Source organism: Lycium barbarum, chromosome 6 (assembly GCF_019175385.1).
Source record: "Lycium barbarum isolate Lr01 chromosome 6, ASM1917538v2, whole genome shotgun sequence".
In the NCBI taxonomy this organism is placed as follows: domain Eukaryota; kingdom Viridiplantae; phylum Streptophyta; class Magnoliopsida; order Solanales; family Solanaceae; genus Lycium; species Lycium barbarum.
Window position 1 is genome coordinate 119,563,304 of NC_083342.1, and position 140,766 is coordinate 119,704,069.

Here is a 140,766-nt window from a genome sequence, read left to right on the forward strand (position 1 = left end):
TTTTGACTTTTCTTTTTTTTCTTATCCATTTATATGAGGGTCCCTAAAATTGTGGTATATTGATATTTATTGCACTTTTTGTGATTTTTTTTTCCATGGTACTTTTAGCTTTCATATTTAGTCCAAATAAATATTTTTTTATATATATAATTAAGAAGATATTAATAGTCTTATATACCAAATTTATCATTATTTAGATAAGTGAATTTTTACACAATTAAAAAATCATATTAAACGGGCAATCTTTAATTAAGATGATTTAAGTGGGGATCCATGAGTTTTGTAGTCCTCACAACCTCAAAACTTTCATTTTTACCCCTATTTTGGCCTTTATTATTTTGAAAAATTTGATGGCAATTATACTCCAACAAGCAACAAAGGTGGAGGACACTCGGCAACTATCAAGAATTTTTTCCAAAAGTTAAGGGGCCCATGTATCCTCATTTAGATAAGTTAACTTTTATGTACGAAATTAAGAAACCATATAAAATTGATAATATTTAATTAAGTATAATTTAGTGAAAAGACTTTTAAATTTCTAGATATGAGTGATTTGTTAGAGCCAAACTTTTTGTTCCAACTAAATCATTTATTAGGTCTTACTTTATAGTTAAACATGCCCTACGCCATATGTTCCTCTCCATATGTTTCTCTCTATTAAACATCCAACGTTTTACTTCTTTAGTGATATCATATGTGCTTACAAATACAGAAAGTAAAAAAATATTGAATGACATTGTTTAATGTTGAAAATAAAGGTGCAGTTATCAGTCAAGATTAGATTATCTTTAAGATCTCTTGTTTGATTAACCAAAAAATAATTTTTTTAAGCATAAAACATATATGAATAACTAAATTGATTCTCGAGGTTCATTTTATGAATTTAGTTATTTATTGAATTTTGTCTGAACTAAGGTTAAAGAACTCATTTGACTAATATAAAGCCTTGACACGTAGAATAATGAGTGAAAATTAATAAATATCAAAAGAAATCTATTTCTATCTATAAATAACAATCGCATGCTCACAAATTCATAAAAATGCAAAAATAATTTCTAATTTATGATCTTCGACGAGTTGTAATTATCATACTTTATCATGTTAGTTTATAGAATATCGAATTACTTGCGCACTTTTGGTATTTGCTAATTGCCCTACCAAACTTATTTCTCATAAATATTTTTCTTAAAAAAATTTATAAACAAAATATGATTAACTTGCAATTACATTAAATTAATTATGTACTAAAAAAAGTGACCCAATTTGTACTTATTTGATAAAACTTGCGCATTATATTTATATTTTGAGTTTGGGCCCGAGCTTAGCACGGGCCTTCGACAACTAGTTTATATATAAATTTATACTCCAAGTTAAAAGTATTGGGTGATATCAAAAAGTGAAGACATAATAAAGTCACGTATAAGTCGTTACTGGTAGTAACGTATTAGCCTTAATACGTAACTCACAGTAACGAATTATAAAAACGTTACTGACAATAACGTTTTATATATCTGTTTACTCCGTCAGCCGTTAGTTTTTGTCCGTTGGATTTTTTAATAAAATAATGTCTAATATGTTACTGGGAAATACGTTTATACTAGTTTTGTAAAGTTTCAAAAAAATGTATTATTTTTGTTAATCGACTTAGATAATGGATTATTTCGGTCAAAAATTCCTAGCTGGGTATTACTCTCTTCGCAAGAAAGAAGACAGAGCACAGAAAAGCTGTACTATTGGAGAGAAAATATAGTGTGACAAGCACGTGAGGTGATCTCCGTTAAAAAGTTAACGCTAGTTAAGATGATGACTAAAAGTGCTCCACTTTTATAAAGAATTAGGACTATTAATGCACCATGTGAAAGAATATGTATTATTTTGAGTCTAAGATCAAAGATAATGTATGATTTCGGATCTTTTCTCCTTGGTAACTTTTCAATTATTTTTAAATTAAAATTCAAAACAATGACTAAAGTAACTAATATTACCTAACTAACTAACTATTGTCCTAAAACTATTCTTTTTTTATTTAATAATATATAGATCATGAACTCTTTCCCACCTAATAAGTACCAACCAAAGACTATATCCATCAAAAAACACTATACAAATTTCCATACTTGTCCCTTGATAAAAATAAATGTCCATTTACGGGTCCCAACCAATGATGAATTAAACAACATCATATTTGACTAACTCATCAATTAATTAAAAAATCTAGAATGTGATCGTGCATCCATGCACTCCCCACCAAATGTAAACTCATTCGATAGCCTTGAATTTTTCTCTTCAAAACGTTTTCAATAAAAACTAAAAGTTGGAAGTAATATATAGTAGAGAACGTCTATATAACAAAGCAACTAACATACCACAGAGACGTGGTAACATTCAAAAGAAACAATGGCATCGTCAAAGCCTCCTCTAACAAAGCCAAAATCCTTTAAAGCTCCTCTCATATTTCTCCCCATATTCCTCATCTACCTAACTCTAACTTGCAAATTAACACCAAAACATCGTGATGTTCCAATCTCCCGCCTAGAAAAACCAACTAATTTTAGACAAAACAATATTCTTTCCATGCAATATGTCACCAATAAACCGCAATGGTTTCGACTTTTGCAAGACGAACTCAAGGACAAATCAACACTAAAAATTGGCCTCGTCAACCTTGATGATGTCTCGTTTTTAGACTACGTTGGATTGCACGGGGCTGAAAATATAGAGACGTTCGACGTGAAATTTCCTAATGTTTCGGATAAAATTAAGTGGAAAGATTTATTCCCAGAATGGATTGATGAAAACGAGGTATCAGCCAAGCCTATGTGCCCAGAAATCCCAATGCCAGTGTTAGAGGATTACGAGGAACTGAATGTGGTGGTTGCAAAGGTTCCATGTAAACATGTAGGGGTTGGTTCTAGGGATGTTTTTAGGTTACAAGTTAACTTAGTGGTGGCTAACATGTTGGTGAGAGGTGGTTGTTGGAACAAAAAACGTCCGGTTTACGCAGTGTTTATAGGCGATTGTGGACCGATGTGGGAGATTTTCCGATGTGAAGACATGTTGTTGCATGAGGAGAATTTATGGGTTTATAAGCCTGACCTGAAAAAGTTGAAGGAGAAAATTCTTATGCCTGTTGGTAGTTGTCAGCTTGCTCGTCCATATGCAGAACAAGGTAAAACAAATACTCAATTAGTTTTACTTTTATCTAACTTCTGGAATTCCGAGTTTTTTTCTTCTTCTTTTTATGGTGGTGTTAGAACATCTTGAATAATTTTAGTTACATTGACTTTTTAACAAATTTTACTGGATTAATTAGCACTCCTACTGCATTTTTTATTCTATTGACTAATCAGTCATCGATAATTCGAAATTCATCACCAAAGCACAAGAAAGTTTGATATGGCTTCTCAAGTTATTAGTTCTATCTACTACTCCCTCCGAATCAAAAAAGAGTCCATTTAGCCTTTTTTTCTTGGATAAAAAAAAAGTCCACTTAGCAAATCAAGAAAGAATTAGTCTTGTTTTTCGGTATTTGCCCCTATTAAGTGTTAGATGATCAAATTCCACTGCCTATTTAATTAGGGGTAGTTTAGTCAAATTACCTATTTTTGTCTAGGAGTTAGTATTTTCTTAAGGGGTGTGCAAATGGCTAAGTGGACTCTTTTTTTTATCCGGAGGGAGTATTACACTTCTTAATTTACTTGTTGGGTGGTTAAGGTATACCTTTCGAGCAAAAATTCTCAATTCATAATTTTCTTTTATCACAAGTAAATACGCCGGCAATCAAAATTTGCAAACATTATGCACTAAGAATATTCTGTCAAGAAAAACGTTTACAAAATTTTGGAATATTGAATGTACATACGTCTTTTCTTATATGACACATTTTTGTCAAACCAATTACTACAACTACTCAAGGGAAAAAACAGAGGGAGTACTTCTGGTCATGTTTTCGAGTCATGGATAGATCATACTTTTGGCCATTCTATGGACGATTACCTAATAATAATAATAATAATATTTTAGGTGATAATTAGTATCAAAGTTTTTACATTATTGCGTACACAAAAGTTAAAAGTTTGTCACAATTACCTGCAGGGCAAGAGGTACAAAGGAGTTATTCGACATTAATACAGGACAAAACAATGTTCCATAAGCGAAGAGAAGCTTATGTAACAGTACTCCATTCCTCAGAAGCCTATGTTTGTGGAGCAATTGCATTGGCACAAAGCATTATTCAAACCAACTCTACAAGAGACCTTGTCCTCCTAGCAGATGACTCAATTTCTCTAAAATCCCTTCATGGTCTCAGAGCAGCAGGCTGGAAAATCAAGAAAATCAAAAGAATAAGAAGCCCACATGCCCAAAAAAAAGCGTACAACGAATGGAATTACAGCAAGCTCCGGATATGGCAACTCATAGAATACGATAAAGTCATATTCATCGATTCAGACTTCGTGGTTTTCAGGAACATCGACCAATTCTTTTCGTATCCAGAACTATCAGCTGCTGGAAATGATGGGTACATTTTCAATTCAGGCGTTATGATCATAGAACCATCAAAATGCAAGTTCCAAAATTTAATGAACAAAAGGTTTGAGGTAGGTTCATATAACGGAGGCGATCAAGGCTTTTTAAATGAAATGTTCGTGTGGTGGCATAGGTGGCCTACTAAATTAAATACTCTCAACATTTTTGGAAATTCGAGTTATCGTGACCTACCTGATGATTCATATTCTGTACATTATTTGGGATTGAAGCCATGGGCGTGTTACGAAGATTATGATTGTAATTGGGACAAGATGGAATCTCAAATTTTTGCTAGTGATTCAGCTCATAAGAGGTGGTGGAAAGTGTACAAGAAAATGCCTTTGGAACTTAGGCAATATTGTGCATTGACACCAGAAATGGATGCAAGGATAATAAAGTGGAGGAGAAGAGCTAAGAAAGCTAATTTTTCAGATGGGCATTGGAGAATTCAAGTGAAAGATCCAAGAAGACTTTCCTATTGATGTTTATTTGATTAAACTAACAAGATGTCCAAATCATGTATACTAACAATTTTCCTTCTTTTTTTTTTTGATTTATTTTTTATTTTTCCTGGCTGAGATGTAGTAGACATATGGCTTGCTACATTTTGAGCTAATCTAGCAATAACACTTCCAGAGAATGTACCAATGTATATTGTGATTTTTCCTTCTTAAAAAAAATATTTCTGTGTAGAAGTACACTGGGTATTGACTTTCAAAGTTTATGGCACTTGAAATAGAAATTATGTTGAAATTGATCTTACTTGCGCAAATCCATTAAATCATTGCTCTTTTAAGAAAGCGAATATAGTACAATCCAAATTAGCCATATACACACAACATCTATGATCGCCCCTTTGCTTTTGTCAACTTTAATGAAATCTGCAAAAAGTCTTATTAGGCTAGACAACGGTCTACCAATTATTTAGATCGAATGTGTTAAATTTAATCCATGAAAGTATAACTCATTCAAACAACTACTTGATTGCAAATTATAATTTCTATTTGTTCGTTTGACCAATATTCTGAAGGGAAAATGACCTAATAATACCATCTAAACCACTATATTATAAAACATAAGGATATTTTTCCTTATTTACAAAACATAATAACTTAATTACAAATCATACCAAATCTGAAAATTTAAAAGTCCACCCTTACCTTGACCTTTACCCAGCAGCCACCCTTCCCTTGTCCCTTTCCCAGCCGCCACCCTTCCCTTTCCCTTCCCCTTCTCCCCCTTCTACTCTAACCTCTGCTTCAGATCTAAGAATTATAACAGGTGCCTATGTCCAGCTATGTTAGAACCTCGACAAAGATAATCGCAAGAGGAAGAAATATAGTTTTTAGCTAGTATTCAAATGTCGGAAGTGGCAGCAATAGAGTTTTCCAAAGAAGAATGTTTTAATTAGTACTGATAGATGCTCTTTTTCCGATTCATTGATTGAATCCTCAACATCTATTATCTTCTTGACCCGTTTCATTCAATTACTAAAAAAATTGAGATTCTTTAACACCGAAAGTTCTTTCCTTTTCTGTTGATATACAAATTTCTAAACAGACTAAAACGCCTCATAGCAAATATTGGACTTTAACATAAGCACTTTCAGTACTATAAGGATTCCTTGTAAACTGACTTGATTATGCGGACCTTCGACCTGACAATGTGTGCAAAGTCCATAAAAGGAGATTATGAGAACTAAAATCAGAAGGTCAACTTTCTCTCCGTGCATTTAACAATAAGAAAATTTGTATAAAATTAGTCTTAATATTGTATGAAAGTTGTAAACAATATTGTTGTAGTTGTATTAAATTTCAACCGATTTCAAAACGAGATTCAAAATTGTATCAAATTTGTATGAATATTGTAGGAAAATTGTATAAAATGTTGTTATAGTTGTATTCAATTTCCAAAAACCTAACATGAACTCTATACAAATTTTTATACAATTATATACATATTTCACACTGTTTTTATACCATTTTCATACATGAAAAATGTGAGAATTCTAAACTGTGAGCGAGATATACATATTTCATACAGTTTTCATACACAAACTTTTGAGTGAAATTTTTAAGCCTTGAACGAGATATACACATTTCATACAGTTTTCATACACAAAATCTTGAGCGAAATTTTTAAGCCTTGAGTGAAATTCTTCGTACATGTTTTGTTAGAAATCTATCATTATATTTTGTAAACTAAAAAGTATCGTCATATTTTATAAATATATCCTATTTTTTTGTATATATATATATGTCATTCTCCCAATTCTGAATCAATTGGATTATGTTCCACATAATGTTTAGTCATACTCACTTGTGTGTGGTTGGATGCGTTGGGCTGGACATATGTCCATTGGAGGGGTAGAACCCAAGTTAGCCCACCTAAAAATTAGGTCCATTTAGTTTGCATATGTAGCCCAAATTAACACATGGAAAATATTTATAACTTGGTTTGTTTGAAACAGTCATGATAAACAAAAAAGAAGTTAGGCTGACATTCCTAATTTTGTTTGGATTAGGTTGACATTCCTAATTTTGTTTGGATTCGAGGAATCTTAGTACCTCAGTTGGTTGGCTAACTGAACTTTCACCTTGTTGGTGAGGATTCGATTCGTCACTTTCTCCTTCCCCTTTTGGATTCTAAAGTCGAGCAAACAAAGTTCACTGCATTTTACTTTATTTTTCTTGAGTGCAAATAACTTTCTTTCTATTGAATTTCCTTCTCTTTTTAGAGAAAACTTTCAATTAAAAATGCTCCTCACATCTTCAAAGCAATCAAAAACTTTTTTTCAAAAAAGAGATGGGTTCCAAGGTTTCTCACACCAAACCAAAGCTTTTCACCGTTTCAATAGTCTCCTTTTTCATAGCCTTCATTTACCTAAGTATATCACAGAGTTTTAAACGCCATGAAACCTTAATATTCCACACCTTAACAGATCAAAAACAACCAACAGAAATTTTCCCTAGGCATGTCATCAAACCTAGTTGGTACAAATATCTCCAGAATGAAACAAAAAAAACGAGGTTCAAAATTGGACTAGTCAACGTGCACAAAACACCTATTGAAGTTAAAGACCTACACGACGAAGAAGCAGAGCTAGTCAATGTTCATTTTTGTCATGTCAATAAAAGTGTTACGTGGAAGGACTTATTCCCGGAGTGGATCGATGAGAATGCGCCTCAAAAATCATCTCAGTGTCCAGAAATTCCAATACCAGAGCTCGAAGATTATGTCGATTTGAATGTTGTTATGGCTAGAATTCCTTGTGAAAATGCTACCAATGTGTTTAGGTTACAAGTGAACCTAGTCGTGGCTAATCTTTTGGTGAAAAATGGATTGGATAGTAACGATGTTTATCGCGAAATCTACGTTGTTTTCATAGGACCATGTAGTCCTATGCTTGAGATTTTCAGGTGTGATGATCTAATATGGCATGAAGGAAATGCATGGATTTACAAGCCTGATTTGAGAAGACTCAAACAGAAAACTCTCATGCCAGTTGGAACTTGCCAAATTGCTAGTCCATTTGCTGAACCAGGTATGTTAAAATTGTTTTCTTTCTTTTTTGAGTTTAACTTATATACCCGAGTGACGAAGCTGGGAACCGTGGGCGTAAGGATTCATCCGAACACCCTTCGTCGAAAACTTATACTACTATATAAGATTAAAATTATCTTTTATGTATATATGGTAGACGTTAAATCTTCTCAGCTTCTTCGTGTGTTTACTTCTTAATATTTTGAATCTCCTTAGTGAAAATCTTGACACCGAAATTGTATATACGACCGTCAACGTAAAGAGGGATGGAGATAAAGGTACTAATAAGATCGGAACTCACGACCTAAGTACTAAGTAACCTTAGAATGGGGATTCTTACCTTCTACATCAAGCAACTGTGATCTGATAGTGTAAAAAAAATTACACCTCCGGTGAATATTAGTTAACCTGTTTTTTTTTTTTTTTTGGTAGGTAACAGATATGGTTCAAAGTATTTCATTTTCTAGATTTGTTATATGCTACATGTAACGTGTTATAGCTTCTATTTTTGGATAAATTAGGAGCAAATATAGCAACTTCAAGATCGCAGGTAAAGGGAAATAATTGAAGCATCAGAATTTGTACTTTAAATTTTCTTTGTTATGAACATAATTACATATATATAGCATCATAGTTAATATTCTGAAATAATTGACCACATGAATTGTTGGGAATGTGTTGGCTAAGCATTGGACAAATGCACTACCAAACTTTATAGAAAAAAATTGCTAGATATAGAAAATGAAAATTTCTATCATTAATCCTACATTTAGAAGGCAATACAAGAAGGGACAATTCGAAGTATTTTTCATGCTGGCTTTGGAAGCCAGCAAGAGATTGATTTTGATCTTAGCTAATAACTCTTAGGTAGACTTTTAACTCTCTCCTATATATGCCATTGACATATAAGTCTGAAAACTATTCTGGGGTGTTATCTTAGAAATAAAAGTTTTAGTTATATACGTGACCATCATGTCACTTTTATTTGTCGTAGCAGATCAGATATCTCAGTTTCAAAATTATAAATCCTACATTTTAAGGTAGTGTACCCGTAACTGTCTTTTGAGTGACTAAAATATATTATACTATGTATATATCTCTAGATATATTTATGTGCTATGATTTTTTTCGACATCCCACCAAATAATTCAATATTTTTCACTTGTTTGCGTTTGTTTTTTAGTTTGGCAAGTAATGAAGTCTCAGCTAAAGTACATTATTATTGTACTGGGCTGGGCATCACCCAATTGTGTCTATACAGCAATCTGAAGATAGGTACTTCGAATCTACAAAGGGAAAAGGGTCAATTTTACCCTGTACTTTGAACTAAGGGCAAATTTACCTCTAATACTTTAAATTTTTCACATCTATCCTTACTGTTATCAAACTTTGCAAAAATATCCCAGCCCAAAAGGCATGCTGACTGGCTGCCCAGGTGGCTTGTCATGTCAGCCACCTAGGCAGCCAGTCAACATGCCATGTGGAAAATATATATATTTTTTAAAATGTTTTTTTTAAATAAAAAAACTGAATTTTTTAAAGAAATAAAAAATAATTTTTAAAAATAATAAAAAAAATTATTTGTATAATTCTTTTTAAAAAAGTATGTTTTTTTATAGGACTCGTAATGTTATGTATATATACGTACTTTATTCCGAAAATTCAATATCTCCTCATAGGGAATTCAATTATTTATCAAATATTTAGTTATTAGGCATTAATTTTTTTCCCTACATTTTAATTCATTCTACTATAAAAATGAAGAAAATATAGTAAATTTATGCAGAAAAATCATGGTATAGAGAAGACAAAATGATGATAGGTCCCTTGGGCTAAAGATTGTGAGTACCTCACAAAATGATGATAGGTCCCTATACAAAACATACTTTTTTAAAAAGAATTATACAAATACTTTTTTTTTAATTTTTAATTTTATTTCTTTAAAAAAATATTTTCCACGTGGCATGCTGACTGGCTACCCAGGTGGCTGACATGGCAAGTCACCTGGGCAGCTAGTCAGCATGCCGTTAGGGCTGGGGATATTTTTGCAAAGTTTGATAACAGTAGGGGTAGGGGTGAAAAGTTTAAAGTATTAGCGGTAAATTTGCTCCTTAGTTCAAAGTACAGGGGTAAATTTGACCCTTTTCCCAATCTACAATAAGATTTTATGGAAATGAATTATTGACACTAAACAACTTACCAAAGGACTAAATGAAATTATTCAAATTTAATTCAGTTATTCTCCTAGTAATAATATTCAGTACATTCCCCCATCCCTGTAAAGAGAGTAATCCAATACATTACCATATGAGAAAAGAAATAGGCAGAGAAAGAAAGGGAAATTTTTTGGAGATAACCATGTACTAGGTCTCATTTTTTGGAGATAACCATGTACTAGGTCTCCTATACATTTTCACTGTTCAATATATATTGATTGGATATGAAGAGTAATTGGAAAAAAATAATCTTTTTTTTTATCCTTGGGAGAGTTTTGGATAATCGAATAAAAAGTACTCCTTCATCTAATATCTAAATTTCGAAAAATATAAGCACTCCATTCGTCCAAATCTATGTAAAATACTTTCATTTCTACTATGTTCCAAAAATAATGATATAATATCTTATTTAGAAACAATTATTTTAAACTTCTCATTTTATCTTTAATGAGACGATTGAAAGTCACGCAAATATTTATTGGCTTGTTTTAAATCACAACCTTCAAAAGTTTTTTCCTTGAACTTCATATCTAGTCAGATGCCGCCGCCTAAACTGAAAGGGGAAGTATCTCATTAGCTATTTTCTCTCTGACATCTTCATTTATTTTCTCCTCATTCATTTACCTTGGTTGAAAATACTATAGGTCAAGAAGAATGGAGAAAATATGCTTCATCATCCACAAGTAAAAAAATTGGCCACAAGCCAAGAGAGGCTTATGTGACTGTTCTTCACTCCTCAGAATCATATGTTTGTGGAGCAATATCTCTAGCACAAAGCATCATCCTATCCAACTCCACAAAAGACTTAATTCTCCTTGTCGACAACTCAATATCAGAAGAAACACTCCATAGTCTCAAGCTAGCAGGATGGAAGATCAAAATAATCGAAAGAATACGAAACCCTCACGCAAAAAGAGGAACGTACAATGAATGGAACTATAGCAAGCTTCGAATATGGCAACTAGTAGAATATGACAAGCTCATATTCGTAGACGCGGACTTCCTCTTCTTCAAGAATATTGATCCTTTCTTCATGTTCCCACAGTTATCAGCTGCTGGTAACTGTAGGCACGTGTTCAACTCAGGGATCATGATAATCGAACCATCGGAGTGTACTTTCAAAACCCTAATGGAGAAAACCCTAACTATTGTCTCGTACAATGGAGGTGATCAAGGGTTTTTGAATGAGGTTTTTTCTTGGTGGCATAGGTGGCCTGCTAAATTGAATTATCTGAAGAATTTTCAGACAGATGAGAATAGGAAATATGAATATCCTGAGGATGCATATGCAATGCATTACTTAGGTTTGAAGCCATGGATGTGTTACAAAGATTATGATTGCAATTGGGATGCTTTGGAATATAGGGACTTTCCAAATGATCTGATTCATGCAAAGTGGTGGAAAGTGTATGATTTAATGCCCAAGGAGCTTCAGAAGTTTTGCGATTTGACTCCAGAGATGGATACAAGGATAAGATTGGAGAGACAAAAAGCTAAGATTGCTAATTTTTCTGATGGACATTGGAAGATCCAAGTGAAGGATCCAAGAAGACTTTCCGATTCCGACATTTGATTAATATTATTATTTCCTTCTTCTTTTTTCTCTTCAAAAGAATTTCTTTGTTGTTTCTTGTAATTTTTTTCCCTCGATCTATTATGAAATACTAGTAAATGCCAATTTTACCACTTTTATGTTAATGATGGATTTGGGCGAGCTCGGGAAATTTCAATTTGTAAACGTATGGCTAGCATGTTTAGCAATTGAATCCTATTTAGACAAAATTCAAGGTCCAGAACAGATCCGCTTTCTGGTATTATTAAGCACATGTTGTACTTTAACCAAGTATCCATATAGACACGCTATCACATATTATACTTATTAACCTGGGATATTAAATCTCAAATAAAGTATACATAATGAACAAGATGAATTGTATGCTTTAATTTTCATTTTGGTGTAAAGAACTAGTACATGATGCAGAATATATTAGAGCTCATAGAATCCCTACAAGGGTAGATTTAAGATATTTTTTGGTTTTGGCTCTATAAACATTCATAATACCCCTTTAGTGTTGGATCAGTAAAACTTTACATTTCAAAAGAAAAGATCAGATAAATGCACTCGCAACAAATTTTCAGGCAAATTACATCTGCGCTTCAATATGAATCATAAAACTGGAAACAAATCATTGCAGGAAAGTGGAACAGGACATATCGGTGGCTACAATCTACCATACCTATGCTGATTGTCCTACATGAAGGAATTCTACAACTCGAGAACATACAATAAACTCAGCACCCCCTTCCTTGAGAAGGGGAGAAAAAGAAAAAATATAAGGAAAAATAATGGAAGGAGGATCAATCCCGAGTGGTAACATATCATTTTGTTGTCGGCTTGTGAGGTGGAAGCAAAACAACAGCACATGGACCAACCCTGTGACTAGTTTTTAGCGCATCTGTGTCGCCAAATGTGGTAACATATACAGTAAAGATGCTTCATAGAAGGGTGGAAAAAATAACCTCTTCCTTGAGCTATGCATGCTGATACAGAAATATACAGTCACTTTCCTGGAGATGCAAACCTTGAACGCTCTCTCTGTCGATTCAAAGCTCGATCCTTGGGAGAAGATGTTTTTCCTCCCACACCAGCTTGACGCATCATCTCTGCAACCAATAATGCACCCAGTCCGCAATTAGAATCTTCTATCATTCAGAACCAGAAAAGTGACTAAACATTTCTCTCCAACAAGTGGTATTAGATTCAAAGGTATTCCATTTTGACAAAAGAAGAGTGAAGCCAAAGATTGAACAGGGATCACTATGGGGGTATACTAGGTCAGAATTTAGCTCTGAAAATTAAGCCCAATGCCTTACAGTAAGTAGCCATTCAAAGTGATAATCTGCAAGTTTGTAGTCAGTATGCAGCAGCACGATCCTAGGGACAGAGACTTTCCCACATCGACTGAGCATAATTAGGAATTGAAAGCGTCTAAGAAAGGTTGGTATCAGGAATTTCAAAAAATATACCTCGCTTTCTTTCAAGCTCTTGGTCAAGCTCTTCCTTCCACTTCCTTTGAATCTCGCTAAAACTTGCACTATAAACAGAAAAACTTATCTTCACACTACAGGAAAAAAAAAAACTCAAGACAAAAGAAAGTTGATTTATACACTTACATTGGACTATTTGATTGCCTCCGCTCATTAGACTGCGGTGAACTGTCATCATAGTCTTGGTTGCTTCCGCTGCCAATGCATGATGTTCGCCTGTTGCTACTTCCAGGGCTTGGACTACTGATCATATCAATTCCTGTAGACGGGCTTCCAATAGGACCCCGACTTGGTGACCTACTTTTCGGGGGTAACTTCAAGTAATTTGGTGTAGTTTCATCACTTGTAGCCTCAGCTAACTGTAGAGAGTATGAAGGATTCAAACTGTTGTAGAACTCTTCATACAGAGGTGTCTGCAGTTTCTTTAGTTCAAGAGCCTAATATAGAAATAAAACAACCACGTTAAACGCAAAGCTAGAAATATGTCATAATGCCTCTTCATAGAGAGATGTCAAGCAGCATGAGAAGTGGGTACCTTTTCGTCCAGGAAGGCTCTGATTTTAGACTCAGTAAGCTCATCCTCATCTTCTGATATGGAAGGACCACAAAAAACTGCAGAATTGTTGTTAGGTGTGACTGAACTTCCAGCACCTAAGCCACCTTCCTGATTGTTAACTAAATCCGTATTCCCTTGTCGCGATTGAGGAGTCATGTCATAATCACAGCTCCAATCATCCGACGGCTCAGCAATGGGATTGAAACTCTACTTAATATGACGATATAGAAGAAATCAACTCAAGTGAATGTATATAATTTTAGCAACAAAGCAGCAGGCCGGAGATGCTTAATATACCTTATTGAAGTCATCCCCCGTCTTAACAGTTCCTCCGCCCAAGAGAAAATTATCAGTATCATCAATCTGACACATGTCATCATCACTACTGTTTCCTCTCCACATATTTCTAGCCTCCGACAAGTTATCAGTATTTTCTGTTGAGATATTCAAGGTGCCCAAGTTGCAGATGTCTACTGAACCAGCACTGATTGTCAATCCATCATCATGATATTAGACATAGTTGCTTAATAGTCCATATAATCAACAGAGAAATGTAAAATCCATATTATCCAATTAACATGCAACCAAAAGCTATTTCACTAGCAGAAATATACAGTTTTTAAATTTCAAGGTCAAAATCTACAGGATTTCTTCATCGCACTCTTCAATGCGTTGCATGTTTGTTGATTAAGTTACCATTTCATATCCTAAACATCAAACAAATATAGCACAATGGAAGAAAAAGATCTATATAGGGTGATTGCAATTAGTCATGTTAGTGCGTGTACTTTAGGTCCAATGTTTTCTAGGAGTGTTTTCATCCAATTAGAGATTTATATATCAGTACAAGATGTAACAAACTTCTATTACATGTTATTTTTTTCACTACTTCATTGTTTTTTTTTCCCCATGGTGTTCACGCCAGCTTACGCAACTAAAATGAGCTTAAATGGAGCGAGATAGATAGTAAGAATTCATATAGCCAGCCCCAACTTGCTTGTTGAGGCATAGCTGTTGTTATATTACAAATCAAAGGATTTCGAACTTTTTCTATATCTGTTGACATAAACATTTACGTAGTGGAACTGTAAGCTTTAATTCCAATTAAGAATTTGAGATTACACGATGCAAATACTATCCAGTCTGTGCTAAAAGAGAGCCTTAGAGCACTTACACGCTTTTCACATTATGCCCACTCGAATAAGAATGACCTTGAGATTTGCCCTATCAGAAATGAAGTTCAGAATGTGAGTGCCTGAGCAATATTAATTACATTGCCAATTGATGTAGATAAACTAACCATCATAGAACTAGAACCATCAGGAAGAGATAGTTGTGCTTCACCGGTGACAAATGGATGCTACATATAAATCCAAGAATTAACTTATTATTGCATAATACAAGAGACAAAACGATAACGGATTGTCATAGGTCAAATCAAATCACCTGTAACAACTCACTAGCTGATGGCCTTAACTCTGGTTCCCTGCGTGACATATCTTAGTCTCATTAATGGTGTAAAGGAGGAGAAACTATACCAGAAGCAATAACCAAATAAAGGGTGAAGGAATTAGCATTATATCTACTGGTTACACTAATAATTTAGAAAGCATCACTATTTTCAAGGTCACTTCTGAACAATCAAATATCAGAAACTTGGTAAAGAAGGAAATTATATAAAACTATATTCCCTCCAATTGAGTAATATTTTCAACTTTATATGGTGTCACATCGATGTCTAGTACAAACATCAAACCGCATGGTGGTTTGATTTAATGTGCTATTATTCGACTTCGTCAAGAGTCAGATAAGCGTTGACTACATACTTCTGTAAACATTTCAGCAGAAAGTCTTTTGCTTCAGCAGACACGTGTTCAGGGATCGGGGGATGAGCTTTTGTTGTCCCAATATAGAAGAGTGCAGCGACCTAAAACGAACACGAGATCAGCGCAAAGCATGAGTGGACCCGCATATTGTAACCAGTTTATATATGCCAAAAGGAATACAAATATAAATTTAACAAGACCTGCGTGAAGTCCATACCTCTTGATACTGTTGGCTCCAGGGAGGCTTGCCCGTGGTCATCTCTATTACAGTACATCCTACGCTCCATATATCAGCAGAGCTGAAATTCATATACATAATACAAGGACATAATTATTATCAGCAGAACTTATACTGAAGTGATCGATTCAAGGAATATGTTGCGAAGGCTAATAGAGCCAGAAGCATACATTAAAGTCAAAAACAAGAATTGCCATTTCTCCAATGGGTTTTACTGAATCAATTCAAAATCAAAAACAAGAATTGTTATTTCACCGAGAAACTCCTCGTCCATCAAAAAGTTTTGTTCTACTATAAAGAGAAAATTTTGATTCAAAAGCTGAAATATTAATCTAAGTTATCTTTTTGTTTTGACCAATAAATACATTAAAGTTGGAATTAACCAGAGTATTAGAAGAAGTAAAGGTGTCACGGAGTCTGAAAGCATGTTCATAACTCAGGAGGGTGGCAAAGTGAACTGTCAGAAAACTAATCAGCATATTAACTGGATAAGGAATGAAAATATAAAGCAGTAGACATAAAGACATACAACCAGACTTTTGACCCAGCGTGAACCATTATGATTGAAGAAGCAAAACAAGAAAAACTTTACAAAAGGTGAGCAGGAATTCCAAAATTAAAAAAAAAAAAAATGAAAAATGGATGATTCTTCTAAAAATAAAGGAAAGGCAGAAAGGTTTAACTTTAAGAAAATGAAGTATGGAGTGAGAGTAGCATAAATAGGCTATCAGTTCTTCTATCATAGAGAAGAAACTGTTAGGCTCACCATAAAGAGAATAGTAAGAAATAGCAGGGGCCATTTGACTGAGCACAAGAGAACACTAACTCAAGTTCACGAATCATGATCAAGTTTGCAGCAACGCAACATGGTCAAGTATGATCAGATTATTGAATTGATTCTTATAGTATCTAACTAAATCAAGAGCTAAGACCAATTGTGAAACCAAAAGTGCACTTCCCAAGTCACCAGCAAAACAAATAAATGAGATCAAAAGAAGTGATACATATAGGTAAAATATTTGCGCTCTAGATCAAACAAGAAAATAGCTACAGATTTATCAAAAAAAAAGGGTAATTATTCTTACAAGCTATGACCGGTTTGACGAATGACCTCAGGAGCCATCCAGTATGGTGTGCCCTTCATGGACTTGGCACCTGATATAGTAGCCTAATGTAAACATGTTTCATCAATATCCTCTTCATTACATCCAAGCTAAACGAGACAAATATAGATTGAGAAGGGATCGTGAACATACCAGTTCGACAACCTTCTTTGATGCCCCAAAGTCAGCCACTTTTATGCAACCTTTGTTATCAACAAGGATATTAGCCCCCTGAACCCAAATTAATACATGAGATTATTGTTGGTCATACTTTAATAGAAAGAAAAGAAAGGAAACAAGATACCTTAATATCTCTATGCATGATTCCATTCTTGTGAAGATAATCCAGTCCTAGGAGCAGTTGCTTAGTGTACGTTCTTATAACCTACTACCGAAGATAGCATTAGATAGAGACACTCAATCAAATGAATTATACATCGAAAGAGGGTGGAAAAATAAGACCATCAACGAACTTACGGGCTCGGGGAAAGATCCAAATTTGCCTAAAAGGGATGATATCGATCCACCAGGTACAAATTCCAGCAAAATATTTAATGTGTCTTCTTCTCTCACAATTCCAAGATATCTCTGAAAACACAATATAGCAATTGAGTATTTCATGGACAAACAATTACCCAGACAGGAGTCAAGGATTACTTACAACAATATGCGGATGGGAGAGATTCTTGAGAAGCTTGACTTCCTCCTCAAGCTCCTTAACATGGGCCTAATCAGGGCAATAAAAACCAGAAGAATGTATCAGACGGTAGCCAAATTAGAAACTAACACATCTAAAAAATGTAGATATACAACAGTCTGTCAAGATGTCTTAAGCCCTCAGATTCAATATAACAACCTTCCATCTTCACATAGCTATCATAGAAACATCTCTTTTACACAATGTCGATCACTACAAGTAAACAAGAGAATAGCTAATGAACTGAAGACGCATTCATCAATGGAAAGCGTAGAAAAGAAAAGCTAAAGTATACTCAAACTAAATATAAGTAAAAGACACTGGCAACAGGAAACTACTATGAGAAGGCAGCTTCATTGTATAACAATTCAACTACTCTAGCAGACTTTTAACTTCATAATGAATGATTTCCAACTTGAGAGAAAAGAGCAGCAGAGATTGAAAGTATAACCATCAAACATTTGTATAATCAAACAGCGTAACAATCTAACCAATTAAACTTATGTCTCTTAACAATTTCGATTCAGGCATTCAATGCAACCAATAGAATGAGCAATTATATCATTACAACTTCTGGAAAAAACAAAAAGTATACAACAACAATAACATACCCAATGTAATCCCACCAAGTGGGGTTTGGGAAGGTCGAGTGTACGCACACCTTACCCCTACCTTGAAGGTAGAGAGGTTGTTTCCGGTAGACCCTCGGCTCAAGGAAAAACAGTTCAAAGCAGTTCAGAAAAGGAAGTAACGGAAATGAAGAAGCCATGGCAAAATACTACAGAAAGCATGACATAACATTCTGAACAGTAATTACAACAAAATAATACGCTAATCGAAGTACAAGAAGCAGCAGATAGTAATAGGAATAGAAGGACAATCAACTACAGGAGTAATGCTACGACCGCTAGTATGGAAGGAAAAAACAAAAAGTATGTCAATGTCAATTCCAACCTGAGCTTTCTCCTTTGAAGCACTGTTTGCAGCTATCATAACCTGAAGAAAAAACATAACAAATCGAAAACACTTTCAGGATCACTCTTCAGGAAAAAAGCAAAATACCTAGGAATCTCACTAAGATCAACAAAATGGCAGTCCAAACAACAACAACAAAAAAAAGAAGCGAAACTTACATAAATATATCCCTCGGCCATCTAATTTACCAAACATGGCTTGAGTATAGACTACCTATAAACTTTGACTGTATAGATAGTGCATAGGTATGTATATTATAGGTATAATAAACTATACACTACCTACACAGTGTGTACATATTTTGTAAAATCGATAGCCAAATGGTACTTGGCAAAAAAAGTATTAGTAAGTAGTTTGGGAAAAGGACCTGTTTGACAGCGAGAAGTTCACCAGAATCGAGATTCATTCCCATATAAACCTGTCCAAAAGCACCACATCCTATCATTTCTCCTTTTCTCCAACGTATAGGACGCACAGCCGCGTCACCGCCATCTTTAACGGCGGTTGACGGTGACGGCAACGCAGGCGGTGGTGGCGAGAGCTTGGAGAAAACTCTGGAGTTTCGAAGACATGAATTGATCTTCTCAACTAGATGATTACCGTCATCTGCAACGTCGGTATTCGGTGTTCGGAACACCAGTGATCGACGAACTGATCCGAATATATCTTGCATCCTGAAGGAATTGGAAGTTCTAGGGTTTATTAAACGAAGAGAAAACGATGAGTGACGGAGTTCATCTCTTTTGAATTTTTACTCTGCGTTTTGTTTCCTGGTGTGAAACGAACAAGAGAGAGAGAGTGTGTGTCTGTGTGTTGTTGGGAGTGGAAACAGAATGATTTTTGTGGTTTGTCTGTTTCAGTCGATCGTTACTGTAGAGAAAAAGGAGAGAGAGAGAGGAGGGAAAAAGGTGAAAGGCAATTTCTTTTTGAAAAAAAAGATGGAATAAGAATTTACATGAACGCCCCTCTATTGTGTTTCTTCGAATGCTAAAATTAATTGCTATTCTAATTTTTGTTGTTCCGGAAAAATTCCTAATACTCCCTCGGTCCACATTTAAGTGTCTTATTAATTTCCTTTTAGTTTCTGCTAAAAAGAGTGTCTTTTTTAATTTTCAATAAGTTGACAATTCAAACATTTTAAACAATAAATTTATAGCCATAAGATTCAAAGGACATTTTAGTACATTACACACATCCTTAATTTTGACACATAAAATTCAAAAGTTTCTCTTTATTTCTTTAACTTCATATCTAGTCAAATTAAGACACTTCAATTAGGACAAAAAAAATATTATTTATCTATGGCAAAAGAAGGTTTTCAGTGTCTTGAGACTAAGGAAATGAAGACAAGACCGAAATCAAGTATTCGAGGAAGTGAAGACTTGCATCTATTGATTTGGACATAAAATATCATGTGAGATAAACTTCTAGTAATCGAGCAATACGAGTACCATAAAGAACACCCCCTTCAATATGCATCTACTAGCATTATTTATCAATGATTATTTTGTTGAATTGATTAATTCCGTATCATGGTACCAATTGAATTTTAGTGCTGGATTTAATTACTCCAGCAGGTTACTTTTGTGTTTTCAGTATTCTGCTGAGTAAAAGGCTGTCCATTGACAATATGAAGGCAGGAAAATCACCACCAAATGTTGTGATGGGACAGTAAGCCTCATCCTTAAATGTATTTTCTAGGGCGAATCCGAATTAATCGTCCTCCAATACGGGTACAGGAATCTGAAACCAAAAAGAAGGCAGGCAAATCCACAAGTAATTAATTCCAATACTTTAGCTACCCGTTCCATCTGGCTGATATGTTTGCCTTTAAATTCAATGTGATCCCTTCTTTTCAGGATCTTGTTCGAAATTACACAGTAACCCCAGTAAATTTGAAGTACGAAAAACACTCATATGTTTTAATTACCCACTTTTCCTTTTACTTGCATTTTCCAAATAATTTGAATAATTCCGAACCAAAGTTGGGCTAGAAGTTCCTTTATGTGCCTACCAATCCGGACAGGATATCTTATAAAGACACATGAAAAAACACAATGATCAATCAGCAAATCTTATGGCTAAGCTAGATGAAAAAACACAATGATCAATCAGCAAATCTTATGGCTAAGCTGTACTACTGAACATGATATCTATCTCTTATAATGCACATATCAAAAAACACAATCATCAATCAGCAATTCTTATGGTTAGCTCTACCCTACTAAAGAAAGGATGGGGATTGACCATAAGCAAGAGAGTAGTTCATAACAGTAAGCAAGATGCATACACTGTGCAATTAAAATCAAGGAGGGGAAAGAACTAAAGAAATCTATACTCAGGGCATCATTAAGAAGAAAGGAAGGACTTCCTATTGCTACTTCTCGCGGCCTTCTTCAGAGGACTCCACACCAATTGCTTCTTTAATGCAACAACTGTTGGATGCTTGGGCCTCCATGAACCTGGTGCTTGTGAAGGAGGACTTCCCATGAATTTACTGCTTCGTGAACCAACTGGGGTTGCCCCTATGGGTGTAGCAACAGATGTTTCCTTCGCCTGAGGTATTGGAGAAAGCGCTCTTGATGTCCGCCACATTCTTTGTGGATCCCAAACAAATGATTGCCGACCAACGAAACGGTCATTCCTTGGTCGAACAGCAGAGTTATTGAAAGTCGACGTGCTGGACTCAGGGCGAAGGGTTGCAATAGAAGCCCGTCTTTTGGGCTGCAAAACCTGGTTTGTTCCTTGAGGTGGTGGTCTAACTGCAATTATAGATCCTCGCCTTGGTTTCACAATAGCCTTTGTCATAGATGGTCTTGCTATATTTTCCTTGTCATGTGATGCCACTGGCACAAAGGACTTCCTGGCTTTTGCAGGAGGACGAGGAAGAGGGGATGGTGGGGGCACAAAATTGCTGATTTTTCTTAGTGGCAGTCTCACTGCTTTTGAAGGAGCCAGTGGTGGTTTCTTCTCTGTTGTTATCTTCTGTGGTTGGCTTAAATATGATGAGGCTGTGAACTCACGAGAACCTCCAGCTAAAGCCTTGTTTTCCTGTTTTAGACGTATTTTCCTCTCCTCTGCCAATTGGTTTTCAAGATCACGAACCTGTTGGGAAATTGAAAAGACTTGGCTCTTTCAGAATCAAGACTCGCAAAAGCTTAAGCTTAGAATGTGGCTACACTGTAAATGTGAAACTACCAGAAAGTTTTTAAGAAATGCCATTGGAAGAAGGAAGATACTCTCTTTCCTACCTTATCCTGAAGACTTCTGCACATCTGTTCTCTGGTAGCAAGTCTCAGCTGCAGTGACTGCAAATTGTCCTGTAATTTTTTGGTTTCCTTCTCATCATGCTTGGCTTTTTCTGCCTGTTTATGTACATCACAACATCGTTAGCTGTTTGTTTATAACTATCAAATGTTCATTGAAAGAGGTGGTTGTATAACTACCAGTAGTTTATGCTTCATGAGCTCTGCAAGGTCTGTCTGTTTGCGAGCAGGGCCATGCTCAACTCCTCGGACTCGACTTGCAAAATTCAGTGAGCATAGAGTCTCTCCCAAATCTGAGTTATTAGGGCTGATTTGGACAAACATGACCGCTTTGCAATCTCCTCCTGCAATTCATGTTCGTATGAGATAATTCAGTTAATCTAAGAAAATGATAAACAATAATGTTGAGAGGATTAACTTGCTGTTTCATCAAGCTTATTTGGAATTTAAACTGATTGCTTAATATTATGAAGGGACTCTTATCACAAAAATTCAGTAATATCTGATAATCCGGATGCTTTAAAGAGTCTTACCCAGAGAGCTCTGCAGCATATGAGTGAGCTTTGAATTCCTGTTGTGCAGAGGGACCCAATGTTATTTAACGGAAAAATAGTACCTAAGTGGGGTAATCACATGCACAAATGGAAGGGGAGAAATACCTGTATGGAATATGAGATGTCTTAGAGGCTAGTGCAGAAATGACATCCCCAAGTGCAGACAAAGACTTGTTTATGAATTGTGACTCTTTCAACCTCTCACCTTCAACTGCTATCCGTCCCACACGCTCACTGCCAGCAAGGTCAACAAGCCAAAGGTGGCTCCTAGTCCTCTGGCCGTTAATCAAGTTGTCTCCCACAACAGTCACCCGCAGTAAGCTAAGGTAAAAGTGACAAAGAAAGTGTGATTCTTCATTGATAAGACCTAATAGTGGATTGTAAAACTAAATTCTTTTAAATTTGTAAAAACTAAGGCATCAGTAGGAGAAATGTAAAAGGAAGAGAGGGAAAGATGAATGTAAAATCCAGAGTAAAAGTTGTTAAAATCTTACCAGTGAGAGCGGCTGCTAAGCTCGTTAGCACTAGTCGATCCAACCGATCTAGCCCGACTTCCGGACTTGAGCAGCTCCCATACTTCTTCTGTACCATATACACGAGCTTCCACAAGTCCTGGAACTTCCTGAGTTCCCTCTGCAGATTGTTTTATCTCCAACCTGTTTCATGTTTAAATATAAAATCATTTCTTCAATATATAAACACACAGACACTGAAATATTCTCTTTCCTCAACAAAAACAGAAGCTCTAGTTTCTGGTTCACTAAACTTGACAAACTTTTCCTCACTGTACTGCAAACCAATTGACTATTAGTTTCTTCGAACGGAGCCCATATGATCATTTAAGCAAAGCACTGTTTTTTTTCTAATTCCATTTTGCATAGTGCCTTTTCTGAATTATGAAAATTGTTTCTGATTACATAGAAATACTTGAAACATAATTAGTTTACTTTGTATCATTTTTCAGAAAAAACTTTTCTTTAAGAGATATTATTTACCTCTTTAGCTTCTGTAAAAATATATATACTAATGAGATCAATCTTTAGAGTTATTATAAGAACGAAACTTATTACCTTAGTCAATTATGTTTAACACTCTTATATAATCAGAAAACAACCTTATAAATATGCCCATTTTGATCTCCAAAATCTAGCACATTTACTTTTAAATTCTGGGGAGAGAATATGTGCCGACCCTGAATGGTGTTCTTATCTAGCCATAACCAGCATTTTGGTCATAACTGCAGAAGCTTGAAAGCAGAACCAAGCCAATAAAATAAAGAGGGATTAAAAACTTACTTCTTAGCCGGTTGATTCGAGTCTACCAGGAGGTCTTTTATCTTCTCATTATAAACCTCTAACATGCTGACAAACAATTCATATTTCATGATACTGCTTCTCTCACTAGATAAGCTAAATAGCTTCTCTAAAGTCCGGTAGTTGACTCCCCTGTTTTCTGGTGTCCCTTCCATGGTAAACGTCTTCCCTGTTCCAGTTTGTCCATAGGCAAATATGCAGACATTATACCCATCCAAAACTGAGGTCACAATGGGCATTGTTTGAGCAAAAACGACATCTGCATTAGAAAATTACAGGATTTAAATAAAAGTCAAATTACATAAGCAGCAAAGAAACATTCCTTACACAAAAATCTTAGATACGCACATCAAATCATAGATATCGACTGACCTTGGTCATCCTCAGGTTTAAACACATAATCAAACTTAAACTGCTTTTTCGAGGAACCTGCACAACTGATCTGCAGTTCATTTTCATGAGATGGATCAAATTCAACCACAGATGTTGATCCATCTGCAATTTCACCTGCATTTAAAGGTCTACATCTACAGAAGACCCTGATATTTCCTTTGAGTTCGATCACTTCATTGTATAGACGTTTTCTTTCAGTACACTCCTCCAGATACTTCTTCTTCAGTAGTTCACACTCTTCATCATACTTCTTTTTTAGAAGTTCATTTTGAACACCTGAAATAGCCGAAGAGACCACAAATAGATCAAAATCGATAGCATACAACTGTATAAAAAGACCAGATATGAGATGTTGTTCATACACTCCTCCATATACTTCTGCTTCAGTAGTTCGCACTCTTCATCATACTTCTTTTTTAGAAGCTCATGTTGAACACCTGATATAGATGAAGGGCCAGAAATAGATCAGAATGTTAGCATACAACTGTATAAAAAAAAACAGATATGAGAATGTTGCTCATACTTGGATGCTGAAGAGCATTAGAAGCTTCAGAACCAGGAAGAGAGTCCACGCTCGTGCCCTTGACTTCATTACATAACGCTGCCTGTTCTTTTGTCAAGTCCTAAAAAGAAGGGATATTTATGAATAATAACTCGTTTGATCTCCACTGAAACATACATTTTAGCAGGAAGTGGTTAACATCTTACAAGCACTTTGTTGCTATCTTCAATCTTTTCTAGAATGGGAAGAGACTGCTCTTGATTTGATGAACATACTTCTGTGGTACAACGTAAAGCATTACTCTCATCCGCTGAATCAGAGGTTCTTTCAGCTATAACTGAACAAAAAGGCAATAAAATCCAACAAATGTAAGAAGCAAAGCCTATCATTGAGAATGTCTACACTACAGACCAGCTCACTTTATAGCTTTAGGTGTAATCAGGGGGCTCAACTTTACAAATTTGTCTTGGTGAAAAGATAGTGAAATTCAGAAGCAAAGTCTATTTTGTAAAGCATAATCCAGGACGGTAAATCAGGCATTACAAAATTCCGCCCAAATTCCACCACCCTAACTTTTTCCACATTAATCAAATAACAAGGGGGTAACTAATAGCTCTTTCTTACAGTTGCTGCCAGTTTCTTGAGTACAGAGGTTACATAACAGCTACTCGAAATCTTTTAGTTATCCTCATCACACGACTTTGTAAAATATTTCCAAATTGTTGACTTAGTCATGTAGAAACAATTACAGGACAAGGACAGAAATCTGAAGTTACATTCTTTTATACAACTTCTTGGCACTATCAGTTACCATCCAAAAAATAGGTTTAAATAAAATATAAAGCATTCCATTCTCAAAATTCCGCCCGAATTCCACCACCTAACTTTTTCCACATTCATCAAATAACAAGGGGGTAAATAATATCAGTTGCTACCAGTTTCTTAAGTAACAAACAAAGAAGAATGCTGCAGCTTTTTAAATGTTCAAAAATCAAAGAACCTAACATAGTTTACACGACGGCTAATCGAAATCTGTTAGATATTCTCATCACACGAAAATAAATATTAAATATTTCCAAACTATTGACTTGAGTCATGTAGAAACAATTACAACACAAGAACAGAAATCTAAAGTTACATTCTTTTATACAATTTCTTGGCACTATCAGTTCACTCATCCAATAAAAAGGTTTTAAGAAAAATACAAATCATTCCGTTGTCAAATAAAATTCACAAGATTACACTCAATTGACCTTTCTTGAAGCAGATAATATATTATACAAAAATGTTAAACAAGAGGACCAACCTCCATCAACAGTAGAAGAAGATTCTAGGGTTTCACCTGAAACAAAATCAATCAAATATTCATTACCATTACTAAAAAGGTAAATTTAAAAAAAAAAAAAATCCACTGAAGAGGGTAAACGAACCCCCATTTGAGATGGTGACTGAATGATCAAAATTATCGCATAGCTTTTCTAGGGTTCGATCTGAAAAAAATACAGAAATTTGAAGTTAATATATAGAAAACACTTGAAAACTATTATTATATAATATATACATATACATCTCAGTATAGAATTAGTAGGAAAGAAAGAGAAAGAGTACCATCCATTATTATCGGTGACTGTGAAATTAGTGAAGAAGGAAGGATGTTTAGATTTGGGCAAAGTGAAGTGCAGAGAAAAGGGAGAAAAGGTGATTTTGGGAATGAATTGTTATTCTTGAACGGTCACAATGGGGTTTGAATTGAATTTATGGTGGGATACCCAAGTTTTTGAATTTATCATTCATCTAACCGTTAGAATCAAATTGGAAAAGAATATTTGGTCAATCTCTGCCGTCCGATTTGGAGGAGCTGCCTTTAACGGGGCTCATCTCCTATTTCTTCTCGGAGCGTCTCACTTGCCCTTTTTCTTTTTCTTTTTTTAAATCTATGTTTATATTTATTACTATAACCCATTTTTTATTATTATTATTATTGTTGTTGATAAACATGCTACTAGTAGTAGACATATAAGAACATAGAACTTTTATTTGATATATACATCTCTTTAACCTTTGAAACACATTAAAAAAACATTTTGATCTTGAAAAAAACTTGCACACACCGTATGCACCGAACCGATGAAAGCGCATATATACACCTATCAATAAACTTTTTTTCTTTTTTGAGAAGGTGTTTTCTCAATTATTACTCAAATCAAAAGCAAGTATATCAAAAACAAAAAAATGGTCGAACAAACTCACATTCCATCAAACCACATGGAAACATCTGCTAAACTATAGTTAAGTGATGTGTATTTTTCCATCAAAACTTTTAACAACCAATATTAGATTGCTCGGTTTAGTATATACACCGATGTAGATAAGTACTTACCTTCGATGTCAGTGGGCAAATTTTATTCTGGACTTTGAGTAGAGTCTAAATTTGTCCGTTAGTTGTTGTTGTTAGCCCATTAATAGTAGAATTGAGCCACTTTGATAATTACGGAAGTAGAAATAAGATAGAGCATAATTGACCTGATAACTAGCAAATAAATATTTCATTTTTATGTTTATATCGTTTCTCTCCTTTTCTGATCGAACAAAGGTTTCAAATGTGCATCTTATGGGGTAATCATTGGTCAACCAATTAACGTCACTTGTGACATAATCAATTATTAGGAATAATTTAGTTGAGGCTACAGATATGAGTGCTAAAGACGATCTAATTGAGGAATAGAAACAATTGACACAAGAGCTCCAAAAATAACATCCAAAGGTGATCTTTGAATTCTTAAGTAGGAGACAAGGAGGAACACTTACGAATGCCAATCATTACATAAGCCAATTTTTACACAAATAACAAAGTTATTTCATTTTACATGGCCTAAGATATTTTGGATCCTTTACCCTATAATTAAACCACTTACCTCTTTATCTTTTAAGATAAATATATTTAAGGATGTAATTTATTTATTTTTTGACTCAGATATATTTTCTTGAAATATAATCACTACTAGAAATTTGACGTATAGTAATGGTTCTGTTTCCGTCGCAGTAGATTGTTTTTCTGTTGCTATAGCGCTACTGCAACAGTTTTAGTGACTGTTACAATAGCTTGCGTTACAACGTTAATATTATGCCAAAAAAAAAAAAAAAAACTTTTGATGAATCACCAAAAACAATGTATTGAATGTGACATGCAATGATCTTATATATAGGGTCATTGACATATTCTAATATGAACACCAACGAGAAAAACTTAGAAACCAACAAAATCGATTCTGATTGATAAAATTTGAATTATGTTTACTTTGTTTTAAACACTTCAAATATCGAGTTAGTTAGTTTGATTTTGTAAGTGAGAAACTAGTCAAATCAAACCACTAACATTCTTAGTTATGATTTTAGATTAAGATCTTATTTTTATTTCCAAACCTCGTTGCGTTAATTATCCTAAAAACATCTTTGAATAGTGATAGACGCCCAAAATAGAAAAAAAAACATGAGGTTATTCACATTGAAAGACTACAGAGCCTGTTTGGATGGGCTTAAAAAAAACAACTTATAAGCTGCTTTAGATAAGTTAAGCTAAACGGACTAAATTATTTTTTTGGATTTATTTTAAGTACAAAATGACTTATAAGCTGTTTTCAACAACTTATAAGCCAATCCAAACGGGCTCTAAAGACTTTAATGGGACTTCTTATTCTTATTTGCTATGAAAGTGAAATAGAAATTCCTTTCATCACCCCTTTCTCCAAATCCTAACACGCGGCGAAAAAGAAAAATATTTTCATTCATTTTGTCCTCCAATTTTCTTTCTTTGGACCAAACTGTCACATTGAGACAAGTTTTGTGGCTCTCCATGTCTTTCACATTAACTGTACCACTTTCACAACTTATCTCGTTTTTTGTGGAAGCTCCATGGCATGTTCAAGCCTCTCATGCTGGTGTTCTGCTCCAATACCCAAAATATCCCCCAAAACTCCCTTCTCTTCATCTCTTTTACCCTTAAATACTCGTGGGTTTGTTGGAATTTCACTCCAAAAATTCATTTCCAGCTCAAGAGTCCATGCCAAGTTTGACAAATTCCAAGGCCAAGATAATCTTGAACAAGACTTCACAGAATCACCTTCTTTAGACCCACAATTGCAAACAATTGAAGAAGAAGATGACAGGTGGGTTTGAAGTTTTTTTATTCTTTGGTAGTACAATATTTAGAGCCCGTTTGGATTGACTTATAAGTTGCTTATAATCTGTTTTTAATTTTTTTAGTGTTTGGCTGGCCAGCTTAAAGTCAATTTTGTGCTTAAAATAAGTTCAAAAAAATAATTGGGCCCATTTGACTTAGAAGCACCCAAAAAAATAAGTTAAACTACCGGTTCAGCTTATAATAGGCATAAGCCCATCCAAACAGGCTCTTAATCCATCTTGATTAAAAAAAAATACTACTATCATTTTGATAATCTAGTGCTGTCTATTAACTATTTTCTGCAGTACGTATACAAGTGATAGTTGAATTAGTTAGTAAGGTCTTTCCTGAAAATAAAAAAAAAATGAAAACTGTAGTTTTTGGATTGCTTTCTACTAAAAGCAACCGAGAGTGTTGATTTGACTATTTCGTGTTGGTTCTACTGTATATCGGGGCTTACTTGGTTTTTCTTTGCATGATGTCAGCAAGTTCTTTTGATCTCTTTTCTTATTGAACTTAGGTAAATAACTAAGCTTTCTCACTGTTAGGATGCTTAAAAAACAATAAAATTCCATTCTAGAGTATGTTAGTCATTTGAAAGTTCATTATAGTGCTTGCATTGTTATTTTCTATTTTTTCAAATGTCAGATGCATGATATGGTGAAGAAGATCCTTCAAGTAAGTTTCTACAATTTTATTGAAAATTCTGGAGTTTGGAAATGTAGGCTGGCATAGTGTTTCACCTTGACCTGTCATTTATGAGCTAATTATCACATTACTACTTTTCTATTGTACTTCTGCAACTTGAAGCATGCTATTCTTCATTTTGTTTTTTTATCCTTTCAGTTGTCTGCCTTCTGATTTGGAGGGTGCCGTTCAGCAGTCGGGCCAAGCAACTGCCTCTTTTGTATCTTCAGGAGGAATGAGAGCCATAGTATGTGTTAGCAAAGTCTATATTTCATAATGCAATTTAATTGGTTGCCACTAACAATTATATGAGGAATTTTGGAAAAAAATTGTTGCCTCCTCTTAACAAACCAGTCATATGCTGTGCAAGTCTTCATTTTTGACGTTCTCCCTTTCGCCTTTTTTTGTGCTCTCAACTCCTCCAAATTAGTATATTATCAGAATCCTGCTGTCTTTCTAATCACAACAATATAAAATGATGAGTACATTATAATCAGAGGTGAGTTTGATAAACATCTATTTGGTTGAAACATCATGCTGATCCTTCTGTACATTATGGAAAGGTTATGCATAATTCTCTACAGATTCCTAGCACTATTTCTTGTTTGTCCATATATAGTGTTGGTTTATGCATGATGAGTTAAACCATGTGTTCTAAGCTAACAGGTGGAGTTTAATGTGACTTTCTTCGTCAGGTTGAGCTCTTAATACCACAGCTTCAGTTTCTTGATGACGAGGGTGCACAAGCTGAATTATGGGAACTATCAAGGATATTTGTTGAAACACTTATTAAGGAGACAGGATGCCAGGTTAGCTTGAAAATTGCCACAACACTAGTATCAAGATTTTGTGACATACTCCCTTTGTCCCTTTATATATGGAGGTATACTGGAAAGGAAGTTTGACATATATATTATATTAGTAATAATGGAAGATAATACTGAAGTAATGGTAGAAAAGTTAGTTTCATAAAAAAGCTTCACACTGACGTTTGAAATAATTAATTTAATGAGCTTAAAATATTGAAAATCGTGAAAGTTGAAAGGAAAGGAATGGTATCTACATTTTGGGACATCCCAAAAGTGGAAGACTTTCATTTAAATGGGAAAAGAGTTATAAAGAGTCTATCTGCGCAGAGTGACGTAACAGTTGAGATTTATGATATTGTAAAGGCATCCCTTTTATTATTCAACTGTGGTTGCAATATTCAAAAATATTCGTAATGTCGGCTGCATATAACTCAGACTGCTTCTACGGCCCAACCATCCCCGATTTTGAAGGCCGCGACTGGCCCAAAGCATTCGCTCCCGAAGGATTTCTTGGTCTCAGGAAAAAAAAAAAAAAAAACTGACTGCTTCTAGTTTACAGCCCCCGTTTTTTCTTCTTTATCTTATCCTGTACTGTATGCAGAGATAAATTTAGCTCTTTTTTCTTTTTTATCTCATCCCATACTGTATGTAGAGATAAATTTAGCTCTTTCTCATTCATGTTTGATTACTAAGGTCTAAAACTTTCACTGCTAGAGAGTTAAAGCCATTTTTCCAGATGCTGGAGCTGCTGCACTTCTGAAATATAGGTGGCAAGATTCTACATTTGAATTCGCCAGGTAGACTTTTATAGATGAGCATTCTCTGTTAATGATTTGATCAGCAGTGCTTCCTGAGTTATAAAAGTTCCTAAAATGGTTTCTCTGCCAGTGGAATACCTGAATGCAGTTCCCTTTAACTATGAAAATGTAATATTATATGGATGGTAGATTGTCTAACATTTCATTATTGTTCTTGGTGTATTTACTGATCCAGTCTAGGTGATCGGAAGCCAGTCAGCAGGGAAGACGAAATTGTAGTCATGGTAGTTCCTGATTATCAGATGCTGCAATATGTAGAAAGAATTGCATCCGATCTCTCAGATGACCCGGTACCCGTTTGATATGATTTCTCTTTATATTTGAGTCTCTTATTTATTAAACAACTACTATCTCTCCTTCTCTCTCTGTCTGTTCACATGAACAGTTAAAGTTCCAACTTAGCCTCAACATACTTGAGCACTTTAACAGCTCTTTAGATGCTTATGCTCGACTTATCACAAACTGTTCATCTAGAAGACTATAGTACATTACTAGCTTTATTCTTGTGTGCCATTGTGGAGAAGACACGTTACTTTTATAACTGCTTGTGTAAACATTACAATGACCTTAAAATGAGGTGCTATCTTTTGTCAGCAATTTATAAACATTACAATGGCCTTAAAATAAAGTGCTATTTTTATACGCCTCCTTCATCTAGTTCCTCGTTTTGACATATAAATAGAACTCTCAAATATCTGGTTTTAATAATAGGAGCTATGACTACCTAAGTTCTCAGAAAAATGTATGGATTGGAATGCTACTAACATTACCTAGGAGTTCTGTATGCTGTTGCTGCAAGTAAATGTATTGGGCTACACAAAAGGTCAACCATATTATCACAATGATCTTGTATTATGGATTGACTTATATTACTGGAAGGTTAGTAATCTGAAAAATCTTCAAATATATATCTTCTAGTAGGAAAAATTAACCAACCAATTTATTAAAATGAAAAAGATACATCAGATAAAACAAAGGGAATATGCTAGTAACTCGGGAAGAGCTTCATTGAGATGACTTTACACAGTGATTCTTGTTGACAGTTCTTTGAGAATTAGTAATTAACAAAAATAGAGCTAATATTTTTCTCCTTCTCTACAAAGCTGGTACTGTTTCGTAAATGAAACACTGATGACAGGGATTGAACTTAGACTGAGGAGGTGTAGATGTTTTTGTTCTTAGGCTTTTGCTGTTCAAACTTTCCAAAAACAAACCTATTCACGTTATAGAAAGTAGAAGCATCTAGTCAAGAGGAATACATGTAGAAGGCTATTTGATTGCATGCTAGCATCTGTTTTTCTTTATTTGCGCATACACAAATTGAACCTCTGTTATTGTTTCAACCTTCTTGTCTATTTTTTTGTTAATAATCTGTGGTTATTTTGTTAGCCTAGGCCTCTTATCATGTGGAATCCGCGTCTGATTAGTGAGGATGTCGGAGTTGGGATCAATGTACGTAGGCTGCGGCGCAATTTTTTAAGGTAACTTTGGTTTCTGATAGGGAGTTTTTCTTTAATTCTGAAATTCAGTTAGGTATTGTGTGTACTGCTCAGTCACCTTACAAGATTTATATCATTCAGTGTAAATAGAGCTCTTTATGATTTAGCATTATTATATTTAGCTGATCTCTAGGGTGTTGACCAATGTTCCTATCTTAACTTTTTAAGTAGTTATAAACGCCATGCACGCACAAACAAATGTTATGTCTGTCCTCCTTCATTGTCCTCAGGTTGAATATGAACTACTCTAATGCAAATAATGTTGTTCCTCGCGGTGATCACCGACTGCACAAGTTAACTGTACAACCATTCATCTTCATGCCATTGAGCAACTTCTAAGTTTATAATAAGAATTACTTCCTGTATGATTTGGCGTTGATAGTTGTTTCTCTTCAACATAACTCCGGTTTTTTACATTCAACCTTGCACCATCTTTGCTTGGGGATGTAAATTCCATCTTTTCTTGTCAATGTGAATTTGCAAAACTGCATCACTTTCCCATATTTTGACGGAAAAAATCTATATTTTTCATTGCAGCACCTTCACCGTGGCTTACTCGATGAGACCTCTACCAGATGGTGCTGTATTTAGATGTTATCCCGGGTAAGGAATGATCTGCTTAATCATGACAAAACATATACTCAAATGAATAGCCCTAGTTGGAGGTTGAGATTCTGTGCAACTGTAGATGCATGTTGTGTTACATGGTTAGACAATAATATCATGAAAGACGTTAAACCATTCAGTGTCTTGGCAAGCAAGCTTAACTCCCTTGCTTACAAGTTCTTGGACAAACCTGGTTCAGTAATGAAAGACTAGATGCTGAAAGATTGATGCTGTGAGCTATCAAATCTAACATAAACTAAATTGAATGAGATTGATCCCTTCTACTGGTAATTTTTTAAACATGGTGTTGCACGACATTAGTGTTTTAAAAGGCGTTTTCGGGGCGAGCCTCGAGGCGGGGTGTATCAAAAATGCCCCGGGGCGATGGTTCAAGGCGAAAGTCTCAAAAGGCATACGCCCAGCAATTCGGGGCGGACGTCTGGGCGTTTGGGGCGAGTTTTTTTTTGTTGTGGCGTGTTGGGGCGTAAGCCCAGAAAACTTCTTTAAATTAAAACAAAATTTGTTAAATAAGTCCTCAATATATTGCCCAAATTCTCAAAAGTCAACTAGTAATTACTCAAATATTTTAAAAAGGAACCGAAACATTAAATTTAAAAGTCACGACCTTTTTTTATTGCTAGAATGCCTAATATATGTTTTTTTCCAATTATTTATCTTGTCTTCTACTATCTCAAAAAAGTAACGAGCAATCACTTGTGCTTGTAAATAGCGTATAATAGATTGTTCTGATTAGTTTTTTTGTGGGGATGGAGCATATATTTATAGTTTTCTTCAAATTTTTACGCTATTTTACTTATTTAAAAGTATTTATTATAATTATATCCTTTTATGAAATACTAAAAGTTAAAGTCCCATGAGGCTTACACCCCGTGCCTCGGGGCTTACGCCTCGCTGAGGCAGACGTAAAACGCCTCGCCTTACGCCCCCGCCTTTTAAAACACTGCACGACATTTGTTTTGGCAACTCTGATAGACTCTCTCTCTGATGCTTATGATTTGCTGGCTTAAGGATTGGTCTCAACTTATTTATTTTCTGGTTTACTCCAGATTGTGGAAAGTGTTCTATGATGATAAGGACCGACCAAACAGATATCTTCTTGCCAAGGAACAGATCAGCCGTCCAACTACAGAAGATCTGGAGGTCTGTTGCTCCACTACTACTTACATATTTTAGAAAGGCTGTAATGATAGTTATACATCTTCTAGAAATCTATATAGTTCAGTTAAAAAGATATACAACTAGTAAGTCTTTCGCTGCCGCGACTCCTGTAGCATTGAAATCTTGAAAATTTAATTTTCTAATCTTGTGCACAAGTTTCCCATAGAAGAACTATGGCTAGACTACTAGGTGGAGAAAACCAAGTTTCAAGAGTCATAATGGACTATGACAGCTCTCTCAAATACTTGGTGTTGATTTTCGCAGATAATATATGGAGGTGTGGATGAGAAGGGAGAGAAGGGACCCTCACTGTTAGATCAAGCAGCTGGAATCTTTTCTTCTATAAACCGCTTCATGAAAGTCATTTCAAGATAGACCGTGCCTTCACTTTTTAACACAGAGGCATATGCTGAGCATTCAACTAAACGACACGAACAATCAGCACCAGGATTTGCTTGCAATGCACTCATTCTATCTATTATCATGTTTACAGATCTTTTGGAATGGATTACCAAAGTATAGGTTAAATTTACTGTTTTCATGATTAGAGAGGTTATGGTGAATTTTCAAGGAAATCTTATGCTATTCTTTGTTTTTTCGGTCAAACAAAAAGATTTGATCCTTTTATCAAATTAATTTGATCAAGTCCCGAAGAAACATAGTTTCAAGAGTCCAGAACCGTATCATGAGTCATGATATTACTGTTCTGTTGAGTCTTACATATTCCTGGACAATCTGAAAAGAATCAACCCAATTAACATTAAGACTTTGTTTTTCTTTAAGAGGTTAGTACAATCACCCACTACGACAAAAATAACAAGAAGAGTTCATGGGATTCTTCCTGTTCGAAGGTGGTTGACCTTCTCCCATTTTACAAAAGCAGACGCAAGTTGAGGGAAGCAGTAAAATTACACGCCAAGTAGCTCTTCAAGAAATTTTCATTTTATTGTTGCAAGTTCTTCTTTCCTCCTGAGACCAAAAAAAAGAAAGGCTATGTCTAGTTCTAGCTTTCTTCACAAGAAAGTATTTTGGCAGGTCAATCAAAAGAAAGTATGTCCCTATTCCCCATTTCATAAAGTAAAAGAAAACATATTCACGGTCGCAATTTGCAACAATAAATCAAAATACATAGATTACATAGCAACGGTTAGCATAGAGGTAAGGCTGAGTACACACCATCCTCCCCAGACTTCACTTGTGGGATTACACTGGAATTGTTGTTATTACATAGCGTTGGTCAGCCACCAACCAGTTCACAAATGACTACCACATGCTGCATGAAGTTCAGAGGTATCTTGCAAATCTGCTGAAAAATCCGTCTCATTACCATCAATGTAATATAGAATGAACTTATTATCTGGTACATATCCTTCGTCTCTCATGTGTCTAAACAACTCCAACAAGGTAGAATAAATGATCATGGCTCTCGGATGCAGTTGATCTGCAACTACGAAACGATGTACCTCCTTCTCTATCTCTATCCAGCTGGTCCCTGTCTCCTTTGCCACCCCCGTCTCCTTCAATTTCCTTATTGTTCTAGCTCTCTCTTTCCACCTCCCTCTGGAAGAATATATATTAGCCAGTAGAACAAATGGCACGGGGTTATCAGGTGAAGTCAAGAGCCATTGATCAGCTGCATATTTCCCCATCTCAACATCACCATGGATACTACAGGCACCAAGTAATGCCTGCCAAATAAGTATGTCTGGCTTTACTGGTAGCCCTTTGATGAAACTCTTGGCTTCACTTAGCAGTCCAGCTCGACCGAGCAAGTCAACTACAGCAGCATAATGCTCCATTCTTGGAGTCATCCCACATATACTCTCTATAGATTCGAAGAATTCCATACCCTTATTTACTAGTCCTACATGACTACAAGCATGAAGCAGAGAGATGAATGTAACATCAGTTGGATCTACACCATCTGATCTCATTTCTTCATATAACTGGAGTGCCCTATAGGCATTCCCATGACGAGCATAGGCAGCAATAATGGAATTCCAAGAGACTGAATTTCTTCGAGCTATACTATTAAAGATTTCGACAGATTCCTCCAGTTCACCACACTTGGAATACATGTTGATTAGACCGTTACTCACAAACGAATTTGAAATGAAACCTTTCTTGATGACAAAAGAGTGCACTTGCTTACCAAGACCCAAGGAAGTATCGCTACCAAAGACACCAAGAATGGCTGATAGTACATCAGGGTCAATGTCAACCCCTACTCTTACCATTTTCACAAAGATCTGCAAAGCCTCCTCTTCATATCCGTTTTGTGCAAACCCCACAAGCATAACTGTCATAGCAATCGTGTCAAGAAACTCCGCAGACTCAAACATCTGCCAAGCGTCTTGTACACTGCCACACTTGGAATACACATCCATCAACGCACTCTCTATACACAAATCTGATTGAAACCCCAATTTCCAAACAATCCCATGAATTTGACGAGCCTCATCAAGCGCCTTCATGCCAGAACATGCCAATAATGCACTTAAGTACGTCAAATAATTAGGTTCAACAACATCACCTTGCATCTTCACCAAAAAATCCAAGCTTTCCTTACATAACTCATTTTGAGCAAGACCAGAAATCACAGCTGTCCAAGAGATAACATTCCTCACAACCATCTCATCAAAAACCTGCCTGCCAGAATTAGCACAACCACATCGAAAATACGAAGTAATCAACGCATTACTAACAGACATTTCCCTCTCCATTCCGCTCAAAATAACCAATCCATGCATCACTTTACTAACCCGTATAAAATCAAGCCCATCACAAGCTGATAAAATGGTAGTCAAACTTGCATGATCAAACTTAAAACAACCAGACCCCACCATTTCTTTAAAGTACCCAAACCCCATCTTAAAATTCCCATTACTTACAAATCCTGAGACAATCGAGTTCCATGAAACAATATCTCTCACAGGCATTTCATCAAACACCTGGACAGCATCATGTGTCCTACTACATCTAGCATACATTGTTACAAGAGAGTTCCAAACTACAAGCGTATCTTGGGTATTAAACTGATTTCCTGGAAAAACAAATTGTGGGTCTTTGAGGATGGAAGCATGGATGGAAGAACCAAGACGAACATTGCCTTCCTTCCCATAAATAGAAAGGAGGAGGCTTATTCGTCGTGCAGGGTTGACTGGGAAACTTAGTGGGTTTACAGAGGAGAATGCTTGGAAGTGGAAGAGAAGAGTGGACAAGTATAAAGGAAAAACAGGCCTTGGATTCAAGAAAATCCATCCAGTATTCATCCATGTAACATTCAGCAAGCAGAACCGGTAGACTTGTGTGCAACTCTCTAATTCCTTTGCCGGGATGAATGATTTTAAATAGTGACCAGATTTAACTGGTTGGGTGGGGTGTGTTTCGTTTGGGTGGGGGGGGGGGTGGGGGAATAGGGGAAGGGTAAAAATATCCCGTCATTAAAATTTTCAAATATACTCCTATCTCAGTGAAATCCCCAAAATAAGTCGATTTCATTTTTTAAAGTCACTCCATAACCGATCCAACGTAATTAGCAACCTATGATGCCCTTATTTCCCCAAAACCATCTCATATCTAACCTATGTATTCCCATCTCTTCTATCGGGGATAGCCTACGTAGGCGCTACATAGAAAAATTAAGGTCGAACATGGGAATTTTATGGATTATGTGTAAATATGGTCTGAAAGTTAAATGACAAGGACAAATATGTTAAAAAAAAGTATGAATGACAAATATAATGTTTTTTGAGAGTATAGACCATTTTCCGTACTATTAAACAAGAACTGAGCAACGGAAAAGCTTTGCATTTACGGTCAAACCTCTCTATAATGATGACATTTGTCTGAGAATTTCATGGTTAGTATAATGAGGTGTTGTTATGTATGAATACTGACATTTGATGTTTAGATCTTATATACAAAAGTACGCAACAAAATACTTGTTAATTTTGAAATATCAATTGATTTTCATATTTCATTAATTGAAAAGACTAATAAATTCATAACTAGTTGTACCATAAGAATTAAAATCTAACGAATATATGCATTTAAAATAATTGAAAATTTGAATATTTCAAGTTTGACGTAAGAATTCTAGATTATTTATCATACCAATTGGGTTAATTATAGTGAGACTACATTAAACTGATTCTGTTGTTTGCATATATTAAAAGGAAAAAAAAAATATTTCTCAACTTGATATGAGTGCATGAATCAGGGTTACTTAGCTACTGTCCCACTATAGCTGCTCAGGAGAAATACAGTCAACCTTCTCTATAAGAGCATCCACATATAACATCTTTCTATAACAGCTAAATTTTTTCGAAATCAATTTTTTTAATGTTAGTAATCTAATTTAGTCTTGCAAAATTTCAAACTTAAAATAAACTAATTACAGCTGTCAAAATCAGAGAAATACATACCAAATCTATACAAAATCAGTAGATAGGAAATATGTGATTTTGAAATTTTGCAAGACTACATTAGATTACTAAGAGAATTTTTTTGCTCCTTTTAGATATTCGTACTTGAAATTTACTATGTGCATGAAATTAATGATGATTACCATAAATATTTTAATATTTTATTTTTATACATAATATATTTCTTACAAAATATTATTACACAAAATTTGAGTATAACTGCTATAGAGAGGTAATTTTACAAAGAGTATACCACTGTAATGAATGTCACTGTTATTATAGGTAGAATGTTGTTATAAAAAATAAAATATAAAAAAATCAGTTCTGGAGAAAATCAGGCCATTATAGTGAAATGTTGTTATAACAAATGACAATTTTTTTAGAGGTTTGACTAGGGGTGTACATGGACCGGGTTGGTTCGGATTTTTTATAAACCAAACCAAACCATTTGTGTCGGGTTATTAAATCTATAAACCAAACCAAACCAATAAAAGTCGGGTTTTTGGATATCAATTTTTCTCGGGTTTTTCGGGTTTTTTCGGGTTTTTCATAGTATCTAATGAAAAGCACAGAGCAGTGCTTCTTAAAAAAAATTCTAGTACAAAATATCAACATATAAGATGAAGGCTTTGAAGTTTTAACTTTATAATATAACTAAAATGTCAAATGGCCATAAAATGTCAGATGTAGCAAAAACAAAAATCCAAATCAGTGCAATATGCTACAGCAACTGAAAGGAATCACTGCAGCTTGAAGATTGGGCAAAAATCCAAATCACTGCAGCTTGAAGATTGGGCAAAAATCCAAATCAGTGCAATATATTACAGCAACTGGGCAAAAATAAACAAAGGTTGCAGCCTGCAAGATACATACAGCAGTCAGCAACTGAAAGGAATCACTGCAGCTTAAAGATTGAGCAAGTACTGCTGTTTACACTAGCTAGAAAAAGCAGTGCGATTGATTTATCTAAAGTTTTCTTTTTCATCATATAATTTACTACCTCTGATTGAAAATACTAATATTAAAATATATGAAAGTCCCCACAACTCCAGCCTTTTATGCTATTAAGTACCAAATATTAAAAAACAAAAGGGAAGCAAATTGTCTACTTCAACCTTGAGTACTATGTCTTTTGGTCCTAGTTCTGCAAGTCTCACTTACCAAAGAAAACAATTGCACCAGCTAGAAAACAATTGCACCACCTAGAAAACAATTGCACCACCTAGAAAACAATATCAGTAAAACACAACAGAGAAATAAAGAGAATTAGTGCCAGCCAATTCATAACTATCAAAGAAAATGAGCTATACAAAATAATTTTTTGTAGAAGAAGCCTGTAACTTTTGTAAAACGTTAAAGCTAATTAGGAAAAAAAAAGTGTTGTTTCCTTCCTCCTGGAAAAGAAAGAATATCATCGTCTCCTCTCCGTGTTTGATATCCCCCACCACCCCCTTTTTCATCTATAAAGAAGATCTTCCTTTCTAATAATATATATAATAATATATATATATATATATATATATATATATATATATATAGATTCTTTCTCTCTCTGAAATTGCTTTTAGTAAACTGGGTCCTTTGCAGTCTACAAGAGATGATGAAGAAGCTGAGGGTCCTTTGCCACTTTCTAGATTCTTTGGCAGCATCAAAAGCTAATGCCTAAATTTGACATCTAATTCCACTTTTCTCTTCTTCTGGTTTTGGATATAATAGGTCCCTTTTATTGATATTATTATTATTATGTAAACAAGGATCATTGGTTTGTCGATGAGAGTTTTGTATCCTGGTTTTAAATGAAATTCTACTTTCACATAGTGAAACTGAAAGCAATTGTAAAACTACTTTCACAAAAAAAAAAAAAAATTAGGAAAAACAAAATGCTTACAGTGTAAAGTTGAGTCTTGTAGCCTGTAGCCTAAGATCATAAGATCTGAATGCTCTGTGATAAATCTGAAATGAGAAAAGGCAAACGATGGCTAAGAATTAAGATCACAAGCTACTGAGTGTCATATTATTTCTTTGATTTGAGAGGAAAGCAAAAGAGAAAAGGAGAAAGGGATCTGAAATGAGAAAAGAAGAAAGTATTTGCAGTTTTGCACAAAAGAGGGATCTGCAAATAACTTTTGTGTGTTGTGTTCTAGGGAGAAGGTTCTGTTTCTATAGCCGAATTGGGCTAAATTTTTATTATGTTTTGGTCTTTTGGACTTGTGGACTTGTGGTGTTCATTTTCTTATGGGCTTTTTTTTTTATAATATTTAGATGGGCTTCTTAAATCCAAATCTAAATGTAAGAAAGAAAATAAAAATTATGAAAAATCTTAAAAAAATATTTATAAATTACATTTTAATAAATATTTTTATGTATAACATAATTTAAAAGTAGTATATCTATAATCGGGTTGGTTTGAGTTCGGTTTGACTTTTTTTAATTAAAACCAAATCAACCCTATAATGGTCGGGTTTTTTTTTCAAAAACCAAACCAAATCGAACCAAACCACTAGTCGGTTTTTTTTTTCGGTTTGGTTCGATTTGTCGGTTTGGTGCGGTTTATCGGTTTACCCTGTACAGCCCTAGGTTTGACTATATTAGTTTCTAAGAATTTTTTTTGCGTCTACATAGTATGCGAGTAGCCATAATAAGTTTCATCAACTTTAACCAACCAACCATGTTCTAAAATTGGACCTGAATGGCCTGTGGGAAACTGCTTAGTCAATAAAACATTGTGTCCGCCATCCAGGTTTTTTTTTTTGGTTGGTTTTCCCAATGGAAATAAAATGTATTAAAAGTTTATTAATCTTCAATGGATATTAATCGATACGTGTACCTTTCTTTAACAATTTGAAGTAATACCCACGAAAATAATCAACTTGTTAGGTGGGAATAATAAAAACTTACGAGCATGCTTAGTCCACAAACGTGCTTGACTTCACAAAAAGCATTCTTGTTAGTTTCCTTCTATAAAGAATGTTATTAATAAATAAAGATTTTTTTCACTATCAATACAATTTAACATGTTATAGTAGGTTGTGTACTCTATTTCCGGGTAACAATTAAGCTTTAACAGTTAGGCGTAATAATTTTTTAGGTGACCTGATTGTGTATAACAATTATTCATATTGTCACCGTATAGAAGTTAAACTCATAAAAGGAGTACATTTGTGAAAATTAACATTGAGATTCAAGTGCCGAGCTGTCTGCAGGTATTCTTTTTCTGTGCGGTCTGATTGGAAATATATAATGCATGACAGAGGCCTAATTCATTCTGATGAGATTTTAGGATAAATATTGTTTAATGCATGTGAGTTGAATAATTAGTTTTAGGGTAAATATCTCAAAAGATCATTGAATTTTGAGAAATTATGTAGTAAAATCATTAAATTTTGCTACATATCAATAAAATCACTTAACTTTGGCCTATTATCTCATAAAATCACTTAACTACATATGTCATTAAAAAAAATCTGACATGACAATATTAATTAATTATTTTATGTCATGTAGATGTGAGCCCATAATAAAATAAAATAAAATAAATTCATATCTTTATACCCACACCCACGCACCAGACCTTCATCCAAAACCCATTTTTCCCTTATCTGGGTAATATATATATGTAATATATATTTGTAACAAGTTCCACTCTAAGTTGAATCCTTGGTGATTATTATTCCACATATCTGGATAATATATATTTGTAAAACCCCAGCCATTTGCAGCTTCTTCAGTTGGAGTTGTAACGTCCAAATGATGGCTTGACGATGATTCTCAATTCAAAACCTCAGGCCAGTGATCTTTTGGATTTGTTGGATTGATGTAATGTGAATATACATTCTTGAAAGTTTCAACTGTGTAGAATGTATCCACATAATCCTCCACTCTTTCAGAATTTCCGAGGATTCAACTTAGAATAATATTACAAATATATATTACCCAGATAAGGGAAAAATGTGTTTTGGATGAAGGGTTGGTGAGTGGGTGAGGGTATAAAGATATGAATTTATTTTATTTTATTGTGGGGCTCACATTTACATGGCATAAAATAATTAATTAATATTGCCATGTCAGATTTTTTTAATGATATATGTAGTTGAGTGATTTTATTAATATATAGCAAAATTTAATGACTTTATTACATAATTTCTCAAAGTTCAATGACCTTCTGAGATATTTATCCTCAGTTTTTCATGCGTTTCTCAGTGTCATTGGCTCCAGGCTCCAGCTAGTTAATTAGCACTATTATTACACAGGACTTGACCTTCAAAAAATTTGTCCTTTTTCAATTGCAAAAGCTACAAGTTACCTGTTACCATCTAAGACAGTAGTGAAGCTGAATCATAAAGTAGCCACATATGGAGAAATGATCCTCTGTTATGGTTGTCTTTCTATATAAACAGGCCCAAAACCTAATAGCAGTATACTTTAAACTTACCATATCTATAAGATTATCTCAAAATGGCATGCTGGAAAATTTTAGTTACCGTACTTGTTTTCTATCTTCAATCCTTTCCTCTACTTGTTCCAGTCGAAGCCATAAAAACTGCTTCTTTACCTCTCAAAAACACTACTGAATTCAAAGTGAGATGTGTTGAGGGTGAGAGAAAAGCCCTATTAAACTTCAAGCGAAGTCTCAGAGATCCCTCTGACCGACTGGCTTCTTGGTTTGGCAAAGAATGCTGCATTTGGAAAGGTGTTTATTGTGACTTCCAAACTGGTTATGTCATCAGCCTGGATCTCAATGATAGATCAAACAATTGCTATTGGAAGAAATTGGGACATTTGATTCCAGGCAATTCAACATGCTTGGGTGGCAAGGTAAGTCCTGCTTTACTCGAATTGCGATACCTGAAGTATTTAGACCTTGGCGGTAATGACTTCCAAGGACTTGCCACTCCCAATTTCTTTGGTTCTCTTGAAAAATTACAGTATCTTAACCTCAGTCACTCATCGCTTATTGGTCTTCCTCCTTCACTTGGAAATCTGTCAAATTTGCAGTATTTAAGCCTAAATGCATATTCCTATCCTTACCACACTGTGGAAAGAGGTTGGGCTAAAGATTTGATTTGGGTTTCCGGTCTGTCTTCTTTGAAGTACATTAATCTTTCTTATGTGAACCTTTCTTTGGTGAAGCATTGGTTTGAAGCTTTTAATAAGCTGCCATCCTTAGTGACTCTGCGTTTGGAAAACAGTAGTCTTCACTATCTCCCTTACTCCTTCCTATACCGGAATATGACTTCTCTTTCTTATCTCTCCCTTTCACGGAATAACTTTGGTAATTCTGTGTTGCCTAAAGGGTTGACTAATGCCACCACCATTAAGGTACTTTATATGGAGTCTAGCAACATTGAAGGTCCAATAGCAGATGTTGAATGGGGTAAACTCTGTAATCTGCGGGAGTTGTATCTAAGGCGGAATAAAATTAATGGAGACATAAGTCGAGCGGTGGAAGGTTTGTCCAGCTGCAGCAACAATACCATAGAGGTATTATGTCTTGGCGAAAACGCATTGACAGGAAAATTGCCAAATTCACTAGGACATTTGAAGAAATTAAAGATGCTTGAAATTTCTTTTAACATGATATCAGGCATGATTCCAGCATCTATTGAGCAGTTGTCAGGGTTGCAGATTTTGGGCTTGGGAGAGAATCAATTGAAGGGAGCATTACCTGAGAGTATTTTCAATTTTTCTGAATTAACTAAATTGCGGCTGTCAACAAATTCTTTGGAAGGCAAACTTTCACAAAATCACTTTGCAAGACTCCATCAACTGAAAATATTATGCCTATCTTGTGGAAGAAGTTTTGCGGTCAACTTGACCGATGAATGGGTTCCTCCATTTAGCCTCTCAGCTATCGAGCTTAGAAGTTGCAGTTTGGGTCCCAAGTTCCCCACATGGCTGGAAACTCAAAAGCAACTTGAGGTTGTTATTCTCACCAATGGCTCCATTTCAGATCCTATACCTCCTTGGCTTTGGACACTGTGCTCATAATTGCAATTTCTTGATCTATCAGATAATCAAATTGGTGGAAGTCTTCCGAGGTTAGTAAATTTTCCATCAACATCCCAAAGCTGGACAGTGGGTTTCTATTTTAGTTACTATTATGGTGTTGTGGTGGACTTGAGTTCCAATCGCTTCCATGGTTTGTTACCTCTTTGGCCAAATGTGACACATTTGAATCTTGCAAAGAACTTGTTTTCAGGATCTATACCCTTAAACATCGGTCATGTGATGACAAAACTTCAAGTGTTAGATCTTTCTGGAAATGCTTTTATAGGATCTATACCTTATTCAATAACAAGAGTGAAGAAGCTATTGAGATTGGACCTTTCAGAAAATCATTTGTCTGGAAAGATTCCTGATTGGTGGTATGAATCGCAACAACTTCAAGTCATAGATTTGTCAGGGAATAATCTTTCAGGTAGTATTCCTCCTTCAGTTTGTTCACCACTTTCACTTTTTTGGTTGAGATTGAGCCAAAATAACCTTTCCGGAGAACTTTCAAAATCATTGAGGAATTGCAATAGCTTAGTTACACTTGATATTGGAGAGAACAAAATCAGTGGCCCCATACCCGAGTGGTTAGGAGAAAGTCTCTTATCTATGAAAAAGCTTAGAATGACGCGTAACATGATTGATGGACGCATTCCAGCACAACTATGCCAACTTTCTAGCCTCCAAATTCTTGATCTTTCACATGACAACTTGACAGGTTCTATACCTTCCTGCCTGGGAAGTTTGAGAGCTCTTAAATCAGTGAAATTTTACATGTGGGATCCTAACTACCGCTATTACAGCTATGTTTTTACACCCAAGATGGACTTGGTCAAGAAAGGAACAAAGATGACATACACCTATACTTTAGATCAAGTGAATCTTATTGATCTTTCCTGCAACAATCTTCACGGTGAAATCCCGAATGAAATTACAAATCTCTCAGCCTTAGGCACTCTAAATTTATCGTGGAACCAATCATCAGGAAAAATTCCGAAGGACATAGGGAGCATGCAGCTATTGGAGACACTAGACCTTTCCTCTAACCATCTCTCAGGTTCTACACCATTGAGCATGACTTCCATCACCTCATTGAGCCATCTTAACTTGTCATATAACAACCTTGGTGGCCCTATCCCATCAACAAACCAATTTGGAACCTTTACTGATCCTTCATGTTTTGAAGGTAATCCAGAACTTTGTGGGAAACCATTGATTACGGATTGCTCTCTACCCAGGAAAAAGGAAATGGAAACGAAAATTGAAGATGATGAGCATGAAATAAGGCTATGTTTTTTCGTGGGTGCAGGAGTGGGATTTGTTGTCATGTTTTTGGCGACATTTAGTAGCTTGATGGTAAAAAAGTCGTGGGCATATTGCTGCTTCTATTTCATGGAGGAAGTTGGAGAAAGAATTGTCAGGTGCTGTTTGGGTTTCATGGCTTGCTTGAATAGGATTTTTAGCCTCAGAAGGAACTTATTTCCATAGTATTATTAAAATCAGGTAAATTTTCTGTTTTATTTTTTTGTTCTTGTTTTTTTTTTCTGTTTGGTGTTTGTATCTAGAGCATAGATTTTGTGGCCGTGAAGATATGGCAATTGTTGTGTATAAAAATAAAAAGGATGAGGTTTGTTATAATGTTCGTCCCTTGAGTTTGTGTGTTTTTTACTTTGAAAAACACTAGATTATATTTCACCTAAATAATCAACAACATACCCAGTAAAATCCACCAAATGGGGTCTGGATTTCACCTAAATAATCGAAGGGTAAATTACTTTAGAAAGATCCCTCTAGGTTAAACACTCATGGTTATGGTCCTCTTGTCATGTAGAGTTCATCTATGTATCTATAAGTAAAATCAAGCCTGTAAAGAAAGATTTGTTGGCCTATCTCAATTGAAGGCACTATTTGAATTGCTCAAATTAAGGGAATAGCATTCAAGAGGGTAACACTGATGCACTTTCCCAATAAAGACTTGCTATTTTAGTTTATCTTCAATGACATCAATCAGACAATGGCTTACCTTAAACACACACTGCTCTGTTGGGAAAGAAGGAACACTCATTTTGAATGTGCGTTCTGATTCATGCACTTTGCCAAGAACTTAAACATGGCAGTTCAATTTGGGTAACATGTCATCAATTAGCCATCTTGCTAACCAACCGTATGCTGCTTGTGTCAAATGAACTCCATCCCAACTGATGTAAGTACTAGGGTCAACACACACTGGGACTCCTTGATCACCACATCTTTTACTCATATCAAAATTATAGTCTCCTCCTATTCCACAACATGCTTTTTGTAGAGAGTCTTTGTCCAATCCTACAATTTATTTCAATCAAGAAAAGTTTGTAAATGCATATGGCTTTCTTCGCTTTTCCATTTGTATGTATATATTTAAGGAATATCTATATATATGTAGTAATTTGACGTTCAAAAATAGGAAAAAAGAAACGATATTTTTTAGCACTTACCAAGACTGACAGCGTTTTGTAGAAGCCACAGAAAGGCGTTGTAGTAGTCACCATAAATCAATGTAATGTTTGTGTACTCTTTCTTCAGCTCATCAATGGCTTGCTGCAAATGATGATTGTAGAATATTGCAAAATTATTTAAGTTCTTCAAGCAGTGGTACTCATCGTACGCAGTTGAGTTGTCGGTCATGAATTCCGTTAGGAAAATTGGGTGACAACCAATTGGGAAATTGCCTGGAACAATAATTCGAGTAGCTCCAAAACCAATGACTCTCTGGGAAAAAAACAGTAGTAACTGATCATTAGGAAACAAATTTCAGCCAAATAGAAGTACTAATAAATAATAATCATGAAAGATCGGAAGAGATAACAGCAAATTAAACTCACTTTAACACCATGAATGATGGTCTGTACAACTTCTGGTACCATTCTTCGCGATTCGTCCATGGATTTACCTTGGGATAAGCCATAAATGAATTCATTTCCTCCAATTTCTCCAACTAGGAAAAGTGACTTGTTTGATTTTTCTGGGCAATTTACCAAGACGAAGAAAATGAATTAATAGAATATACAGTTAATGCAACTTGCAGAAGAGAATTAAGTGAGTATCTTAGCAAACTACTAATTAATGAATTACCAGGGGAGCAGGTGGTGTGGAAATGGGAAGACATCCAATCAAGTTGCACACTTAATGAACTATTGGTTAATGCTGAATTAACAATCTTCTTATTTGCCAGAACTTCATTTGGTAAAGCAGTAGCTCCTGCTACTGCAAAATTCACACCATGCCTAAAATTTGCACTTTGGAGCTTGTAAGGATTTAGAAGAGGAAGACCAGATTCCAGTGCTGTATGGAAAAAGCAGGGTTTTAGTAATTGGGGATTCAACTTCAAAAACAACAACAACCCAGTGTAATCCCACATGTGGGGTCTGGGGAGGGTATAGTGTATGTAGAAGTTATCCCTACCTAATGGAGGTTGAGGCGCGACCCTCGGCTCAAGGGCAGAAAATCAAAGTAGTTATGAAATAGGAATTATGGCAGTGAAGGAATTATGACAACTAGTAATAAGGAAAGCAATACAGACAAATGAATGGTGAAATAGTGCGATAATCGAAACACAAGAAAATCAATTGGGGATTCAACTTCATACCTATGAAATCAATGATAAGCATGCCGTCAGAACAACGTCCTGTTGCTTTATGGAAAAAGTTCATTCCATAAGGAGGTCTTCCACATAAAATATGAGTTCCACAAAGGTTCTCTCTGATGCAATTGCCTGTATCAGAAAGGGAGTCACCAAACTGATATATCTTATCAAATTTGCATTTCATCAATCTTGGTTTTTGAAGCTTTAGTAATTCTTGAGCATCGTTTTTCACTATCAAAATGACCAAAAAAAGGACTAGGCCATCAAGCAATCTTATTGTCGCTGCCATGCCTGACCCAATTTTAATTTGCCTAAGAAAACTATACTGGAATAATTCAGCGACTTAATATGCAGCATCTAAATGCTAGCAGACAGATTTCCTTGAATTATCACGTCGACATTTTAAAATGTATCGCATGATACACGTTTGAAATGTCTACTCTACTGTTTTCTTTCCTTTTGCCTTTATATACATTTTTCTTTTTTATCTGTTTCAAAAAATAATATCACCTGATTTAGAATCACACAATATTTAAAGTTTGTTTTGAATTACAAATTTCTAATTAAATATTATCACATAAATTGGGTCGGAAAAAGTATAATGTTGTAATTTTTATTATAATCATTGGAAAAATAAAGTATCTTTGGACGGCTTGCACAACGAATGTCATCTGTTTAAATAAGGAATTTAAAATTAAAATAATATATATTTCCATGTGAGAGACAAGAAAGCGGTTGGCAAGTTTCTGCGGTAGGTAAGTTTGGTAGGTAAATTTGTACGCTAGCTAATAAAAATGAAAGCAGGTATTCCTCCTATTGGCTACATGCAGTGGCGGAGCCACATACGGTAGTGGGTGTTCATCCGAACCCCTCGGCCGAAAAAAATACTGTATTTACAAAATTAAAATTATTTTTTATGTATATATATTCATATGTTTAGTTTTTTATATTTTGACTCCCTCAACGAAAATCCTGATTCCGCCACTAGCTACACATCGAATTAGAAAGAAAAAAAGATCTCAAAGCACAACAAAATTTTAAAATAGAAGAGGCTTAAAAGATAAGGAGCATTAATGCATACTCTTTCTATTTTAATTGATGTGTCTTACTTTACTTTTTGATTTGTTTTTAAAAAATTGTTACTACTTTTTAACTTTGGTAACTCTTTAGCTCTAATATCTTTCATAACATGTTTAAGGGTCTGTTTGGAAAGCCACCTGGTAATTGAAATTGGTGTAATTACTACCCTAATAATTACACAGTATTATAATTACAATGACATGTTTGTTTATCATAATGTAATTACAGTGTAATTACAAGCGCGATGTTTGGTTGCACAAGTATAATTATACAGTTAGTTTAATTTAAAAATAAAACTTAACTATAAAAAATTTAAAATTAATATTTAAAAAATATGTGCCTTTATAAATGATATTAAATTAGCTATTTAATAACACATTGTTTCTTGAAAATATGTTAATTAATAATCATATATTTGTAACTAATATTGTAAAAAATAGTTGATACATAATTTCAAATTAATAATATTTTTATTTTAATTGATTATAAAACTTAAAAGCATACTTTTTTTGTGAGAATATCATGGGATTTGATGTTGGAAAAAGAAAAAGAATATTTATAAATATAACGCCACAATATTATGCAAATATTTAACAAAAATTCTATCAATTATAAATGAAAAATAAACAACAAGCAATGTGAAATAACAAGTCAATAGTACTAAAGCAAATAAATTAAAGTTGAAAATATAACCTAAATTCAAAATCCAAAAGATTTTTTTTAACATAATACTCTTATGTCAAATTCCAACATTATATAAGTAAGTTCCAACGTAACATAAGTAAATACTTCTGTAATTTAAAAGAGAGGAAAAATATAAGTCTATAACCACATTCACAATGAAATTCTACTTTAATTACGTCGTTCATTATATGCCAAGTTTGTTAATAACTCATTCTTTCTAATATTAAGAGATGTATTTTCAAAAATTAGAATAATAATACGGTAATGCTAAATGAATAAAATAAAAAAATACGAGCAATTACATGAAATCACAAGAAGTAAAAGTTGGGAATGAGAAGAAAGGAAATGAAATATAAATTAAAAAAATATTTTTTAAAAATAAAAATAATTAAAAAGTAAAAATGAAAAATTAATTAATTAATAGAAATAAAAAAAAATTAGAAAAGCAAAGAAATTAAAATAAAATAAAAAAGAAATGAAATAATATAAATTAAAAAAGAAAAGAAATAAAATAAAATAAAAAAGAAATAAACTAAAAAGTAACTGTGTAATTACATTACACCCAACTCTTAGCACCCCCCCCCCCCCTAGAATTGGAGAGTGCAATTACACCCTGTCAATTACACAAAATTTCTACCTAACTGTGTAATTACTTGGTCAAACAAATAGGCCAAACTGTGTAATTACACCCAATTACATTCAATTCCAATTACCTGGGTAGCTTTCCAAACAGGTCCTAAGAAAAAAAAATCAAGGTCATTTTGATACATTAAGCATTTCTTTAGTTTAAGGTTATAAGATCATTTTTTTGCACGGATTACCCTTCTTTTGGGGTGGTCTTTAAATTTTGCCCCACATATTTGTGGTCTTTAAATTTTGCCCTTCGCTTGGATACCTGAGGTTCTGGGTTCGAATCCTCACTCAGGCATAAAATAAAAAAATAATTTCGCAAGGCAGGGCTGGGGGGAGTGTATGCCGGATCCGGCATAAAGTCCTTAAGGAAAAACTAAAGTTATGCCGGAGGGGGCATAACTTTTCCTCAAGGCATAGTTTAGTTATGCCTTATGGGGCAAAACTTTTCCTTAAGGAACTATGCTTTATGGGGCAGACTTTTAATTAAGGCATAACCAAAAGTATGCCCCATAAGGTAGAACTTTTTCTTAAGGTATAGACTTTGCCTCATAAGACAAACTTTTAGTTATGCCTTAAGGAAAAATTCCGCCTTATGTGGCATACTATAAAAGTTTGCCCATTAAAAGTATGCCCCCATCGGCATAAACTTGTGAAGGAATTACCAAAGTTATGCCGGACCCGGCATACTTATGCCAAGTCTGCCCATAAGACATAAGTATGCCGGGTCCGGCATAAGTTTGGTAATTCCTTAACAAGTTTATGCCGGTGTGGGCATACTTTTAATGGGCAAACTTTTATGCCGGACCCGGCATAAACTTGTGAAGGAATTACCCAACTTATGCCGGACCCGGCATACTTATGCCAAGTCTGCCCATAAGGCATAAGTATGCCGGGTCCGACATAACTTTGGTAATTCTTTCACAATTGTATGCCGGAGGGGGCATAGCGAAATTTAAACTCTGCCTTGCGATTTTTTTTTAAAATTTTGACTGTGTGGGGGTTCGAACCTGGAACCCATGAGGTTTAGCCGAAGGGCAAAATTTAAAGATTTCAAATATAAGGGACAAAATTTAAAGACCACCCTAAAAGAAGGGTTGCCCTTATAAGATTACAAAAAAAAAATTACTTGTTTAAACTTTGTACCCAATAAAACTAAAACACAAGTTAAAATAGAAGGATATTTCAAACAAAAAGTCAAAAAAAAAAAACATGGAAAACGAATTTCTTCCCTTTCCTAGCCGCATAATTTTGGATTAGTGGCCAATTGGCCATCATGGAAACCGCAGTAAAATTTCCTTCCGCCAAAAAAAGAGGCCTTAAATACTTCTATGAGATTATTAGGTGGAGCCAAGACCCACTGAATCTGATCACTGATCAGCTTATTTCCTCATCTCAGCACCACCATCAATATATAATACAAGTTTACACACACGTTCTAAGAGATAACTTTGTTTCAAAAGCAATTCCTCATAGTCGCTGACAAGTACATGGTTGTGTTTGAAAAAATTGCCTAATTGTTAGGCTGTGTAATTACAAAATGGAAGAAAAAAACTGAACTTTGATTTCTACTTGCGTCTGAACTTTGGACATGAACCCCTAAAAATTATGAAACACAAAAATAATCAAAAGAAATTAAAAGTCTGAACTTAAACATGATAGTTCAATTGGGGTAACATGTCATGAATTAACCATCTTGCCAACCAACTGTATGCTTTTTGTGTCAAATGAACTCCATCCCAACTGATGTGAGTACTAGGGTCAGCACACAGTTGAACTCCTAGAGATCCACATTTTTTATGTATGTCATAATTAAAGTCCTCTCCTATTCCACAACATGCTTTCTGCAAAGAGTTTTTGTCGAATCCTGAAAATGTATTTCAATCAAGAAAGTTCGTAAATGTATATTGCTTTCTTCGCTTTTTCTATTTTTGTGTGTGTGTGTGTGTGTAGTAATTTGCCTGAAAATACACGAAAAAGAAATGATATTTTTACTTACCAATGCTCACGGTATTTTGTAGAAGCCATAAATAGGCATTGTAGTAGTCACCATAAATGAGTATAGTGTTTGGATACTCTTTCTTCAGCTCATCAATGGCTTGTTGCAAATGATGATTGTAGAAGATTGCCAATTTATTCGAGTCTTTCAAGCAATGGTACTCCTCGTATGCAGTTGAGTTTTCAGTCATGAATTGTGTTAGGAGAGCTGGGACACAACCAGTTGTGAAATTGCCTGGAATTACAATTCGAGTAGCCCCAAGATCAATGACTCTCTAAAAAAAAAAGGTAATTGATCATTAGGAAACAGATTTAGATAAATAGAAACGTATGAGAAATTTTATCGGCAGTTAAAATCCAAACTCACTCTAACACCATGAATGATGGTCTGAACAACTTCTGGCACCAGTCTTCGCAACTCGTTCATGGTTTTACCTTGCGAAAAGCCATAATTGAATTCATTTCCTCCGATTTCTCCAACTAGGAAAAGTGACTTCTTCAATTTTTCTTGGCAATCTAGCAAGCAAGAACCAGAAAAATATCAATTCGACTCGCCGTTAATTAGTTAACAGTTAGAGACCTAAGTTGGAGGTATTTAACAAATTAAGTAATTACCAGGGGAGCAGTTGGTGTCAAAATGGGAAAACATCCAATCAAGTTGCACACTTAATGAACTGTTGGTTAATGCTGAATTAACAATCTTATTCTCTGCCATGATTTCAGTTGGTAAAGCAGTAGCTCCTGCTACTGCAAAATTCGCATCATGTCTAAAATTTGCATTTTGACGCTTGTACGGATTTAGGAGAGGAAGACCAGATTCCAGTGCTGTCACAAACAAAAGAATTTATTCAAAATTAATTTAGAAATTCAAATAAACTAGTACTAGTAAATGTAATAAAATAAAGTGCTAAAGTAACCTTCAAAGGTCAGACCCGACCTTCCCACTTCAATTATATTACAAGCTAGCAACTGTACTAGTCAACATAAATTGGCCAAGAAAATTGCAACACATTCTTAGAAAAAACAGGACAACGGAATTGAAGAGATTAGAGGTGTACATGAACCGGGTTGGTTCGGATTTTTTACAAACCAAACCAAACCATTTGTGTCGGGTAATTAAATCTATAAACCAAACCAAACCAATAAAAGTCGGGTTTTTCGATATCAATTTTTCTCGGGTTTTTCGGGTTTTTTCGGGTTTTTCATAGTATCTAATGAAAAGTACACAACAGTGAGTTCTAGTACAAAATATCAACATATAAGATGGAGGCAAAACACTGTTTGAAGTTTTAACTTTATAATATAACTAAAATGTCAAATGGTCATAAAATGTCAGATGTAGCAAAAACAAAAATCCAAATCAGTGCAATATACTACAGCAACTGAAAGGAATCACTGCAGCTTGAAGATTGGGCAAAAATCCAAATCACTGCAGCTTGAAGATTGGGCAAAAATCTAAATCAGTGCAATATACTACAACAACTGGGCAAAAATAAACAAAGGCTGCAGCCTGCAAGATACATACAACAGTCAGCAACTGAAAGGAATCACTGTAGCTTGATTGAGCAAGTACTGCTGTTTACACCAGCTAGAAAAAGGATATGGCAGTGCAAAAACATTAATAATTGATTTATCTAAAGTTTTCTTTTTCATCGTATAAGTTACTACCTCTGATTGGAAATACTAACATTAAAATATATGAGAGTCCCCACAACTCCAGCCTTTTATGCTATTAAGTATCAAATATTAAAAAACAAAAGGGAAGCAAATTGTCTACTGCAACCTTGAGTACTATGTCTTTTGGTCCTAGTTCTGCAAGTCTCAGTTACCAAAGAAACTCAAAGCATGAACCACGGATAACATGAAAACAAAGGTCATAACTCATAAGAACAGCAGATTCAATATTTTGACAGCTAGAAAAAGCAGTGCAAACCTCTTGGATTTTTGCACTTATACCTGCAGAAAACAATATCAGTAAAACCAGCAGAGAAAACAATTGCACCAGCTAGAAAACAATAACAGTAAAACACAGCAGAGAAATAAGTGCAGAAATCCAAGAGGTTTGCAGCTGCAGAGTACAGTGGTGACAAATTATTGATATACACGAAATATACACTGTGTAATTAACATACCAATTCTCACACAGATAGTGCATCGTGAACGAAACTGGCTAATCAATGCTCAAAGGTGAGTCTCCATACTCTGCAAGAAAAAAGAATAAATTAATAAGTAAAAGAAAACTGGCTAATCAATGCTATATGTCCATGATTTCTTTCTCCATTCATTAAAGAAAACCAACAACTCTTTGAGAAATAAGTAAAAGAAACCATATATGCATTTAGGCATAGATTCCAAATATTTTTTTGCTTCTGCTACTACTGTAGGCCTGCAGCTGATTTTCTCAAATATCCACTTTTTAAACAAATATTATATGGCATTGGACTATTGGTACAATTCAGTTTCTGTATGGAAGAAGGAAGCCAAAGCAGAATTGCATATCTGCTGACTGCTGCAGTTCATAAGTACCATCAGGACATGAGCAGGACAAAAAAATAGGGTCATGCATGCAAATATTCATCAGATGCTATTTGACAATACCTTTATCAACTTGCTCAATGTTCTGGACTTCTTCCAAACTGTCGTGAAAATTGTATTCTTTAGAAGGTGATCGTAGCCATTGTTGAGTACAAATTAGAGCTTCTACTGTTTTTGGCGATAAAGAACTCCGGTAAGAATCAAGAATTCGACCACCTGTACTAAATGCCGACTCAGATGCAACAGTAGAAATAGGAATAGAAAGAACATCTCTCGCAATTTTTGAAACAACTGGATATTTACTAGGCGAAACTTTCCACCAAGACAAGATATCAAAATCTTTATTCTTCACCACATCATCCATCAAGTATATCTGAAGATCAGTTTTTTTTTGCAATATTTCCCTCGTTTGCCAAATGTTTCTCCCATTCAGATTCCAACAAATCATCGGTTTCACTCATGCTAGTATCACCTCCAATATTGTCATTAGAAGAAGCATCAATGACAGAGTTATTGTAAGAATCATACAAACGCGTTAAAACACTTGCCACATCTTCCGACTTTAATCTTCCCAACAAAGGACCATATGCTTTGGAAAGAGTGAAGTTTACATACTTCATCTTATATCTGGGATCTAACACAATATCAACAATCAATAACATATTCATATTCTCAAAATTTCCCCAATACTTCTCAAATTTACTTTTCATCCTGTCTGCCATATCAACCAAAATAAGATCTTCGCATGTAGAATACTTTTTAATAGAACTTCGAAGAGTAAAAAATTCACGGAAGAAACAGTTGGAAGTAACATACAAAGTCCCTGAAAATTTTAAAGTGGTCTGGTAGAAAAGATCAAGAAATTTGACAAAAGCTCTCACATTCTTCCAGTCATTTGCTGATGGATTTCCTCTTAATGCACTTATTTCTCGACAATACTTTTGGTATTTATGGTCATCCAGATACATTCTTGTAAAGACTTTTTCAAATTTTATAGCTGTTATACCCTATTTTAACCGGGTATATTTAGGGAGTATGACATATTGGTGATTCCTATTTATTTTGTTTTAAGGAGTCGCCACCTAATTAATTTAACGGTGAATTAGGACACCTAGATGTTAACTAAGGCAAAGTTAAAACTAAACCTCAATTAATAGTCTGCTTAACCAGTGTGATTCTAGGTAAGGGCTCTATACTATCCTAAAGGGAAGGGGTTAGGCATCCTTTAGAATCCGTTAACTTACGGTTATCCGACCAACTTAGGTTAATTAATTAAGTTAAATAAAAATGCTTAAAATTTAGAAAAAATGATTTTTTGATATTTGCTAGAGTTTTAAAAGAAAATAATGTTAGTAAAAAATAAGATTTACAGAAAATATAATAATCTATATAATAGAGACTTTGAATGCCATTTTTCAAAAATACGATTTATGAATCTTGTTAAGATTTTTAGACGAAAGTATAATGGTAATGTATAAAATAATACTCGTAGAAAAACATAGTAACGTGTGTAAGAGAAGATTTAAAAATTTAAATAGGACTTGAAAATATTGATGAAGCCTTAAATAAAAGATAATATTTAATAAGATTTATAGGAAATGTGATAATTTGCATGAAATAAAAAAAAAAACTTATAAGCATTGTTAGGATAAAGAATGTGGCTAAACTTTAAAATAAAATGCTGTTTAATATAAGATTTATATAAAATATGATAATTTGCCCGTAAACAATAGCTGTTGAGAAGAGATTTAGCAGTTTGAACTTTGAATAAATCGTATTATCTGATCATAGCAATGTAGAAAAATCTAAGTTTATAAATAGGATTCAAAACGAAAAGAGTTTTCTTTATTTATGAAATGTGCTCGAATTTGTATTTTGCGTATTAATGGTATTTTGAAATTAAGATAACAAGAAGCAAGATATGATTTCTTTTACTAAAAATATATAGTCATGACATTTTGCAAATCAATTATTCCAAATAAATATTAGATTTTTTGTAAATAGTTTTAACATGAAAAGAAAAGAATAACTTGTAGAATTAATTGTTAGTCCTCTTTAACTGACTACCCATTATACTAAACTAAGCCACTAATTTTCCCGAATTCATCTAACTAAAAATAGAACAACAATAAAAAGTTAGTCACATAATACACATCAAGTGATAATGAAATAAGAAAGTGCAGATTAAATGGACCCAGCCCATTTTGGGGGGCTGTTGGATCTCTCGGCTGTTGGGCTTCGGCCTAGCAGTCTTTTTGGTATTGCTGTGGATTGGCCTGCTGTAATTTATGGGCTACTGGGCTTCAGCCCAGAACTGCTCTTATCCTTTAGAATGGGCTACGGACAGGGTTGGAACGAAAGAAAAATGTTGTTTCGTTGGGCTTTGGCCCAACATCGAATGCGGAGAGATGAATCCCTCGGATTCGTATGCGGTATTCATGCAAAAATGAAAGGAGAAAGGATTAGACAAATAATCGAATGAATAAGATCAAACGCACAGAATATGCATTCAAAAACAAATTATGTATATGCTGTGTATACTTAGATATATCCTATGTATACTTTCTCCTTTTTGATAGCCTAACATGCGTCCTGTATATGTTCAACTTTTTAGATAAGTCCTAGAGCTCTTTTCTTTTCCATTTGATGGGCCAAACCTTTTCCCTTGATACAATAATTATTCCTAAAGTTCTATAGGGATCATGCTCAAATGTGAGTTAATAAAAAAAAAAATATCTAACCAAATAAAGGTACATAGCCATATATTAACGTTAACATTCAGATCCTAACACTTTTACATGACTGCAAATGCTATTTGGACCACTGGGATAGTCTCATGAATTCAAAGTAATGCCAGCAAATATTTCCTAGCAACAGAACAGATTATGGATAAGTGACTACACATGCTCAACCAAGCTACCAATCACACTAAATAAGGAGGAAATCTGAACAGACTCGCAAACTAGCTAAATTAGGCATAGATAGATCTAGGCTAAACCGAACTGTACAAACAAATGCACTGATCTGTACACATCGCTCAATTATGAAGCAAAAAGAAAAACTCAGATTAAACTAGGAAACACAACAAGACTAATCTGATAATTAAGCTAAGACAAACAAGCTAAACATATTAAATGGCAGATTGATATTAACCATTCCAGCAACTGAACTAATAGCGAGATAATGCATGATCAGATACAACTAACAAAAAACTACAACTGACCATGATTACATTGAACCATACTGAATATCCAAATGAGCTAGCAAACATTTAAACCAACATATGATCAGTTAGTGTTCAAACTAATCACCTTATAGATATGCTCATGATTAGATAAAACTCATTCGACATATGCTTAACAGTTATTAGCTCGACTTAAAACCATGTATTAAGCAAATGAAAGACAAAACTTAAACCACTTTCCCATTTAGCAGATTCGAAACCACCTAGAGTTATTGCGAAATGGGCACTCAACCACCTCATAACAGGGAAAGCATATATTTATGAACACAACACATATTTGACATAAATTTGTAACACCCTGGGTTTAAAGGAATATGCCTGATCACAGTTGAACCAATAGTCAAACTCATGCTTGTCTAGGAATATTTTTAAGCTATGATAGCACATAAGACATTACCAAGAACAGAGGCAACTAAAAGAATAAATACATACTACTAGGGGGACAGTTCCAGCCATATACAGATAAGTTATCAAAAAACAATGATGCTTCTTATTTCTGAATGAGAAATATTCGATCCGTTACTATGGACTTTCGACAAAATATTCAATCTCACAGCTACATTATTTTCAGAGGGAAGGATAAGAGAACTAAAAGGTATTTGTATTTCATTTATACAAAGGCCTGAGCATTCAGTGTACTCACATGAACTACATACGAATACAATCATGATAATAAGACTAGAATTATCTGATGCTGAGTTAAAGCATGAATAGACAGATTTAACTAGCTAACAGCCTGGAAATTAAATCACATCAAAACATGAACATTCAAGCATTTTAACTACGAAAACGAAAACTAAACTGACATGTTTGAATCACGAGATAATAAACCAAAATACCACAGGGCCAACAACGAACGTAAAACAGAGAGAAGGGATGGAAGATTGCCTTCTTCGGATGCAGCGAAGCGAGGCGAAGGTTTCGATCTAACCTCGAACACTTCAAATATACTTCGAAATACTAAAATCCCGAATTTTTAGATACTCGAATTCGAAGCAGCAAAAAAAAAAAAACGTCTTATACTTTAATCGATATTAATCGATACTATGATTGCTAAAAAAAAACAAAACAAATTCCGCGGCTGAAGAACTCAATATTTTGAGGATTTTCGCGACTGAAAAGAAGACCTAGCTTTGGGGAATTTCATGACTCCAAGAAATCCCTTATTTCTTAAGGATTTAGGGTCCCTAGAACTTCTTTTTTCTTTTGGGTTTTCGATCTGATTTAAGTAAGGGGTTTTCCGGGTTTCAAATCTCGTATGTTGAAAGGAAAAGGGTGGGGGTTTTCCTGAATTCCAAAAATCCTCCTTTTAACGATTCAACTGAACCACTCTTTATAGTTTTTTTTTTGTTTGGTTTTTGTCGCTGAATAAAGGAAGAGAGGAGCGGGGACAAATGGAGATGGAGAGAACAGAAGCATGGGGGGACAGGCGTGGGGGGACAGGGTGAGTGGAGTGGCAGTGGCGTGGAGAGGAGATACGAGGGAAAGAGAGAAGGGATCGAAGAAGGGAGAAAGGAGAAAGGGGTGCGCGGCGGGTGAAGGAGAAGGAGAAAGAGATTAGGGTTGAAAAAATATAAGGGGATGGGTATGGACCGGGTCGGGTAACTTGGGTAATGGGCTGGGCCAAATTAAAAGAAAGGGCTGGTCCAAAATGTTGGTTAATTATTTGGGCTGGGATGAATTAAGTTGGGCTGGTAAATTAAAATGATGCCAAGTAAATTAAAATGTGGACTGATTTATGAATTGGTCCGAAAATAGTATGGATTGATTTGGGCTACTACATTTAAATAAAAGACCTATTTAAATAACTTGTGTTAAAATATTACTAAATATAAAATATGCAATTACTAGTGCTCAGATAAGAAATGGCGTTGTAATAGCCGTGCAATAATATTTCGAAAATCCACAGTAAATAAACACTATTTTTAATTATGCAAATATAAATGCGATGCGTGTGCGTAAGCTGGCAAAAACGCCGGAATGATAAAATTGTGAATTATAATAATAATAATAACAATAATAATAATAATAATAATAATAATAATAATAATAATAATAGAATAATAAAACGTGGGTATTGATAAGAGGCTAGTAATTATAGTAAGATATAATATATATATATATATATATATATATATATATATATATATATATATATATATATATTAATTTTCCAAAAATATTAGAAGCCTAAATAGGTATTTCGGAGGAGAGGCGGGACAAAATTGGGTGTCAACAATAGCTGTATCTAACATTGTATATGTCGAGTTCCATCTAGTTTCAACATCAAGACTCACAAGACCATGAGTGTCTATCTTAGTTTTTTCAACAAATGACTTAAAAAAAGCAAACCTTGAAGGAGAAGATCTAACATATTTTACCGCATTCCTTACACGATAAATGGGTTCAATTTGTTCATCTAACCCTTCTTTTACAATCAAGTTCAATATGTGAGCACTACACCTAACATGTAAAAATTCATTTCCAAGTATTACCCCATTCCAATCATCCATTAGCACCTTCAAATGCTTAATGGCAGCATCATTGGCAGTCGAATTGTCTAAGGTTACTGTAAACAAGTTATCAATGCCCCAACCCAATAAGCATTCCTCAATTCCCTTAGCAATAGTCTCGCCTTTGTGATCTGGTGTTGGAAAAAAGTTCAGAATTTTCTTTTTTATGTTCCATCGGTCATCAATCCAATGTGCGGTGACAACCATATAACTCAAATTTTGGAGTGATGTCCACGTGTCACTAGTAAGGCAAACACGTTGGTCCTTGATAAGATATTTAAGATTATCTTTCTCTTCTTGATAAATCCTCAAGCAATGCCTTGCAACAGTAACACGAGAAGGTAGTTCAAAATTTGGTAAGGCTTTAGCCATCAATTTCCTAAAGCCTTCTCCCTCTACAACTCTAAATGGCTGCTCATCAATAATTACAAATTCCGCAATGGCCCTCCTAATTTCATTCGCATTATACACTACCCTTTCATTAGAACCCGAAAAACCTTCTGTCCACCCTTCTTTAATAGGTTTTATTGTTGTTTGTCTCTTATCAACGATTCTAAGGGAGATTTGTGACATTTAACAGTTAGATGTGACCATAATGTAGTAGTCCCATTCTTGCTTTCGGTAGCAAACGTTTTTGGACGGTAATTGCATTTCGCCCTAATTTTACCTCCTTTAGCTTTAAATTTGGAGAAGTGATCCCAAATCTCGGAAGTCTCTCTACCACTATTCCCAGATTTAGAAGGTTCTTTAGGAGTTGTTCTTTTTTGCTTTTTAGGAGGAGTGCGTCGATGAGGAGGAATGTTCTTACCTTGTTGTTGTTGAGATTCTGTTGGCACAATCGGAGGGTTGTTGCCAATCACTAGCGATTTAGTTCCAGAAGTTGTCGCTTCCATCGCGAAAGACAACTTCTGTATATAATAAAAAAGTTGTAATTTGTAACAAATCAACAAATTGATAGCAATATAAATAAATTTGTAAAACGTTAAAGCTAATTAGGAAAAACAAAAGGGTTACAGTGTAAAGTTGAGTCTTGTAGCCTGTAGCCTAAGATCATAAGATCCGAGTGCTCTGTGATTAATCTGAAATGAGAAAAGGATCTGAAATGAGAAAAGGCGAACGATGGCTAAGAATTAAGATCACAAGCTACCGAGTGTCATATTATTTCTTTGATTTGAGAGGAAGGCAAAAGTGAAAAGGAGAAAGGGAGAGGAAAGCAAAAGAGAAAAGGAGAAAGGGATCTGAAATAAGAAAAGGAGAAAGTATTTGCAGTTTTGTGTGCTAGACCTAGTATTGGGAGAAGGTTTTGTTTCTGTAGCCGAATTGGGGCTAAATTGTTTTGGTCTTTTGGACTTGTGAACTTGTGGTGTTCATTTCCTTATGGGCTTTTTTTTTTTTGTATATTATTTAGATGGGCTTCTTAAATCCAAATCTAAATGTAAGAAAGACAACAAAAATTATGAAAAAATTTTAAAAAATATTTATAAATTACATTTTAATAAATATTTTTATGCATAACATAATTTAAAAGTAGTATATCTATAATCGGGTTGGTTTGGGTTCGGTTTGACTTTTTTTAGTTAAAACCAAACCAACCCTATAATGGTCGGGTTTTTTTTTTTCAAACACCAAACCAAATTGAACCAAACCACTAGTCGGGTTTTTTTCCGGTTTGGTTCGGTTTGTCGGTTTGGTGCGGTTTATCGGTTTGCCCTGTACAGCCCTAGAAGAGATTGTTAGAGATATTGCCCGTATTCGTTAGGGGGTTATGAGCAATTTCCTTCAGAATTCAATAAAACACTAGTATATTTCAAAATAACTTCCGAGAATCATTATAGTTATATACCTTCTGAGATGACATTTCATTAAAAGTCATGCTCTTTCACGAGCAGATATGTCTGTTTTTGAAGTTTTGTACATACCTATGAAATCAATTATGAGCATGCCATCAGAACAACGTTCGGTTGCATTCTGGGAAAAGTTCATTCCATAAGGAAGTCTTTTCCATTCAGTATGAGCTCCACAAATATTCTCTTGTCACAAATGTAATTGTGACAAGTTAGTTAAGAATTTCCAGCTTCAGTTTTAGTCCTTTTTCATTTAGAGTTGTATTTTCAATTATTATTAATGAGGTCCTAGAAGTTATATTTTATGTTTTGCAATTAAGTCCGTCATTATGTTAGGAATAGGACAGGTGTCTGAGTATCTGTACTAATGACAGGGTATATTATACCCGTTGTACTGCTACTGATGGGATTATGAAATAGAAAATATCTCCATTCTTCCTTCTTCTTTCTTCTCTCTTATCTTAATTTCTTCCCCAAGTAACAAGAGCAATCCTCTTGTTACATCTCTCTGATGCAATTGCCAGTATCAGAAAGTGAGTCACCAAACTGATATATTTTATCAAATTTGCATTTCATCAATCTTGGTTTTTGAAGCTTTAGTAATTCTTGAGCATCGCCCTTCTGTTGAAGAGTAACCAAACTTTTCCACATGGCACATGTTCAATAAATCAGGACAAAGCGATTGATCCAGTTGAGAGCGTAGTGTAGGAGACAGGTAAGATGACCGTCATAGAAATAACTAGTAAGAGATCAAGCAGCATTCTTATAACCACCATTACCCGATTTGTGAAAAATGAAAATAGGAACCGAAACTTGAGCTTTATAACCACTAAATGTACCACTATATATAATGCAATCTGGATTATTAATATTTGTGTGTATATATCTAAATGCCAGCTAACTAGATTTCCTTGAGTTATCACGCTAACAATTTAAAAGTATTGCTTGATACACGTTTAAACAGTCAATTTCTCTGTTGTCTTGTAAAGAGTCCAGAACCAGAATGACTAAAAAAAAAAAAGTCTTGAACCAAAGTACCCCAGAAATAAGGGGTACAAAAGTACCTTTAAAGCAGTAAAATACTGCGTTAAAGGACTTAACCGTAATGGCCCGGTTTAGTCCTTTAGCACAATATTTTACTGCGCTAAAGGATATCCCTTCTCTCCTTTAGTGCAGTAAAATACTGCGCTATAGGACCCCAACATAAAACCATCGGGTTCCACCACTGGTCCCCCCCCGCCCTCCTCTCACCAAACACTTAAAAAAAATTGTCCGTCATTGAAGGAGAGAAAAAAGGTTGGGCCCACTTCCAAAAAACGTTATTTTCTATTCAAATTTCCTTTGAAAGGTTTAGATTCTCGGTATATTCAAGTCAAGGAACAAGATTCTGAGGTCGAATTTTGAAAAAAAAAAACAGCGTACAACTCGATTAAAACAACCCTACAAGAAGCTTTGATAAAGGCATTCTACTATGAACTTTTTTTATTATTCTGCTAAATACATTATATTCCTAAGAATGTTTAACATTTTATAGTCGTGAATTTCGAAAAAACATTTTTCTTGGTTGTTGGGCAGTAGCGGTTTTGCTACTGTTTTAATTTTTTTTTTGTTAATTTATTATTTGTTAATTTGTTAATCGATTATGAATTGTTAATTTGTTAATTTGTTAACTGTTTATGAATTTTTTAATTAGAAAAAATAAAGCAATCTACTATTATTTGTTAATTATGTCATAGTTAATTTATTAGTTGTCAATTGTTGATTATGAATTGTTATTTTGTTAATTATTTATGAATTATTAATTTGTTAAATATTTATTAATTGTTTAATTAGAGATAATATAGTAATCTCCTATTATTTGTTACTTACGGCATTGTTAATTTATTTATTTATGAAATTGTTTATCCCATGTTAATTATTTGTTTATCTCATGTTAATTGTTAAATAAATTAGTTCGTTATTCTTTAATTGTAGTAGGAGAATAATTATAATTAGATATAATTATTCACAAAATATAATACAACATATTCATCATAATTCACATATTCCCTATAAATGATTAATTAGTTAATATAATTTCACTTTCATTTCAAGAATAATGAATAATTTAGTTTCTACAGACACGAAACTTTCATGGATCCCAATGTTCACCCGGGGCCCGATGATCACCTAGAACCTGATTATCACCCGGGGCCCGATGTTCACCCGTGGCCCATGACAGATTAGTACTTTTTTTGCAAGACAACCATAGGTCGAGTTATTATGGACTGGTGTTATAGGGATAAGAGGGACTAGGCTCTGTCCCCATAGGCTGCAGAGAGTGTGGGCTCTTTTACGCGAGCGCCCCACACCCTGCCGTCTTAGACATATAATTTCGGGGTGGTATCTATTGTTGCGTGTCCGTTGGTCGGGTACGGTATGATTGGGAGCTCATTGCAGCCATAGTTGAGTGGTGGAGGCCGGAGACACATACCTTCCATCTACGCACTGGTGGAGCCAAGATCACACTTCAGGATGTGGAGGTCTTGTTTGGATTACGGGTAAATGAAGAGCCATTATACAGTCGGTATGAGCCTCCTCCTGGTAGGACATGGGTGTCAGAATTGACTAGGCCTACCCACTTCGTGTCTGGTCCCGCAATCCATATCTCGGGATAAAGTCGGGTGCAGATTAGTGCACTCTGCACTTATTTGCTCGCAGAGCCTCCTATTTACGATGGCACTCCTCAGGGCGTTGTTGATCGTCATGCCCATTTGGATCCGCTCATTATATTCGGGGACATCTTGTTCCCGAACACATTGGGTGTCTATGTCAGCTTACGAAATTTGATCTTCTTGGAGCATCTGGACCACTGGGGAGACTACAGCTGGGGCGGTGCTGTTTTGGCGTATCTCTACCGATACCTATGTCGAGCGTCTATTGGCCATATCAGCGATGTGTGTGGATTTTTTTCTCTTCTCCAGGTAATATTTTAAATGTGTGTTCCTTTAATGTAAACAAACATCTTGAAACAACGATTAAAAAATCGCATTTTCTAATATCGCTTTCAGTTATAGGCATGAGAGAGAATGCTGCTTTTTCAGCCCGTACCTAGGCATCACCTCGGTAATGTCATGCCCTATGCGAGGAGGTGGACGGCAGGGTTTGACCAGGATGTAGATATGCACCACAGTATTCATCCATTCCCGGACCAGCTTGATCGGATGACGGACAATGTGGTAAACCTATTTAACTTTACACTATTAATTTAATTAAATGACTTTTCTACTTGGTGATCACTAATTTGTATCTATATTTCATGCAACTATTTATATGGACGCCATACGCTACTATTTTGGATGTATTACCAGCTTTTTGCAGGGCTGGTCAGGCTGTGTAGAGGTCGCGGTGTCCATTGATAAAACTAGACATCGTTGAGAACCACATGCCCGACGAGCGCGTTTTACGACAGTTTGAGCATACACATAATATTACCCCCGACGTTCTTTATGAGCTCCAACACTACTAGCGAGGCGATCGAGCAGCCATCGATGATGCATTTTTTACTTTCATCGATGTCCAGCTCCAGCATTGGTAGGACAGGTTAAAGACTTCAGCAGAGGTCGGTCATGCGACTCCCATCATGGATTACCTACACTGGTATCATGGGATCACAAGCCGATTGATTGGCAACCCAACTTTATGTCCCGTAAGGGATGTAGGATACGCAACACTCGCGGGGCAGTACGAGGTGTTGGTAAATTTATCACATTTAGATTTATTTAATTGTATTAATTATTACATTTTAAAAATAATTATTTTTTACTGTTGAACACAAATTCACCTGGTGACCGTAGAACGAGTGCGGGTATTGAGGTTAGAGCATATGTCTAACCCCGAAGTTGCGGGGCTTGCTGCGAAGATAGTACGAATATTTGAGGACGGTATCGGGCAGGCAGGAGAGATTTGACACATGGATGATCCAGTTCCATAGAGTGAGTATCAAGCGGTGCGAGAAAGAGGACATAGTGCTACTTGAAGACGCGGTGATGGTAGAAGAGGTGATGCTGGTAAAGGATGCGGTGCTACTAGAGGACATGGTGGTAGAGGACACCAGCTGGTTGATGAGCTAGCTGAGGCCGCTCCCATTCCAACTGGACCTTCATCTACGTTTATGCCGGTGCGCTTATTTGTGGAGATACCTGAGTCTTCATCTTAGCCGAACCAGAATGCGTACATCGAGGAACGTGATGACTTCGAGTGGGTAGCTCTTCGCGCATCATTAGAGGATGAGCAGCCAGTGAGAAATTTAGACGGTCCCAAAATTCTTGAGTTCGATGACTTTTTAATCCCGGTTAGTATTTAAAATACTTATTTAACACATTAAAATATTTATTTCAAATATATATATGTTACTTATTGTTTTGTAATTTTTCATATTTTAGGATTTGGCGCTAGTGGGTCCACCAAAGCGACCTACTCAGGCGCTTTCTCATGGGCTTGCCGAGCCATAGGTATCTTCTCATGAGACTGTCGAGCCATAGGTGTCTTCTCATGAGACTGTCGAGCCACAAGTAAGATTTTTAGTAAAACTTACTTTTATTCAATATAAGATGAATATTACTTTTTTTTTTTTTTTACCTTTATTTAGATCTCAGACAGCACGCCGCTCCAGCTTCAGCCTCTCAGCATCTCATTCATAAGATTACTTATTCTGCACCAGACCTATCTCAGGAGCCCACTTATGAGCCTGCTGAGGCACCCGTCGATACACAGATTTGATTATTTAACAAACGTTAATGTATTCAATATAAATAAGTATTGGTACTAATTTTTATATATTTTTCAGGCTCATCCTTCGGCGCCTGCGGTGGCATCTCTCGACGAGGATAAGGTCTCGTCTTCAGAACCAGATCAGCCTGAGATTTCGAGCGTAACAACGGGATTAGATCTCAAGAAGAAGGACATTATGCAGAAGGGCTACGTTATGCAGAAGGGCACAAGGGCGAGGGATGATCATGACTTAGAGCATCCTCTTATTAAGAGAAAAAAGGGAGATAGAGACGATGGCGAGGACAGTGGGGATGGTATGAGCCTTAGGCCTAAGGATAGTCTGAGGCATACCACATGTGGGACGCATCAACGATAGCGTATATATAATGTATATACAACTAAGTTGTACAGTTTAAGTAAATATTATATATTTTTTGCATATCTATTTATATTTATAAATATTATCTTAGTCTTTATTATCATTTATAGTGACATCCTAAATTGATAATAAAAAAAATCGTGACATATTCGAAATAAAGTTACGCATTAATTTAAAAATAACACGAAACCCTACATAAATAACTTAAAGCTAATGAGAACAAGTCTTCAAACAAAAACCTTGTCTTCAAACAAAAACTTACTTCGAGCACTTTTCAACTATTAATACGACAATCCAAAGTTTTGCGTATTCTTGATATATTGAACCTACCTTATTAATAGCACAAAAATAAGTAGGGTTCTATATAAAATATTGAAGTTCCGGAGGCTCGAAGTATGATTAATCTATGGCTAAAGTACGTTAAAAAAGTGTGAAAATGTAAAAGAAAGAGAGTTTAACCAAAAAAAAAAAAAAGGAGGTTCTTTAACGCCATAGTTTATTGTGCTAAAGGACTTAATAGTGTCATTACGGTTAGGTCCTTTTACGCAGCAAAATACTGCGTTAAAAGTATTTTTGTATCAATTTTTTTCCTGGGGTATTTTGATTCACTTCCTCTTTAGTGGGTTATTTGGTTCCGGACTATCTTATAAATAATCTATTAGATTTTCTAGTGTTATAAGTTGTATTTTAAATCATTAAAAATTATAATATTGTCGGATGGCTTGCACGACAATATTAGCGCATTATCGGAACCCAGCCATAACAACACAATTTTCATGTATATTTTCGGGCTATTTACTGAAGTGGATCAAGAACTTTATATGACCCTTTTAAATTATTATTGTTAATGACTTACTGTTGCTTTTGAAACAAAAAATAATGTTGTTTTTGGTTATGTAGAATTCACATAGCACGTGACACAGCGTTATAGGCCTACCATGTGGAGAATGAACAGTCCAATCACACGTAATCTTTTCTAAACATGTTAAATAAATTAATTGAAACCTTAATTTCCATGTGATTGAAAAAAACTAATAAAGAAACAAAGGCTTCGTAAGGAGCAGTACCATTATAGAGGAGTAATTGAAACAAAAATCAAAAAGCGCGCAAAAAGGTTTTTCGTTTCTTTCCTGGCCGCAAAAATATTTTTAAATAAAGAAAGGGCAAAGGTACAAATATACCCCTCAACTTTACGATTTAAAACAGATATATTCTTCGTTACAAAAGTGATGTATATATACTCCTGTCGTTATGAAATAGTGCAAATATAACTCTGCCATTACAAAATAGTGCAAATATATCCTTTTTGCTAACAAGGTTTTTTTAAAAATCATTTTGGTTATTTTTAATTAAAAATATGTCACGTGACTTTTAAAAAAAGTCTACCTATTTTTTAGTAGACATATTTTTCTAAAGCCACATGGTAATTTTGTTTCCTAGTGGGTCGGGTCTGGTTCGTTTAAAAAAATGGGTAGACTTTTTTTTTGAAGTCACCGAGACATTTTTTTAAACAAACCAAACGAGGCACACCAAAAAAACAATTACCATGTGGCTTTAGAAAAATATGTCTACTAAAAAAAAAATAGGTAGTCTTTTTTTTAAAGTCATGTGACATATTTTTAATTAAAAAATAACCAAAATGATTTTAAAAAATCATGTTAGCAAAAAAAGGTATATTTGCACCATTTTATAAAGGTAGGGGTATATTTGCACCATTTTGTAAGACGGAATTATATATACACTATTTTGTAACGAGAAGTATACCTGCTCTAAATTATAAAGTTAAGGGGTATATTTGCATCTTTGCCCTCAAAGAGAAAAGGTGAAAATGTAACTTGTTTGAGGTTTTCAAAGTTCACATTTTAAACCACTAAATTTGAAACGAAAAGATTAAAAAAAGAAGCTTTAGTTGAAGCATTTGGGCCAATTGACCTTTGGAAAAAGAAAAAAAAAGACATAGGGTACCTACTTAAGACTCTTTATTAAAAAATATATAGATAGTTTTTCTTATTTACAAAACATGATGGATTTTCATATTTTTTTGTGTTTTTATTTTTTTAGAAAATAATTTTTTTTTAAATTAAATTATTTTTAAAAAACATTTTAAACTTTCTTTTAAAAAATAATTTTTATTTATTTTTTTAAAAAATATTATTTTTTCTTGCTCAAAGGCTTAAAAAATTACCTCAAATTTTTGTGTATGAAAGCTGTATGAAAAATGTATGAAATGTATAGTGTGAGCGAAAACTTTAATCCTCGAATATTGTGAAAGTTGTTACAATGTTGTTGTAGTTGTATTAATTTTTCAGAAACCTAATATGAACTTTATATACAAAAAATGTGAATGAAATTCTAAGTCTTGAGCGAGGTATACACATTTCATATCATTCACATACATAAAATTTTGAGCGTAATGTTTAAGCCTTGATCGAAATATACACATTTTATACGTTTTTCATACACAAAATTTGAGCGAACTTTTTAATCCTTGAGCAAGATATACACATTTCATACCAAAAAAATTGAAAGATTATTTTAAATCTTGAATGTTGTATCAAAGTTGTATATAATGTTGATGTAGTTGTATTAATTTTAGAGAAATCTAACATGAACTTTATACATGAAAATGTGAGCGAGAAATTCTAAGCGTTGAGCGAGATACAAATTTCATACCGTTTCATACACACAATTTTGAGCGGATTTTTTAAGCCTTGAACGAGATATACACATTTCATACATTTTCATATTGTTTTCATACACTAAATTTTGAGCGAACTTTTTAAGCCTTGAGCGAGATATACACATTTCATACAAATTTTGTACATAAATTTTTTAGTGAATTTTTTTTTTTAAAATAAAAAGTATAATTTTATAATATTTTTTTTTTTTAAAGTACGTTTTGTATAGGATTTGTAATATTATGTTCTGTAAATAGAAAATTATCGTCACGTTTCATAAATATTTCTTCTGTATATATACGTCTTTACCCAAATCAAAATGGTATTTGAACTAGGCTATGATGCTGTCATGAATCATCTGTAGGGATGGCAGTGGAGCCGCGTAGCATTTTTTTTAATTCTTATTAATTTAAGGTCGTTTTTGATATTTTCAAAATAAATGCAATAATCCGCCTCATTTCTAGCCATGATTTAAGATCAAAGTGGGTTTATTGTCTCATTCAAAATGTTAAGTGGGTAAGGTGGATTTACTCAATTGAATTGTAAAGTTTATTAACAGAAAAAGATCACTACGACTACCGTTTCACTTGAGAGGCATAAATAAATTTCAAGATTCAAACTTAAATTTATAAACTGTTAGTTTAAATTGTTAAGGTCTGAGTTCGCTGAGAATCAAGAGAGATAGAAATGAGAAACTAAAGTAATGAACAAAGCGGGATTCTTTCAACCCGCACCTGCTTCGAGTTTTAAGGAAAAAAAATGTTTTAACCCGCTCCACCCTGCCCCAACTCCACCCAATTGCCCATCCCTATCAATAAGTCGAGTTGATTCTTGAAGTGTTTTTATTATCAAGTAATAAAATGTGAGCTTGTGTAAATTTGTGCGTGGTTAGAATTCAAATGTAATTAATGCTTACGTATAATTAGGGCTTATTTGTATGAATGAAAAGTAAGAAAGTCCTTTACTTCACTTTGACTTGGCCAGCCTGTTGTTGGGTTTGAATATGATAAGAACCGGGTATTGTGTACCTGTCCAAAGTAGGGAAAAAATCAATTTCCGAAATATACCTCATAATCATTCATACAATCTTACAAGCTGCTTAGTCCATAAACGTGCTTGACTTCAGAAAAAGCACTCTTGTATCCTCCTGAAAAGAATCTTCTTGCTTGGAACCAAAGAGAGATCTTGTCTTCATTTGTGATTAAAAAGCTATTCTGTTTTTCCGAAAGAAATTGACATTGAGATGTACTACTTTACACATTCCGCTTTGCACCAAGCTTGCACGGTTTTTCCAAAAGACCCAACATTTATTATAGCAATTAAGTACTAACTGTTGTAACCTTGCCTGAAAGAGTTTATGTATTAACTAGTGAAGTAGGCCGCGCTTTGCGCGGTTATAAACAACTATAGTAAACTTAAGTTTAGAAATTTACTAATTAATTTATCCACGCTTTACTAATTATTATCGTATCATTCACGAAATATTTTCTGATATCCGAATATTAACGATAACCAAAATAACTTTAGCAACAACTAAAAAATTTCTTCAGAAAATAGTCTAAACATACAAGTTTAAAACTCTAATGGTTAGGTATTTTGCAATACGTATTTTAAACAACAGAACTTAGAGTAAATATAAAAAAAAAATGATCACGACAGTATAATATCAAAAAAGCTAAAGCAAAAGTGTCAAAATTGTCCATGCTTATTTCTACAACAATTGAATTACAATAAGATTAAATAAAAATAGACCATAAATATTCTAATTTACAAAACAAATATTTAATAGGAAATTTGAAAATAAAAGACAAAAACAATCATCCTACTAAATGAAAAGTTTACATGATACAAAACTTTATAGATTGGCAACATAAAGATCAACAAACAAACATTAAAAAAAAAAAGGGGTGCAAAAGCTTGTATGATTAATTCTTCAAACTGAGTACTTGGAGTCTTATTCTCCAAGGATTCTTATAGTCCCAAGCCATCTAGCATCTAGCATGCACACTCTCTCTCAAAACAGAGGGGGACATTGCACGGAGATACTCACGGAACCACCACCGTGACTATCGACAGCCACCAGCCCACCACTGACACAGGACACCGGAAGCAGCAGCAGCACTCGAACGACATTCATTTTTAACTTGTTTTCTTATCTTTGAAGGCATGAATTTAGCCATGTTTGCAATTAATATAGATTGCTCTAAAAAACAGATCAGGGTGTATGGAATTGTAATCACAACTAAGTTGGTAAGAAAAACCAATTCAATTAAAAAAGGACATACCCATAAATTTTAATCAGGAGAGAAATGTAAGGAGAATCTTCACTTGAATTTAGTCTGAAAATGATTATGAGGAATACAGATTAAGTCCATCCAAACAGGCTCTTTGTTTTTAGTAATAAATTTAATATAAATCAATCACATTAAGTATTGGAATAAAATTAAATATCTTTTCCCTTTTAATTAAGCAATGAATGTGGATAATTATAAACTTATTGATGGAGTGATTTTTAATTTTCAGCAATTATTTTGAGAGAAATATAAGAGAAAAATGAACCTGATCACAATCTAGTGAAAATAAAATTAAATCAAACTTTGTATAAGTTTGACCATTTTAATCATTAAAATTAATATAAACTTTGGAAATGTCATTCAAAGAGAAATTAACATAAACAATATCTTTTGTAATATGGAAAATATTAGCTCCATAGTAAAATAAAGTAAAATTAGAAGTAAAATAATAATTTCAAAATGAACAACTTTAAAAGTAAAAATGAGAAATTTGAATTTTAACACTGTCGTAAATATATTATCATTTTATAACATGAATACGAAATGCTGGGAAAATAACACACGTACCTCAATCATCCTGTAAGTACTATTTGTCACACCCCATTTTAACCCGGGAGTTAAAGCAGGAGTACGACATATTGGAGATTCCTATTTTTTGTTATGTGTTTTAAGGAGTCGCCACCTAATTATTTTATGGTGAATTAGGACACCTAAAGTTTATTAAAGTTATGTTTAAAGTTAACTCTGTTCAAGGTCTGCGAAACTTAAGATTCTAGGTAAGGGTTCAATTAGTCTAAAGGGAAGGTATTAGGCACCCTTTAAGACCCATTAACAATGGTTAACCGACCGGACTTAAATTTAGTTAGGCTAAGTGTAAATGTAATGTTTAAATGTTTAAGAAAATCTCTTATAAATATTCCTAAAGTTATTTAAAGTAAAACTTATAGAAAATAATAGTTGCATAAAAAGTTTAGTTTTTAAAAAAAATAGACATGTAATGTTTATATTTGGAGGAAATGACTAAAATTCGAAAGAGTTATTTTAATAAAAGTTTTAAAGGTTGTTCTAGACAAATGTGTAATTTTAAATGTTGGAAGGAAACTAAAGTGAAAAGAGTCATTCGTTGAGTTAGTTTGCCCTTTTATTTCTTAGAATAAGCTAACGTTAGTATAAGAGTTATGATGTTTAAATTTCTGAAATAGTAAGCATAAATTATTATTCCCTTAGCCAAAAGATGTAATCATGCTATTTTGAAAATCAATTACTCAAATAGACGTTATAGGTACTTATAAATAGTTTTCTTTTAAAAATAGAAGTGAATATAATTTGTGAAATTAAACCCATTACTAAACTAAAACCTTTAATGTTACTAAGGTCTACCTAAACTAACAAACGAACACTAAATGTTAGTCACATAATACACATAAAATGCATACAAACATAAAAGTAGCTAAATGGGTAACTTGGGCTCAGCCCGCTTTCTTGGGCTGCTGTGATCTGTTTGCTGTTGGACTTCGGCCCAACGAAATTGTTTAGCAAATTGTTGCGGATGGGCTGATGGGTTTCGGCCCAGCGAATTTAATATATTGTTGTGGATTCCATGTGGTAGCGGTGTCGTTGAGTCTCAAAGTGGGACTCTTCGGCTCCGGTATTCATGCAAAGAAAGCAAAGAGAATAAAGGTTAACCATAAGGAATTGTGCCTTTAACTTCGAATAAGAAAAGCAGAGATTACAGAGTCACAAATTTTGCAGCAAAGAAATGACGCCTAAATTTCTGAGTAGAATACAAATGACTAAAACATGCTCTTATGTTTCATCCCTTAAACTCAACCAAGTAGCAGGAGATTTTTTTGAAAATATGCATTCAACTTCGCAATCCAAATGTAAGAAAGGTTAATTACCAAGTGTCCATCTCATCAATGCAAACACACAGAGAATAAAGGTTGATTATAGCATGACGAAGACATCCCCATTTAACGCAAACCGACATCTAGTGGATGATTTTGAAGCATAGCTAAGCAAACTATTTCCCAAATCACACAAACATCATACAATGTATGGCTACCCTCATCCTTTATCCCTTTAGAGTCATTGGTTAAGCAAAAGGAGGAAACTCGAATTGAATGTCTATGCTGTGTTAACATTATGCACTTGTGAATTAACAGGAAGAATGGGTCATTAAAAATATGGAACCAAGAAGATAGATCCATTGTTTGTAACACCCTTTTAGTTTAGCCTATGTTTAGTTCAGAGGTTTAGAAGGAGACAGATTTGCACAGGGAACATCCCATTTCAAAAAAAAAAAAACAGAAGGATACCATACATATGTTCAACACTTACACATTAGCATGGTCTTGTAAGTGATCAAAGTAAACTGGAATACAGGAAAATATTATGTCAAAGTTCAAATTCATTCTCATGTATCAAGTATAGATGACATAAACACCTCAAGAGGAAAGGGAACGAGGGGGACCATGGTGCAAATAACCATTTCTCATCAACACTTAAGCTTACATTGACACTTTCAGCATTCAGACTTATATCAATCATTTAACGAGCTGCTCAAAATTGGAACTATGTTATACCAACAGCTGTACCGAATTAATGCACAAGCGACAATTTTGTTTTTCCTAATAAGCTATTTCAATACTCTAGTCTGTTCTAATTCAAACAGCCCAGCAAATAAGTATTGAGACTCACTGATCATATAAATTAGCATGGAGATCAATGCAGAATCCAAACAGAGGTGGAACTGGTCGAAGTTAACTGACACTACAGCAGTTCAAAAGGGGCAGGGGACAATAATTCACAAAACATTTACCAAGTAGGCAATCCATTAACAACTTAGTGATTTTAATTTAGTCAGGGACTGCCCATAGTTAGTGTATTATTAACTCCCGAACAAACAGTAAAAAGATTTCAACGGACGCAGCAGTCCTTCGGTTCATTTAAGAGCCAGAATAACGTCGGATAACCTCTTCATGCGTAAAGCCAAAACTGTACTGTTGATATACTTCGTATATACAAGGATTCACGCATTCATTGACTACTTTAAACAGGATGCAAAAATAATTTTTGAGAGGGACAGATAGCTTATCACATAATTTTAAACTGTAAGGCTAAGTAAGGAGAATCTTTAGTGTTTTATTTTTCATTCAGAGGCGTACAACACCAGTTTTTTTTTAGCTTGAGAAATTTTGTTGGAAACAAATACCCAAGTTCATGACATCTATTTATATGACCTGCCACCTTTACACCTTTGTATTTCATCACAGTTTAAGCGGATAACGAAACCAGCAGGGAAACAAACACGATATCATCCGAATTTACATCTCTTACGCAACTGAACAGAATCATACATTTGCATATAAGTCCCATTTTTCTAAAATATAAAGTAGGAACAAACTAATCCCTTAGCCTAACTAACAGCCGAACTGAACAAGTACGCTAACAACAAAACTGGCAAATGATGAAACAGAACAGGACCAAACAACATTCAACAACCGATATCGATACGTTGTATGATCATTTTATCGTATTAAAATCTAAGCAGTTTACGTTCGTCACAGGGCATTTTATTTGAAAATAGAGTAACAGAGAGACAGTGCTGGCCTATTCCAATCGTATATGTGATATACCTAAGATGCACACAGTGGTGTGTATATCATATGTATATCGAATGCATACCTTTTCTTATCTTGATAACCCACTGTATATCCTATTTATATGCAGTTTCAAATATGTCTTATGTCTTGTAAATTCATTCTCAAACCACAATAGACATCTTTCAAATTCGACTGATGATTAATATCCTATCCTAACAGCTCCCAAACATCAAAAAAAAAAAAATGACGACAAAGAAACTACATAACATAAGAATAGCAGAACCAGCTAAAAATTTAACTAAAGCAGAAACTAAATACTCGAAGTAATAAATGTATCGAAGTTTACCTGTTTTGTGCGCAATGAACTGGGGCGTCGAGGCCTCGAATATACTCTCTCGTATGAGCCGATTCAAAACTCGACTCGAAATTAAGATGATTCTGTTGTGGTTAAAGTTCTTTGTCGAACAGCGAGGGAAATTAATCGAATGGTGAGACCTTAACCTCTCGTCACAAATCTCGGATTTTAACAAAAGTATTTTTTCGATTTGAAGGGTTTAAGACCAGATTAAAAGCAAGGAATTTGTAACGAAATATTCATGTATATCCAATCATCCTCAAATCAGTGTTCAATCCCTCTTGCAGTTGAATTTCACGAAATATTCTAAAAAAAATTGATGAAGACTGATTTTTCTGGGGAAAATTTGAGGCGATAAAACTTGTGTTTTTGTAAGGAAATTTTGTAGATTCCAGATCTTTTTTATCTCCCTTTTTTTTTCGGTCTCCAGTCCCCCCTCCTCTTAATTGTGATTAGGGTTTTTTAAAGGGAATAGAAAGAGGAGCGACGGTGAGTGGAGTGGGGTCGCGGTGTAGGGTAGGCGGCGGTGTTGGAGAGGAGCGTGTGTCGGCTGTGGGGTAGGGGAGCGTGTGTAGGGTAGAGAGAGGAGTGGGGTAGGGGAGCGTAGTGTAGGGTGAGGCGGCGAGTGGAAGGGAGCGGAGTGAGATGGGAGAGGAGAGTGGGAGGCGGAAAGAATGAGAGGGAAAAGAAGGAGAAAGGGAAAGGGAAAGAGAAAGGAGAAGGCGGAAAGAAGAAAAGGAAAAAGAAGGGGGAAGGGAATTAGGTTTTTGTGGTTTAGAAGAAAGGTGGGTTGGACCGGGTCGAGTGAATGGGCTGGTCCGTTTGGGCCGGCCTATTAATTTAAATATGGGCTGATATAAATGTGGGTTGGGTATTAAAATGTGGGTTGTTTATTTGGGTAGGAAAATAATATTGTATTTGTATTTTAAGCCATTAATTGGCTGAAAATTGTTGACCGTTCCTCCGCTATTTAAATATTTTGGGATTCTAATTTAATAACTGGTATAATATATATTATGTAAAGACAATAAATAATTAATATGTAGAAGAATAAAGATTTTGCAAAATGTGGTCTTGTAATAAATTTAACGAGTCCAAACCCGAAAAAAACGAAACGATGACTAACCGTTTAAAATTTGTGATAGAGTAATACTTATAATGTTAAAAAATAAAAGTAGCGAAAATAATAGTTGTGAAAATAAAGTATTTAGCTCGTCAGTAAATTTAGAAACCCGGGTAAATTAAATAGGAGAGGGACAAAATTGGGTGTCAACAGATGCCCCTCTTCGACCGGAGATGATGTAAGAATCTTCGGGCGAAGAAGTTGACGTAGTAGCCAATTTTGTTTGGACCAACGAGTATGAGTTTGTAAGAAAGTATGATTTAGGAAAATTAATGGAAAATATTATGAGGGCCGAAGGAATTATGGAAAATTATGGCCGAATCTCAGTTTCGAGTCGCCTACATATCTCGGGTTGCACGAGAATCAGGCCATGTGTAGTTCGAAAGTTTTTGTGGATTCACAATCTAGCGGGGGGTTGTAGACAGGTGACGAGAACGTTCAAGAATGGAACACATGCTTATAGCCTCCTAATTATAAATGTGGCGCGCAACACACCTTTAAGTAGGACTCTACTAGGCACGATGTAAATTCTTCAAAGATGCCCCAATGTTGAGTTATGGAGACACTGGGGTGTAGAAAGGAATATGAGATTGTGAAAAGAGTAGATTTAGTAGAGTTTTAGCGGAGGATGTGAAAGAGAATTTTAACCTACGTATCACGTGTTTGTGGACATAGGCGGAATTGAGTTCGAGAGTAGATTCGTGACCTTTGCTTGTGAGTTTGGTATTCCTCTTTAGCAAATTTGCCCCAGTTCACTGCGTAAGATAAAGTTCCACGTTGTGTTGTGTCCCTGCAGGTTGTATTTTCTGCCAAAACTGAAATTCATGTCAAAATTAGTAATAATGTTAAAAGATGTAAAACTATAAAGAGTGTAAATTATAGTAAATATGATTGGGGGAATGAAAAATGAAGCCGTGTGGCCAATGTTCTCTCTGGTTGTCTCCAGGGATTTGAATGAATGTGTGATGCGTATGCTGAGGATGTGATAATATCTCTAGTTGCATTTGAAGATGATAGTGATAAGGTCTCCGGCTGTCTTCCGGGACTCGATGATAACTGATATCTGCGAATTTTAAGATAAATTCATTAAAGTGGTAAAGTAGATGATGAAATAAAGGAATGAAGTAAGGAGTAAAATAAGTGTATAGCCGTTTGGCTTTATGCAGGTGAGGCCGTGTAGCCATGCGATGTCTCCGGTTGTCTTCGGAGACTTGATGATATGTCTCTGGTTGTCTTCGGGGACTTGATGCTATGTCTCCGGTTGTTTTCGGGGACTTGATGATATGTCTCCGGTTGTTTTCGGGGACTTGATGCTACGTCTCCGGTTGTTTTCGGGGACTTGATGCTATGTCTCCGGTTGTCTTCGGGGACTTGATGCTACGTCTCCGGTTGTTTTCGGGGACTTGATGATATGTCTCCGGTTGTCTTCGGGGACTTGATGCTACGTCTCCGGTTGTCTTCGGGGACTTGATGCTACGTCTCCGGTTGTCTTCGGGGACTTGATGCTACGTCTCCGGTTGTTTTCGGGGACTTGATGCCATGTCTCCGGTTGTTTTCGGGGACTTGATGTTGTGTCTCCGGTTGTTTTCGGGGACTTGATGTTGTGTCTCCGGTTGTTTTCGGGGACTTGATGCTGTGTCTCCGGTTGTTTTCGGGGACTTGATGCTGTCTGCGAAATTTAAGGTAAAATTGTGGAAGTAGGAAAAGTAGATGATGAAATAAAGAAATGAAGTAAGGAGCAAAATAAGTGTATAGCCGTTTGGCTTATGCAGGTGAGGCCGTGTAGCCATGCGATGTCTCCGGTTGTCTTCGGGGACTCGATGATATGTCTCCGGTTGTCTTCGGAGGCTTAATGATAATTTCTGTAAGGTTCAATGTAAAATCGTTAGCATTGGTAAAGTGAATGATAAGGTAGAGAGTAGTGTCATAGTGTAGCCGTCTGGCTTATGCATATGAGACTGTATAGTCGAATGATGCCCCCGGTTGTCTTCAGAGACTCGACGTCAATCCTGTAAATTCAAGATAAATATGTGAATTCTTATTTTAGGGTAGAATGACCCAATATGTCCTATTTTAGGGTGGACGGAACCAAGTATCATATTTTAGGGTGGAAGAACCCGATATCCTATTTTAGGGTGGAAGGACCCAATATGTCCTATTTTAGGGTGGACGAACCCAAGTATGTCTCCGGTTGTTTTCGAGGACATGATGCATATGCCGTGTGAGGCATTTAAAGAAATGATATCCTATTAAAGGCGGATGAGCCTAAAATGTCCTATTTTAGGGTGGACGAACCCAAACATGTCTCCGGTTGTTTTCGAGGACATGATGCATATGCCGTGTGAGGCATTTAAAGCAATGATATCCTATTAAAGGCGGACGAGCCTAAAGTGTCCTATTAAAGGCGGACAATCCTAAAGTGTCCTATTAAAGGCGGACGAGCTTAAAGTGTCCTATTAAAGGCGGACGAGCCTAAAGTGTCCTATTAAAGGCGGACAATCCTAGAGTGTCCTATTAAAGGCGGACGAGCCTAAATTGTCCTATTAAAGGCGGACGAGCCTAAAGTGTCCTATTAAAGGCGGACAATCCTAGAGTGTCCTATTAAAGGCGGACGAGCCTAAATGCTGTGCGTTTGCGAACAATGATGTTGTCCCTTTGTCGGGCATTTGAAAGTAATAATGCAATGCGATGCGGTGCCTTTGCAGTGCGGGCATTTGAAAGCAGTAGTGCATATGCAGTGCGATGCTTTTGAAGAAATGATGTCCTATTAAAGGCGGACGAGCCTAAAATGTATAGTTATCCTCGGGGTGTGATATTGATGCCTCCAGCGGTCTTGGGAGATGCCTTCAGCTGTCTTTGGAAACTTAACAATGATTCCTGCAAAGTTCAGAGTAAAATGGTTAAAGCTGGTAAAGTATATGATAAAATAATTGATAAAGTATGGAGTAAAGTGGTGGAATAGCCGTCTGGCTCATGATGTTGATGGTATCGTGACAGGCCAAATTTAGGACACGTAATCCTGATTTAATTCGCCTTCAAATCTCGTCAACCTAAAAAACAGGTGTATAAAGTTATAAAATTATTTTGATAAAAAATAAATTAAAAGATAAGGTTGGAAGTAAAGCCGTATGGCTTTTGAGGCGAGGCCACAATGGCCCTGATTGATAGACTTGACTGTTGATTCCTGCACTCAAAGAAAAATTCTTAGTTTGGGAGGGGGAAGTTGATTCGTGTTGACTCGAAGCTTGACGTTGTTGGCGCTCCGTTCGTCTTGTTTGTTTGTATCTTGTGATCTCCGTTCAAGCCTCGGTAGATGAACAGTAGTGAAATAATTGAAAGAAAATATTTCATTTGAAAGGTAGGTATGTAAGTATATGTATAAGGAAATGTAACTATACGTATATAAGTTGTGAAATATGTATATGTAAATGTATGTGTGTAAGGAAAGATATATATGTAAATGTATATATATGTAAGTTGTAAAATATTCTGCCAACTTCGGATTGTGACACTTCTAAAGTAATTGGTCTATAATACTTCCTGTCTGATAGCCTAAATATTGTCGATGTCCAACCGTTCTTTCGTCTATATCTTTTTAAAATATGCCCCAGTTTTGGGTTCAAAAGGGTATGCTAAACTTATGACGTGGTGTGACCGAACCTTATAAAGGTTGCCTACGTATCCTTCCAGGGAATTAGGTCAGACCATAGTTCGTAATATAAATGGTAAAAGATTGGTTAATTTTTTTCTAGGTGTGACGGACCTATATGTTGATAGTCTATGAATCCCGAACCCTATGTGGGCTGCCTACGTATCCCACCACGGGAATCAGGTCGGAACGTAGTTCGTAAGGTTCATAAAATATGGTTTGAGAATTTAATAAAGGGACCGAACCCGATGTGGATTGCCTACGTATCTCACCAAGGGAATCAGGTCAGCGTAGTTCTGTTGTGTAAATGGTAAAAGGTTTGTTGGTTTTCTATCTACATATGACTAACCCGTATGTTGAAAGTATACGAATCCCGCCAAAGGAATCAAGTCATGTGTAATTCTCCTTACATAAGGATTTATGTTATAATGCAACCGAACCCTATGTGGGCTGCCTACGTATCCCGCCACGGGAATCAGGTCAACGTAGTTCGTACGGGTGAATGGTCTGAAGTTTTTTTTTCTAATAAAGGGACCGAACCCGATGTGGATTGCCTACGTATCCCACCAAGGGAATCAGGTCGGCGTAGTTCTACTATATCTATGGTAAAGGGTTTGTTGGATTTTATCTAGGTGTGACGGATCTGTATGTTGATAGTCTTCGTGTAAGGGTTTTTTTTTTTTTTTTTTTTTTTTTTTGAATTTTCTGTTATAGCGCAACCGAACCCTATGTGGGCTGCCTACGTATCTCACCATGAGAATCAGGTCAGAACGTAGTTCGTATGCATAAGGTATTTTGGACTTTTTGTTCTAAATGCAACCGAACCCTATGTGGGCTGCCTACGTATCCCACCACGGGAATCAGGTCGGAACGTAGTTCGTATGCATGCAAAATCATTTGATTTTTTTTTTCTAAATGCAACCGAACCCTATGTGGGCTGCCTACGTATCCCCCATGGGAATCAGGTCAGCGTAGTTCGGATCTGGTTGTTAAAGGAAAGGTTGCAAACTAGGTTGTCTTACCTAATGTCGTCCTTTGATATCTTCTTGGATTGCTAGCTTTCAGGCTTATGTTATCACCTATCGGCTATTTCAATTCTTTTGAGTGGAATCTTGTCTTGTCCTCTAGTTTCTCTGTTATTCTCTTGGGATGTATGTTGTCTATTCGTACATTCCATGTCACAATCGTAGAGTTGACAGTTTTGATAAATAAAGTAGAAAATAGATGATTAAGAAAAATCAGAAATGCATTCATAGTTTTGCAATTCAAGCTTCCACAAGGTGAAGCAAAACAAACAAAATTTTGAGTACGGTTCAAGCATCAATAAAAGAAAACAAGTTCACTACATGTTCATGCTACCAAGGCTCCCGACGGATCGAGGACGGAGTACAAGTCCAATTCTTCAGAGTCTTTCCTGGTTCGGCGCCCCATATTGTCAGTGCCTTGGTGTTGCGAGTAGTTGTATTGGATTGTTCCCACGAGAGCGACAAAGTTGTTGATCTGACTCTTTCCGCACTGGACTCCTCTAAATCTTGGCATTTCCGTGAGCAGGCAAAGGATTGTTGACCACATTGGGCTTAGCTTCAGCGAGCTGAATTACTCCTTCTTTAATCAGGGCTTCGATTTTGTTTTTAAGCCCATAGCAATCTTCAATGGCGTGCCCAACAACTCCAGAGTGGTATGCGCAGCTTTTGGAACCATCAAACCATTTTGGGATAGGCTCGGGAATTTTTCCTTCAATCGGTTGTATTATGCCTGCTGCTTTCATTCTTTCGAACAATTGAGCCAAGGGTTCAGCGATCTGAGTGTAATTACGGGTGTTTTTGGTGTCAGGGTTTGGACGGGCTCTAGGTATAGTATGTGGTCGATTTTGGTAAGCTGGAGCTTGGTTGGGTTTATATGGACGTGGGTTTTGATGTGGAGGTGCTCGGGGTTGGTAGTAGTTAGCTTGGGTGTTGTAGACAGGGTAAGGAGATAGTGGAGCTTGGTAGGGTTCAGGGTAGTGGTAAGGGTAGAAAGGTTGTTGTGGGTGGCTAAAGTATGGAATGGATTGGCTCGGCTTATGCCCTTGGATGTTCATGACTGCAGCGACATCTTCCTTCTTCTTTTTAACCCCGTTGATAGAACCAGATTGAATAGCTTTGTTTATTGCTTGTAAAGCAATAAGATCCTGAATTTTCCCCGATTTGATTCCTTCTTCCAGTGCTTCTCCCATTCGAACAACTTCTGTGAATTTTTGTCCCATCATACCTATCATTTTCTCGTAAAATATGCCAGCCTGACATTCAATGAAGGTAGCAGTCATTTCCCTATCATTCATCGGAGGTTGAACCCTGGCCGCTTCTGACCTCCAACGTAGCGCATATTCGCGGAACGTCTCAGTTGACTTCCTGGTTAACTTAGTCATGTAAACTCTATCTGGTGTGATATCGGTGTTAAAACTAAACCTGTCCATAAAGTCTTGCGCCATGTCACTCCAACCACGCCATTTACGGACATCCTGTTGTGTATACCAAGTAAGTGCTTCGCCAGATAAGCTTCTTATGAAGAGCTTCATCCTTATGCTCTGGTCTCTGCCCACTCCAACCAGTTTGTCACAATAAGCCCTTAAGTGTGTATGAGGGTCGTCTGTTCCATTGAATGTATCAAATTTCGGCGGTTTGTAGCCTACGGGTAAATCGACGTCAGGTTGGACACAGAGATCCTCATATTCTATACTCTTAGTTCCTCTAGCAACTTGAAGGTTCCTCATTGCTTCTTTGAGACTGTGGATTTCTTTTAGCAGTATGTTATCTGCCCCTGCCTTTGCATCCCTTTCCATTTCTTCGTATTGATCTACCTCGGGTTGGAACCTGACCGTTACTGGGTTGGTAAAGGTTTGTGTTTCTGTGGCATATACCGGAGGAACATATTGTGCATTTGGGGTGACAAAGTGTGCCCCGTGCATATGCTGGGTTGGATAAGTCTGGACGATGGGGGTGTTTTGGACAAGAGGTGGTGTGTTATAATTGATGTTTATAGGTGGTTGATTTGGTGGGTTTAGAGGAGTGGTCGTGGGTAGTGGATTAGTGTTGGTGGGTAAAGGAACATAGGGAGTATGAACTAGCGATTGACTTGGTGGGTTGACGGGTGGTGGATTATGAGTAGCATAGGTAGTGTAGGTAGGTGGTTGATTTTGTGGAGGAGTATAGCTAGTGTAAGTGGTTGGTTGACTTTGTGGGGGAGTATAGACGGATGTTGGATTTGGTGGATTTGCGGGGGTGATCGGAGGCAAGTTGTTGTTAGTAGGTGCATTGTTTTGAGGAGGAAAATGCTCAGGAACTGGGGATTCGAGTGATGGGAAACGAGGTGGTTCTGGTGCAGTATTGCTAGGTTCAGAAGGTGAATTTTGGAGGGTGATGGATAAATTGGTCAAATCCCTAACCCGATTTAGTTCTCCACGTAGATTCTCAATTTCTTGAGTCAGGCGGGCGATATGTTCATCCCGTTGAATAGCAGTTCCGTGTTCGGAAATCTCGGGCGGATCGCTTGAGATCACGATGTTTTCTACACCAGTTGGAATAGATGCGGCCGGATCGGGCATAGTAATTTCATTTCCTTGAACAACCCAACTACGTTCAGGTAACGATGATGTTTTTGATCTCGTGACGTAAGGATGATCGGCCATCGAGTGTCAACACGAATCAACTCTCTTTATGGGGATAAGATAAAAGAAACACAAAGTATAAATGATGTTAGTCTCATGAACATATCTAGGTAAAGTCAAGATCACGTAAAGTCAAGTAAGACCTGTAGCAAATAATTCATCGAATAAAGTCAAACAAGTTGTCAAACAAGCATATCAAGCAACAACGTGTCCTAACATGCATGTGACCTCTTTGTGCCAGAGGTAGGCCTAACGTTTGTTTGAAGGGTAAAGTGTGCCATAATATGTCATCCCGTTGCTTTGATTAATTAAACAGATTCTATTTCTCAAAAGTAAAAAAATAATGTAATATTTATTACATGTCAAATGAATACAACATAAAGTGTTTCCTAATCTAAATAAAGTAAATAAAATTTCTATGCCTAACTTCTAGCTCCATTTGTGATGCCCTTGATCTTCGTTATTTGTTGTACTCCGATGCAAATGCATACCTGTCATAGAAATGTTAGTCATTCCCTCCTTTCCTAAAGTTTAATTAATTAGAGCGAATAGTCAATATTTAGACACAGTTATCCTTCAAACATGCATATAAAGTATGATTGGTATCACTCGGGGTCATGAACCCACTTGGACGTTTTGGGTAAAGTCATCTAATGGGTTTAATACACCAAGGGTATTAAACCTCGTAGGTCATAAAATGTATGCTCTGAATAAAGGGTGTTGGTTTAGCTCTATCTTAGGCTGACTAAGAGTTGGCTTCCTATGACACAAGGTTCCCCCAAGCGGACAACTTGGGAGTGGAAAGTCCGTGGCCGTCGACTGCACCGCTGATCGACTAAATCCACAAGATCGATCCAACTAAAGGGTAATTTAATAGTGAACGGGCGCGAACCGCGAAGCCGTTTTAAGTGTGTGAATATGTGTGAATTTTCCAGAAGTGGAAGAAATATGAACGGAATGACAGTTTATCAAAGCAGTAACACATAAACAGTTTATATCAAACAAACAGTTTATATCAAGCAAACAATTAATATCATGTAAAACAGTTAACAAACAAATAAAGTAATTAAAATAAGCACACAAAACCTATTTAAACTAAGTCCGTTATGGTTAGAACCTAAGTAAGTCCCCAGCAGAGTCGCCAAGCTGTCACACCCCATTTTAACCCGGGAGTTAAAGCAGGAGTACGACATATTGGAGATTCCTATTTTTTGTTATGTGTTTTAAGGAGTCGCCACCTAATTATTTTATGGTGAATTAGGACACCTAAAGTTTATTAAAGTTATGTTTAAAGTTAACTCTGTTCAAGGTCTGCGAAACTTAAGATTTTAGGTAAGGGTTCAATTAGTCTAAAGGGAAGGTATTAGGCACCCTTTAAGACCCATTAACAATGGTTAACCGACCGGACTTAAATTTAGTTAGGCTAAGTGTAAATGTAATGTTTAAATGTTTAAGAAAATCTCTTATAAATATTCCTAAAGTTATTTAAAGTAAAACTTATAGAAAATAATAGTTGCATAAAAAGTTTAGTTTTTAAAAAAAATAGACATGTAATGTTTATATTTGGAGGAAATGACTAAAATTCGAAAGAGTTATTTTAATAAAAGTTTTAAAGGTTGTTCTAGACAAATGTGTAATTTTAAATGTTGGAAGGAAACTAAAGTGAAAAGAGTCATTCGTTGAGTTAGTTTGCCCTTTTATTTCTTAGAATAAGCTAACGTAAGTATAAGAGTTATGATGTTTAAATTTCTGAAATAGTAAGCATAAATTATTATTCCCTTAGCCAAAAGATGTAATCATGCTATTTTGAAAATCAATTACTCAAATAGACGTTATAGGTACTTATAAATAGTTTTCTTTTAAAAATAGAAGTGAATATAATTTGTGAAATTAAACCCATTACTAAACTAAAACCTTTAATGTTACTAAGGTCTACCTAAACTAACAAACGAACACTAAATGTTAGTCACATAATACACATAAAATGCATACAAACATAAAAGTAGCTAAATGGGTAACTTGGGCTCAGCCCGCTTTCTTGGGCTGCTGTGATCTGTTTGCTGTTGGACTTCGGCCCAACGAAATTGTTTAGCAAATTGTTGCGGATGGGCTGATGGGTTTCGGCCCAGCGAATTTAATATATTGTTGTGGATTCCATGTGGTAGCGGTGTCGTTGAGTCTCAAAGTGGGACTCTTCGGCTCCGGTATTCATGCAAAGAAAGCAAAGAGAATAAAGGTTAACCATAAGGAATTGTGCCTTTAACTTCGAATAAGAAAAGCAGAGATTTCATAGTCACAAATTTTGCAGCAAAGAAATGACGCCTAAATTTCTGAGTAGAATACAAATGACTAAAACATGCTCTTATGTTTCATCCCTTAAACTCAACCAAGTAGCAGGAGATTTTTTTGAAAATATGCATTCAACTTCGCAATCCAAATGTAAGAAAGGTTAATTACCAAGTGTCCATCTCATCAATGCAAACACACAGAGAATAAAGGTTGATTATAGCATGACGAAGACATCCCCATTTAACGCAAACCGACATCTAGTGGATGATTTTGAAGCATAGCTAAGCAAACTATTTCCCAAATCACACAAACATCATACAATGTATGGCTACCCTCATCCTTTATCCCTTTAGAGTCATTGGTTAAGCAAAAGGAGGAAACTCGAATTGAATGTCTATGCTGTGTTAACATTATGCACTTGTGAATTAACAGGAAGAATGGGTCATTAAAAATATGGAACCAAGAAGATAGATCCATTGTTTGTAACACCTTTTTAGTTTAGCCTATGTTTAGTTCAGAGGTTTAGAAGGAGACAGATTTGCACAGGGAACATCCCATTTCAAAAAAAAAAAAACAGAAGGATACCATACATATGTTCAACACTTACACATTAGCATGGTCTTGTAAGTGATCAAAGTAAACTGGAATACAGGAAAATATTATGTCAAAGTTCAAATTCATTCTCATGTATCAAGTATAGATGACATAAACACCTCAAGAGGAAAGGGAACGAGGGGGACCATGGTGCAAATAACCATTTCTCATCAACACTTAAGCTTACATTGACACTTTCAGCATTCAGACTTATATCAATCATTTAACGAGCTGCTCAAAATTGGAACTATGTTATACCAACAGCTGTACCGAATTAATGCACAAGCGACAATTTTGTTTTTCCTAATAAGCTATTTCAATACTCTAGTCTGTTCTAATTCAAACAGCCCAGCAAATAAGTATTGAGACTCACTGATCATATAAATTAGCATGGAGATCAATGCAGAATCCAAACAGAGGTGGAACTGGTCGAAGTTAACTGACACTACAGCAGTTCAAAAGGGGCAGGGGACAATAATTCACAAAACATTTACCAAGTAGGCAATCCATTAACAACTTAGTGATTTTAATTTAGTCAGGGACTGCCCATAGTTAGTGTATTATTAACTCCCGAACAAACAGTAAAAAGATTTCAACGGACGCAGCAGTCCTTCGGTTCATTTAAGAGCCAGAATAACGTCGGATAACCTCTTCATGCGTAAAGCCAAAACTGTACTGTTGATATACTTCGTATATACAAGGATTCACGCATTCATTGACTACTTTAAACAGGATGCAAAAATAATTTTTGAGAGGGACAGATAGCTTATCACATAATTTTAAACTGTAAGGCTAAGTAAGGAGAATCTTTAGTGTTTTATTTTTCATTCAGAGGCGTACAACACCAGTTTTTTTTTAGCTTGAGAAATTTTGTTGGAAACAAATACCCAAGTTCATGACATCTATTTATATGACCTGCCACCTTTACACCTTTGTATTTCATCACAGTTTAAGCGGATAACGAAACCAGCAGGGAAACAAACACGATATCATCCGAATTTACATCTCTTACGCAACTGAACAGAATCATACATTTGCATATAAGTCCCATTTTTCTAAAATATAAAGTAGGAACAAACTAATCCCTTAGCCTAACTAACAGCCGAACTGAACAAGTACGCTAACAACAAAACTGGCAAATGATGAAACAGAACAGGACCAAACAACATTCAACAACCGATATCGATACGTTGTATGATCATTTTATCGTATTAAAATCTAAGCAGTTTACGTTCGTCACAGGGCATTTTATTTGAAAATAGAGTAACAGAGAGACAGTGCTGGCCTATTCCAATCGTATATGTGATATACCTAAGATGCACACAGTGGTGTGTATATCATATGTATATCGAATGCATACCTTTTCTTATCTTGATAACCCACTGTATATCCTATTTATATGCAGTTTCAAATATGTCTTATGTCTTGTAAATTCATTCTCAAACCACAATAGACATCTTTCAAATTCGACTGATGATTAATATCCTATCCTAACAGCTCCCAAACATCAAAAAAAAAAATGACGACAAAGAAACTACATAACATAAGAATAGCAGAACCAGCTAAAAATTTAACTAAAGCAGAAACTAAATACTCGAAGTAATAAATGTATCGAAGTTTACCTGTTTTGTGCGCAATGAACTGGGGCGTCGAGGCCTCGAATATACTCTCTCGTATGAGCCGATTCAAAACTCGACTCGAAATTAAGATGATTCTGTTGTGGTTAAAGTTCTTTGTCGAACAGCGAGGGAAATTAATCGAATGGTGAGACCTTAACCTCTCGTCACAAATCTCGGATTTTAACAAAAGTATTTTTTCGATTTGAAGGGTTTAAGACCAGATTAAAAGCAAGGAATTTGTAACGAAATATTCATGTATATCCAATCATCCTCAAATTAGTGTTCAATCCCTCTTGCAGTTGAATTTCACGAAATATTCTAAAAAAAATTGATGAAGACTGATTTTTCTGGGGAAAATTTGAGGTGATAAAACTTGTGTTTTTGTAAGGAAATTTTGTAGATTCCAGATCTTTTTTATCTCCCTTTTTTTTTCGGTCTCCAGTCCCCCCTCCTCTTAATTGTGATTAGGGTTTTTTAAAGGGAATAGAAAGAGGAGCGACGGTGAGTGGAGTGGGGTCGCGGTGTAGGGTAGGCGGCGGTGTTGGAGAGGAGCGTGTGTCGGCTGTGGGGTAGGGGAGCGTGTGTAGGGTAGAGAGAGGAGTGGGGTAGGGGAGCGTAGTGTAGGGTGAGGCGGCGAGTGGAAGGGAGCGGAGTGAGATGGGAGAGGAAAGTGGGAGGCGGAAAGAATGAGAGGGAAAAGAAGGAGAAAGGGAAAGGGAAAGAGAAAGGAGAAGGCGGAAAGAAGAAAAGGAAAAAGAAGGGGGAAGGGAATTAGGTTTTTGTGGTTTAGAAGAAAGGTGGGTTGGACCGGGTCGAGTGAATGGGCTGGTCCGTTTGGGCCGGCCTATTAATTTAAATATGAGCTGATATAAATGTGGGTTGGGTATTAAAATGTGGGTTGTTTATTTGGGTAGGAAAATAATATTGTATTTGTATTTTAAGCCATTAATTGGCTGAAAATTGTTGACCGTTCCACCGCTATTTAAATATTTTGGGATTCTAATTTAATAACTGGTATAATATATATTATGTAAAGACAATAAATAATTAATATGTAGAAGAATAAAGATTTTGCAAAATGTGGTCTTGTAATAAATTTAACGAGTCCAAACCCGAAAAAAACGAAACGATGACTAACCGTTTAAAATTTGTGATAGAGTAATACTTATAATGTTAAAAAATAAAAGTAGCGAAAATAATAGTTGTGAAAATAAAGTATTTAGCTCGTCAGTAAATTTAGAAACCCGGGTAAATTAAATAGGAGAGGGACAAAATTGGGTGTCAACACTATTTATTTGTCCAATCCTTTCTCCACTCCCTAAGACAAATCAATTTGTTCATAGATGTTTGATGCTGTATAAATCCTACATGAGACTATCACCTTAAAAAAATATACTAAAAGTGAAAAATCATGTCCTCTATATACCATGGAGCATACAACTTCATAGATTTATCATGTATCTGCGCTACAAACAATTAGCATAAATGAAAAACTGATAATCGTTTATAATTATTGCGATATTTTCTATTAGCTACAACTCTGCAAGAGAAGATAAAACAACCAAAACTTGATATAAAAATGTTATATAAATGGAATTTCTTTTCTCCAGCAATATAACTCCAAATTCGATAGAAGTACCACCAATAGATCCTGTGCTTTGCATGTATTTTATCTCACCTTGCCGGGTCAAGAAACCTAGCAAACACAAACAGAAAAATACAACTTTAAGATTTCTTTAAACAAAATCCACAAGTTTGGAGAATCACCACACTTTTTTCTTTGATGATTAAGAAAACAAGAAAAGACCAAAACCCTCTCTTTCATATTTCTGCCTTCCGCCACAAGATGAGGGTAAAGCCTAAAGAATACATGTAGCCTTGTTCTTTATGCTCATACAAATAGTGAAAGAAGACAGTTATGTATTTTGATGAATATGGCAAATTGTTAAAGCCAATAAATAGCACAATGAAGTTTCCGTTTTTTGCTGTTACAAATGTTAAAATGGAATGATTTATTAGACATTAGACAATGAAGAGAGTGAGGGAATTTCTACGAGATTGTATGAAGTGGAGTGGCTTTTCAGTTTCTTAGAAATGGTTAAGAAAGAATAATGTGTAATTAATGGTAACACATAAATGAATGAATAAGAAATAGGAAAAATTGAAAAAAATGGTAGAAAAAGCCAAAAATGGAGAAAAAAGATAAATAGGTTTCTAGGGCATAGAGAGGTGCCACATCACCTTGTCAATCCCTAGCTTTATATTATATATAGATTAAACCATCTAAAATACCAAGTTTAAGTCATAGTGCTTTTGGGTTAGTTTAGGAATACAGTACAAATCTTGTTGCTGAAAAAAATCAAATAATTCATCGTTGAACATCAAGTTGAAGACCGTAAAAGTGCACTGATCTCATTCATTGTGGTTACTGAACATCACTTATACTAGTAAAACTTTTAGTGTCCCGCGTTATGGATGCAGTCAAATATACAAGACCTGAATCTACTTCTAGCTAGCTAGTTGAATCCAGCAACTTGTACTGTCAATATCCTGTTTTGGTCTCATGTGAAAAGACCACGACTTTAACGAGTGTCACTACATTATGATTATGAATGTCAAGATTAGCCTGTTTTCATGCATGAGTGGCTGTGTAGTATTCAAAATAGACTAGTGCCTTCTCAAATAGGCAATGAATTATCCTGTAGGCCTTGCACATCTGAAATTTAGCGTCACTGCTTTGCAATTATTAATCCTCTGTTATGGTTTCTATATAAAACAGGCCATAAAAAACTAAAAGTAATATACTTTAAACTTACCATCTCTATTACTTAAAAAGATTATCTCAAAATGGCATGTTGGAAAATTATAGTTACCGTACTTGTTTTTTATCTTCAATCCCTTCTTCTACTTGTTCCAGTCGAAGCCATAAAAACTGCATCTTTCCTCTCACAAACACTACCGAATTCAAAGTGAGATGTGTTGAGAGTGAGAGAAAAGCCCTATTAAGCTTCAAACGAAGTCTCACAGATCCCTCCGACCGACTGGCTTCTTGGGTAGGCAAAGAATGCTGCATTTGGAAAGCCGTTTATTGCGACATCCAAACTGGTTATGTCATCGGCCTTGATCTCAATGATAGATCAAACAATTGCTATTGGAAGAAATTGGGACATTTGATTCCAGGCAATTCAACATGCTTCGGTGGCAAGATAAGTCCTGCTTTACTCGAATTGCGATACTTGAAGTATTTAGACCTTGGTGGTAACGACTTCCAAGGACTTGCCACTCCCAATTTCTTGGGTTCTCTTAAAAATTTGCAATGCCTTAACCTCAGTCTTTCATCTCTTGTTGGTATTCCTCCTTCATTTGGAAACCTATCAAATTTACGTCATTTAGACCTGTGGGCATATTCCTATCCTATCGATACTGTTGAAAGAAGTTGGGTCAAAGATTTGAATTGGGTTTCCGGTCTGTCTTCTTTGAAGTACATTGATCTTTCTTATGTGAACCTTTCTTTGGTGAAACATTGGCTTGAAGCTTTTAATAAGCTGCCATCTTTAGTGACTCTGCGTCTGCAAAATTGCAGTCTTCACTATCACCCTTACTCCTTCCCCAACTGGAATATGACTTCCCTTTCTTATCTCTCCCTTTCACAGAATAACTTATGTTAATTTTGTGTTGCCAAAATGGTTGTCGAATGCCACCACTGTCGAGGTACTTTATATAACATTCAGCAACATCCAAGGCCCAATATCAAATGTCGAGTGGGGTAAACTCTGTAATTTGCGGCAGTTGTATCTAACACAGAATAAAATTAATGGAGACATAAGCCGAATAGTGGAAGGATTATCCAGCTGCAGCAACAAGACGATAGAGGTATTATATCTTGGCCAAAATGAATTGACAGGGCAATTGCCAAATTCATTAGGACATCTGAAGAACATAAGGATTCTTGTTATTTTTTTTAACCTGATATCAGGGGCCGTTCCAGCATCTATTGAACAGCTTTCACGGTTGGCAAAGTTGGACATGGGAGAGAATCAACTGTCGGGACCCTTACCTGAGAGTATATTTAATTTTTCTGAATTAACTGCCTTGCGGCTGACAACAAATTATGCTTTGGAAGGCAACCTTGCCCAAAATCACTTTGCAAGATTCCATGGACTGACAGTTTTATCCCTATCTTGTGGAAGAAGTTTTTCGGTCAACTTGACCAATGAATGGGTTCCTCCATTCAGCCTCACACATATCAAGCTTAGAAGTTGCAGTTTGGGTCCCAAGTTCCCGACATGGCTGGAAACTCAAAAGCAACTTCAGTTTGTCATTCTCACCAATGGCTCCATTTCAGATCCTATACCTCCTTGGCTTTGGACACTGTGCTCACAATTGCAATGGCTCGATCTATCAGATAATCAGATTGGTGGAAGTCTTCCGAGGTTAGTAAATTTTCCATCAACATCCCAAAACTGGACAGTGGGTTTCTATTTTAGTTACTATTATGGTGTCGTGGTGGACTTGAGTTCCAATCGCTTCCATGGTTTGTTACCTCTTTGGCCAAATGTGACACATTTGAATCTCGCAAAGAACTTGTTTTCAGGATCTATACCCTTAAACATCGGTCATGTGATGACAAAACTTCAAGTGTTAGATCTTTCTAGAAATGCTTTTATAGGATCTATACCTTATTCAATAACAAGAGTGAACAAGCTATTGAGATTGGACCTTTCAGACAATCATTTGTCTGGAAAGATTCCTCATTGGTGGTATGAATCGCAACAACTTCAGGTCATAGATTTGTCAGGGAATAATTTTACAGGTGGAATTCCTCCTACAATATGTTCACCACCTTCATTTTTTTGGTTGAGATTGAGTCGCAATAACCTTTTTGGAGAACTTCCAAAATCATTAAGCAATTGCAAAAGCTTGCTTGCACTTGATATTGGAGAGAACAAAATCAGTGGCACCATACCTGAGTGGTTCGGAGAAAGTCTCTTATCTCTGCAAATACTTAGAATGACGCATAACATGATTGATGGATGCATTCCACCACAACTATGCCAACTTTCTAGCCTCCAAATTCTTGATCTTTCACATGACCATTTGACGGGTTTTATTCCTTCCTGCCTGGGAAGTTTCAGAGGTCTTAAGTCCATGAAATTTTACAGGTGGTTTCCCAACTACTTCTATTTCAGCTATGTTTTTACACCCAATATGGAGTTGGTTGAGAAAGGAACAAAGAGGACTTACACCTTTACCTTAGACCAAGTGAATCTTATTGATCTTTCCTGCAACAATCTTCACGGTGAAATCCCGAATGAGATTACTGGTCTCTCAGACTTGAGGAATCTAAATTTATCTTGAAACCAATTATCAGGAAGAATTCCAGAGGACATAGAGAGAATGCAGCAATTGGAGACCCTAGACCTTTCCTCTAACAATATCTCAGGTTCCATCCCATTGAGCATGACTTCCATTACCTTATTGTGCTATCTTAACTTGTCATATAACAACCTTGGTGGCCCTATCCCAACAACGAACCAATTTGGAACGTTCACTAATCCTTCAAGCTTTGAAGGTAATCCAGAACTGTGTGGGAAACCACTGATTACGGATTGCTCTCTACCCAGAAAAAAGGAAATGGAAACGAAAATTGAAGATGATGAGGATGAGGATGAAATAAGGCTATGTTTTTTTGTGAGTGCGGGAATGGGATTTGTTGTCATGTTTTCAGTGACATTTAGCAGCTTGATGATAAACAATTCGTGGGGATACTGCTGCTTTCATTTCATGGAGGAAGTTGGGGAAAGAATTATCAGGTTTTGTTTGGGTTTCATGGCTTGCTTGAATAGGATTTTTAGCGTCAAAAGGAATTAGTTTCTTAAGTACTATCAAAACTAGGAGCTATCTCCTATTTAATTTTATTCTCTCTTCTTTCTGTTTAGTCTTTGTAGCTACTGTTTTGGTTTTGTTGCCGTGTAGATATGGCAATCGCTATATATGAATGAAAGGAAGAGCTTTGTTATTTTGTTCGTTCCTTGGAGTTCCTCTGTGTTTTTTACTCTTAAAAACTCTAGATTATACTTCACTTAAATAATCAAAGGGTAAATTACTTTACAAAGATCCCTCTAGGTTGAACACTCACAGATATGGTGCTCTTGACAGGTAGAGTTCATAACAAATGTGAGCTATGTATCTATACGTAAATCAAGCCTCTAAAGAAAGATTTGTTGGCCTATCCCAATTGAAGGCGCTATTTGAATTGCTCAAATTGAGAGAATAGCATTCAAGAGAGTAACATTGATGCACTTTCCCAATAATGACGAATCACTTGATATTTCAGTTTATCTTGTCATCAATCAGACAATGGCTTACCTTAAACTCGCACTACTCTCGAGAAGTACTCATTTGAATGTCCATTCTGATTCATGCAGTTTGCCAAGAAGTTAAACATGGCAGTTCAACTGGGGTAACATGTCATCAATTAGCCATCTTGCTAACCAACCGTATGCTGCTTGTGTCAAATGAACTCCATCCCAACTGATGTGAGTACTAGGGTCAACACATACTGGGACTCCTGGAGCACTACATTTCTTACTTATGTCATAATTATAGTCACCTCCTATTCCACAACATGCTTTCTGTAGAGAGTTTTTGTCGAATCCTGAAAATGTTGAAGAAAGTTCGTAAATGTATATGGCTTTCTTCACTTTTCCATGTAAATGTATCTTTTTAAAGAATACATATATGTAGTAATTTGACCTCAAAAATAGGAAAAAGAAATGATGTTTTTGAGAACTTACCAAGAGTGACAGCATTTTGCAGAAGCCACATAAAGGCGTTGTAGTAGTCACCATAAATGAGTGTAATGTTTGGATACTCTTTCTTCAACTCATCAATGGCTTGTTGCAAATGATGATTGTAGAAGATTGTCAAATTATTTAAGTCTTTCAAGCAATGGTACTCATCATAGGCAGTTGATTTGTTGGTCATGAATAGTGTTAGGAAAGCTGGACCACAACCTTTTGGGAAATTGCCTGGAACTACAATTCGAGTAGCCCCAAAACCTATCACTCTCTGAAAAGTGGTAATGATCATTAGGTAACAAATTTCAGCCAAATGAAAGTAATAAATAATAATCATGAAAGAGAAGAGATAACAGCAAATTAAACTCACTTTAACACCAAGAATGATGGTCTGAACAACATCTGGCACCATGCTTCGCAACTCGTCCATGGTTTTACCTTGCGATAAGCCGTAATTCAATTCGTTTCCTCCAATTTCTCCAACTAGGAAAAGCGACTTCTTCAATTTTGTTGGGCAATCTAGCAAGTAAGAACTAGAAATCAATTTAACTCGCCGTTAATTAGAGACTAAACCACACCATTTCCATAATTGGAAGTACTTCGCAAATTAGTTAATTACCAGTGGAACATGTTGTTTCCAAGTGAGAAGACATCCAATCAAGTTGCACACTTAATGAACTATTTGTGATGGACATAGCAATCTTCTTTTCTGCCATGACTGGGGCTGATAAAGCAGTAGCCCCTGCCACTGCAAAGTTTGCACCATGTCTAAAATTTGCATTTTGATCCTTGTATGGATTTAGGAGAGGCAGACCAGATTCCAGCGCTGTATGGAAAACCCAAAATCAAGCATATATATAGGTACTATCCCAGGAAACATCTATTAGGGGTCGTTTGGTTGGAAACAAGTTATCCCAGAATAACTTATCCTGGATTAGTTATTCCACCCTCCCAAAGGGATAAAATGACACTACAATCCCGGAATAACTAATCCTGAGATTAGTTATACCACCATTTTATTCCAACCAAACGTGAAATAAATTCATCTCAAATATAATCCCGGGATTATTTATCTTTACCCTTGTACCAAACGAGCAAGGGTTTTAGTAATTGGGGATTCAACTTCAACAACAACAACAACAACCACCTAGTGTAATCTCACATGTGGGGTCCGTGGAGAATAAAGTATATTCAAAGGTTGTTTCTGAAGGACCCTCGGCTCAGTGCAGCAAATCAAAATAGCTATCGAACAGGAATTATGACAGTGAAGAAAACATGTCAACTAGTAATAAGGAAAGCAGTACAGAGCATTCAGAAAAAGGAGCAGTAACAGCGGTGAAATAGTGCGGAAATGGGCATTCAACTTGGTATATACCTATGAAATCAATGATGAGCATGCCATTAGAACAACGGCCAGTTGCTTCTTTATGGAAAAAGTTCATTCCATAAGGAGTTCTTGTACAGGATGAATGAGCTCCACAAAGGCTCTCTCTGATGCAATTGCCTGTATCAGAAATTGAGTCACCAAACTGATATATTTTATCAAATCTGCAATTCATCAATCCTGGTTTTTGAAGCTTTTGTACTTGTAGAGCATCGCTAATTTTCACCATCACAATGACCAAAGAAATAAGTAGGCCATCAACCAATCTTATTGTCGCTGCCATTCCCCAATTTTAATTTGCAAAACAAAACTACTTCAACGTTATAATGCTCTTTCCGATGAGATGATTACTAGTCACGAAAATAATTATGATTATTATAGATGACAAGCCTTTTAAAAAAAACAAAAAAAACAAAACTTTTAAATACCCCGTCAAATACCATCACATTAATTGAATTGGAGGACAGTTTTCCTGCAAAAAGTCTGATGAACATATGATTATACTAATAAAAATAATAATGATAATTTTGTGTATCTAAATGCAAGCTTTCAAGATTTCTTGTATTACCAGTTACCACAAACATTTTTAAGCGCATGTTTGGAAAGTCTCTGTGTAATTGTATTTGGGTGTTATTGAGTGTAATTATGTAAATTTTTTTAGCATATTTATCTTACCAAGTAATTATTTGATTAGCATTTAATTGGGTGTAATTGATTGGGAGTACTTACACGCTTCAATGTTCAGGAGAAGTGAAAATTTGTGGTAATTACATGGTGTAATTACATGATTATTTTTTAATCTTTATTTTTTTTCTTTTCAATTTATTTTTTTCTATTCTTTTCTTTTTACTTTTTAAATTGGTTTTATGTTTTAAATATATTTTTCTCTTACATTATTTATCTCATTTCCAACCGTTACTTTTTGCGGTTCCTGTAATTGCTTTTATTTTTTATTTCTTATTCTTTTTTCTTCATTTATTTTAGTTTTTGAAACACACATCTTAGTATTAGAAAGAATGGGTAAGTAAACTTGACATGTAATGAGTTATATCATTAAAGATAGATTTCATCGTTGAATGAGGTTATAAAGTGATGTTTTTCTTTTCTTTTGAATTATATTTACTTAAGTTATGTTGAAACTTATTTTATGCTATGTTGGAATTTAACATAACAGTATTATGTTAATTTTTTTTTTTATATAATTATGTTATATTTTCGGTTCCAGTTTATTTGCTTTACTAGTTTTCGACAACGTTAGAGCAAGTTTGAAAAGACACCCTTGTAATTGAAATTGGGTGCAATTAAATATAATTACACAGTTTGACGTGTTTGTCCGGCCAAATAATTACTTGGTCAGCATGTAATTAGGTGGTGTATTTTTTTTTGGGCGGGGGTGAGGGGGGGTTGAATTACACTCTTTAATTCTCAGGAGGTGAGAATTGTTGGTAATTACAGGGTTACTTTTTAATTTTTTCTGTTTATTTTTCATTTTTTTTTCTACCCTCTTAATTTCTTTTTTTTTTTTTTACTTTTCAAATGTTTTTTAATTTTATAATATATTTTTCCTTTTGCATTGTTTATCTTACATTTCTGTTGTTCTCATTTCCCAACTTTTGCTTCTTGTGGTTTCCCGTAATTTTTTTTTTGTTTCTTATTTATTTACTTTTTACTTTCTTCATTTAGCGTAACTGCGTTATTATTCTAGTTTTTAAAACTACACCTCCTACTATTATAAATAATGAGTTACTAACAGTTTATAAAGGAATATCCGGAACTAAAATGACCCAATAAAAAAAGACTTGAACCAAAATACCCAAAAAAAAAAAAAGTGGTACAAAAGTACCTTAAACGTAGTAAAATTTACTGCGTTAAAGGACTTAACCGTAACATTACTACGTTAAAGGTACTTGTACTAACTTTTTTTTTGGGTATTTTGGTTCAAGTCTTTTTTCATTGGGTCATTTTGGTTCCGGACTCCATATTTGTCAACATATTAAATTTAATTTTTTAATTAACTTTTGTTTTTAAATTTAATATATTTGTGTAGTTACACTTGCTCAATCAAACAATATGTGTGTAATTATACTGTGATTACGTTATGACAAACAAATATATGGTAATTACTAAACTATGTGATTACTAGGCTGTGTGTAATTGTATAGTAATTCCACCATGTAGCTGTCCAAATAGATCCGAAAACTAAAAGTATTGCATGAGACACGTATGAAAAGTCGACTCTTCTGTTTATTTTCCGTTTGTCTTTAAATAGTGGAGTAATTTATGAGATCTCCCAGTGTTGTAATTTGTACTATAATCATTGAAAAACTAAAATATCTTCGGATGACTTGCACGACAACCATGTAATCTATTTAATAATGACAATGAATTAAAAATATTCCACGAGAGAGACAAGAAAGCAGAAGGTTGTGCAGTAGCTAACAAAAAATGAAAGCAAGTATTTCTGGAATTGACTGCAGAAACCGCCGGTAAGTACTGTGTAGGATTATAAAATGAAGCCAAGACCCACTGATCTTTGTACTAGCATCAGATAAGAGTTACCAATTTCACGTCATGCAAATCAAAGCCATATGGTTAGCAAATTTATCATGGAAATCATATTTTGCGGCAGGAGTACAAGGTTGTGTTTGGAAATAAAAAAACTTTGTTCTGTCCTTTGATTGAAAATTACTTTATATCTTACGTCGCTTGAAAATACACACCAGATAACCTTTTATCTGATGAGTCAATTATTACATTTTCACACACAAAAAAAAAACAAAGAATTGGAATTATTGTAGACACTTTTCTACTATCTATTATACTTACTCGAAGATTAACCTAATTTTTGACGGATAACTCGAGAACTAAGGGGTTATTTGGTAGCTGGTTAGAATTATGCAGATATTAATAGCGCAGATATTATTAGTAATGCAGGGTTTAATTTATGCATAAATTATTTCTTTGGATGTAGGTTTGTTATATTAAAAATTAATAAATGTTATATACTTCTTAAAGTTAATTTGTTTACAATTAAATTAAAATATTATATTAAAAATTATATAAAAATATGATTTAGAAAAAGAAAGTATTTAAGTGGGGAATGGTAAGGGTAATATTGTCATTTCAACTTTTTATCATGTATTAGTTGTTTCATCTTCTACCCCGCATAAAATAATACAATGATTTCCTCATAACTTATACATGTATTAGTTATGCGGGTTTCTAAATTGCAAACTAAACGTCGTACTAATTTTATACATGAATAACTTATTCCTAACTAGCTACCAAACACAGTATAAATATGCAAAAATTAATACTCCATGAATAAGATGTCGCTTTAATTTACTAGCTACCAAACATGATATAAGTTAACGTAGAAATTAATACATGAATAACTTGTTTCTTGTCCAGCTATCAAACGACCCCCGGCCGTTTTAAGTTCCATCAGAATACTCTTGAAATGTGCCACTACACCTTTCGCCTATATATGTACAAAACACTGACAATTCTTCGCCTATGTACATGATTGTGTAATTACTAGATCAAAAAAAACAAAAAAAAGTTTGATTTCTAGTCACGTCTGAACTTTGGACATGGACCCCTTGAATTAATATTAATATATATATATATATATATATATATATATATATATATATATATATATATATATATATATAAAAGAAGGTCAGTCATGTGCATGAAGCATTCCGTGTTATCAAGGTCTGGGGAAGAGCCGCACCCCAACAAGCAGGGGTAGATCTACAGTAGCGGCGGGTGGGGGTTCCCAGGAACCCATACCTGCTACCGTAGATCTTGTATTTATATAGTGAAGTCCATCGAATGTATATGTAATTATAGATGGGAACCCACTACCAAGTTGTACTATTGGTTCCGCGGTAAAGATAAGGCCCGCCAAAGATCTGCCGCACCATCCACCACGGATCGATGCCCTGTGCTTGCGTTTTGTTTTTCCACAAAACACCACCCAAGTAGAGTACTTTGTTTCACTTTTTCTTTTACAAAACCCCAGAGGTCAAAACTGAAAAAAGACCACGGCCAAATTTAAACTTGCTGTCCTTCATTCTCTCTTCTACTTCTTTTTTTTTTTTTTCTATTGTATTACAATTTCTCTTAATTTTTTTTTTTAACCATTGTCTTGAAATTTCACTGTGTACAAAAAAGTTAAGAATTAGCTATAAATTTCATCATTAATCTTTCGCTAAATCGCTAGTCGCAAACAGAAATTTTTGATAACTTATCATTAATCCGTCGCTAAATAAGATTAGCGATGAATTTTGCTGTTTAGCTAGCTATCTTTAAGTTTTCAGTAGTATATATACATAATTAGATATGTATATATTAAATATCTTTCTTTTTCGATTATTATTGTATATTAATTTGAGTTTACTGGGAACCCATAAATTTCAATTCCTGGATCCGCCTCTGCCAACAAGGAGTGTAACGTAGAAAACTTACCTTAAATTATGGAACACAAAAATAGTCAAAACTACAAGAGGTTAGCAGCTGCCAGTTAGCACATGCACTCGTTCTAAATGATGAATACTTTTTCAGAAGCAATTCCTTATTGGCTTTGCGACGAAGTAAATCTGTATAACGGAAGGTAAGTAAATCTATCAGTTAAACAATTGACTCACTTGGAATACTCGAGTAGACTCAGTGAAAGATTTTATTATATCTTCGCTTTGGAAAGAAATTAAGAGTTTGAAGTTAAACATGGCAAGTTCAACGTGGGTAACATGTCATGAATTAGCCATCTTGCCAACCAACTGTATGCTTTTTGTGTCAAATGAACTCCATCCCAACTGATGTATGTATTAGGGTCAGCACACACTTGAACTCCTGGAGCTCCACATTTTTTACGTACGTCAAAATTATAGTTTCCGCCTATTCCACAACATGCCTTTTGCAGAGAGTTTTTGTCGAATTCTGAAAAATTATACAATAATGAAGTTCGTAAATGCATATAGCTTTCTTCACTTATATAAATATAACACACGATATATTTTTTTAGCATTTAATTACCAAGAGTGACTGCATTTTGTAGAAGCCACAAATAGGCGTTGTAGTAGTCGCCATAAATGAGTGTAATGTTTGGATGCTCTTTCTTCAGCTCATCAATAGCTTGTTGCAAATGACGATTGTAGAATATTGCAAACTTATTTAAATCTGTCAAGCAGTGGTACTCATCGTAGGCGGTTGAGTTGTCGGTCATGAATTTCGTTAGGATAATCGGGTGGCAACCTATTGGGAAATTGCCTGGAACTATAATTCGGGAAGCCCCAAAACCAATGACTCTCTGGAAAAGAAGAAAAAAAAGAGAAGTAACTGATCATTTGGAAAAGAAAAAAGAAAATATCAGCCCATGAATACTCTAAAAATTATGAAATTAAAGAGGACAGCAAATTAAACTCACTCTAACACCATGAATGATGGTGTGAACAACATCTGGTACCATTCTTCGCAACTCCTCCATGGTTTTACCTTGAGATAAGCCATAGTTGAATTCATTTCCTCCTATTTCTCCAACTAGGAAAAGAGACTTTTTCAATTTTGCTGGGCAATCTAGCAAGCGAGAACCATAAAATATAGCAATTCAATTTTAATTTATAAGTAGAGACCTTAATTTGAGGTATTAAATAATTACCAGGAGAGCAGGTGGTTTCAAAATGGGAAGACATCCAATCAAGTTGCACATTCAATGAACTATTGGTTGCTGAATTAATAATCTTCTTCTCTGCCATGATTTCAGCTGGTAAAGCAGTAGCTCCTGCTACTGCAAAATTTGCACCATGTCTAAAATTTGCACTTCGAAGCTTGTAAGGATTTAGGAGAGGAAGACCAGATTCCAGTGCTGTCACAAACAAAAGAAAAACATAGCTCAATCAGTCACACTCCCTTGAAAGGATGGCTCAACTATATAAAACTATTCTTAAAGACATTACATATATGTATACTCTTTAGGAAGAATGCACAGAAGTTTTTCCAAGATATAAGAAAGCCAATTCTATACTGAATGATTGAAAGTAATTGACAAACATTAAGGGCTGAAAAGTATTTTTTGGTGTTGAAGTTGTTTTTATAAATACGCAGTTATGTGATTGAGTTGAATTGTCGAAACTGATAATAAGCGGTTGGTGTGTTTGATGAAAAGCAAGATTAAACCATTTTTCTTGTAAAATGACTAATATGTCCTTAAAGTTATTTACAAAACTTATAAATTAAAGAATATTCATATAAGGAGAATGACGAGTTAGTTTCTCATATTGTCACTCAACTAAAGGTAGTTCTCTTGAAAAATCACTTTTTTTATCTTATAACCCAAAGTCACTCAACTATTAATATTTTACCTACAAAATTACTCAACCAATGTAGGTGATTTTTCACTGGCCTGGTTTTGCTGACATGTAATTTTATATTAAGCTAATTTTTTAAGAAATAAAAAGCTTCCAATGTTAACCATTTTACTGATCCAACCCATATGGCCCGACCCGTTAAAACTATATGGGTCAAATATTTATTTTACACTCATTCTCTCATAAATCAATCCTCTCGCTCGGACGAAATTACAATGGAAAAGGAGCTCTGAGTTATATTTTAGAAAGACTATTTTGAGCAAAGTCAGGGTCCCAATGGTGGTTGCAGTAATTTTGATTCGAATTCTATATTTGTGTCAGTTTTTTGTTCAATATGCACAAATAATTTATCAAAAACCTAGTAAGCAAAAAAAAAAAATTATACAGAGGATTAGAAAAGATATCAGGGATAAAATAGTAAATACTTGGTCAAGCCAAACTAGGCAAGAAATGCCAACATATAGGTAGAAGTTATAATCGACCTTTTTCTTAAAACTTTCATTTGTTACAAAATCTGAAATACACAAACAAGGAAAGAGAATGAAGTTTTCTAAATACCTATGAAATCAATGATGAGCATGCCATTAGAACAACGTCCAGTTGCTTTCTGGAAAAAGTTCATCCCATAAGGAAGTCTTGTACATGCAAAATTAGCTCCACAATGACTCTCTCTGATGCAATTGCCAGTATCAGAAAGTGAGTCACCCAACTGATAAATTTTGTTAAATTTGCATTTCAGCAATCCTGGTTTTTGAAGCTTTAGTAATTCTTGAGCATCTCCTTTATGTTGATCAAGAACCACCAAACTGATTATTAAAAGAACTACTCTAATTGCCAACGCCGTGCCCCGATTTTTGAAAATGTAAATAGGAAGCGAAACTTCAGCTATTTTATACACACGGTAAAAGTAACACTATATATAATGCAATCTGGATTATTATATTTACTCTAATATGATTTTGTGTATCTAAATGACAGCTAGCCAGTTTTCCTTGATTATCACGATAATATTTTTAAAAGTTGTTGAATTACCAACTCCTTTGTCTGTATAAATAATTTACTGTCACATGTCCTGTGCTTTAATAATTTGTGTTCTAATCATTTGGAATAAAATTATGGTTACAATCAGAGACGGAGCCAGAATTTGAAGCTTACGGGTTCGAGATTCTAGTTCTTTAAAGTTACTGAGTTCTAAACTAATAAGTTATACATATTCAATAAATTTTTTAAGATAAATACAGAGTTTGGATCAAAATTTCTGGGTTCGGCTGAACCTGCCAGTTGTATACTGGCTCCACCCCTGGCTACAATTAGGGGTGTTCATGGTTCGGTTTGGGTCGGTTATTGGTTAAAACCATAACCAAACTAATTTAGTCGGTTTTTAAATGTCTAAAACCATAACCAAACCAAGTAAAATAATAACCATCGGTTTGGTTATTGTCGGTTTGGTTCGGTTTTTCGGTTTATGACTAGCCGTGACAATTCAAATATTCTCTCTCTACATTCTCCAAATTTCTTATGAAGCTTTTTTTTCCTCATGGCCCACAAGGGTGAACTTTGCTGCATATTGAGGAAAGACACGCTGTTGGCAAATCAGGTGGACCAAACTTGCAACGCAGTTTAGATTCAAAAGAACAAGTCAAACAGAGGTTTCAAAATACAAACAACCCTTATGCTTACGACTTATTAGAGTTGGGTTTGAATTGTCGAACATATTCTTTTAAGACATGAGCCTTAAAAATAAGTAGACCAAAATTAAATTAATAATTAAAAGGTATAAAATATCTTTAATTATTTATGAAAAGCTAATATTATACATATAAATAATTATAAATTTTATGTATATAATTATCGGTTTGGTTCGGTTATTTATTCGGTTATTTTTTACTATAACCATAACCAAACCAAATATTATCGGTTTTTTAAATTTAAAACCAAACCAAACCAAACTAAACCAAATGTCAGTTATTTTATTCGGTTTGGTTAAATTTTCGGTTTGGTTTTAATTTTAACTAAAACTGTGAACAGCCCTAGCTACAATATCATACGTTTAAACACGTTATACATGACCATTACGTCGAGAATGAACACTCCATCGTGTTCATATATATGTAATCTATCTTTAACATTGTAATTAATTGAATTATTAATTTCCATGTGATCGAGATTTGAGAGACGAGGAAACTGAACGTTGTGATGTGGATGGCTAATAAGAAAATAAACGCAATTATTGTTGGGTCCATCCCATAATTTGAGGAAGGAAAAATTTCCCTCATTTGAAGGAAGAAAACATTTCCCTTGTTTTGAGGAAGAAAACATATTCCTTGTTTTAAGGAAGAAAGAATCTTCCTTGTATTTGACAAATTATCAAGTGTTTGCTTGAGTCACAAATGACATCAATAGATTCATTTCATCCCTATAAATAGGGAAGCCTTCTATCATTTGTAGCATCACCAAGAGCAAGAGAGAAAGACAGTACGGAAAACACTTGAGTGAGATATAGGTATTCAGTTTAGGATTGGTTTTTTGTAATAGTTGAGTGTGAGAGTTGCTCCTCCTATTGTAATTTTGTTCCGGTTATGAATAGAAGACTTTTTCAATCCTAACAAGTGGTATCAAAAGCTTGGTTAATCTTCCAGGCCAATCTTTTAAAGTTTCGTAAAATTTTCAGTCAAAAATTTTTTGTCCCAAAATTGTGCTCTGAGTATACCATTAGAAAGATCTCGTTCCGAGGATTCCGAATATATAATTTTCGGAATTTTTCGACCACCGGAAGGCCTCCAAAAGTCCAGTCAAAGTTTCTCTGTCCACCATCGTCGCCGCCGCTCCGCCACCTTCCGGCCACCAGCTCGCCGGAGAAGACGACCGGAGAAACCCGATCCGACCAACCCGTTTGACCAGAACCAGATCTGGTCAAAGTCCAATTGCCACATCATCCTTTTGTTAACCCTTTCAACCAGCCAGTGGTTAAACCGGCCCGGTTCGGTTTGAATTAGTGCAGCCCGGTTCACTCTGTTTTTGTCCGATTTTCAGTTGGTCAGACCGGTTCCCTAGGTTTTCGACCATTTCGAATTCAACCGTGAGTCCCGTTTTTCCTGATTCTGCTTCCACAGTCCAGTGCAAGCAGATTAGGTGCACTTTATCATGGAGAAATCATCATCGGATACCATGATTCCGCTAACATCTTCAAATTATAACATGTGGAAACCTCGTATGGAGGACTTGTTAAATTTGAAGGATTTAGCCGAGCCGCTTGAAAATAAAGGTGCCAAACCCGACAAGAAGACAGACGAAGAATGGGCAAGAATGAATAGGAAAACGGTCGCACAAATTCGACAGTGGATTGACCATAGTGTACATCATGTCGCGCAGGAAACGAGTGCTTACAAACTTTGGGAAAAGCTTGGGAGCATGTACCAAGCAAAAACGTTTCAAAATAAAACATTGTTGATGAGGCGATTGGTAAATCACAAGCTACGTAGCGGTACCTCTATCACAGAACACACAAGTCAGTTCCAAGATCTCGTGAACCAGCTAAGTGCAGCCGAATGGGTTCTCAAAGATGAGGAGCAAACAATCTTGCTCCTAAGTTTCTCTACCTGATAGCTGGGAGACTCTTGTCATCACTCTCAGTAATTCCGCCCCCAATGGTAAGGTGACCATGCAGATGGTCACGGATGCCTTAATAAAAGAGGAATCGCGAAGAAAAGAAGCCGGGGTAGATCAATCATATGCCCTTGTTTTTTAAAATAGTGGACGCAACGGAGGTAGAAGCGGAGGTAGAGGAAGAGGTTGAGGCAAAGGTAGAGGTCGAGGTCAAAGTAGAGGAAGATCTCAAGTTCGTGGGAGATCACGAGAGAGGGGAAAGTCCGTTGATACCAACACTTGGTTCGAGGGCTATTGTAACTATTGTGGCAACTATGGCCACAAGAAGGTGGAGTGTCGAAAGCTTAAACGGGAGCAGCCTCAAACTAACCAGAGTTCGAGCAAGGAAGATGGTGAGACCATGGTCACCGTGTCACCAGACATTGCACTTGTTACATGCGAAGAGGAAGCATGCCTACATATGGGCACAAATGATATTGAGTGGGTGATTGATACTGCTGCATCATTGCATGCCACTCCACACCGGGATTTGTTCAGTACTTATAAATCTGGAGACCACGGCGTTGTGAAAATGGGCAACGCCAGTTTCTCGAGCATTGTTGGCATTGGTGATGTGCACATAAAAACCAGCAATGGAAGCTCACTTGTGTTAAAAGAGGTTCGTCATGTTCCGGATCTGAGATTGAATCTGATCTCAGAAGTAGCTCTGGATCGACAGGGGTATGGAAATCTGTTCAAGGATGGTACGTGGAAGCTGTCCAAAGGCTCTATGGTTATTGCTAGAGGACATATTTGTGGTGCTCTTTACAAAACCAATGTAAAGTTGTATCGACCGAGTCTCAATGCAGTTGAAGAAGAGACATCGCCAAACTTATGGCATAGACGATTGGGCCACATGAGTCTGAAGGGATTGACGACTCTTGCAAAGAAAGAAGCCATCTCAATAGATAAAGACATAACTTTGGATCCCTGTGATCACTGTTTATTCGGGAAACAACATAGAGTTTCTTTCAGTTCCACCAGAAAGAATCGTTCCGAGTTGCTGAGCCTTATCCACTCTGACGTGTGTGGACCCATTGAAGAAGAATCTCTTGGTGGTAGCAAATACTTCGTGACATTCATCGACGACGCATCACGGAAGGTTTGGGCTTATTGTCTCAAATCGAAGGATCAAGTATTCGATCGTTTCAAGACATTCCATGCTATGGTAGAAAGGGAGACTGGAAAGAAGCTGAAATGCCTCCGATCCGACAATGGAGGCGAGTACACTTCCCGGGAGTTTTTGGAATATTATGTTGAACATGGGATCAGACATGAGAAAACGGTGCCAACGAACACCACAACATAACGGTGTAGCTGAAAGAATGAACCACACTATTGTTGAGAAAGTCCGATGCATGCTCAGTATGGCTAAACTGCCAAAGCCATTCTGGGGCGAAGCTGTTCTGACAGCTTGTTATCTTATAAACAGGTCACCTTCAGTCCCATTGAACTTTGAAGTTCCAGAAAAGATATGTCTGGGAAAGATATTTCATATTCTCACTTGAAAGTGTTCGGGTGCAAGGCATTTGTGCATGTATCCAAGGAGTTGAGGCAGAAGCTTGGTCTCAGATCAACTCCGTGTATCTTTATCGGCTATGGAGATAAAGAGTTCGGATACAGGCTGTGGGATCCCGAAATGAAGAAAGTGATTCGAAGTAGAGACGTCGTGTTCCATGAAAACCAGTTTCATGAGTGTGCTCCAACAGTCAACAAGCAACGAAGTTATCATGCTCCAGATGATGTCCCTGAATCACCACACATTCCTCTCAACAACGAGGAACTTCATGATAATGTCCATGATGAACAAGAAAACATTGATCCGGCAGATGTTGATGATGATCAAAACGAAGAAATTCTTGAGCAGGGGGAGCCTTCACCCCAAGACGCAGCTGGAAATAATCAAGTTCGACGTTCTGCACGAGGGTTAATCCCTCAAAGGTCATACTCGCCAACAGAATGGATCCTTCTTACCAGCGAGGGGGAGCCAGAGAGCTTTCAAGAAGCTCAATCTCATCGTGAAAAATTCAATTGGCGACAGGCCATGGAGGAAGAAATGAATTCTTTACAAAAGAATCAAACATATGAGTTGGTGAAACTTCCTCCGGGAAAGAAGGCCTTGAAGAACAAATGGGTCTTCAAGCTCAAGAAAGATGCTAGCGGAAATATCGTGAAGTACAAGGCAAGGCTCGTAGTCAAAGGTTTCCAACCGAAGGAAGGAATCGACTTTGATGAGATTTTTTCGCCGGTTGTGAAGATGATGTCTATCCGAGTGGTTCTCGGATTGGTGGCAAGTATGGATCTTGAGCTTGAGCAGATGGACGTAAAAACAACTTTTCTGCATGGTGATTTGGAGGAAGAAATATACATGGAGCAGCCCGATGGTTTCCGAATCCCAAAGAAAGAGCATCTCGTTTGCAAGTTAAGGAAGAGTCTCTACGGTCTCAAACAAGCCCCAAGGCAATGGTACAAAAAGTTCGACTCATTCATGCTGAAACATCAATACAAAAGAACAACTGCAGATCATTGTGTGTACTTGAAGAAGTTCCTTGATGAAAAATTTATCATCCTTCTGCTCTATGTGGATAATATGCTGAAACATCAATACAATAGGGAATCCTTCTATCATTTGTAGCATCACCAAGAGCAAGAGAGAAAAGCAGTAAGGAAAACACTTGAGTGAGATATAGGTATTCAGTTTAGGATTGGTTTTTTGTAATAGTTGAGTGTGAGAGTTGCTCCTCCTATTGTAATTTTGTTCCGGATATGAATAGAAGACTTTTTCAATCCTAACAATTATTTCTCCAGTTGACTACGGATCCAAAAATATTAAAAAGAAAAAAGAACAAAATTTAAAAAGCACGAAGAAGGGGTTTTCTTTTCTTCAATTAAATATTTTTAAATAAAGGAAAAGGTAAAACTATGATACTAGTTTGAGACTTGAGGTTTTCAAAGTTCACGTTTCAAACCACTAAATTTAAACATTAAAAATAGTATAAGCTTTCGGTGAAGCATTTGGGCCAATTGACCTTTGGAAAGAAGACAGAGATTTACAGGGATATACTAAAAGTATGAACTCATATATTTACAATAACTCACAGTAGTATTCCACTTTTAAAATATAGCAATAAAATTTTACAAAATATATGCAATCTCCAACTAATCCAATAAAATACTACTGTAGTATTTTGGAGATCATCTCTTTCTTCGTATCTTCTCTTTTTTCTTTTCTTTTCTTCTCTTCTGACAAATTCTAATTCGTCATTTCTGGAGTTCCCCAACCCAACCCCCGCTTGCTGTCGCCGGAGTTCTACCGGTTTGCGCTTTCCACCGAAATTTTCCACTACTTTGCCGGAGTTGATGGCTCGATTAAAAAAAAAAAAAAAACGGTGAGATGAAGAATCTGAAAGAGGAAATGTGGGAGATTGTTATGAGATGTTTCCGGTGAGTGGTGGAGAGGATTGCAATTTGTGCTAGGAGGGACTGTGGGACATTGAACATCGTTTATATGTCATAGTATATAGGGCGTGAAGGTAGGATTTTCGACAAGGGAATTCAAAAAGGTAAAGAGAAATCTCTAATGAGACTCAAACTAGCAACAATGGGCTAAAACAAATTATTGCCGTTTGGCAGTTGAGCTGAAGTTCATATTGTGTTAAAGGGATTCAAAACTTAATATTTATACACAAATAAACAACTTTACCTTACATATACAATGTAATTCTAATTTCCAGCGAATTGAACCGGTCTTGCACCCTTGTAGTTCCGCCCCTATAGTATACATGTGACATATAGTGATAAACATGTGTCATACACAATCTTTATCACTTATATGTCGTACGTAAGCATGTTCCTGCCATGTATATAATGCTAATACACATGACATACATAATGCATACACACGATTCAACCAATTGCAAAATTCATGTTCTTCGAGTTCTTCAGATTTGAAAATTTCAATTTTGGTTCAAGCTGCTTTAAATGAATTTTATTCACTCCCACAAGTGGAAGTCGATCATTTACTTCGTTGTATTGACGCAGAGGGTAAGTACAGATTTCCCGGCATTGAGTTCATCATCAGCTGTTGTTGTTCGTCGTGACGTAGCATTTTTAATTTAATAATTTTGGGTGGGTTCAGGGTTTTATTTTTTGGGAAAAATTTGAACTCAAAAACAAACTGAGAGAGAGACTTGAGAAAGAAAAGAGGAGGGAGAAAATCGGAAATATTGGGATTTGGGAGAGGGATAAGTTTATCAAAATTTGAAGACTAAAATCATGGTATACTTATTCCCTGTTGTGAACTGGAAGTTCCCACATCGCTCGCACACGGGATTGTGTGCGTGCTTATAAGCAGGGCCTGAAGCCTTTACTTGTGGACACGTTTTAAAGCCGTGAGGGGCTGAGGCTCCAAAGCGGACAATATCTAGCCCCTCACGGCTTTAAAACGCGTCCACAAGTAAAGGCTTCAGGCCCTGCTTATAAGCACGCACACAATCCCGTGTGCGAGCGATGTGGGAACTTCCAGTTCACAACACACCCTCCCATCGCGAGCATCGTGCTGATAATGTGTTATAAACAGCTTGCAGATATTGTCCGTGTCATACCCCATTTTAACCGCAGAGAGTTAAATTTAGAAGTATGACGTATTGGAGATTCCTATTATTGTTGTTTGTTTGTTTAAGGAGTCGCCACCTAATTACTTATGGTGAATTAGGACACCTAAATTTATTAAAGTTATTTTTTAAAGTTAGCTCTGTTTAAGGTCTGCGAAACTTAAGGTTCTAGGTAAGGGTTCAATTAGTCTAAAGGGAAGGTATTAGGCATCCTTTAAGACTCATTAACAATGGTTAACCGACCGGACTTATGATTAGTTAGGCTAAGTGTAAATATGGTATTATAGAAAAAGGAAAGCAGTTTTGTAAGTGTGGCTAAAGCCATAAATAGATATGTAAAAATAGAACTTGTAAAACAATAATAATAATTTGTATAAAAGAGTATTTTTAATGCTGTTTTGACGAAGGTATAATAGCGTTGTTTAAAATAATACTTGTAGAAAATAGCAATTGCATAAAAGAGTTTAGTCAAAAATAAACTAAAAGAAAACGGGACATGTATGTTTATATGTGAAAGAAATGACTAAAATTTAAAGAGTTATTTAGTAAAAGCTTTGAAGGTTGTTCTAGACAAATACATATTTCTAAGTGTTGGAAAGAAACTAAAGTGAAAGAATTATTCGTTGAGTTAGTTTGCTTTTTATTTTTTCTTAGAATACGCTAATGTAGTGTGAGATTTGTGACACTTCTAAATAGTAAAACATAAATTATGATTCCTTTGACTCAAAATATGAATTTGCTATTGAAAATCAATTATACCAAAAGTAAATATTATAGATTCTATAAATAATTAAAAATGAAACTTCATGGAATTGATTATTATTAGTTTCCTTAAATTGACTACCCATTATTCATCTAAACTCCACTAATTTGCTAAAGTTCATCTAGATTAACAAACAAAAGAATTAGTCATACAACAAAGATTAAATACACAACGATAAAATAGAAGAGCAAAGAAATTAAAGGGGCTCAATCCATTTTTAGGACTGCCGCGACTAAACTACTGTTTGGCTCAATCCTTTTGGACTGCTGCTATTCGCTGCCAATGTGATGGGCTTTGGCCCAGAATTATCCCCTTTTTTTAGAGTGGGTTGACTCGAGAGGAGGTAGCATGATTGTTCGATCTTGCAGCAAAGTTGAGTCTCATTCGAGACTCCTCACAATCCCCGATGTCATGCAAAAGAAAGGAGAAGAAATTAGTGCGAGGGTATAATTCCTATAATGTACAAAAATCATCATATCTGGGAAACTTAAGAGATGATTAACATGTGCCAAGATATATTCAGCCTAAAATATAAGAACTTGCAACTGGAACTAAGTGACATGTGAAGAAATGGGCAAATAAGCGATACACAACGACCACTAGCGTAATTCCAAACGTAGCAATTAGCACAGCTATAAGTAGCAGCAAAAACATCAACTGTTTTATCGAACGTAAGTAATATCCACATAGCGGCCAAGTATAACCACATCTTTCTCGACACAGGTACTGGATTAACACACAGATGCAATAGCTATTTGTAGTATAGCAACAGTCAAGAAAATGGCAACAGCAGCTGGCTAAAAGTAATGACCAAAGTATCGTTGTTTATACCAAAGTTCAGCAGTAGCTATTTTATCAAATGTGGCTCACAAACCCAACAATAAAGCAGCAGCCAAAAGGGACAGAGGTGTTTGGTTTTGATAACTCAAAGGGAAACAATCCCTTTGCAGGTTCATACAATGTATTTAAGGCAGCAAGCAAGGATTTTCTGAAGAAGAAACGTATGCAGATACAGGGGAAAGGGAAAGGGATCAAACATCGTACACTTGGATTTTTATTTTATTTTTTTCATTCTGGGCAAGACATATGCAGCATGTTTGCATATCATTTTCCACAATATATATGCATATTTAACACTAATGAGGATGAGACAAAGGTCATATGCAATGAAAGGTTTAAGTCCTCTAAATCCGAGACACAAACAATGTTAGCAGGTATATAACGCAAGCAAGTTGGTCATAAACTTTGAATAATATGACTAATATTCTTTAAGTCTACTCAATTTGTTGCAGCCTCAAACTTGTTCCTTTGCTAATTTCAACAACATACCTTTCATACATTACTTAATAGCACAAGACGGATTTGAGATATTCAAACAAACAGCACAACCATATCGTCATATATTTCAGTCTGTAGCATTCTTGGCATTCTTGTTAACAGATTATACCACCAGGATTGGGCTTAAATAACCATATATCATTGTATTCTCTCTAAACTGCTAAGACAAGAGTTGAAGCTTAATGAATTATTTGTAACATATTCCTTTGGTCCCAACTGCTTAGCATACACCAGGATAATAATTTATGCTTAAAACTCAGGTCTATACTGCTGTTATTAAACAAACAAAAGAGAATCAGATTATCCACGAGAACAGCATATGCATACTAGAACTTAACCAAACATGGATTGAACCAATAACCAACATCAATTCATACCAAAACAGCTGCATCAACAGGGATATTCATATTTGTAAATGGGTATATTCAGCATGAATCCTATCAATTTAAACGAATTCTAAAGGGATGTAGAAAAATGCAGGCCTTTGAAACTAGTATTGCAGCAATGACATGGTAAACTAACTGAAATCCCAAACTGGTCGTTTCGACATTAATCCTATCATTTTAAACAGGCGACCATGATCTTGCAGACCAAATAAAATCAACAACGAATACCGATATGTCGTATAATCATTTCGTCACATCTAAACCCAGGTAAATTACATTCATGACCGAATACATTATCTCGAATAAAATAGAGCAAAAGAGGGACAGCGCTACATACGCGAATTCATGATATCTATTTGTATCGCCTTTTAACCCTTACACATAAATCAGACTCCCAGATTAAATTAAATCATCCAACAACTATAACAGCTACACGAAATAAGAAATGCAAACAGGTTTTTTTTTGAATCACGACTGGTCATAACAAGGCATTAAAACATGATTTCTCTATGTTAACAGAAATTTAACAAGACAATAAATCTGAACAGCAGCAGAATATACACAATTTCAAGTCCAAACATGACTTCAACACAACATTATCAGCTAAAGAAACTAAACAGAAGACGTCATTACCTTTTTGTGGTACAGTGAAGTGGGGATCGACGAGGTCTCGAATCTACACTCGAACGCGACGAACTCGAAATCGATTAAAGAAACTTAAAGTTTTAAACAGAAAATGAAAGGAAAATAGAGTAATTGTTCGCTGGCTTTGTTGATTAAAACTTGTGTTTTGTGAGGTTTTCGTTTTCAGCCCCCTCCCCCTTTTCCTGATTCAACTAGGATTATTTATAGGGTTTTTGATTCATAGAGAGGAGCGGTGGTGATGATGAAAGGGAAAGAGAGGAGCGTGAGGAGTGGGTTCGTCCGTGAGTGGAGGAGCGTAAGGTAGGGTCGGGAGTGGGGAGCGGCGGCGTTGAGTGGGGTAGCGGCGGTGATGAAAAAAAAAGGGAAAGAGAGGAGCGGGGGGAGCGTAGGTAGGGTAGAGAGAGGAGTGAGGTGGGGTAGGGGAGCGTGGTGTGGGGTGCGGCGGCGTTGTGTGGGGAAGGGAGAGTATAGAGAGAGAGGGAGATGAGGCGGAGGAAATGAAGAAAGAAGAGAAAGAGAGAGAGAGGCGGAAAAGAGTAAGAGAAAGAGAGAGGAAGAGATTTAGGGCAAAAAAGAATAAGTGGGCTGGACCGGGTCGGATAAAATATGTGGGCTGGTCCGAAAATAATCAAATATGGAGTGGTGGGCTGATTTATTTCGATGGGTAATGGGCTGGGTATTTAAAATGTGGGCTGATTATTTGGGTAGGGGAATAACATTGTATTTTAAGTCATTAATTTGACTGAAAATTGTTGGTCCTTCATCCTCTATTTTATTATTGTTGGGCTTCTAATTTAACAACTAGTACAATATATACTATATGAAGACAATTAATAATTAATATTTTAAAAAAATAAGGATTTAACAACGTGTTGTTCTATAATTAATTTAACGAGTCCAAACCCGAAAAAATGAAATGATGACGAATCATTTAAAATTTGTGGTAAAGTAATACTTATAATGTTGAAAAATAAAAGTAGCGATATTAATAGTAGTGAAAATAAAGTATTTAGGTCGTCAGCAAACTTAGAAAGCTCGAGTAAATTAGATAAAAGAGGGACAAAATTGGGTGTCAACAGTCCGCTTTGGAGCCTCAGCCCCTCACGGCTTTAAAACGTGTCCACAAGTAAAGGCTTCGGGCCCTGCTTATAAGCACGCACACAATCCCGTGTGCGAGCGATGTGGGAACTTCCAGTTCACAACATTCCCCTAATTAGTTGCTTTGTTTTAAAATCTATTGTTATGCTAGGTAATCATTTCGTATTTGGAGTGGGTCATTTCCACTTTTGGCCCTATTTTGTGCTGGTCTTTAATTTTTGTCAATCAAGGCAAACAACTTTTTTCTTAAGGCATAAGTTTATATCTTCGCATAATAATATCCCACAAGTTATGTCTGTTTCTTTAAGGCATAAATTCGATTTTAAAGGACAAAATTTAAAGACCAACCCATTTGAAGGCCAAAATTTAAAAATCATCCCATTGAAGGCCAAAATTTTAAAACCATCCCATTTGAAGGATAAAAATTAAAGGTCAACCCATTTGAAGTACAAAATTTAAAAACCATCCCATTTGAAGGCCAAATATTAAAGACCACCCCGTTTGAAGGGCAAACCGTGCATTTTCTTCAACTGAATTGGACTAAAATGTTGTCAGTCAGCCGTGGGCAATTCACAGAATTGCCCTTCTTTTGGGGTGGTCTTTAAATTTTGCCCCTCATAGTTGAAATCTTTAAATTTTGCTCTTGGGCTAAAACACATGGGTTCCAGGTTCGAACCCCCACTCAGTCAAAAAAATTTAAAAAAAATCACAAGACAGAGTTTAAATTTCGCTATGCCCCCACCAGCATAAACTTGTGAAGGAATTACCAAAGTTATGCCGGACCCGGCATACTTATGCCTTATGGGCAGACTTGGCATAAGTATGCCGGGTCCGGCATAACTTTGGTAATTCCTTCACAAGTTTATGCCGGGTCTGGCATATTTATGGGCAAACTTTTAGTTAAGCCTTAACTAAAAGTCTTTTCCTAGTTATGCTTTATGGGGCAGACTTTTAGTTAAGGCATAACTAAAAGTATGCCCCATAATGCATAACTTTTCCTTAAGACATAGACTTTGTCTTATAACGCAAATTTTTAGTTATGCCTTAAGGAAAAGTTCCGCCTTATGGGGCATACTTTTAATTAATTGTGCCTTAACTAAAAGTCTGCCCCATAAGGCATAACTAGGAAAAGACTTTTAGTTAAGGCTTAACTAAAAGTTTGCCCATAAGTATGCCGGACCCGGTATAAACTTGTTAAGGATTTACCAAAGTTATGTCGGACCCGGCATACTTATGCCAAGTCTGCCCATAAGGCATGAGTATGCCGGGTCCAGCATAACTTTAGTAATTCCTTAACAAGTATATGCCGGGTCCGACATACATGCGGCCCAAACCTTGCCTTGCAATTTTTTTTTTTAATTTATGCTTGAGCAGGGGTTCGAACCCAGAACCTCATGATTTCTGCGTGAACGCTCAAGGTTGCAACACGAAGGGTAAAAATTAAAGACCAGCAATATGAGGGGCATAATTTAAAGACCACAAATATGAGGGGCAAAATTTAAAGACCACCCCAAAAGAAGGGCAATCCGCGCAAAAAAAGGGTCAGCCGTCGTTTCTACTAAAAATGAAAATTGCTTGGTCTTGGTTATGCACTGCTCTATACAGAGAAAGAAATCAGAAGGCTATTTTAATATACATTCTGATTAATGAACTTTGCCAAGAAAAAAGAAAAGAAATCCTAAACTTGGCAATTCAATTTAGGTAACGTGTCATCAATTAGCCATTTTGTCAACCATTTATATGCTGCTTGTGTCAAATGAACTCCATCCCAACTTATGAAAGTACCAGGTTTACCACAGATTGGCACTCCAGGAGCTCCACATATTCTACTTTTGTCATAATTATAATCTCCCCCTATTCCACAACAAGCTTTTTGTAGAGAATTTTTTCCAAATCCTGCACATTTCAATCAAATAAGTGTCATTACATGTGGCTTTAAGTTACTTATATTGAAGGGAGTATAATTAAACTCCCATCGTCGAAAATTATAGTATATAAATTTGTCAAATTTATTGTATGTTACGAATTTATTCTTAGAAAGCACAAATCGATCACTTCAAGAGGGGTGCTCGGGAAGAAAAATTGGTGGGGAAAGAATCAATTTATGAAATTTAAGTAAGAACTTAGAGCAAACAATTTTTTGTTAAACGAAAAAAATTAGGGATAAAAATTTTAAAATAGAAAAAGATTGAATTTTGAGCACTATACTTACCAAGATTTGTGGCATCTTTCAGAAGCCATTGATACGCATTATAATAGTCACCATAAATGAGTATAATTTTTGGAGAGTCCTTCTTCAGGTCTTGAATGGCTTTTTGCAAATGATCATTGTAGAAGATTGCTAAGTTATTTAAATCTTTCAAGCAATGGTACTCATTGTAGGCAGTTGAATTAGTGGTAGAAAACGTTGTTAGCAAATTTGGTATACAACCAATTGGGAAATTTCCAGGAATAACAATTCGGACAGCCCCAAATCCAATGACTGCCTGAAAGAAGTATTGAGGAGTACTAATTAGCAAAATAATTTTGGTCGATAGACGGAGCATTAATCACAAATTGAGATGAAAAATGTACATTCTGGTTAACTACTGCTAAGTAAAATGTATGTAAAATATGTATAGTCAGACACCTCTATAATAACATCCGTATATAACAGTACCTTTCTGTAACAACCAACTTTTTCCAGGAACGATTTTTTATGTTATATTTTACTTCTGTCTAACAGCAACAACCAACTTTATAACAATACTCTCTTTGTAAAATTACCTCACATATAACAACTATCTTTTTTATTTTTTTGTAATATAATAATTAATCATCTTTATAAAAATAGAATATCTATGATTACCAATAATAAGTGTAGAGATTTTTGAGCAAATATTTGATCCTTTAATACACTATTTACGACAAAGAATATCGTTTGAATATATATATATATATATATATATTCATTATTAATAGATTTTCTTCATTATACAAAGTGTGATTAAGCTTAGAATTTGACAATTAAAAATAAAAAATTAGATTTTATGATCTTTTTTGCCTATAACAGCAAAATATTATTTAAATATCAATGTTGTTATAGGTGTATAACAGTCATTCTCTATAACAACCAAAAATTTTCAAACCAACGATGCTGTTATAGAGAGGTTTGACTGTATATCATACATTTATGGATTTAGTGCAAATATTAAATCAATACACATAAATTTTAATGTTGTTAAATATAAACATCTAAGTTTCATATATTAAAAACAGAGAAAATGAGAACACATACTTTAACAGCATTAATAATGATCTGAACAATTTCAGGGACCATAGCTCTCAACTCTTCTATGGGTTTACCCTGCAATAAACCATAATTAATTTCATTTCCTCCTATTTCTCCAACCAGGAAAAGTGCCCTTTTTAGGTCTTCTGAGCAATCTAGCAAAAAACAAGGAAAATAAATAAGTAGAAGGAAAACAGAAGCATTAGATTGTAATATCAATTATAATTCCTTTTAAATATAATTACCAGCACTAGAGCATGTGGATTTGAAATGAGAAAACATCCAATCAAGTTGCACACTTAATGAACTATTGGTGATCAGTGAATTAGAACTAATCTTCTTCTCTACCATGATTTCAGTTGGTAAAGCAGTAGCTCCTGCTACTGCAAAATTTGCTCCATGTGTAAAATTCGCATTTTGATCCTTGTAGGGATTTAGCAGAGGAAGACCACATCCCTGTGCTGTAGATATTGACATAGCATAAAGTATCCATTAAAAAGTGAGCACTTTAGTGATACAACGGGTAAAGTTCGATGACTTTAATGATACAAAAGGCAGGTTTGCGACGAATAAAATGGATAAAGTTCAGTGGACACTCGTGAAATTAACCTCAAATTCAAAGGTTTAAGGCAGTTTTGTGACGGATAAAATGGATAGAGTTCAGTGGACGCGTGAAATTAACTCAAATTCAAAGGTTTATCATGGCCAATTAAAGCTTCACGAAAAAATTGGAAAATCCTAAGATAAAGAAGTTGTGTACCTATGAAATCGATCATGAGCAAACCGTCAGAACATCGTCCAGTTGATTTATTCTGGGGAAAGTTTTGACCATAAGGAAGTTTTGCAAATGGAGAGAATGCTCCGAGGAAGCTCTCTCTGATGAAGTTTCCAGTATCAGAAAGTGAATCACCCAACTGATATATTTTATCAAATTTGCATTTCATCAATGGAGGAACTTCAACCATTAGCTGAGCGTCACTCTTCAAAAGAACCAAGAAAAAAACAATGGTAAGAACTTGTAAGAGAAGCACCTGAATGGTCAATGCCATAGCTCAATTAGTAATGAAATATCTCAAGAATTATGATAGCAGCTAGTACATTATATTTATGTTATGTTGAGTGAGGTAGTGTACATATTGCTAAATTCTTGTTTAGGTGACCAACTCTTTAATTGTTCCATCTTTGTCTGTTTTTCTTGAACCAAGATCACTCAGTTCTTTTTTAGTTTCAATTTTAGTTGACCATGTTTAACAAACTACTGACGTTTCATTGAATGATTTTGATTTGGCCAACCACATAGCCTACACGTTATATTAGCCATCTCAACACAATGTTCTTTTGGGCTCATTGTGTTGAGAGTTCTTCTGGGCTCATTATTGGACGGACTTTTAGGATAAATTTCATAAATAGTCACATAATTATGTTTTTGGGAATAAACCCGTCACAGAAATAATATTCCCGGTATTTACAGCGGAATAATAATGCAGCACCGTGATATGGTTAATCAACAAGAATAAAAAGAGAGCGATAATGACACCAAGATTTTTACGTGGAAACCCAAAAGGAAAAAACCACAGGCCAAGAGGAGCAACTGATATCACTATAGCAAGGATTTTTTACACTTTGTAGGTCTGGGTAAAATATTCCGAAGACCACTACACACTCAAAAGAAATAACCCTCTTTTAAGATTTTCCCACCTCACTACAATATCGCTCACACTCTTTATTTTTCCTCACAGACTATTTTCTTATTTGTGAATGCCTCACTTTTCTTTCTCTCTTTGTTGGTGTGTTTAAAGAAGTGAGGGAGCTCCTCCTTTTATAGGAGAAAAATACTTGGCCTCTAAGCACAAAAATAGAAAAAGGAAAAGAATGAAAAAGTTGTCTTCCACAATTTTTTCCTTGCTCTCCAAGTTCAATTTGTAGCCAACTAAATTGGCACATGCCAATTACCACCAACGGGCTGGACTTCATGAATCTCCCCTTCCAGTCTCATTCACCTGAAGGAGGCAACGCCGGGCTTCTAGTTTGAGTGCATGCCGACAAGTTCCTTGCATAGCTCGAACTTGTCTTTTGGTACCACCTTGGTCAACATATCTGAAGGATTCTCACTTGTACGGATCTTCTTGACCTGCATAGATTCTTCCTCTATCTTTTCTCGAATCCAGTGATATCTCACATCGATGTGCTTCGTCCTTGCATGGTACATGGAGTTCTTACTCAAGTATATTGCACTTTGACTGTCACAATAGACGACATACTCCTCCTGATGAAATCCAAGCTCTTGAAGGAACCGTTTCAGCCATATCATCTCCTTGCCAGCTTCTGTAGCGGCAATGTACTCTGCTTCAGTTGTAGAGAGTGCGACACACTTCTGCAACTTCGACTGCTATGATATAGCTCCCCCTGAAAATGTGAACAGGTATCCAGTAGTAGATTTACGATTATCAAGATCACTTGCCATATCAGCATCTGTGTAACCCTTCAATACTGGATCAGATCCTCCGAAACACAAACAGTCTCAGTAGTACCTCTCAGGTACCTGAGTATCCACTTGACTGCTTCCCAGTGTTCTTTTCTAGGATTTTCAAGAAATCTGCTAGCAACACCAACTGCATGAGCAATATCAGGTCTAGTGCATACCATTGCATACATCAAGCTTCCAACTGCTGACGAATAAGGAACTTTGGCTATGCCCTCTTTCTCCTCTTTTGTTGTAGGACACATCTGCTTGTTCAACTTCAGATGACTAGGAAGAGGCATGCTAACGAGTTTAGCACTCTTCATGTTAAAGCGTTCTAGTACACGTTCAATGTACTTCTGCTGAGATAGCCACAACTTTCTGCTTGTTCGTTCTCGAACAATCTTCATCCACAGAATTTATTGTGGTGGGCCCAAGTCCTTCATGTCAAATGACTTGGACAGATCTCCCTTCAACTTGGCAATCAACTCCTTGTCTTGTCCTGCAATTAACATGTCATCCACATACAACAACAAAATAATAAAGTTGTTGTCAGAAAATCTTTTGAAGTATACACATGGATCAGAATAGGTCTTTGTGTAAGTTTGACTTTTCATGAATGAATCAAACTTCTTGTACCACTGCCTTGGTGCCTGCTTCAACCCATAAAGACTCTTATTCAATTTGCACACCATGTGTTTCTTTCCTGTTACTTCAAATCCTTCTGGCTGCTCCATATAAATCTCTTCTTCTAAATCTCCGTGAAGAAATGCAGTTTTCACGTCCAACTACTCCACTTCAAGATCCAGGCTAGCTGCTAAGCTCAAAACTGTTCGAATAGAAGTCATTTTGACAACAGGTGAGAAAATTTCGTCAAAATCACTACCTTTCGTTTGTTCGAAGCCTTTTACCACTAATCGAGCTTTGTATCTAACTAGCTTGCCATTTCCATCTTTCTTGAGCTTAAAGACCCACTTGCATTTGAGTGATCTTTTACCCTTTGGAAGTTCAACCAGCTTGTACGTGCCATTTTTCTGTAGAGAGTCCATCTCTTCTTGCATGGCTTTCATCCACTGGCTCTTTTCTAGATGGGACAGCACCTCCTTCAGACTTTCTGGTTCCCCCTCATCACTAATGAGGACATACTCTGAGGACGGGTACTTGGTTGACTCTACCCTTTGCCTTTCTGATCTCCTCAGAGGTTGAGATTGTTCTTCTTGTTTCTGAGTAGGGTACCCTACTTGCTAGACATAATCACCAACTTGCTACCCCTGCTCAGCAATCTCATCAGGTTGCTCCCCTTGCTCGGCAACCTCGTCGGTCGTACTTTCTGCACATCTGGGATGGTTAGAAGGAATGGTAATAAGGTTTGGGACTATACCATTCTTGGCCTTCTCTGACACATCATCAGCATTTCCAACTTCACTTTCTCGAAAGACTACGTCTCTGCTTCTGATGACCTTCTTTTTTACAAGATCCCACAGTCTGTACCCGAACTCTTCATCTCCATATCTGATGAATGTGCAGGGAACGGATTTATCATCTAGCTTTGTTCTCTGCTCCTTCGGTACATGTGCAAAAGCTCTGTAACCGAACGCCTTCAAATGCGAGTAGGACACCTCCTTATTGGTCCAAACTCTCTTTGGGATGTCAAACTCCAATGGAACTGATGAACTCCTATTGATCAGATAACAGGCTGTCTGAACTACTTCACCCCAGAATGACTTAGGCAGTTTAGCCATTCTGAGCATGCTTCTCACCTTCTCAATAATGGTGCGATTCATCCTCTCAGCTATACCATTATGTTGTGGGGTTAAAGGAACTGTCTTTTCATGTCTGATCCCATGGCTTGAACAGTACCCTTCAAATTCCCTTGAAGTGTACTTACCTCTATTGTCACTGCGGAGACGCTTTAGCTTTCGACCCGTCTGCCTCTCCACCAGAGCATGAAATATCTGGAAAACTTGAAACACCTGATCTTTGGTTTTCAAGATATAAACCCACAATTTTCGTGAAGCATCATTAATAAAAGTAACAAAACATTTGTTACCACCTATCGATTCTATCTCCATTGGACCACAAACATCAGAATATACCAAATCAAGTATATTCAATTTTCTTTCAGACGATGTCTGAAATGAGACTCTATGCTGTTTACCAAATAAACAATAGTCACAAGGTTTTATCGTTGTATCTTTGGAAAAATAAATTAGTGATTTCTTGGAAAGAATTTGCAATCCTTTCTCGCTCATATGACCCATTCTTCTATGCCACAAATCTGCAAAAATCTCATCTTGAGCCGCATTCAATTCACCTCGGCATATTTCTGCATTTGTCGTGTATAACGTGCCACGAGCAACTCCTTTTGCAATCACCAATGAACCCTTGGTGAGTCTCCATTTTCGATTTGCAAAATAGTTCTCATATCCATCTCGGTCCAAAGCAATTCCCGAGATCAAGTTCAACCTCAAATCAGGTACACAGCTCACGTCCTGCTAGGGCTGGGCGTTCGGTATTTTCAAATTTTGGGTTCGGTAATTCGGTAATCGGTAATTCAAAGTATATACCAAATACCGAACTTTCAAAATTCGGTTCGGTAATTCGGTAATCGGTAAATCAAACTTCGGTTCGGTACGGTATTCGGTAATACCATATTTGAAACGTTTGGAAGAGAAATATTTGTTAGTATATATAACCGAACAGATCCAATAAGTAATTTGTTTTAGGACAAAAGTGTAAAGACTAAAGAGAGTTGTGACAGAGACTATAAACTTTAACAGTTGATCTAAGAAGGTTAAATGATTTCGACAAATCAAACTTTTACTCTCCCTTATTCATATCATTACATCCATACCTGAAGCATTGCCCATCCTTTTGGTATCTCTGAAGCCAATAGTAACAGCCAAGCACAGTAACATTAAGGTCCAATTGATCTCTGGAATATAAATCTGTCCATGTATTTTTGATGACGTATTCACTATTTTAACTTTAGGAAAGCAACCTAAAGAGGAGCATTGTTTAATAATTGAAAAGGTTCCAGTGATGATGGCTTGGCTCCCCACCACAGCAGCAAGTATAGCAATCACTAGTGTTTGTATCTGCAAAGTTCAAACATTTTACCCTATGTGATATTTCAAATAAACAAGGCCTTAAAGAGATCTGGAAAAGGACCCTTCACACATTTCTGAACTTCGAATTTATACAGATTATGCATGTAGAAGAAGCATTGGCAAAATAAGGGAGATAAGTTGGTCAACAGCCAACAAATACACCTATACACTCTATAGATCACTCTGTAAATAAAATCGAAAAGAAAAAACCATCTTCCATGCTGCTTCTCCGTCCATCTAGAAAGAAAGGAGATGTTCGATCTTCACAATGATCAGTTAGCAAGTGTATGTATATTTAGCTTAATCTCCACAGTCAAAGGATCTTGCTTCCTAGACATGGTGGCACAGCTTGGAAAACAAACAAACCACAAAGAACCAAGTGTTACATATTTTCCACATGTAAGGTAGAACCACAAAGAACCAAATATATTGGAAAACCTAAAGTTTGACAAGAATTTAGAAGTTAGGTCGGGGTACCTTAAGAACATATAAGAGCTTCGAATTTTCTGTAACAAAAGGACGCATACTGAAAAGCCTCGAGCAAGCTTCAGTCTCCTCTGTATTCAATTGTTTGAACTCTCCACATAGAAGATAGAACAACTTAGTGGACATGGTTCTACTTTATCTTGAAAAAGTGATTCATGTTCCTTACTGGATGTGCAATGCCCTAAAAAAGTGAAAAAGTGATTCATGTTCCTTTCAGACACTAATTTATCATAAACCTCACCATAAAAGTATTGGTATCTCAGTGAAAATGCAGATATAAAAGACAAAAAAAGGAGAAAATCTGCAACCCATTTAATTTCCCAGAAACGAAAGAGACAATTTTAACAAATATCTTTCTTTCTTTCTCTCCCAAATATAATTGCTATGGATACTATCCATTCATATCTTTCTCTCCCAAAAACAACAACAACGAAGCATTGGAAGTGTAAAACAAAATCAAAAAATACAATACGGAAGCTATTAAAGAAGCTTAAATAAGTTCTATTTTCTAAATTGTTATACTATGTTTCTCCTATGTCCTTTCTTCAACTTAAACAAAAAAAACAAAACAACTTAAATTTTCCCTTTTCTGTATGACTACACCCATATTCCCTGATGCCCTTCCCACATCAGCATGAACAATATATGAAATACAAAAAGAAAACGAATTGAATAGATGAATACCCCAAGGCCCAAGCTCCCAACATGAACCACAAGATAAAAAAAAATCAAGAAAGGACCCAAGTAAGTAGACAGAGAACAACAGATAAAAAAATTCACCAGTTACCTCACGGAAGAAGAAGGAGGAGGTACGAAGATGGAGCAGAATCAGAAATTAAGATGGAGAAATCATAGGCTTTGGATGAGAAATTTGGATGAAGACGACAGGGATGAATAGAAAGGGAAATGAGATGAAGGTGGTGATTGGTGAAGTACTGAAGTAGTGAAGTGTTAGGTCTTAACTTTTAAGACTCTTAGCCTAAAATATTGGTATTGGTAATTTAACGGATTTGGGCTCTTAACTCTTGATTTTTACGGATTTGGGCTGGAGTTAAAATATTTTTACAATGGGCCTTTAGCCCTTTACTCCTTTAGGCCCTACAGACGTATAGTATTGGGAATTTAATTTCGGTACTCGGTATTTACCGAATACCGAAAAATACCGAATACCGAAACCGAAATACCGAATTTTATATTTTAGTACCGAATACCGAACCGAATTACCGAATACCGAAATACCGAAATAGCCGGTTCGGTTCGGTACTTCGGTTTTCGGTATTTTATGCCCAGCCCTACGTCCTGTAGAACCAATGTGCATCTGACATTTGTCTTGATACAAATGTCTCCGATCCCCGCGATCTTTGAGTAACTTGTGTTACCCATTTTCACAGTGCCGAAATCACCTGCTATATATCTGTAAAAAAGATCTCTTACCAGTGTGGCATGGTAAGATGCTGTTGTGTCAACTAACCATTCCGACTCTGAACCTGCCAAGTGCACGCATTCCTCTTTCTCGTTTATGAAGAGAATAACATTATCATTGTTTTGCACCGTAGCAGCTGTGTTGTCGTCATTCTTCTGGCCACTACTTTCACCTTTGCCCCTTTTAGATTTGGACAATCTCTTTTGTAGTGACCTGGTTGATCGCAATTGTAGCAATTTCTGGCTTTTGATTTGGATCGAATCTTAGATTTCCCACGAGCTCCAGATCTACCATAGTTGCTCGAACCCCTTTGGTAACCCCTGCATCTACTTTCTGTGATGAGAGCCTAACTATGATTTTTCAGGCTTCTTTCTCATCTTCTCATTGAGTAGAAGAACTGATGTGACATCCTTCAGCTTGATTGAGTCCTTACCATGCAAGATGGTTGTTGCCAAATTGTCATAAGATGATGGCAACGAGTTCAGGAGCACGATGACTTTATCTTCCTCCTCGATATTTACTCCGAGGTTGGCCAGCTGCGTGATTAATCCATTAAGCACATTTAAATATGACAAAAAAATTGTACCTTCACCCATATGCAGGGCGTATAACTGTTTCTTTAGGTATAATATGTTTGTCAGCGTCTTGGACATGTATAGGTTTTCCAACCTTGTCCAAATACCACATGCGTTCTCTTCATCGATGATGTTATTGACCACATCATCTGTTAAGTGCAACCTGATTGCACTAGCTGCCTTTTCATCCATTTCTTCCCAATCCTCAACTTTCATGGATTCGGGCTTTTTGGATTTTTCCACTAGTGTCTTGTGCAATCCTTATTGGATAAGCAAATCTCTCATCCTTCTCTGCCATGTTGAGAAACCGCTATCACCGTTGAATTTTGCTACCTCGTACTTTACTCCAGACATTTTTTTTTTCACTGAGTATAGTACGGCGCACCGCAAAAAATATTTCTGTGAATGAGCAGAACCTGTGATCTGATACCAGTTGTTAAGAATAAACCCGCCATAGAAATAATATTCCCGGTATTTACAGCGGAATAATAATGTAGCACCGTGATATGGTTAATCAACAAGAATAAAAAGAGCGATAATGACACCAAGATTTTTACGTGGAAACCCAAAAGGGAAAAACAGGCCAGGAGGAGCAATTGATATCACTATAGCAAGGATTTTTTACACTTTGTATCTGAGTAAAATACTCCGAAGACCACTACACACTCAAAAGAAATAACCCTCTTTTAAAATTTTCCCACCTCACTACAATATCGCTCACACTCTCTATTTTTCCTCACAGACTATATTCTTATCTGTGAATGCCTCACTCTTCTTTCTCTCTTTGTTGGTGTGTTTAAAGAAGTAAGGGAGCTCCTCCTTTTATAGGAGAAAAATACTTGACCTCCAAGCATAAAAATAGAAAAAGGAAAAGAATGAAAAATTTGTCTTCCACAAATTTTTCCTTGCTCTCCAAGTTCAATTTGTAGCCAACTAAATTGGCACATGCCAACTACCACCAATGGGATGGACTTCATCAACTATGTTTTTTTATAATCAAAGTCACGTAACTATGTTTTCTAACAAAAAAATCACAAAACTTTCATTCCACTAACACAAAAGTAACAAGTATTGAAAAATCTAATCTTGTATAAATTTGAGAGGATGCACATCTTTAGCTATACAATGCTTAATTATGTATCCATTTTACAAAAAATTGGACTGCGTGTGCACTTCATGGAGGATCAAAAGTGAAATCCTTCTTTCTTCTATTGGAGAATCTTATAGCTGGTAGGCTTCATCTAAATGTGGTCATTCGCACGAATGCCATTATCTTGGGTTGGTGTTTAATTTTTGTCCCTCAAATCGTTGGTCTTTAATTTTTGTTCCTATAGAAAAGGCTTCTTTTTTTTTTTTAGCACCCATAGTGGGTGTGCAAATATCCTTATAATTCATGGCGCACACACCCATCTTGGGTGTTACAGAAAAGTTCTCTAAACTTATGCCGGTCTAATTAGATACTACACAACTTATGCCAGATAACTTAATTCCTACATAATTTATGTCGGACAAGACAAAAGTTCTATATACTTATGCCTTGCGAAACTAAGTTATAGATAAAGATACTTTTGGCCCACAAATTTTCATTAACTTAGAAGCAGCGGCAAAAATTAAAGACCACCCCGAAATAGGGACGATCCGCGCAAAAAATGTAAATGTAATATACTTTTGGCTTGGAAAAACTTTTCACTAAATCCATGAGGGTCTGGGTCACTGTCTAGATCCATATAAATTACTAAAAATTTTGTTATTTTCACTTTGGCAAGAAACTAAGATTTTGAACTTAAACATGGCAGTTCAACTAGGGTAACATGTCATCAATTGGCCATCTTGCTAACCAATTGTATGCTGCTTGTGTCAAATGAATTCCATCCCAACTGATGTGAGTACTAGGGTCAACACCCACTGGGACACCTGGATCACCATAGTTTTTATTTTTGTCATAATTATAGTCTCATCCTATTTCACAACATGCTTTCTGTAGAGTGTTTTTGTCCGATCCTGCAATGTATTTCAATTAAGAAAAGTTTGTAAATGCATATATTAAAATCATTGGGAATTGTTAATTTACAATACTGAAAACTTTACTGGGCAAGAAAAAATAGAAAAAAGCACTTATGATTATAAGTAGGAAATTTACAACATTTTAGCACTAACCAAGACTCGCGGCATTTTGTAGGAGCCACAGATAGGCATTGTAGTAGACACCATAAATGAGTGTAATGTTTGGATAATCTTTCTTCAGCTCATCAATGGCTTGCTGCAAATGATCGTTGTAGAAAATAGCCAAATTATTTAAATCTTTCAAGCAGTGATACTCATCGTAGGCAGCTGAGTCGTCGGTCATGAATTGCGTTAGTAAACTTGGGCCACAACCAAATGGAAAATTGCCCCAAAACCAATGACTCTCTGAATAAGGTAAATGGATCATTAGAAAATTTAATAATAATAATAATAATTTTACGATTTATGATTTGAAGCTACAATTTTACGATTTTCCAGTTTAAATAATGAACTTAAATATTTTTAAAAATTTATTTTGACATGAGCATTTTAAATATTGTACCAGATTCTCTAACTCGAGATCTACCATAACAGATTCATTAATTCATATAATCAACTATGCTGGAGAAAGGCATATGTTTATCGAATTTCTATATAACTTCTATAAATAATTACTATTTTGTAGCTTTACACGTAAAATCGACAATGATATATAGTCATCCTAAGAAAGATATACGTTGATCGAATTTCTATACAACTTCTACAAAATACTACTTTCATTGCAACAACTTCTTGATATGTAGGCAACTGTAAAAGTAAGGTGACTTCAATTTCTTAAAGATAAAAAGAAACTTCTAGACATGAAATATTTGCAGCCATAGCCAACGTTACTCATAGTCATACATAAACTATAAACAATAAAATCATCACGTTGAATATTGATATGAAAATCGTATTTACGTAACTAAATTTAATTGTCCAAACGATAATTATCTTTTGTTCAACAACTAAGTCGGCCGAATAGACATAATATTCATCGGTTTGAGCTTGCATTTTTCCCATTCAAATTTAGTATAACTCATTGCATACATATTTTAATATTATATGTACCATTTTAAAATATTTGTACCGATTAACATGGATATGCGTATAACGCACATAATAATAATAATAATAATAATAATAATAATAATAATAATAATAATAATAATAATAATAATAATAATAATAATTCTGTGTATCTAAATGCCAGCTAACAAGACAAGATTTGTTGATTTACCACTAACATTTTTAAAGCATTGCATGATATACTTTTGAAAAGTCAACGTTTGCTTTCTTTCCTTTTGTCTTTATAACATGTATTTGAATATGTACAATTACACTCAACCAAAATTAATTAATGTATATATTCACTTCATTAAATCACTTAATTATGATAAATTAATTTATTTAGTGTAAATACCCGATGTGAGTAAATATTTATCGGGGCAGAATTTTAACGGCGCGGGACAGGAGTCACAGGGCAGACATAAAGAAAAAAGTTATACTTTATACCTTTGATGTAAACTACTTACAAAATTATTTTATAATCTGAGTACAAGCATTAGAAAAAAATTGTCAAAGTAATTTTACAATCATGCAAATCAAAGCCATATCGTAGAAAAGAGGGGGTTGCTCAGATGGTAAGCGTCCTCCACTTACAATCCGAAGGTTGCGAGTTCGAGTCACCAAGGGAGCAAAGGAGGGAGCTCCTGAGGGGAGAGGTTAAAAAAAAAACCATATTGTAAGCAAATTTATCAGGGAAATCATATTTTGCCGCAGAAATATATGGTTGTTTTCAGAAACCAAAGAAACTTTATTCTATCCTTTGATTGAAAGAAAATATAGTCAGATGGCTTGCACGACATTAGAGAATAATGCAGAAGGTTGTGAATTGGGTAATAAGAAAATGAAAGCAATCACTTCTCCAGTTGACTTCAGATGAAAAGGAGAAACAAGGCACCCAAAAAAAAAAACAGAAGATTGCATTAAACCTAGGGGCGAACCCACGTGGTGTCAAGTGGGTTCAATTCATCCGGAAATCTACCATTTATAGAAGCAAAAATATTATTAAATCTGACTATATAAAAGAATTGAATCCACTTGATACAAGCCTTCGGCGTACAGCAATGGTCAAGTGGGTTCAATCCGCAGTGACAACGTGGGATCGATTCCTTTTTATAACATTGCAAATTCATGAACGTAATGCTCATAACTTCCCTCTAGATCTAGCAGCTATCGAAGCTCCATCTACAAATGGATAAGATCCTAGTCTAGTTTATAGGAGGTTTTGAAAAGAAAGGAGCAATAATCATTTTCTTGTTCTATCAAGAAGGTGCTATTGCTCCTTCTTTTTTTTTTTATATTATTAATTTACTAGTATTTTACTTATATAGACTTTTTTGTTTACATTATAGAAAAAGAAGGAGAGTATTTGCCTGCATTTATTCATGATTGAGTATTCTATTTTGATTTTACAGAAAGAAAACAAAATAATTGACCATTAGACCAACTATATTCAATTAATGCAAGTCAACTGCTAGCTAGTAAAATTTATTACTTTTACATTGTCTTTCTTTATTCTATTTCATCTTTTATAGTTTGATTTCTTAATCAAATTTAATAATAATATTCTAAAATCTATTTTAGTTCAAAAAAAATTTAAACTTTTTATAAATTGAATTTTGGTACTCTGTTTCATAGTTTTTGTTACAACATATAGTTTGTAGTTAATTTTAGTTTAGTTCATTTTTATATTATTTTTGTTTTGTTTAAACATTTTGGTATTGTCTTTCGTTCGTAAATAACATTGATAATTATAAATGATTTTGTTTTATTACATAGAGCTATTAAAATAATTTTTTTATATTAGATAAATTTGTTTAATAATGAATGTAATTTATTTATTTTTGTGATTCTTTTCAAAAATTATTTCTCAACTTTGTTAAATAAAAAAGAGTGGAGTTTAAAATAACTTTATTTTGATGTTACATTACTAACAAAAAGAACAAATAAAACAAAGTCGGGCAAATCTAGCTTATTATGCTCAATGTTGCTTACATTATTAGTTATCACCATTGATCCCTATACATTAATTGAACCCGCTTGTATAAAATTTTGAGTCCGCCACTGATTAAACTTGCATGTACTTTACAATCAAATTATTCATATTGATAGTAATAGAGAATAATTTAAAAAAAATACGAGTAGCATTCAGGAGAGTAATGCGCACTTGCGCAATAAAGAGAAAGCACGTGCTAATTGCTATTTCAATTGGGCTACAATGTCATCAATGTGTTACGATGGATTAAAGGCATATATGCAGCGGAAGCAAACACCCAAGATCAAACTCTAACATGTACACTAGACAAACATAATCAAATACGAGATTGGAATACTAACATTTTCAAGCTGTTACACAAATCTTCAACAGCAGCTGTGCTCTCCAAGCCTGCGATCTTCTGCTTTGTATCCTGAATTTCTATGAACGAAATACTTAAGTGGCAAATATTACGGCTGGAGAATGTATATCACTTAGGGCTGAATGGTTCTGTTTATATATACACGTTTTTAGGGTAAAACCCTAGCCAAAAACGTCTGGCACTTTCCTTACCCACTAAGAATATTATTTTTCCTTTTATTTTTCTTGTTCTAGAATATTTAGGCACAGAAGGGACCACAAATTTAATAATGAGCTTCCTATTGCGGTATTAATTTGGAATATGAGTGAATTAATCCTACCACAATAAATTACAATTTATTCCACTAAAAACTGTAATTGCACTCCTCAGTTCAATTTCGAAATCTTTCATTAGAACTTATTTAACTCTCAACGTTCAGATTACAGATATCAATCAAATAAATTAAATTACTGACAATTTAATTCATTGACTAATTTAATCATGTATACTTTCGCTTAACTTATTTCATGTGACGGATACAAAATCCACCTGCAGGGTTTTCAAATGAAAACTCATAAGCATCCATAAAGGGGTATCATCAATCTCAAGGTCGACACATGGATTCTATCAACTAATTGTTATTTCACAAATGCATTTTGCCATTATCCAATTTACCACGAATACGTTGACTCGAATTGAGTCGTACCTTTTAATAAATTAAAATAACGGAAAAGGTCCAAAAATACCCTTAAACTATTGAAAAAGGCTCATAAATACCCTCCTTCCATCTTTTGGTCTAAAAATACCCTTCCATCCACCTTTTAGGTCTAAATATACCCTTAAGGTTTGTTTTTGGCTCAAATATACCCTTTAAACTAACAGAATATGTTTTTTTGTTTTTTTTTATCGGAAAAGGTCCAAAAATACCCTTAATCTATTGAAAAAGGCTCATAAATACCCTCCTTCCACCTTTTGGTCTAAAAAAATATGAACGAAATAAGTTTTTTTTTTTGGGTTTTTTTTGCATTTCATGAATAAAAAAACGAAATAGGAAATTATAATTTTTTTTTTGCATTTCGTGTATTAAAAAACAAAATAGGAAATTATATTTTTTTTTTTTGCATTTCGTGTATTAAAAAAAAATAGGATAAAAAAAAATTCGTTCATATAAAAAAGAAATTGGAAAATATATATATATATATATTTTTTTTTTATTTCGTTGGTATATATATTTTCCAAGTTCGTTTTTATATGAACGAAATTAATTTTTTTTATCCTATTCGTTTTTTAATACACGAAATGAAAAAAAAAATTATAATTTCCTATTTTGTTTTTTAATACACGAAATGTAAAAAAAAATTATAATTTCCTATTTCATTTTTTTATTCATGAAATGCAAAAAAAACCCAAAAAAAAAACATATTTCGTTCATATTTTTTTAGACCAAAAGGTGGAAGGAGGGTATTTATGAGCCTTTTTCAATAGATTAAGGGTATTTTTGGACCTTTTCCGAAAAAAAAAAAAAAAAAAAACATATTCTGTTAGTTTAAAGGGTATATTTGAGCCAAAAACAAACCTTAAGGGTATTTTTAGACCTAAAAGGTGGATGAAAGGGTATTTTTAGACCAAAAGATGGAAGGAGGGTATTTATGAGCCTTTTTCAATAGTTTAAGGGTATTTTTGGACCTTTTCCGTTAAAATAATGAACAAAACACATTGATCATAGCAATCAGATCATGATTAAGAGTATAACTACATTTAATGAGCTAGAGAGGTTGTTTTATTTATTCAGTACAAAAACACTTATCTCTGCTTGGTCGGTCAATACCTACAAAATATACTAGCATAAGAAGTTGGAATAAGACCATTCCCATAATCAAGATAGATTATATTTTAATCTTATGCTATAATCACTACAACAAATGTGATTTTTAGCTACAAAATTACTAGCTACGACACGAAATTCATCACCAATTGTCCATTTTTCGTGACGAAAATTATATTTCGTCTTTAAATACATGAGGCACATACTTTTAGTTCGTCCATTAAAATTTCCTACTAAATAATGAGTTAGCGCCATTTATTGAGTACTATTAGCCACAAATTTAAATTTATCAATGGCATATTATTTTGTCACTGATGATGTACCCAATTCATGACAAATCATTTTTTGTCCTAAAATTAGTTAAATTTTGGACACGAAAAACTTTCGTCACAAAATATATATTGATACAATAGTGACGAAATAGTATTTGTAGTTAATCATGGTAAACTTTAGCCACAAAATTTTATATTTAATTGTGACCTACATTTTTGTCACTAATAGTTGAAACAATTAGTGACGATTGTATTATTGTCTCTATTTAATCTATAATTTAGTCACAACTAAATTTTCTCACAGAAAATACAATCTTCAAACGGCTACGACTTAAATTTCGTAGTTAAATAGTGCAATTATTGGCTACGAAAACATTCGTAGTTATAAATTAAAAGACATCAATGATAGACATATCTTTGATCTGATATAATAAAAATTAGAGCTTTATTTATCAATAAACATGCAACACACAAGCGGATTGGTCCACTGGATAGGGTCTATATTGCCAAATGTTGGACACTTGGGCCGAATTTTGAAACTTGCAATTGTAGCCAAAGTCTATTTAACTCACAAACCAAAATTATTTCAATCATAGCAATTAGTTGCCAGAATTGTTAATTTGTTTTAAATTAAAATCAATTTCTTGCACAATTAAACATAATTCAAATATAATTTTTAAAATTGACCAAATTGGAGTAAAATTGGGATTAAATCATGTATTAAATTAATTAGTTCATTAAACCTTTTGGACTAAACAAAGATAAAAATAAATACGGTAAATAGACTAAATCTATAGTAATAAACCGTAAATAGTTATAAGTGAGTAATTTTAAATATATATGTAATTAGACAATTCTTTTTTGAACTGATTTGTAATTTCTAAAACATCAAATACATTTTTTACTTGAGGAAACGATATGTAATTAATTTACATAAATAAAATTAGTACTTAAATTATATACATAATATATACTAGGGTATTTTGCAGTGTGAAATGGCAAAATAGCACAAAATAATATGAAAAAATATTTTGGACTTTTATACTACTAATAATAAATAGATATTTCAACTCCGTTTAAAATTCACGAAACTTAATAAATTAACTTAAAATGTGGAGTGCCAAAATTGGATGTCAACACATATATACATAATTAATTTTATGTTCAATAAAAATATTTTGAATTTTTCTTACGTTATATAGATGTTTTATATGTTCTAATTTCTACTTCATATCTCAAAAAATCATTCTAATATATATATATATATATATATATATATATATATATATATATATATATATATATATATATATATATATTCAATACAAATTTTGTAATGATTAGTGCACTGCACATCTCTAATTACAAGTTATATTAAAATCGTGATAGTAAATCTATCGCTAATGAATTACAATAGATAATATATTTATTATATGAAAATTTTTACGATAATTTTTTTTATGTGTTGTAGCTCTATCACATAATTTTGCATTATTATTATTTTTCAAATTATTTGGCCATGATTCTGTCAATTTATTGGTAAGAATTATTGCGAGAAACAATTTATCTCAACCATTTTTTATTTCATTTATTTGAACCTTGCAATTGTAGCAAATTCTATTTGACTCGTAGCCAAAATTATTTCAATCATAGCCATTAGTTGCCAAAATAGTCAATTTATTTTTAGATATCAATTTCTTGCACAGAAAATTCGAATATAGTTTTAAAAATTCACCAAATTGGAGTAAAATTGAGATTGATTAATGTATCAAATTAATTAATCAAAATTCTTGGACTAAACAAATATAAAAATAAATACCGTAAATAGACTAAATATGCAGTAATAAGCCATAAATAGTTATAAGTTAGTAATTTCAAATATATATGTATTTAGAAAATTCTTATTTTGAAATGATTTGTAATTCTCAAAACATCAATTACATTTTGTACTTTAGTAAATAATAGGTAATTAATTTACATAAACATAATTAATACTCAACTAATATAAAATATATACATAAGAGTATATGTTAAGGTACTTTTTTAAATGAAATGGTTAAATAACACCAAAATAGTATGATATTTTTTTTTTGACTTTTATAATAATAAATAGATATGTCTACTCTGTTTAAAATTCATGAAGCTTAATAAACTAGATTAAAATGTGGAGAGCTAAAATTGGATGTCAACACGGATATGCATAATTAATTTTATGTTCAATAAAATATATTGAAAAATAATTTACGTCGTAGATTTTTATACACACACACACACAATTTTTGTAATGATTGGCGTACTGCATATCTCTAATGACCAGTTATATTAAAATTGGGATAGTAAATCTATCGCTAATCCATTACAGTATATTTTAATATATGAAAAGTTTGTACGATAGGTTTTTTGTTGTAGCTCTATCACATAATTTTGCATCATTAATATTTTTCAAATAATTTTGCCATGATTTTGTCACTATACCAGTAAGAATAACTGCAAGACATAATTTATCTCAATCATTTTTTATTTCGTTTATGTGAACCTTGCAATTGTAATCAAGATCTATTGAACTAGTAATCAAAATTATTTCGATCATAGCCATTAGTTGCCATAATAGTCAATTCGTTTGAAATTAAAATCAATTTCTTGCACAATTAAACTAAATTCAAGTATAATTTTTAAAAATGACCAGATTGGAGTAAACTTGAGATTGAGTTACGTATCAGATTTAATCAAACTTCCCGACTAAACAAAGATAAATAAATAGAATAAATATATAGTAATAAGCCGTAAATAGTTATAAGTTAGTAGTAATTTTAAATATGTTTGTAATTAACAATTCTATATTTTGAAATGGTTTGTAATTTTCAAAACATCAAATGCATTTGTACTTTAGGAATTAACATGTAATTAATTTACATAATCAAAATTGATACTTAAATTATATAAAATATATACATAATATGTTTTAAGGTATTTTGTCAAATGAAATGGTAAAATAGCACCAAAATAATATAAATATTTTCTAACTTTTATAATAATGATAAATATATATTTCTACTCTATTAAAAATTCACGAAGCTTAAGTGCCCGTTTGGCCATGAGAATATTCATTTTTTTCCAGATATTTTTCACTTTATTTGAAAATCACCGTTTGGCAATGAAAATTTTAAATACAACTTAAAGATGTATTTGAAAAACACCTAAAACCTTCTTTTCACCTTTTTCACTTTCACTACATTCAATCAACCAAATATTTTTTGCAAAAACTATAACCAAACACAACTCCAGCTTCAAAAGTTTCAAATAAAGTAAAAAATATTTAGTTTCTATGGCCAAATGCCTACTTAATAAGTTAACTCAAGTGTGGAGAGTCAAAATTGGATATCAACACATATTTGCATAAATACTTTTACGTTCAATAAAACATTTTGAGAAATATTTTATGTCATTGGTTTTTATATGTTTTAATAGCTACTTTATAACTCAAAAAATTATATATATATATATATAATACAAGTTTTGTAATGATTGGTGCACTGCACATCTCTAATGACCAGTTGCATTAAAATTGGGATAGTAAATCTATCGCTAATCCATTACAATAGATAATATATTTATTATATGATTTTTTTTTACCATAATTTCTTTTGTCGTAGCTCTGTCACATTATTTTGCATTATTATTTTTCAAATAATTTGGCCATGATTCTGTCACTGTACTGATAATAATTACCTCAAGAAACAATTTATCTTAATCGTTTTTTATTTCATTTGTTGGAGAATCTTCAGTATTAACGTCACGCCCCTCATTTGGAGGGATGCAACCAACACCCGACGCCTTAAACTTACCCCACATTCATGGTAACATATTCCAATTATTATTTTTTATAAATGTATGGGTCACACACACCCAGAATTACTTTAATTGCATTATTAAACTTGTAACTGGTTTAATTTAAATATAAAACTTTGTGGGGGCTTATAATTAATACATACAATTATCCTAACATTGAGCCTGCTAATGTGCATACATAATATCGATTATATACAAAATTGTTTTCAAAGTTATCATATCTTGTCCAAATAAAATTTGTGAGGTAAAAGTGTAGAAATCATTCATAATATAAAAATCAAAGATGGTAATATAATTTTAATATTTAACGAGAAGTCGTTTAAGTGAAGAAGTCATAAGTATGAGAATTTTACACGAAAATATTGGAGGGAAAGTAAAATAACAAAAGTTGACTTTCAATTATTTCACCTTCCCTCCAATATTTTCGTGTAGAATTCAACTCACCCATTCCCTCCCTATAAACTGCTAACAACTACCCATTAAGATAAATATGAAGTGTCCACCTCAAATGCAAATACATACCCTTCCAAGAAAGAAGAATTCCCTACGTTTATTTTCTGCTCTTTGATTTCTTTTTTTTCCTATCAATTTTTTTTCTATTTCTTTAACAGATGGTCATTAGCATTTGCAGGTAAATCAACTCTCCCCTCCCTCTCGTCACTTTATTAGTCTCTTTGCAGGAGTTGAATATTATTTCACCGAGTTTGTCAATTGTTCTTTTAATAAGGAGGTATGTTTTTAATAATCAACGTCGATCTTGACAACTGAATTGTTACCCATTTTGTATAGATGTTATTACTTCTTTCTCATTCTATTATTTGCTTCACTAATAAATGTTAGTTTTATGATTAAAGTTTGAAGACACATTTTTCTTAAATCCTGATAACAAAAATTATATACTAACGTTATTAGTATATT

The 140,766-nt window shown here is 35.0% G+C and overlaps 13 protein-coding genes across 15 annotated transcripts; 5 read left to right on the forward strand and 8 right to left on the reverse strand.

Moving 5' to 3' along the window:
* Positions 1-2,396: 2,396 nt before the first annotated feature.
* LOC132600077 (putative UDP-glucuronate:xylan alpha-glucuronosyltransferase 5) lies at positions 2,397-5,396 on the forward strand. The gene is made up of 2 exons (XM_060313203.1): positions 2,397-3,169; positions 4,096-5,396. Exons 1-2 carry the CDS (start codon positions 2,398-2,400, stop codon positions 5,007-5,009), a joined length of 1,686 nt encoding a protein of 561 aa, XP_060169186.1. The 5' UTR covers position 2,397; the 3' UTR covers positions 5,010-5,396.
* A 1,936-nt stretch (positions 5,397-7,332) lies between these two features.
* On the forward strand, positions 7,333-11,972 carry LOC132644516 (putative UDP-glucuronate:xylan alpha-glucuronosyltransferase 4). Its single transcript, XM_060361106.1, has 2 exons — positions 7,333-8,071; positions 10,931-11,972. Exons 1-2 carry the CDS (start codon positions 7,333-7,335, stop codon positions 11,857-11,859), a joined length of 1,668 nt encoding a protein of 555 aa, XP_060217089.1. The 3' UTR covers positions 11,860-11,972.
* A 407-nt stretch (positions 11,973-12,379) lies between these two features.
* Positions 12,380-19,697, reverse strand: LOC132645897 (mitogen-activated protein kinase kinase kinase NPK1-like). The gene is made up of 17 exons (XM_060363150.1): positions 19,097-19,697; positions 18,709-18,750; positions 17,719-17,784; positions 17,535-17,645; positions 17,362-17,442; positions 17,211-17,288; positions 17,040-17,122; positions 15,934-16,015; positions 15,717-15,817; positions 15,337-15,376; positions 15,191-15,250; positions 15,065-15,114; positions 14,188-14,374; positions 13,870-14,097; positions 13,461-13,771; positions 13,314-13,381; positions 12,380-12,950 (listed from the first exon to the last, which is right to left on the reverse strand). Exons 1-17 carry the CDS (start codon positions 19,400-19,402, stop codon positions 12,847-12,849), a joined length of 1,998 nt encoding a protein of 665 aa, XP_060219133.1. The 5' UTR covers positions 19,403-19,697; the 3' UTR covers positions 12,380-12,846.
* A 1,136-nt stretch (positions 19,698-20,833) lies between these two features.
* LOC132645899 (kinesin-like protein KIN-14S) lies at positions 20,834-26,665 on the reverse strand. 2 transcript variants are annotated; one of them, XM_060363152.1, is made up of 14 exons: positions 26,366-26,665; positions 26,188-26,247; positions 26,064-26,099; positions 24,964-25,034; positions 24,779-24,878; positions 24,618-24,692; positions 24,235-24,531; positions 23,845-24,121; positions 23,044-23,205; positions 22,655-22,870; positions 22,529-22,566; positions 22,176-22,339; positions 21,981-22,094; positions 20,834-21,834 (listed from the first exon to the last, which is right to left on the reverse strand). In XM_060363152.1, exons 1-14 carry the CDS (start codon positions 26,370-26,372, stop codon positions 21,079-21,081), a joined length of 2,373 nt encoding a protein of 790 aa, XP_060219135.1. In that variant the 5' UTR covers positions 26,373-26,665; the 3' UTR covers positions 20,834-21,078. The 2 variants fall into 2 exon arrangements, with proteins under 2 accessions (XP_060219135.1, XP_060219134.1); XM_060363151.1 differs by having other exon boundaries at positions 24,964-25,094.
* Positions 26,666-28,512: 1,847 nt separating this feature from the next.
* On the forward strand, positions 28,513-35,213 carry LOC132645901 (uncharacterized). The gene is made up of 9 exons (XM_060363155.1): positions 28,513-28,923; positions 29,784-29,871; positions 30,320-30,433; positions 31,148-31,230; positions 31,427-31,541; positions 32,641-32,732; positions 33,288-33,353; positions 34,424-34,517; positions 34,800-35,213. The coding sequence occupies exons 1-9, from the start codon at positions 28,670-28,672 to the stop codon at positions 34,908-34,910; spliced, it is 1,017 nt and encodes a 338-aa protein (XP_060219138.1). The 5' UTR covers positions 28,513-28,669; the 3' UTR covers positions 34,911-35,213.
* Positions 35,214-35,470: 257 nt separating this feature from the next.
* On the reverse strand, positions 35,471-38,099 carry LOC132645900 (pentatricopeptide repeat-containing protein At3g05340). The gene has a single exon (XM_060363153.1). The coding sequence runs from the start codon at positions 37,805-37,807 to the stop codon at positions 35,789-35,791; it is 2,019 nt and encodes a 672-aa protein (XP_060219136.1). The 5' UTR covers positions 37,808-38,099; the 3' UTR covers positions 35,471-35,788.
* A 5,318-nt stretch (positions 38,100-43,417) lies between these two features.
* Positions 43,418-46,525, forward strand: LOC132644517 (receptor-like protein EIX2). Its single transcript, XM_060361107.1, has 3 exons — positions 43,418-44,940; positions 45,055-46,374; positions 46,519-46,525. Exons 1-3 carry the CDS (start codon positions 43,418-43,420, stop codon positions 46,523-46,525), a joined length of 2,850 nt encoding a protein of 949 aa, XP_060217090.1.
* A 295-nt stretch (positions 46,526-46,820) lies between these two features.
* On the reverse strand, positions 46,821-49,004 carry LOC132645902 (acetylajmalan esterase-like). 2 transcript variants are annotated; one of them, XM_060363156.1, is made up of 5 exons: positions 48,579-49,000; positions 48,065-48,274; positions 47,815-47,954; positions 47,428-47,701; positions 46,821-47,275 (listed from the first exon to the last, which is right to left on the reverse strand). In XM_060363156.1, exons 1-5 carry the CDS (start codon positions 48,862-48,864, stop codon positions 47,058-47,060), a joined length of 1,128 nt encoding a protein of 375 aa, XP_060219139.1. In that variant the 5' UTR covers positions 48,865-49,000; the 3' UTR covers positions 46,821-47,057. The 2 variants fall into 2 exon arrangements, with proteins under 2 accessions (XP_060219139.1, XP_060219140.1); XM_060363157.1 differs by lacking the exon at positions 48,065-48,274 and having other exon boundaries at positions 48,579-49,004.
* A 3,449-nt stretch (positions 49,005-52,453) lies between these two features.
* On the reverse strand, positions 52,454-73,049 carry LOC132644518 (acetylajmalan esterase-like). Its single transcript, XM_060361108.1, has 8 exons — positions 72,963-73,049; positions 63,817-63,960; positions 63,603-63,721; positions 63,179-63,282; positions 53,583-53,792; positions 53,335-53,483; positions 52,969-53,242; positions 52,454-52,836 (listed from the first exon to the last, which is right to left on the reverse strand). Exons 1-8 carry the CDS (start codon positions 73,047-73,049, stop codon positions 52,619-52,621), a joined length of 1,305 nt encoding a protein of 434 aa, XP_060217091.1. The 3' UTR covers positions 52,454-52,618.
* Positions 73,050-92,938: 19,889 nt separating this feature from the next.
* LOC132644520 (receptor-like protein EIX2) lies at positions 92,939-95,957 on the forward strand. The gene is made up of 3 exons (XM_060361110.1): positions 92,939-93,653; positions 94,063-95,409; positions 95,458-95,957. Exons 1-3 carry the CDS (start codon positions 92,939-92,941, stop codon positions 95,955-95,957), a joined length of 2,562 nt encoding a protein of 853 aa, XP_060217093.1.
* Positions 95,958-96,174: 217 nt separating this feature from the next.
* LOC132645904 (acetylajmalan esterase-like) lies at positions 96,175-98,641 on the reverse strand. The gene is made up of 5 exons (XM_060363159.1): positions 98,262-98,641; positions 97,506-97,712; positions 97,257-97,405; positions 96,884-97,157; positions 96,175-96,744 (listed from the first exon to the last, which is right to left on the reverse strand). The coding sequence occupies exons 1-5, from the start codon at positions 98,551-98,553 to the stop codon at positions 96,527-96,529; spliced, it is 1,140 nt and encodes a 379-aa protein (XP_060219142.1). The 5' UTR covers positions 98,554-98,641; the 3' UTR covers positions 96,175-96,526.
* Positions 98,642-102,734: 4,093 nt separating this feature from the next.
* On the reverse strand, positions 102,735-107,710 carry LOC132644521 (acetylajmalan esterase-like). The gene is made up of 6 exons (XM_060361111.1): positions 107,656-107,710; positions 105,203-105,529; positions 103,936-104,142; positions 103,705-103,853; positions 103,314-103,587; positions 102,735-103,217 (listed from the first exon to the last, which is right to left on the reverse strand). The coding sequence occupies exons 1-6, from the start codon at positions 107,708-107,710 to the stop codon at positions 102,985-102,987; spliced, it is 1,245 nt and encodes a 414-aa protein (XP_060217094.1). The 3' UTR covers positions 102,735-102,984.
* Positions 107,711-118,697: 10,987 nt separating this feature from the next.
* LOC132645906 (acetylajmalan esterase-like) lies at positions 118,698-121,452 on the reverse strand. The gene is made up of 5 exons (XM_060363161.1): positions 121,164-121,452; positions 120,649-120,864; positions 120,410-120,558; positions 119,345-119,618; positions 118,698-119,028 (listed from the first exon to the last, which is right to left on the reverse strand). Exons 1-5 carry the CDS (start codon positions 121,450-121,452, stop codon positions 118,811-118,813), a joined length of 1,146 nt encoding a protein of 381 aa, XP_060219144.1. The 3' UTR covers positions 118,698-118,810.
* Between the last annotated feature and the right edge of the window lie 19,314 nt (positions 121,453-140,766).

Bases quoted from the DNA above. Each gene is read 5' to 3' on its own strand.
- LOC132600077 (XM_060313203.1), top strand. From the start codon at position 2,398: ATGGCATCGTCAAAGCCTCCTCTAACAAAGCCAAAATCCTTTAAAGCT. The intron at 3,170-4,095 runs GTAAAACAAATA...AATTACCTGCAG, and splicing joins TCGTCCATATGCAGAACAAG to GGCAAGAGGTACAAAGGAGT.
- LOC132644516 (XM_060361106.1), top strand. From the start codon at position 7,333: ATGGGTTCCAAGGTTTCTCACACCAAACCAAAGCTTTTCACCGTTTCA. The intron at 8,072-10,930 runs GTATGTTAAAAT...AAAATACTATAG, and splicing joins TAGTCCATTTGCTGAACCAG to GTCAAGAAGAATGGAGAAAA.
- LOC132645897 (XM_060363150.1), bottom strand. From the start codon at position 19,402: ATGCAAGATATATTCGGATCAGTTCGTCGATCACTGGTGTTCCGAACA. The intron at 17,289-17,361 runs GTATCTTGTTTC...ATTTGGGTTCAG, and splicing joins TCATGCATAGAGATATTAAG to GGGGCTAATATCCTTGTTGA. The intron at 14,098-14,187 runs GTATATTAAGCA...CATATTAAGTAG, and splicing joins CGGGGGATGACTTCAATAAG to AGTTTCAATCCCATTGCTGA.
- LOC132645899 (XM_060363151.1), bottom strand. The intron at 24,532-24,617 runs GTATGAACAACA...CGGCTATTTCAG, and splicing joins GCAGAAGTATATGGAGGAGT to GTGTTCAAAATGAACTTCTA. The intron at 24,122-24,234 runs GTCAGTCGATAT...TTTCTAATGCAG, and splicing joins TAAACCTGAGGATGACCAAG to ATGTCGTTTTTGCTCAAACA.
- LOC132645901 (XM_060363155.1), top strand. From the start codon at position 28,670: ATGGCATGTTCAAGCCTCTCATGCTGGTGTTCTGCTCCAATACCCAAA. The intron at 28,924-29,783 runs GTGGGTTTGAAG...TTATCCTTTCAG, and splicing joins ATTGAAGAAGAAGATGACAG to TTGTCTGCCTTCTGATTTGG. The intron at 34,518-34,799 runs GTCTGTTGCTCC...TGATTTTCGCAG, and splicing joins CAACTACAGAAGATCTGGAG to ATAATATATGGAGGTGTGGA.
- LOC132645900 (XM_060363153.1), bottom strand. From the start codon at position 37,807: ATGAATACTGGATGGATTTTCTTGAATCCAAGGCCTGTTTTTCCTTTA.
- LOC132644517 (XM_060361107.1), top strand. From the start codon at position 43,418: ATGGCATGCTGGAAAATTTTAGTTACCGTACTTGTTTTCTATCTTCAA. The intron at 44,941-45,054 runs GTGCTCATAATT...TTTCTATTTTAG, and splicing joins CCTCCTTGGCTTTGGACACT to TTACTATTATGGTGTTGTGG.
- LOC132645902 (XM_060363156.1), bottom strand. From the start codon at position 48,864: ATGGCAGCGACAATAAGATTGCTTGATGGCCTAGTCCTTTTTTTGGTC. The intron at 48,275-48,578 runs GTATGAAGTTGA...TTTTCCATACAG, and splicing joins GCTTATCATTGATTTCATAG to CACTGGAATCTGGTCTTCCT. The intron at 47,955-48,064 runs GTAATTCATTAA...TAAATTGCCCAG, and splicing joins CCACACCACCTGCTCCCCTG to AAAAATCAAACAAGTCACTT.
- LOC132644518 (XM_060361108.1), bottom strand. From the start codon at position 73,049: ATGAATGTCGTTCGAGTGCTGCTGCTGCTTCCGGTGTCCTGTGTCAGT. The intron at 63,283-63,602 runs ACAAGAGGATTG...ACAAGAGAATAT, and splicing joins AATTGCATCAGAGAGATGTA to TTGTGGAGCTCATACTGAAT. The intron at 52,837-52,968 runs GTAAGTAAAAAT...ATACATTTTCAG, and splicing joins ACAAAATACCGTGAGCATTG to GATTCGACAAAAACTCTTTG.
- LOC132644520 (XM_060361110.1), top strand. From the start codon at position 92,939: ATGTTGGAAAATTATAGTTACCGTACTTGTTTTTTATCTTCAATCCCT. The intron at 93,654-94,062 runs GTCTGCAAAATT...ACCTGATATCAG, and splicing joins GCCATCTTTAGTGACTCTGC to GGGCCGTTCCAGCATCTATT. The intron at 95,410-95,457 runs GTCTCTCAGACT...ACCAATTATCAG, and splicing joins AATCCCGAATGAGATTACTG to GAAGAATTCCAGAGGACATA.
- LOC132645904 (XM_060363159.1), bottom strand. From the start codon at position 98,553: ATGGCAGCGACAATAAGATTGGTTGATGGCCTACTTATTTCTTTGGTC. The intron at 97,713-98,261 runs GTATATACCAAG...TTTTCCATACAG, and splicing joins GCTCATCATTGATTTCATAG to CGCTGGAATCTGGTCTGCCT. The intron at 97,406-97,505 runs GTAATTAACTAA...CTTACTTGCTAG, and splicing joins GGAAACAACATGTTCCACTG to ATTGCCCAACAAAATTGAAG.
- LOC132644521 (XM_060361111.1), bottom strand. From the start codon at position 107,710: ATGGTCGAAAACCTAGGGAACCGGTCTGACCAACTGAAAATCGGACAA. The intron at 105,530-107,655 runs GTGAACCGGGCT...TGTATAAAATAG, and splicing joins GAAAATCGGACAAAAACAGA to CTGAAGTTTCGCTTCCTATT. The intron at 103,218-103,313 runs GTAATTAAATGC...ATAATTTTTCAG, and splicing joins ACAAAATGCAGTCACTCTTG to AATTCGACAAAAACTCTCTG.
- LOC132645906 (XM_060363161.1), bottom strand. From the start codon at position 121,452: ATGGCATTGACCATTCAGGTGCTTCTCTTACAAGTTCTTACCATTGTT. The intron at 120,559-120,648 runs GTAATTATATTT...GTTTTTTGCTAG, and splicing joins ATCCACATGCTCTAGTGCTG to ATTGCTCAGAAGACCTAAAA. The intron at 119,619-120,409 runs GTATGTGTTCTC...TACTTCTTTCAG, and splicing joins TCATTATTAATGCTGTTAAA to GCAGTCATTGGATTTGGGGC.